Source organism: Mauremys mutica, chromosome 13 (assembly GCF_020497125.1).
Source record: "Mauremys mutica isolate MM-2020 ecotype Southern chromosome 13, ASM2049712v1, whole genome shotgun sequence".
Taxonomy (NCBI): Eukaryota; Metazoa; Chordata; order Testudines; family Geoemydidae; genus Mauremys; species Mauremys mutica.
In genome coordinates this window covers 29,822,691-29,965,560 of record NC_059084.1, presented here as the reverse complement: position 1 = coordinate 29,965,560, position 142,870 = coordinate 29,822,691, and the positions used below count along the sequence as shown (strand labels likewise).

The following is a 142,870-nucleotide window of genomic DNA, read 5'->3' as shown; positions in this document are numbered from 1 at the left end:
TTAATCTCTCTAACTGCTCCTCCGTAAACTTTGTACCCCCCGTGCCCCGAAGGTCCCTATGTATCCTCTCATTGACAGCCCCAGCTCCATAGAACTCAATTACGTTTTGTCCACAGTATATGAGAACACTCAGCCAAAGGTTTGTTGAGTATTCTCAAAGGAGGGAATTGTTGGTGGCACCAGGCATGGCCCAGTGTTAACAGAAGGGTGGAAAATGACAGTGCCAATAAGGCCTCCCTGTATCAGGCCTTTGGCCGGCTTGCTTGCCCAAACCGCTTCTATGTTTAGACTTTAATTAACCCCACAGGCCAGATGGAAAGAATGGAATGTGTGGCAACTAGTTATCAGTACCAGGAGGCAATTATACACCTGCTTGCACCTGGCTGAAGGGAGTGAAACAGAATGACCGGTCAAGAAAAGTTACTAACGAGATGATGTATTTTCTGCCAAGTATGATTTAACCTGTTTAGAGTAATTGCTACTTTATAATGTATTTGCTGTATGGGAACTAAAAGGGAGGGAGGAGGGGGGGGGGAAGGGGGAGCTGGGCAGTGGGGGGTAATAGAGATGCTTAGCTAAAATCATGTATAAAGAGAGAGAGCTGCTTGTATGGAGTGTGCTTGATTTGAGACGTGTGTCTCCGAGCATCCTGCTTTGAGATCTCAAATAAACTTTTTTTTTGCTTCTCCACCCTGGTGTGTCTATTGGAGCGAGGCACTCCGGGCAACGAACCACTGTTGCTGTCACCTCGGGCCTTTGTGCCGGCAACAAAACTAATCTTAATACACTAAAGAAACTGGCTACAAGTAGTAATTTCTCACCCTAAATGTTGTTTTAATCAGATTGCAGTTTCTTGTAGACAAACTGCTCTTGCTTGCAGCTTAGAACCACAGATATTCCTTTCACAGGCCAGACACTTCTAGTCTGGGTACAGTCCTTTCTTCCCCAGATCAGTTTTAGGTGTTTTTAGCAGTCATCTTGAGCGGGGATTCAGTGAAGAACTGACCCTGATTAACTTACTTCCCAGCCTTAAATAGGAATTACATATGGCAGGAATCCTTTGTTTTCCAGTTTGACCCCAACCCCCTACTAGTGGAAAAATACTAGCAGTCCAAGATAGAGTCCAGTACTAGGGGACATGATCACATGACCCTGCAGTATCAAAGCAGCATCCCAGGAAGCTCCTCAGGAAGGTGTGGGAAATTAGCAACTTCAAAGTCCTATTGTTTTCCCTAATGGCCCATTGACTAACCAGACAGACAGACTGCATTTTGTCTGGGGGTGTTCCCTAGGTGCAAACCCATTTGTAATTGTTACATAGTCAATATTCCTAACTTCAGATACAGAAATGATACATACATAGAAATAGGATAATCATAGTCAGTAAATCGTAACTTTTCCAGTGATACCTCACATGGCTCATCTTGCATAAAATACAACTCAATTTTGCCATATTCATATCACTACAATATCTCTATGAAGAATATGGGGCGTAGTGTCACAGGGCTCGAGCAAGATCCAGGCATCGGTGAGGTCCCTGCTTGACCCATCTCTCCCTTTTTGTTGGTATGTTCTTAGGCCGTAGGCCTTTTTAGGACCCAGTTGTATTAACTGGAGAGAAATTATGGATCCAAGAAATCAAAGGTGTTTAGGAAATCTGTTACAATGTTAAAATATTAAACGCGGTTTGGGATTTGTAAGCACAGAGATTACTTTTGTATCGTTACCATGGCTACAGGCTGCAAAGTTCCTGCATATGTTTGAAAGTTACTGCCCAAAATAAAGCATAGAGCTGTCCCTGCCTGCAGGTATATGGGATCTTGGGGAGCAATTACCACATGGGTGGGGTGTAAAACAAACTTTATTAAGCAAATGCAAAACCAGGGAAAATTCAATAGTGAGGGGTATGGGGTTGTTAAGGTAGACAATTGGGGAGGGGTTTCTTTTTGGTGAACAGTAAGGGGGGTACAATAGTGGGGTACAACACAGTAGGATACAATACAGTGGGTAATCAGTTAACACTGAGGTATAAATGTAACAGGTAGCTAGCGATTTCTATGTAAAAAGGTGTGTCACAGCAGCATATAACCAACTAACAGTTATGGATAAAATGTGTTAAATAACAAACAATTTTACGTAAAAATGTGTCACAGTGGTGTAAATGTAGAATGTGAGGGGTATCAGAGAGGAAGAAAGTAAACAATGGGGTTCTTCTTCGAGTGATTGCTCCTATGCATTCCATTGTAGGTGTGCGCGCCGCGCGTGCACGGTTCTTCGGAACATTTTTACCCTAGCAACTCCGGCGGGCCGGCTGGCGCCCCCTGGAGTGGCGCCGCCATGGCGGCTGATATATACCCCAGCCGGCCCGTCCGCTCCTCAGTTCCTTCTTTCCGCCCGTGACGGCTAGTAGGAACAGTGGAGTGCTCCCTTACCTCCACAGCCCTAGCGTTTCTCCATAGTTTAGTGTATATAGTTGTTAGTATTTTGTTAAAGTTTCTTGTTATAGTCGTTTAGTTAGTTGTATAGTGTAATAGTTAGGGAATTAGAGGGGTTAGCCCTCTTCTTCCGCCCCGGTGCGGGCTTATGCCCGGAGCACCGGGATTCAAGCCCTGCGTGGCTTGCCAGCGGCCGATGCCAGTGAGTGACTCGCACGACTCCTGCCTCCGCTGCCTCGGAGAGTCGCACAGGACAGATAAGTGCCCGATTTGTGTGGCTTTTAAGCCTCGGACGAGGAAGGAGCGGGACTCTCGGTTAAAACAGCTCCTTATGGAGTCGGCTCTCCAACCTCCGGCACCAGCTCCTTCGGCACCGAAACCGGCCTCCGTGAGCAGCGCACCGGCAGCACCGAGCCGCTCCGGTACCGACACGTCTCGGCACCCTGCTCCGAAGACCCGGCACCGCTCGCTCTCCCCGAGGAAGAAGCAAAAGGTGCCGAAGACGGCCACTGCGAAACAGCAGCAGAAGCCGTTAGTCCAGCCGCCACCGACCAAAACGGTACAGGCTGAGACAGTGCACAAGAAGTGCACCGGGCCGTCGACTCCGGCGCCGCAAGGGCCGTCGAGTCCGGCACCGCCCAGCTCCCCGGTGCCGACCGAGGAGGAGCTGAGGCTCCCGTCCACGCCGGAGGCGTTCGCGACGGCGAGGGAGCTGATCGACCTCACGGCCGATACGGGCCATCAACTTCCAGCACCGCCGGTGCGGACAGTGAAGTCCATCGGGAAGCCATTGATGATGCGCCCTCCGTCTCCTGGCGGCCGAGGTGATCGGAGCACCATGATCCGCTCTCGCTCCCGTTCTCCCTCTAGAAGGCGGTCGCCAACGCACCAGGGCCGAGCCGCACGACGGTCAACGTCGAGATGCCGCTCCCCATCTCGTCACCGGTCGCAGTCCCGGTACCGGTCGCACTCCCGGTGGCGCTCTAGGTCCCGGTCACCAAGTCGCCAGCACCGCACCAGGTCCGGCTCCAGGCATCGCGGGCGATATCGAGACTCTCGCAGCCGCTCACGGCGACGTCGCTCCCGATCCAGGTCTGACTCCCGGCGCCGCAGGTCAAGCTCCCGGCACCGCGCTTCGCGGAGATCCCGTGCGCCCATCAGACCGCATGACGACCGGCACCGTCCGTCGGCACCGGAGCGACAGTTTACTCCGGCACCGGACGTCCGCCCGGGAACCGCAACGGCTCCTCCCTGGCCTTCGAGGGAGCCCTCAGTTGCTTCTCCTGAGGGCAGCACGGTAGACTTTAGAGCGGGGTCTCTGCCGCAGGACCATGGACCCCAGCAGTGGGGATTTTGGGTGCCCTGGGCCCAACATGAGCAGGGACCTCCCCTCCCTCCGAGACAGCCTGGCTCGGCGCGCTCAGTGCCGGTGGCCACGGTCAGCAGGCCACCCCCGTCTCCAACACCACAGACCGCCACTCACGGCACGCCGTTGGGGCAGGAGACACTGGCACCTGATCACCCAGAGGGTGAGCAGGCACCTGAAGAGGTGCTTCCAGGTCAATCCTCGTCCTCCTCTCCCGACGAGGCTGTGGCAGGGGCGTCAACATCGGAACCCCCGCCTATTGACCTGAAGGCGCACCAGGACCTTCTGCGGAGGGTAGCGAAAGCCATCAACCTACCCGTCGAAGAAGTCCAGGAGGTGGATGACCCCATCACGGATGTCGTGGGAGCAGACGCCCCCGTGAGAGTGGCGTTACCGTTCATCCGCACAATCCAGCGGAACAATGCCGCCATTTGGCAATCGCCATCCTCCGTCCCTCCCACGGCACGCGGCGTGGAGAGGAAATATTCCGTACCGCCTAAAGGGTACGAATACCTTTATGTGCACCCCACACCGGACTCCTTAGTCGTACAGTCCGTGAACGACCGGGAGCGTAATGGACAGCCGGCAGCTGCGCCCAAGTCTAAGGAGTCCAAACGCATGGACTTGCTCGGACGCAAGATTTACTTGGCGGGCGGCCTCCAACTCCGCATCGTGAATCAAATGGCCCTGCTATCCCGGTATACGTTTAACATCCTGGGATGCCTGGGTAAATTCGCGGAGCTGACCCCACAAGACTCCCGCCGGGAATTCTCGGCCCTCCTAGAAGAGGGCAAGCTGGCCTCCAGGACCTTGATTAAAGCAGCGGTCGACTCAGCGGACTCGGGGGCCAGGACGGTGGCGTCCGGGGTAACCATGCGGCGCATTGCGTGGCTACAGTCGTCCACTTTGCCGCCGGAGGTGCAATATACCCTCCAGGACCTCCCCTTTGAGATGCAGGGCCTGTTTTCTGAGAAAACTGACACCAGAATTCAGACCCTGAAGGACGGACGAGTGGCAATCCGCACTTTGGGGATGCATACACCAGCCACTCAGAGGCGTCCCTTCTGGCAACAACCCTATCGGCCCGGGCTGCAGGCCAGATCTCGGCCATTTAATAACCGCAGGGCCCCGTTCCGCCGCAGACCATCGGGCGGGCGGCGTAACCAGTCCCAAGGCTCGTCCAAGGCCCCTCAAGGCCCCAAGCCGGCCTTTTGATGGGACGCCCGAGGACGGCGCACCACTCTCACCCCAGGATCCATCCCCTTTGTTTTCAAGTCGTCTTTCCCGCTTCCTTCAGGCGTGGTGTTCTCTAACATCAGACAGCTGGGTGCTCAACACCATTCAGCACGGCTACCGCCTACAGTTTATTTCGCCCCCTCCCTCCCACCCACCTTCCCCGTCCCTCTTCAGGGACCCCTCTCACGAGCAAGTCCTCTTACAGGAGGTCCAGTCTCTGTTGAGCGTGGGTGCCATCGAGGAGGTGCCCCCCTGCAGGCGGGGCAGGGGATTCTACTCCAGGTATTTTCTCATCCCCAAGGCGAAAGGAGGTCTTCGTCCCATCTTAGACCTCAGGGAGCTGAACAAGTACCTCTGCAAACTCAAGTTTCGGATGGTAACCTTGGGGACCATTATCCCTTCCTTGGATCCGGGAGACTGGTTTGCCGCCCTCGACATGAAGGATGCTTACTTTCATGTGGCGATTTACCCCCCTCACAGACGCTACCTGCGCTTTATGGTCAACGGGACCCACTACCAGTTTGCGGTGTTACCCTTCGGCCTCTCCACCGCACCGAGGGTATTCACCAAATGCATGGCGGTCGTGGCCGCAGCCCTCCGTCGTCGTCGAATTAATGTGTACCCATATCTCGACGACTGGCTGATTCGTGGTCGTACCCAAGACCTGGTAGCAGCTCAGGTGTCCGAGATACTGCATCTGTTTCGGTCCCTCGGCCTGCTTGTCAACGCCGACAAGTCCCACTTGGTTCCGACTCAAAGAGTGGAAGTCATAGGAGCCGTCCTCGACTCCACTCTGGCCAGAGCCTGCCTCCCTTGGGCTCGACACGAGACGTTGGCCTCCCTGATACGGTCACTGCCAGGGCCGGCTTTAGGAAGTGCGGGGCCCAATTTGAACAGTTTCGGTGGGGCCCCGGCAGAGGTGACTTTAAAAAAAAAATGTAAAAAAAAAAACATGTAAAAAAGCACGCGAGGCTTGTACTTACCGGGCAGTGCCGAGTCTTCGGTGGCAGGTCCTTCACTCGCTCCAGATCTTCAGCGGCACTGAAGGACTCGCTGCCGAAGTGCCACCGAAGACTCAGAGCAAGTGAAGGACTCGCAGCCAAAGTGCCACCGAAGACTCAGAGCAAGTGAAGGACTCGCAGCCAAAGTGCCACTGAAGACCCGGAGCGCTGCCAGGTGAGTAAAAATTAAAAAGGCGCCTCTAGACAGGGAAGGGATTCTCACTGGGCGCGGGGCCCCCTTAGGCGCGGGGCCCAATTCAGGGGAATTGGTGGAATAGGCCTAAAGCCGGCCCTGGTCACTGCAGGCCTTTCCAACGACAACAGTGCGGTGCTGCCTACGTCTCCTAGGTCACATGGCAGCGTGTACGTTTGTGACCGCACACGCAAGGCTGCGACTTCGCCAGTTCCAAATGTGGCTGGCATCGGTGTACCGCCCTCAGCGCGACCCTCTGGATATGGTGGTGGTGGTGCCGAGTCCCGCTCTCCAGTCGCTCACCTGGTGGCTGGATCCGGAGACAGTCTGCGCAGGGGTTCCGTTCCGCCCTCCTCGGCCGTCGATCACCCTGACCACGGACGCGTCGGCGCTTGGATGGGGGGCTCACATGGGAGACCTGCACACCCAGGGCCTCTGGTCGGCCCAGGAGCTCTCCCTCCATATCAACGTCCGGGAGTTGAGAGCGATCCGTCTGGCGTGTCTCGCCTTTCTGTCTCACCTTCAGGACCGCTGTGTAGCGGTGTACACGGACAACACCACAGCCATGTTCTATGTCAACAAGCAGGGCGGAGCTCGATCCTCCCCACTTTGCAAGGAGGCGATGCTCCTCTGGGACCTTTGTGTGACCCACTCGATTCGCCTCGAAGCGTTTTTTCTGCCGGGGGTGCAGAACACGTTGGCCGACCGTCTGAGCAGGTCCTTCGCCTCCCACGAGTGGTCGCTTCGCCCAGATGTGGCTTACACAATCTTCCAGAGGTGGGGGTTTCCCCAGATAGACCTCTTCGCCTCCCGGGCCAACAGGAAGTGCCACAGGTTCTGCTCCTTCCAAGGTCAAGCTCCAGGCTCCCTCTCGGATGCGTTTCTCCTGCCGTGGACAGAGTCCCTCCTTTACGCGTTCCCTCCGTTCCCGCTCGTCCACCGAGTGCTGCTCAAGCTTCGGAGGGACAGGGCTCGCGTAATACTCATCGCTCCGGCCTGGCCGAGACAACATTGGTACACCAGGCTGCTCGAGCTGTCGGTTCGGGATCCCATTCCCCTCCCGCTATGGCCGGATCTCATCACTCAGGACCTCGGCAGGCTTTGTCACCCGAACCTGCAGTCGCTGCATCTTACAGCTTGGTTCCTGAGTGGTTGACCGACGCAGAGAGAGGATGTTCGGCGGCGGTGCAGCAAGTTCTGCTGGAAAGCAGAAAGCCTTCCACGCGCTCTACTTACCTCGCGAAGTGGAAACGCTTTGCGCTATGGTGTGACCAGCGAAGTCTTAACCCCTTCTCGGCCCCCATCCAGACTGTCCTCGATTACCTCTGGTACCTGAAAGGTCAGGGTCTCGCGATCTCGTCCCTCAGGGTACACCTGGCAGCGTTGTCAGCCTTTCGACCCGCTATAGGAGGTCGCTCCGTCTTCTCCAACCCAATGGTTGCCCGCTTCCTTAAAAGGTTAGATCGGCTCTACCCTCAGGTGCGTCCTCCTGCTCCGACTTGGGATCTGAACCTGGTTCTCGCCCAGATGATGGGCCCGCCCTTCGATCCCTTAGCCACGTGCTCTCTGCTCCATCTCACCTGGAAGACGGCCTTCCTCGTGGCAATCACATCCGCCAGACGAGTCTCGGAACTCCGCGCCCTGACGGCGGGTCCCCCGTATACCGTCTTCCACGGGGACAAAGTGCAGCTTCGACCGCACCCGGCCTTCCTCCCCAAGGTGGTCTCGGCCTTTCACCTCAACCAGGAGATCTTCCTCCCGGTCTTTTTCCCGAAGCCGCACGCCTCACCTCGTGAGCAGCAGCTCCACACCTTGGACGTCCGCAGGGCCCTCGCTTTCTACATTGACCGGACGAAACCCTTCCGGCGTTCGACCCAGCTGTTTGTAGCGATCACAGACCGCATGAAAGGCGAGCCTGTATCTTCCCAGCGGATTTCCTCCTGGGTGACGGCCTCCATACGAACATGCTACGAGCTTGCTCGCGTCCCCCCGTGCCGACTCACGGCGCACTCGACCAGGGCGCACGCCTCGTTGGCCGCCTTCCTGGCCCATGTTCCCATCCAGGACATCTGTTGAGCGGCCACCTGGTCTTCTGTCCACACCTTCGCCTCCCACTACGCGTTGGTGCAGCAGTCTCGAGACGACGCAGCCTTCGGCTCTGCGGTATTACACTCCGCCACGTCTCATTCCGACCCCACTGCCTAGGTAAGGCTTGGGAATCACCTACAATGGAATGCATAGGAGCAATCACTCGAAGAAGAAAAGACGGTTACTCACCTGTAGTAACTGGTGTTCTTCGAGATGTGTTGCTCCTATCCATTCCAGACCCGCCCTCCTTCCCCACTGTCGGAATAGCCGGCAAAAAGGAACTGAGGAGCGGACGGGCCGGCTGGAGTATATATCAGCCGCCATGGCGGCGCCACTCCAGGGGGCGTCAGCCGGCCCGCCGGAGTTGCTAGGGTAAAAATGTTCCGAAGAACCGTGCACGCGCGCACACCTACAATGGAATGGATAGGAGCAACACATCTCGAAGAACACCAGTTACTACAGGTGAGTAACCGTCTTTTTTATGCTAGAGATTTAAACTTAGTAAGACAGAACAAACAGGCTGCAAGCTTAAGCAGCAGAGAGAGTGTAACAAGGTAGAAGGACACAGAGAAGCTGGGGGGCGGTGTTTGCAGTGGGAAGACAGACTTAATTGCAATTATACAGAACACAGCAAAATCTTATCTATGATCTAACTTAACCAAGACTACACAAATTAAAACACAATGCAACAATTCGCTAAGCCTAACTTACAAAATATAATGCTAAACTTAACTTAATGGGTGCACCTTATGCTAAGGGTAGTTTCAGAGGGCTGAGCGGTGTGTGTCCAGGACACAGCTCCAAAGAGGGGGGGGGGGTGACTGCAGCAGTGGGGTGGCTGCAAGCAGGCTTATTTCTAGCAGCAAAGGCACTGCAGAACTAGAAACAGATTACAGATACAGACCAAGGAGTTAGCTTGGGTCTGTCTGTTGGGGAAACAGAACCAGCAGCCAGGACAAGGCGGGGGGGGGGGGTAAGAGAGGTTTTAATACACAGACCAAGGTTTAGCTTGAGTCTGTGTGCTGGAGAGACAGAGCCAGCAGCTAAAATAATAAAATAAAAGTATAGAAAGTTTCACAGAGGGATTCTTACCATCCCCCAAGGCAGCAGCAGAGGCAGAAGCAGCAAGAACATCAGAAGGCTCGGTACAGTCTTGATAATCAGGAGATCTCTCAGGCAGCAATTCGTTCTTCGTGGGGGGGGTTTTCAAAAACGGGGGTACGCTCAAAAATAAAACGAGAGCAGAGAAAGGACCCCCAGAACCCCTGGTTGATCAGACCAGGCAGCAATGCAAGAACCTTTCTGAAGTCTGTTCAAAAAATGTCTGTTTTTAAAGGCAAACCCTGGCAGCTTCCCGCCAGTAACTCTGATTGGTTCCCCTTCTCACAGGGAGGAGAGCAGGCAGGGAAAAACTGCAGGTAGCCACAGAAGCATGTTTGGACTAGCCCTGAGCCCAGAGGTATGACTCATGCCCAGGATCTTAAAAACACAATAGGTCTTGCAGCTCTTGACAGAGCCTACCCTACACCAAGCCCAGGTTTTAACAAGGTGATAACAGGACTAACCCTTTGAACAGGGCAGTGGTCCCACTTAGCACAAGTGGCCATCCCTTTGAGAAGGGCAATGGCTTTTGTTGAACAACTTAAGGGGCCCTCCCTTAGAGAAGGGCAGAGGCCCTGGTAAACAACTTAACAGCCAGGGAGGGGCGGCCACAGAGGAGAACAAGAACAAAATGGAGTAAGGGGACAGCTGTAAGAAACAAAATGGAGCTGTAACAGACAAGAGCATGCAAGGTTGATGAGTGAATATCATTCATTTGGAATGAGCTTATTTGTGGTTCACTAAAGACCTTCATTGAATCCCTTGCTTTATCAAACAGTCCTTCTTTGTAAAAACGGAATGTCAAATTCTGCTGCTGGATCTTAACTCAGAATCAGTTATTCCTGCTCTTTTAATAAACAGACTGACACAAGAGGGAAGAAGACGACAAGACAGGAAAAAGTGGAGGAAATATGGCTCTGTCATTGACATGTATGGAAATTGATAAAGGCAAGTCAGTCACATGTGCATCTCTGAGCCCTAGTGTGGTCCTTGGCATCAGACATCATCTCTTTGAGCTAGGTCTGAACTGCTCCTCAATTTGACCCGAGTTCCTCTCACTCTGGGGAGGGCTGCGTAGGCTCTCTCATCCTGTAATGTTGGAGCCATAAAGTGCAATCAATCTCAGAGTTGTTTTGATAGAAACAAATACAGTAGAACCTCAGAGTTATGAACTGACCAGTCAATCACACACCTCTTTTGGAACCAGAAGTACACAATCAGGCAGCAGCAGACACACATACAAAAAAACAAATACAGTGCAGTACTATGTTAAATGTAAACTGAAAAAAATAAAGGGAAAGCAGCATTTTTTGTGCATAGTAAAGTCAATGCTGTAAACTTTTGAAAGAACTATCATGTTTTGTTCAGTTACAAACATTTCAGAGTTACGAACAACCTCCATATTCTCAAGGTGTTCATAATTCTGAGGTTCTACTGTAGGAAGGAAAGAAACAAACAAAGGAAGGAGAGGGCATTAGGAACCTTAAATCATACATCTTGGGCAGTCTGGGATCATACCTGGTCGGCTCATGGTGGTCTAATGTCCTGTCCTTAGCAGCTATATTGAGGCTGGGATGTGTTTTGAGTATCTCCCTTCAGCCTTTCTAGAGGGAACATCAGGAGTGTCTCCTTTTCCCAAAAACCCCTCCTTTTAACCAGTAGCAAAAGGTACGATGGACTGTAGAACCCATATCTTCATTATTTTTTCCACCAGTTAAATGTACTTTCTGGGACTCTTAATTTTGGACATCTCTAGCCCTTTCCTTCTTGCTTGCTATTTCTGACCTCAGAACAGCCCTTGAGTTATTTCATTAGTTTATTTTGCTTGTCTAAAACCAGTCTGTCTCTCCCTTCTGTGCTGCTACTAACAAAACATATTTTAATGGATAACCATGATACTGGGTACCTTCCTTCCGCACTGGGGAGAGGGGGCTCCAAAGGACAGGAAAGGGAAGCAACATCCTGAGGTCAGTGGGGACTAAGCTCGAGCCGGAGGCTGCATGGAAGGAAGAGGAGGAGAAGGCTGGAGAAGCAACCTGGGAGTTGGCTGTAGAGAAAATGTAGGCAGGTTGGGAGCTGGAATGGAAAGGTTGAGAGCTAGTGAAGGACCAGCCTATTGCTGGCAGGGGAGCCAGCTGTCGCTGTGACATGCTGATACCTGGATGTGGCTTGCAAACAGGGGGGACCATGTGGAGAGACCTGAATGAGACCACTGATGATGGACAAAAGAAATGAACTCTGGTTATGGGATCTGCAGGATCCTACGAGATTGCCTCTGGGAGAGAAGAGCCCTGGAGGGAGTATCCCTGGCGCTAGACCTGAGGAGCTCTGCCTTCATACCTCTGTACTGGACTGCCCCGTCTCCTTGGGGCTGGGTTGGGAAATGTCACATTAAACACATGGTTGTAACTATTAAAGTAATTGGATGAGGGTAACCAGATGTGTGGAAACTGACGGTGATTTAGGGATTGCCCTCCCAAGTATACGAAGACTGTTCTGGTAGCCAAGGCAGAAGAGACCATATATTAGTCCAATGGCTTGAAAAGCAGTTCAGCAGCATATTGTGGAAGGCGAAAGGTATGACAGGGCACTACAAAAGTCATGACTATACAATGCAGCTAAAGAAGCCTCCAGTTGCAACAGCCTTTGTGCCACTGGGCCAACCTTCAGCAGCCAAGAGAATGGGAATGTTCCTGTGCAACGACTCGCCCATTTTAATCAATCTCACGCCCACATCATTCCCGCCCATCTCTTTTCAAAAGTCCTGTGGCAATGGAGGAGTGGCAAAGCGACAGGTGAAGATGATTACTGGCAGTCATAGCCACAAGTCTGCATGCAGGCAGCCTGGGACATTGGTCGCTAATCCCTGACCCAAAGGCAGCGGGGAAGCTTGGCAACACCCCAGGTGACAGAGCAGCCCTTTTTAGGATTGCACTACTCTCCCTTTGTAAGGGAAGAGGCTGTAAGAGAAAAGCATTATACCACTGCTATAGCTACCAAGACACTCACCAATGACTTTGTCTGCTCGATCTGCTCATGAGCATGCATGTCAGGCTTGGACTTCAGAGTCACTCCAGAATCCACAAAAAGAGAGAGCATGAAAACGTCATCAAACCGATTGATTACACAACGATGAATTGGATGAAATCCTAGCCCCAGTGAAGTCAGTGGCAAAACTCCCACTGACATGAGCAGGCAAGATTTCACCCACTGTGCCTAGGGTGTTTGCATCTTCTACATTCTGGCAGAGCTAGTAAAGCAAGTGTGTATTGCTCCAAATGTGTGCAATATAGCTCTTCCATCAGGTACCATATACCACAAGTGGTAAGGATTACAGCCACACCCAGAAGTAGGGGGATTAGGTACGCTATTCTGTCATCTTTAAGTCATTTCATATTGCAAGCCTCAAAGAATCATTAGGCCAGAATTATTACAACAATCCTGTCTCCCTCACAGGTACCCTGCTGGGCTGGTACCTAGCATCTTTGATCCCATCTGAGATGTCAATACATACTTGGGGCATGTAGCTCCTCCAGCCACTTGTAGTGCCTTGGCTACACATCTATTTTTAGCATGCTGAATCAGAGCTAGTGCAGCTCTGTCTTTCAGTTGGAAATTACACCTCCAGCTCCAGTGTAGATATAGCTTTGCACTAAAGGAAGGAATCCTGCAGCATTTTAAATTTTCTGAAATAACAATATTTGTGTGCCCCTTGTTGTGACACTTTCTGAGGGTACCCAGGGCAGAGAAGCACCTAACTACCATCTATCCTTAGTGTGAGGAAGACTTGGCTTTGCCTGCCAGAGGTCAGCTCCCTGACTACACCAGCTACAGGCAACACAAGCACTCCCCTCTCAGCATACTCAGACTCTCCTGTCCCTCTGCAGGTAAGCAATAGGCACACGCCAATCTCCAAATACTCCAAACAGCCCTGTGGAGTGTCCAGCTCCTGTTCTACTGGACATTCACAGAATTGACAAATCTGTTATTCCCAAAGGAGCAGTATGCCACAGCTTACCAATTATACCTCAGATCACCACTCTGTTTAACACGGAGCAATTAGATACGTTTATAGTGATAACAAGTAAAAGTTTATTTAACAAAATAGAGATTTGAGTGACAGTAAGTAGAAGTATTGGAAAGAGGGTTATGTGTAAAATAGATCATAACATACATTCTAGAACCTAGATTTATTTAACTAGATATTTTTTTGTCTTATGAAGCAATGCTCAGCTGAATACCTTCTAGTGTCTTATAGCCAGACTTGGCTGTCATCCTCCCTTCATGAAATGCACGTTGTCAGCTTGCCTCCTAATTGAAAGATGCAGAGTGTCTCTTGGTATCCATATATCAGGATAGTCCTTTGTTCTTTTTCATAAGCAGGACACCCACTGTTGATTGTGGGTTTTGTTCGTTGGTTTGTTTTTTCCTGTAGCCTTCCTCTCTGTTGATTTTTTGCAGTTTTTCAGTCAGCAGCTGGCTCTGTATGCAAGTATGTCTCACAATGTAAAGGCTACAACACACAGTGACCAAACAGGGGGATAAGTGTCTGCTACCTCCTGCTTGAAAGAAACCTGTTTAAGATAAGTTACCTCTTGGTTATCTGCCTTAATGCCAAGGTTTTGAGAACATAATTTTCTGTAAAAACAACGAGTCCGGTGGCACCTTTAAAGACTAACAGATTTATTTGGGCATAAGCTTTCGTGGGTAAAAAACCTCACTTCTTCATGTAACTACATACCGCTCCCCCCGGGCGCCTCTAGGAGGCAATACTTCCCCCTCGCAAGCACAGAGTCTGAGTGTAGCAAAATCCTTTTAATAAAGGAGGGAAACAATGTGGCATCATATTGGGGAAACACCAGAAACAGGATTCATAACACAAACCATGAGCAAAAGACCCACCTTTTCCCCTTAGGGTCTTAAGTCTAATCATCCCAAAGTCCAACAACCCAAAAGTCTCTGTGCCTGGTCAGTGCCACCCCAGAGTTCAAAAGTTTATCTGCAGAGTTTTACACACACACACCCAGCCTGGGTGGAAATGGGGGGAGCACACAGGGTGTTAATGGGCACCTTACGTGGTCTGAGGCCGACTGCCCTGCCTCTCCGTGGAGTTCTGCTGATGCCTTCACCACGAACAGCTCCGCTCCACCAGCTGACCTGTGAGCTGCTCCAGCGGTCCCTGCAAACCGCTCCGCTCGCTTGCTTGCTCGCTGTTCCATGGGCCAGTCCAACCATCCTGCAAACTGCTCAGCTCTGCAGGCTACTCCAACCATCCTACAAACTGCTCTGCTCTGCCAGCTGCTTAGCAATATATTTTCAGGCTCCCCCACTAGTTAACACAGCACTCAGCTTACTAAGTTTAGTTCTTTTAGTGATTTCAACTTGTAGTAGGAGAGCCCCAGTGCTGATGCACCATTGGCCCAAAGTGAATTCAGCTCAGCAGCTTCTAGCTAGATTTCTAATAAAATCAAAATTCACTCTGCTATTCAACAGTCAAGAAAAGAAAAAGTGCAACTGGTATTCCAGGCCCTCAAAAGGAACCCATACCCTTCAGTACACATACTAGTCACCAACCTCTCTCAATTCACTGGGTTTTGGAACCCATGTCCCTTGTCTAGCGAGTGCTCCATAGTTGATGGTGAGACCCTCTGTCATAAAACCAGTTCATAGTCCCTCATTCACATAATCAGGGTAACAACACTTTATTCCTCCTGCCCCAATAACAGAGAAATTGGGGATCCCACAGCTGTCAAAGTGACTATTTTAGGCTGCCATGGGCTATGCTAGGCAGGGTGGGTGTGCCTATGCAAACAAGATCAGCCCCTGAAATTCTTTTCCACACTCGCCATAATTCACCACCAGATGTCACGGTAGAGCTCATCCTGACTCTGCTTACATTCAGATGCATGGAGTGAAAGTTACTCCTTAAATATTTTCCATACCTACATTTAGGCTATGTCATTTAGGCTTAAGCCACTACAGTGGGGTGGGGAACCTTTTTTGTGTTGGGGCCACTGACCCATGAAAAAAAAATCAATGGTGGGCCATACACGTTCAACTCACCTGCCCAGAAGGGTGCAAGACTCAGGGCTACCCCCCATGATGGGGCGAGCTGGCGCTTGCAGCTCCAGCCCCACAGGTGGGAAGCCCTGAGCTTCTGCAACCCCCCAGGCAGGTGAGTTGAATGTGTGTGGCCCGCAGGCAAGATGAAAATGACCCAGGGGGCCTGATCCAACCCACGGGCCATAGGTGCCCCATCCCGCACTATAGTGTAGCCACTCACTACAGCAATAGGAAGGGTTCTCCCATCATTGTAGTTAATCCACCTCCCTGACAGGCAGTAGGTAGATCAGTGGAAGAATTCCTTAGTCCACTTAGCACTGCTTACACCAGGGGTTAGGTCGGCTTAACTGTGTCACTCAGCTGGAACAACCTAACATTTAGTATAGACCCAGCCTCAGAAATGATTATGATGATCAGTGGGCTACTGGCTCTTGATAGAGACCTTACCTGACACCCTTTGGTGAACTATTATACATATATCTGACCCAGGTGATTCCTGTAAAACTCTGTGAATCCCCTGTGCCCTCTGCCAGTTGGCATCAATAAGTTCCTGGGCCACGCTCATTTAGGTTCTTTTGTCATATGTCTCTCACATTTGGGCCTTGGCAAATTGAGAGTTATGGATATTGTGGGGGTGTCTGTGAGGGTCATTGATGTCTCTGTGGGCTCCAAGTGACAGGGGCAGTGATTTCCCTACACCCCCCCCCCAGGGGGGGTGTACACCCCCCCTGAATTTTCCCAACACCCCCCCTAGTTTTGTGAGCTAGTTACATACCAATTTAGTGACTGTTTGGAAATCTGAATTTAAACTGAAACATTAATACACACTTTAAAAGCTTATATAGTGTATGATAAAATATGTGTATCTGAAAAAGTATAATAGATTTGAAAAGTATGAACATAGACTAGCTTCCTTGCTTCCTTATACAGCTGTTTTTTATGATGTCAGTGCATTCATTTCGGTGATGTTGGCCAACCTAATAATTTCAAATGCTGATTTGTAAGGAAAGTCTAAGGCTATGGCTACACTTGCACTTCAAAGCGCTGCCGCGGCAGCGCTGCCACGGCAGCGCTTTGAAGCGCTAAGTGTAGTCAAAGCACCAGCGCTGGGAGAGAGCTCTCCCAGCGCTGTCCGTACTCCACCTCCCTGTGGGGAATAACGTACGGCGCTGGGAGCCGCGCTCCCAGCGCTGGGGCTTTAACCACACTGGCGCTTTGCAGCGCCGCAATTTGCAGCGCTGGAGAGGGTGTGTTTTCACACCCTGCTGCAGCGCTGCAAATTTGCAAGTGTAGCCATGGCCTAAATGAGCTCTCCCTGACAGCTAGTGATGAGCTGGGGGCTAAGGCTTCAGGGCCAGATTATATTTACATTCACACCTAATCTACCTAGGTATCCAGCAAACAGAGCTGTGTTGTCCAAGTGATAGATTTTGGCTGGGGTTGGGTTACAAACCACTTGAATGTGGGGGGAAAAGGGATGAAATGTTGTTCTTATTGTATGAGTAAAGGGCAGTAGAACTGTGCTTAGCCTGTGATGATTTGAAGGCATCAAGAGAGAGGGTGGGGACCTGTCCCTCTCCACTGTTTAAAGACAGAGCTGATTAGGCTCCAATAGATAGTCTAAGTGCTTAGTCCTGTTGTGGGGACAGTGTTCCTGTGGGTACAGTGTTTTTGTGTAAGAGACAGCCCAGACTGCACTAGCAGCGAGGTTCCCGCACTGAGAGCTCAGCTGAAATCACTGAGAGCTGGTGGAACCTCAAGAGACCAACTCGCAGCGGTCACAGTGGTAGGTGACAGCAGAAGGTGACTGTGCAGGGCCATTGGCAACAGAGCAGTGGAGTGAACGGTGGCACAACGAACAGCCGTGGCCAGAGCAAACTATGCCTTTTTGTCCCCCACCCGGAAGGTGTACTCACGTGAAAGCACCTCTGAACTCTGAGTCTCCACTGACCAAGGACAACACCCGGGAGTGGAGTGGTGGAGGGAAAAGTGAGGGACATGTTAAATAAACATTTGTTTGTTGGACTATATTTTAGTCACTTTGCTCCAGAATGCTGGATTTGTGACTGGGAATGGAAACTTATATAAATATGTTTCCCAGTAGGCCAAGATTTTTAAAATGCAGTATTTTCCAAGGTTGTTATCTCACATTGTTGCTATCTTGGGAGGTCATTATGTTGAGGAGTTTCTGTACTAAACATTTTTATTATAATTAATTTTTACATAAGAATGGTCATACTGGGTCAGACCCATGGTCCATCTAGCCCAGTACCCTGTCTTACAACAGTGGTCAAGGCCAGGTGCTTCAGAGGGAATGAATAGAACAGGGAATCATCAAGTGATCCATCCCCTGTTGCCCATTCCCAGCCTCTGGCAAACAGGCTAGGGACACTCAGAGCATGGCGTTGCATCCCTCTCATCCTGGCTAATAGCCACAGATGGACCTGTTCTCCAGGAATTTATCTAGTTCTTTTTAAAATCCTGTTATAGTTTTGGTCTTCACAGCATCCCCTGGCAAAGAGTTCCCTGGGTTGATTTTATATTGTGTGAAGAAATACTTTCTTTTGTTTTTTTAAAATCTGCTGCCTATTAATTTCATTGGGTGACTGCTAGTTCTTGTGTTATGTGAAGAATTAAATAAAATTTCCTTATTTACTTTCTTCGCACCAGTCAAGATTTTGTAGACCTCTATCATATCCCCATTAGTCATCTCTTTTCTAAGCTGAAAATTCCCAGTCACTTTAATCTCTCCTCCTGTTTCATACCCCTCATCATTTTAGTTGCCCATCTCTGTACCTTTTCCAATTCCAATATATATATTTTTAGGATGAGTGACCAGATCTACACACACTATTCAAGGTGTGCACATACCATGGATTTATATAGAGGCAATATGATATTTTCTGTCTTATTATCTATCCCTTTCTTAATGATTCCCAACATTGTTTGCTTTTGTGACTGTTGCTGCACATGGAGTGGATGTTTTCAGAGAACTATCCACAATGACTCCAAGATCTCTTCCTTGAGTGTTAACAGCTAATTCAGATGCCATCATTTTGTATGTATAGTTGAGATTGCTTTCCAATGTGCATTACTTTGCATTTATCAACACTGAATTTAATTTGCCATTTTGTTGCCCAGTCACCCAGTTGTGTGAGATCCCTTTGTAGCTCTTCGCAGTCTGCCTGGGACTTAATTATCTTGAATAGTTTTGTATCATCTGCAAATTTTGCCACCTCACTGTTTACCCATTTTTCCAGATGAATATGTTGAATAGGACTGGTCCCAGTACTGACCCCTCAAGGATACCACTATTTTTCTCTCTCCATTCTACCCTTTGTTTCCCATCTTTTAACCAGTTACTGATCCATGAGAGGATCTTCCCTCTTACCCCATGATGGCTTACTTTTCAAAAGTTAATTTAAATTAAATACATTTTTTTAAATTATATATTCTTTTAGAAATCTAGATCTGTTATGTGTTTTGGTGTAACTTGCATTTTCCTTATGTTAAATTTGCATTATCCTAACAAAACATTTACTTTGTTCACTTTCTTCACATCAGTCAAGATTTTATAGACCTTTAGCATATCCCCCCTTAGTCATCTCTTTTCTAAGCTGAATATTCCCAGTCATTTTAATTTCTTCTCCTATTTCATACCCCTAATCATTTTAGTTGCCCATCTCTGTACTTTGTGCATTTCCAGTATGTCTTTTTTGGGATGGGGTAACCAGATCTGCACACAGTATTCAAGGTGTACATGTGCCATGGATTTATATAGAGGCCATATGATATTTTCTGTCTTATTATCTATCACTTTCTTTAAAAAGCAAAGGTTTCAGAGTAGCAGCCATGTTAGTCTGTACTGCAAAAAGAACATAAGCTTTCGTGGGCTACATCCGATGAAGTGGACTGTAGCCCACGAAAGCTTATGCTCAAATAAATTTGTTAGTCTCTAAGGTGCCACAAGTGCTCCTGTTCTTTTTAAAAAAGCAAACAGAATGTTGGGAATTACTGACTGCCGCTGCACGCTGAGTGGATGTTTTCAGAGAACTATCCACAATGACTGCAAGATCTTTCTTGAGTGTTAACAGCTAATTCAGACTCCTTCATTTTGTATGTATAGTTGAGATTGCTTTCCAATGTACATTACTTTGCATTTATCAACATTAAATTTCATCTGCCATTTTTGTTGCCCAGTCACCCAGTTTCATGAGATCCCTTTGTAATTCTTCGCAGTCTGCCTGGGACTTACCTATCTTGAATAGTTTTGTATCATCTGCAAATTTTGCCACCTCACTGTTTACCCATTTTTCCAGATCATTTATGAATATGTTGAACAGCACTGGTCCCAGTACCGACCCCTCAGGGATACCACTATTTATCTCTCTCCATTCTGAAAACTGATAATTTATTCCTACCCTTTGTTTCCCATCTTTTAACCAGTTACTGATCCATGAGAGGACTTTCCTCTTACCCTATGATGGCTTACTTTTCAAAAGTCAATTTAAATTAAATACTTTTTTTTAAAATATATGGTTTTTTAGAAATCTAGACCTGTTATGTGTTTTGGTGTAACTTGCATTATTCTTATGTTAAATTTGCATAATCCTAACAAAACATTTACTTTATTCATATCTTTTTTATATATCTCATTGGTCCTGACACCCACCCTGTAAATTCGAACACCCCCCCTAATTTCAATTCCTGGGGAAACCACTGGACAGGGGCATTGATATCTCTGTGTGTTTCAGTGTCTTTGGGGGGTGTCAGTGTCCCTGGGGGCATCAATGTCTGCAGGGGGCTTGGAGCCCCTGAAGGCATGCATCAGGGGTGTTGGTTTTGCAGTGACAGTGTCTGTGAGGATGTCAGGAGTCTCAATATCTATGGGTGTGTCAGTGTCTAAAGGTATCACTGTGGACATGTTAGTGTTGGTAGGGGGCTAGGGTTGCCAACAGTCCATATTATAAAGGGCATTCTTTACATAAATAAAAAATTGCCTGTCCTGTACTAAATCCGTATAGGATGTTTTTTATCCTATATTTCAACCAGGGATGAGGGTGCTGCTGCTCGAGCGATCTGGAACATCTCTCTAGCCTCTGAAATCCAAAAGGGAGCAGTGTTCTGGCACTTTGACAACTTGACCTGGCACTTGGGGTCACAATGCTACTCAAATATGGCCCTGATGCCCTGCTGAAAGTTGCCCCGCCCACTGAAATCTGAAATAGTGCCCCTTGCTAGTTGCAGTGATGCCTCTTCCAGCTGCTGCCTTCCTCCAGGGCACACCCCTTCTAACAACCCCAACCCCTGGTGGCTCACAGCGCTGCAGCAGGCAGAAACCAGCAACTGCAGCCTCTGACTCTGATCCCAGCACCTGCATAGCACCTGAACAGTAGTTGCAGCGGCTGCCTGGCTCAGAGCCTGGGGCCCTGGTTTCCCTGCAGCACTCAGAGCCGGACAGAGAAAACCCCTAGGAAGGACAGGGGAGGAAAAAGGACTTTCCCCCAGAGCCTTAATACAAGACTAGGAACATGTGATATTTGTGCCATATTTTTGAAATACAATAATGGCAACCCTTGTGGGAGCATCAGGGTGTCAGTGCCTGTGGGGACTGGGGTGTCAGTGTTGGTATGGTGCCTTGCATTTTGTGGGGCTGGGGCTGTGTGTGTCGGTGGGAATATCAGTGACTATGTGATGTTGTTGGGGGCGATTGCTGACTGGGGGATGCTGGTTATTGAGGGGTGTCCTGGGGTGTCAGTGACTGGGTAGATGTCAGTGACGGGGGTACCAGGGGTATCAGTGACCATGGGCGTCAGTGACAGGGGTGTGTGACAATGACCAAGGGGAGTCAGTGACCGGGAGCCTTGGGGGATATTGATGAACGGAGGGAGTTAGTGACTGAGAGGTGTGGGGAGTGTCAGTGATCAGGGTGTTGGTGACGGAGGGGTGTGGAGTGGGTGACAAGGGGGCTGACAGTGACCAAGGAGTGTTGGTGACTGAGGGGTGTGGGGGATGTCACGACTGGGGCATGGCAGTGACTGAGAGGTGTGGGGGGTGTCAGTGACTGCGGGTGTCAAGGGGTGTCAGTGACTAAGAGCTATCGGTGACTGTTGGGTGATGGTGACTGAGGAGGGGTGTGTGTGTGTGTCAGTGACTGAAAGGTGTGGGTAACCAGTGGGGGTCTCAGTGTTGGTCACTGAGGAACCTGGAGGGATCGGGGTGGTTGACTAGGAGGTGTTGGTGACTGAGAGGTGTTGGGGGGGGACGTTGGTGACCATGGACTATCGGTGACTGAGGAGTGTGTGGCAGGGTGGCCAGGGAGTGTCAGGAGGGGGTGTCGGTGTGTCACGAAGTGTGGGGGAGTCCGGCCCTGCACCCCTCTTCTTGGGACTCACAGTGGCTCTCAGCCAGCCAATAAAACAGAAGGTTTTTTGGACACAGGAACGCAGGGTACAGCAGAGCTTGGAGATACAGCCAGGACCCCTCAATCTGGTCCTTCTGGGGGTGCAGGGAGCTTAGTTCCCAGCTTGGGATTCCCTGCACTGCACCCCGCAGCCCCAAACCGAAACTGACCCAACCCTCTCCAGCCGGCTCCCTGCCTTTGTCTAGCTTCCTGGGCAAAGGTGTTGACCTCCCCTCCCCCCTGCCTAGCTCAGGTCCTGTCCATCACCTAAACTCCTCCCCAGATCTCCCATCCCCCACACAGACAGTCCCTACTCCATCACATCTCTCCCCCCTTCGAGACTGAACTGAGTGGGGTCACTCTGCCCAGTGACCTGGGGAAGTTCAGGGTCCCCTCTCTGGGACAGTGTGTCCGCTATCAGGTTGGCGCTTCCCTTCACATGGACCAAGTCCATGCCATAGTCCTGCAGGAGCAGGCTCCACCTCAGGAGCTTGGCGTTGGCTCCTTTCATCTGGTGCAGCCAGGTCAGGGGGGAGTGGTCGGTGTACACGGTGAAGTGTTGCCAAAGAGATATGGCTCTAGTCAGTGATGAGCTGCCAAATTTTTAACAACCGGTTCCCTCCTCCCTCCAAAATTTTAACAACGGTTTCCCTCCTTCCCCCCCCTCCGGGGGGGGGGGTCGTGCCCCATCCAACCCCTCATGTTCCTTGACACACACACTCCGAGACCCCTGACCCATCCCCCCCTTCCCTGTCCCCTGACTGCCCCTTGCCGCCCCACCCAACCCCTCCTGTCATTCTCAATGACCCCCCAGAACCCCTACCCCATACAACTACCCCTTCTCTCTGTCCCTGAGTGCCCCCACCACCTCATCCAACCCTGCTTTTTCCTGACTGCTCCCCGGGACCCTTGCCCCCATTCAATCCCCCTGTTCCCTGCCCTCTGACTGCCCTGACCCCTATCCACCCCCCCACAACCCACCCCCTCCCTGCCCCCTTACCACACTGCCTGGGGACCGGGTCCACTCTGCCAGGACCACGACCGGCGCCGCGGGGCCCAACTCCCCGGGCCGGGCCGGCACCGGGGCCGCGCCGCGCCGCTCGGCCCGACTCCCCGGGCCAGGCCGGGCCGGCACCGGGGCCGCGCCGCGCCGCTCGGCCCGACTCCCCGGGCCGGCACCGGGGCCGAGCCGCTCGGCCCGACTCCCCGGGCCGGCACCGGGGCCCAGCCGCTCGGCCCGACTCCCCGGGCCGGCACCGGGGCCGAGCCGCTCGGCCCGACTCCCCGGGCCGGCACCGGGGCCGAGCCGCTCGGCGGCAGCCGGGGGGCCCGACTCCCCGGGCCGGCGCTGGGCTGGAGGCAGCCGCGGTCTGGGACCGGGAGCTGCTGAGCCAGCCGCACCTCCCCTCCCCCTCCGCGCCCCAGCTTACCTGCCTCCATGCTGCTTGTTCAGGCTTCCCGCGAACATCTGATTCGCGGGAAGCAGGGGAGGGGGAGGAGAAGGGGGCGGAGCAGGAGAGGAGCGGCGGGAACTTTTGTTAAATTTAGCAGCCCTTAACAACCGGTTCTAAAATGGCTGCTAAATTTAACAACGGGTTCGCGCGAACCCCTGGGAACCGGCTGCAGCTCACCCCTGGCTCTAGTTTCTTAAGGGCCCACACCATGGCCAGGCATTCCTTCTCGATGGCCGCGTAGTTCTGCTCCCGGGGTAGCAACTTCTTGCTCAGGTACACGATGGGGTGTCTCTCCCCCTTTTCATCCTCCTGCATTAACACCGCCCCCAGTCCCGTGTCTGAGGCGTCGGTGAACACCATAAAGGGCTTGTCAAAATCTGGGTTTGCCAGAACTGGGCCACTAACCAGAGTCTCCTTCAGTGCCCGGAGAGCCTGCTGGCACTGCTCGGTCCAGACCACCTTGTCTGGCTTCCCCTTCTTGCACAGCTCAGTGATGGGGGCGGCTATGGCGCTAAAGTGGGGCACGAACCTTCGATAGTACCCCGCCATCCCAATAAAGGCCTGGACCTGCTTTTTGGTTTGGGGAGTGGGCCAGTCTCTGATCACCTCCACCTTGGCTGGTTCCGGCTTTAGGCAGCCGCTCCCCACCCCATGGCCCAGGTAAGATACTTCAGCCATCCCCACCTTGCACTTCTCAGCCTTTACGGTTAACCCAACCTCCCGGAGTCGGTTCAGCACTTGTCTAACCTGGGACACGTGGTCCTCCCAGGTCTGGCTGAAGACGCAGATGTCGTCAATATACGCCACGGCAAAACTCTCCATCCCCCTCAGTAGCTGATCCGCCAGGCACTGGAAGGTGGCCGGCGCTCCCTTGAGGCCGAAGGGCAGGGTCAGAAACTCGTAGAGCCCCAGAGGGGTGATAAAGGCCGATTTCAGCCTGACATCTGCGTCCAGCGGCACTTGCCAGTAGCCCTTGGTAAGGTCCATGGTGGTGAGGTACCTAGCGCCTCCCAGCTTGTCTAGGAGCTCGTCAGGCCTGGGCATGGGGTAGGCATCAGATACGGTGATGGCATTGAGCTTTCGATAGTCCACACAGAACCGGATCGACCCATCCCTTTTGGGGACCAGCACCACTGGCGAGGCCCAAGGGCTGGAAGATGGCTGGATCACCCCCAAAGCCAGCATGTCCCTGACCTCTCTTTCTAGGTCCTGGGCAGTTTTCCCGGTGACCCGAAAAGGGGAGCATCTTATAGGAGAATGTGACCCGGTCTCCATCCGGTGGACAGTCAAATTAGTGCGTCCAGGCTGGCTGGAAAACAGCTGTCGGTATAGATGCAGCACCCCTCTGATCTCAGCGTGCTGGGCCAATCAGAGAGAGGAATTGCCTCCAGGGGGGAACCAGCTTTTGTCCCAGGGAATAGATCCACTAAAGGGTCATCTCCTTGCTCCTCCCAATGTCCACACACGGCCAACACCACATTCCCCCTGTCATAGTATGGCTTCATCATATTCACATGGTACACCCGGTGGTGGTGCGCCCGGTTCGACAGCTCCACCACATAGTTTACCTCATTTAGTTGCTTGATAACCTTGAAGGGCCCTTCCCAGGCGGCCTGGAGTTTGTTCTTTCTCACGGGGATGAGAACCATCACCTGATCCCCGGTGGTGAAGGCGCGGGCCCGCGATGTGCGATCATACCAGACCTTCTGCTTCCTCTGGCCTCGGGCCAGATTCTCCCTGGCCAGGCCCATGAGCTCAGCAAGTCTTTCCCGGAAGGTCAGGACATACTCCACCACCGACTCTCCATCGGGAGCGGCCTTCCCCTCCCATTCGTCTCTCATCAGGTCCAGGGGCCCCCTTACCCGCCTTCCATATAACAGTTCGAAAGGCGAAAACCCGGTAGATTCCTGGGGTACCTCCCTGTACGCGAACAGCAGGTGAGGTAAGTACTTGTCCCAGTCCTGCGGGTGCTGGTTCATAAATGTTTTTAGCATCATCTTTAGCGTCCCGTTGAACCTTTCCACCAGCCTGTTGGACTGGGGGTGATAGGCTGAGGCCCAGTTGTGCCGGACCCCACATTTCTGCCACAAGGACTGGAGCAGGGCCGACATGAAGTTGGACCCCTGGTCCGTTAAGACTTCCTTGGGGAACCCCACCCGGCTGAAAATGGTCAGCAGCGCATCTGTCACGGTGTCTGCTTCGATAGAGGACAAGGCCACCGCCTCGGGGTAGCGAGTGGTGAAATCTACCACCACCAAAATGTATTTCTTCCCCGACTGAGTCGTCTTGCTGAGAGGTCCCACTATGTCCATGGCCACCTTCTGGAAAGGTTCTTCTGTGATGGGTAAAGGCCTCAAAGCTGCTTTCCCTTTGTCCCGGGCCTTCCCCACCCTCTGGCAGGGGTCACAGGATCGGCAGTACTGTCGGATATGGGTAAAGACCCCAGGCCAGTAAAAGTTCTGTAGCAGCCTCTGCCTGGTGCACTGGATTCCCTGGTGCCCTGCGAGGGGGATGTCATGGGCCAGGTACAGTAGCTTGTGGCGAAACTTCTGGGGAACCACCAGCTGCCTCCTGATCCCCCATGACTCCACTTCCCCAGGGGGAGCCCATTCTCGGTACAGGAACCCCTTCTCCCACAGGAACCTCTCCTTGCAACCTCTCCTCATGGTCTGTACCGCACTGGGATTAGCCCGGTCCCTGGGCTTCTACAAGGAGGGATCTTTCTGCAACTCGGCCTGGAACTCAGCAGCTGGGATAGGGATGGGGACCTGCTCTCTCTCACCGGCTGGGTCTGAGGCCGCAGCCTCTCTGAGCCGTGTCCCTGGGCGTTCCCTCCCGACCAGGTTAGGGTCCTGTGCCTCGGGCAGAGTACCTTCCCCGTTGCCGGGGCGCAGTGCCCTTCGCTGACTCTGACTATGGGTCACGACCAGGGCACCCCGGGCGTTGCTTGGCCAGTCCTCGAGGTCCCCCCCCATTAACACCTCCGTGGGCAAATGTGGGTGTACCCCCACGTCCTTGGGGCCCTCCTTGGCCCCCCACTTCAGGTGCACCCTCGCCACAGGCACCTTGAATGGGGTCCCGCCCTCGCCCAGCAGGGTCAGGTAGGTGTCGGGCACCAACTGATCTGAGGCCACCACCCCGGGCCGGGCCAGCGTCACCTCTGCGCCCGTGTCCCAGTATCCAGTGACCTTCCTCCCATCTACCTCCAGGGGAACAAGGCACTCTCTCCGGAGGGGCAGCCCCGCTGTAAACCAAAAACCCAGAGTCTGGAGCATCCAGCCCCCCAGAGGAGCTGACCTGGGGCCCTCTTCCCTCCTTCATAGGTGGTACACTGCCAGCCCCGCTTTCCTGGGAATGGTGCCCCTCATCCGACTGGGTCTTTACCCAGTCAACCCTCTGCGGGTTGGGTCTGCTCAGTCTGTCCCTAAGCTTGGGGCATTGGGCCCGTATGTGGCCTCGTTGGCCACAGTGATAGCAGCCTATGTCTTGTGGGTCCCGTCAAGTGGGTCGGATGGACCTGATGCTGGATGTTCCCCTTTGGTGGGGGTTCTCCATAGGCCCCCGCTGGGAGGTCCCATGGTGACTTTCTCTCTGCGTTGAGGCAGGCCTGCTCCTTCAAGACTCCTCCCTGTTATCCCCTGCCCGACTGTCCACAAATTGGTCGGCCAGCTGGCCTGCGTGCTGCAGGTTCTCCGGCTTCTGGTCCATCAACCACAGCCTCAGGTCAGGTGGGCACTGTGCATACAGGTGCTCCAGTATGAATAGGTCAAGCAGGTCCTCTTTAGTTTGGGCCCCAGCTGTCCACTTGCGGGCATACCCCTTCGCCCGGTTGACCAGTTGTAGGTATGTGACCTCACAGGTTTTATGTTGACTCCGGAACCTCTTCCGGTACATCTCAGGAGTCAGCCCAAACTCGCGGAGCAGGGCCTGTTTGAACAGTTCGTAGTCCCCTGCCTCTGCCCCTTTCATTCGGCTGTACACCTCCACGGCGGTGGAGTCCAGTAAGGGGGTGAGAAACGGGATCCTGTCTGCAGGGTCAACCTTGTGCAGCTCGCAGGCATTCTCAAAGGCCGTCAGGAAGGTATCTATGTCCTCCCCCTCCTTATGCTGGGCCAGGATTACTTATCAAAGCTCTTTGTAGGCTTGGGTCCCCCCTCACTCACCGCAGCCGGGGCCCCGCTGCTCCTCAGCCGGGCCAGTTCCAGCTCATGCTGGCGCTGGTTCTCCTCGTGTTTACGCTGGTTCTCCCGCTCCTTCAGTTCTTGCCTCCTTAACTCGAGCTCCTCCCGTCTCAGCTCCCTGTCATGTTCCATCCGCATCCGTTCCAGGGACAGGGAGCTCCACCGGGACGATCCCCTGCTGGCCGCCGGGGTCAGGGTGCCCTTGGTATTCACTAGGCTTCCCCCAACCCCTCCCCTAGGTATAGGTGGGCAGGGTCTCAGGGTGTCCTCGGCAGCAGTCTGGCCCCTCCCAGCCATGTCAGGTCCCGGGGCCCACACTGCGTCCGCTGGGCGGGTTCCCTCAGGGACCGAGCTCGGTTCACCCAAGCGATCCTTCTCCTCCAGCTGGGCAATTAGCTGGTCTTTGGTGGACCTCCCAATGCGCAGCCCCCTCTGCCTGCACAGCTCCACCAGCTCTTTCTTAAGGTGCTTAGCATACATCTTCCTGCTGGCCACTCACCGGCCTGTGCTCTCAGCTTCCCACCGGTTCCAGGGAGACCCCTTGTGCACCAGCCCTTCTTCAGGTCACCCCCTCTCTGCCAGGGTCAAGCTGCAGACTCCTCCGCCCCTGTGACTGCTCCTGCGATCCCCCGGGGGACCTTGTTACTGCAAAGTCCTTCTCACTGGGCACACACTCCCAGGGGTTAATCGCCTCCTGAAATCGCCCCTTCATTTACTGCTCCCCAGTCACTTACTGCAGGAAGCGCCGTCCACGGGGTGCAGTAGATCCCATCGCTGACACCTGTTGTCACGGAGTGTGGGGGAGTCCGGCCCTGCACCCCTCTTCCTGGGACTCACAGTGACTCTCAGCCAGCCAGTAAAACAGAAGGCTTATTGGACACAGGAACGCAGGGTACAGCAGAGCCAGGACCCCTCAATCTGGTCCTTCTGGGGGTGCAGGGAGCTTAGTTCCCAGCTTGGGATTCCCTGCACTGCACCCCGTAGCCCCAAACCAAAACTGACCAAACCCTCTCCAGCCGGCTCCCTGCCTTTGTCTAGCTTCCCGGGCAAAGGTGTTGACTTCCCCTCCCCCCTGCCTAGCTCAGGTTACAGGCTCAGGTCCTGTCCATCACCTAAAGTCCTCCCCAGCTCTCCCATCCCCCACACAGACAGTCCCTACTCCATCACACGGTGACTGAGGAGTGTGAAGCAGGGTGGCCAGGGAGTGTCAGGAGGGGGGTGTTGGTGACTGAGGAGTGTGAGGCAGGGTGGCCAGGGAGTGTCAGGAGGGGGGTGTCGGTGACAGAGGAGTGTGAGGCAGAGTGGCCAGGGGATGTCAGGAGGGGGGTGTCGGTGACTGAGAGGTGAATGGGGTGTGAGTGAGCAGGGGGTGTCGGTGACTGAGAGGTGAAGGGGGTGTGAGTGACCAAGGGGTGTCAGTGACCAGGGGCTGTCAGTGACTGAGGAGTGTGTGGCAGGGTGGCCAGGAAGTGTCAGGAGGGGGGTGTCGGTGACTGAGGAGTGTGAGGCAGGGTGGCCAGGGGGTGTCAGTGACCAGGGGCTGTCAGTGACTGAGGAGTGTGTGGCAGGGTGGCCAGGGAGTGTCAGGAGGAGGGTGTCGGTGACTGAGAGGTGAAGGGGGTGTGAATGACTGGGGGTGTCGGTGACTGAGGAGTGTGTGGCAGGGTGGCCAGGGAGTGTCAGGAGGGGGGTGTCGGTGACTGAGAGGTGAAGGGGCTGTGAGTAAGCAGGCGGTGTCGGTGACTGAGAGGTGAAGGGGGTGTGAGTGACCAGGGGGTGTCAGTGACCAGGGGCTGTCAGTGACTGAGGAGTGTGTGGCAGGGTGGCCAGGGAGTGTCAGGAGGGGGGTGTCGGTGACTGAGGAGTGTGTGGCAGGGTGGCCAGGGAGTGTCAGGAGGGGGGTGTCGGTGACTGAGGAGTGTGAGGCAGGATGGCCAGGGGGTGTCAGTGACCAGGGGCTGTCAGTGACTGAGGAGTGTGAGGCAGGGTGGCCAGGGAGTGTCAGGAGGGGGGTGTCGGTGACTGAGGAATGTGAGGCAGGGTGGCCAGGGAGTGTCAGTGACCAGGGGCTGTCAGTGACTGAGGAGTGTGTGGCAGGGTGGCCAGGGAGTGTCAGGAGGGGGGTGTCGGTGACTGAGAGGTGAAGGGGGTGTGAATGACCGGGGGTGTCGGTGACTGAGGGGGTGGGCTGTCGTTGACGTGGGGACTGTCGGTGACGTGGAGGTGTCGATCGCTGCGACGAGGAACGAGGCGGAGTCGAGCACAGCGCGCCATGACGCCCCCCAGTTCCGAACGGTGCCGGCCTACTGGCCGCCTCGTCCCTCCCCCGGGCGGAGACAGACGGAGGTCGCGACAATAGGCTGGGCCCGCCTGTCGGCCCTGGTGAGCGCGAGCGAGCGCGCCTGCGCAGGGGGTAGTCGGGCTGGAGTCGGCGGCTGCGGTGATGAGCCGGATCGGGGCTGCAGTGGCCGGAGGCGTTGCCAGGCGTGGTCGGTCCGCCAGCCCTCCTGATGGGTTCTGCACCCCCGAGAAGCGGGTCTGCGCCTGGTGGGCCATGGGCCCGGAAGGGCCCCACCCGCGGCACTGGGGCATTGAGCAGGTCTGCGACTTCCTCTGCCGCAATGGCTTTAGCGAGCCCGGCCTGCTGCGCTGTTTCCGAGGTACTGCCCGGGGCGGCGGGACCCTGCGGGAGGTCGAGGGGGCCCTCTGCGAGCTCTGCCCGGCCCAAGCTCGGCTGGTGTTGCGGGCGGAGGGGGGCAGTGGGCGCGGGGAGCCGGGCGGGCTTGGGGAGCCGCCCGCCCAGCTGGGCAGAGTGAGGCGCTGGGCGGAGCTCGCCGTGGGGTGGTGTCTCCGCCTGAGCCCTTAGATTAGAAACTAGACAGCGCCGGCCGCGCTCCGTTCCCACCCGGCAACGTTTGGCTCAGTGCTCGGCTCCAAGCCTGTGTCCGGGCCTGTCTGACTTGTTACTTCTTACTGTGCTGGAGCCAGAGGGAAACCCCCCAGAGAAAACAACCCATACAAGATTTTAGCAAGCGCCAGGCTTTCTTTGCATATTGCTATTATATAGGGCTTGATGTTAGCCAGGATTGGGCACGCTGATGGAGCTATACTGGGCTCCATTAGTTTCTGTGTGATTTGAACTGACGTTTACAAGTTGTCTAGGGCAAGTCTATAGTACAAAATTAGTCCACCTAAGTTATGTCGATGTCCAGCCACCACAGTAATGAAATGACTTTTGCATGCCCACACTGTGCTGCTTGTGTCGCCAGTGCATGCCCTCACCAGGAGTGCTTGCACCAATTTAATGGACAGTGTAGGGCATTGTGGGAAGGGTTCTGAAAGGCAGCAACTGTGGATCTCAGCAATGTAGTGTTACAGTGACACTGAGCGACTCAAAAAAACCCCAAGGAGTCCTTGTGGCACCTTAGAGACTAACACATTTATTTGGGCATAACATTCATCGGTTAGATCCCACTTCATGTATGAAGTAAAAGATACAGGAGCAGGTATAAATACATGAAAGGATGTGGGTTGCTTTACCAAGTATTAAATCAGTCTAACAAGATAAATCAATTAACAGCAGGATATCAAAGGAGGAGAAATAACTTTTGAAGTGGTACGAGAGTGGCCCTGTAGTGAGGCGGCCTGGCTCCCAGCCGCACTGAGCCAGAACAGCCGCCTCAGTGGGCGGAGCCACCGCTACCTGTCCCCGCCCCTGAAGTCAAGGGGTGGGACAGGAAGTATAAAGGCTCAGGCCCAGCGCTCAGTTGCTGCCTGGCTGCCGGAGAGGACAGATGCTACTGACTGAGCTCCTGTTAGACCGAGCCTTCCCCGAGCCTGGTACCCTGAGGAGGGCTGGCTGAGCCTTCCCTGAGCCTGGTACCCCGAGGAGCTGCCTGAGCATCCCCTCGCTCCATGTCCTGAGGAGCAGCCTGACCAATCCAGCGCTCAGCACCCCGAGGAGCCCATGGTGTGGGACCTGGCGGAGGACGCTAGAGATGAGCAGGTACCAATGGAGGGGGAGATTGGAAGTAGCCCGGGGGTAGCCGACCCCAGTCTGGCTACAGCAGACTTCGAGCCAATGTTGGTGTGTTGCGGTCAGGACCCCACCGACACAGCAGCAGACTAACTGCCGCTGTTAGGGCCCCGGGCTGGGACACAGTGGAGTGGGTGGACCTGTGTCCCCCCTGCCACCCCACTCACGGGTGGCAGTCTCCCCCTTTCACCCACCATCAGGCATAGAAGCCTTGCCTGAGGACCTGAGCCCCTAGACTGCTGTGTGTCTGCTCAGCTCCTGCTTGAGGACCTGAGCCCTAAAGTACTGACTTTGTTTGCTCAGCCCCTGCCTGAGGGTCTGAGCCTCTGAACTATTGCTTGTTGCCCCGCCCTGCCCTAGGGCTTGGGCTTTACTGACTTTGTTTGCTCGGCCCCTGCCTGAGGGGTCTGAGCCTAAGAACTACTGTTTGTTGCCTCGCCCTGACCTAGGGCTGGGCCTTAACTACTGTTGGTTTTGCTCAGCCCTGCCTCAGGGCCTGAGCCCGGGTACTACTATTTACTGTCCCGCCCTGACCTAGGGCTCGGACTCTGGAGACTGAACTGCTTACTAGCCTTGTGTAGTGAGGCGGCCTGGCTCCCAGCCGCACCTGAGAGGGCCGAGCCTCCACACCGGACTCTTACAGGCCCATTACAGACAGTTGACAAGAAGGTGTGAGTAACAGTAGGGAGAAATTAGTATTGAGGAAATTAGGTTTTGCAATGACCCAACCACTCTCATTCTTTATTCAGGCTTCATGTGATGGTATCTAGTTTGCAAATTTATTCAGTTCTGCAACTTCATGTTAGTCTGTTTTTGAAGGTTTTTTTTTGTTGAATAATTTTCACTTTAAGGTCGGTTATTGAGTGACCAGAGAGACTGAAGTGTTCTCCTACTGGTTTTTGAATGTTATGATTCCTGATATCAGATTTGTGTCCATTTATTCTTTTGCGTAAAGACTGTCTGGTTTGGCCAATGTATGCCATCATGTGCCAGCAATGCCCCTTTGCCTCTTGCAGAGATGAAGTTTATTAAGGCAGCATAGTGGGTGAGTTACATTGGTGGGAGATACATTTTAGTGTAGATGCTTACAGCGTTAGGTCAGTATAAACTTCCTTATATTGGCTTAACTCTGTAGTGTAGATCAGGCCTTAGTAAAATCTTCCAAATGCAGCTAAAGAATTGTTTTCCTTCTGAGTCTGTAGGCAGCCTGAGACAATAGCCTTGAGAAATGTGAACTCCTCCAGTTTTTTTGTGGGGGTGTTAAGTCTAATATAAATTTAAATAACGAACTTTGATTTTTTTACACTTAACGCTACACAGGCGCAGCTGTGCCACTTTAGTGCTTCAGTGTGCAGGGGTCTCAAACACGCAGTCTGTGGGGCTCTTCTGTGCGGCCCGCCAAGCTCCCTGTGCCCCTCTGCCTACCTCCAGGCCAGGGGTGGGCAAACTACAGTCCATGGGCCGAATCTGGCCCACAGGATTGCCTCCCGTGGCGCCGTGAACCCCGTGCTGCTCCCTGAAGTGGCTGGCGGCATGTCCCTTCGGGCCGGAGGGGAGAGGGGAGGAGGCAGAAGGCTCCTGCGTTGCCTTGCTTCAAGGTAACGCCCCCTGCAGCTCCCATTGGCCGAGAACAGGGAACTGCGGCCAAAGGGACCTTCATGGGAGGTACCTGGAGGAACAGCAGCGGAGCCCTGTGTCCACCCCCGCTCCTCCAGGGGCTGTGGTTTGGCTGCTCCCTGGAGCGGAGTGGTGCCTGGCCCAGATGCATGCTGCTGCCACCCCGGAGCTACTCTATGTAAGTGGCCCTGGGTCGGAGCTCGCACCCCTCCTGCACTCCTACTCCCTGCCCTGAGCTTCCGGCTGCATCCCGCACCCCTCCTGCACCCCAACTTCCTGTCCTGAGCTCCCTGTCGCACCCCACACTCCTCCTGCACTCCCTGCCCTGAGCCCCCTGCTGCACCCTGACCCCCTGCTGCACCCCTCACCCCCCTTGCACCCCACACACCAACTCCCTGCCCTGAGCCCCCTGCACCCCCTGGTGACAGGGAAGGGGCAGCATTGGGGTGGGGACTTTGGGGAAGGGGGTGGGAAATGCGGGGCAGGGTTGGGGCCTCATGGAAGGGGTGGAGTGGGGGTGGGGCCGGGAGCAATGAGAGTGGGGGGGTCACGCTCAGCGGCTTGCTATGTGAAAGGGGTCACCACTACAATAGTTTGAGAACTACTGATTTAAATCACTTTAACTACATCACTTGGATGTGGATTTTTCTCTCTCCTGAGCGATGTAGCTGAGTTGATCTAAATTCCTGGCATGAGGCAATGTCTACACTAGGAAGTTGTACCACTTTAACGTCACGATTATAGTTAAAGTTGTACCACCACCCCCACATCTTGGTACAGATATATGGATGGTAAAGTATTTTATCCCAATACAGTGGTGACAAAACAGCAAGAGCGTACACACTACAATGGGACTTTTGTTGCAAAAACCACCCAGTTTTGGCAACAGAAAACTTCCACCCCCACGAGAGACTTTTCCCCTCCCTTCATTGTTGACAAAGAGCCAGTGTAGACACTGCTGATTGTTTCGTGCCAATATCCCACAGTGCCTGCCCTGATTGCTCTGCTCAGTGTTTTGATCTCTGCTGCCCTGCAGGCATGCAGCCCTCCCCTTTCAAAGCTCCGGGAAGTATCTGTGTGCTGCTCCCTTTGGGGAACAAAGAAAGAGCAAATCATTGGAATGCTCCTGTCCTGTCCTGCCCTGGGAACACAGCAGCAGGCAGACTGCTTCTGCAGGGGTAGGGGGGCAGACTGCTGTGCTGCTTTGCCATTCCTCAGCACGGAGAGCTCACAGAGCTACTCATGATGTTGCTCTTGGCAGCTGAGGGGGCTGTGGGAGAACTCAGAGAGAATCCCAAGATGCGCAGGGATCAGCTCTTCCTTCCCACAACGCTGCACTGTGGGATACATACCCATGGTGCATTGCTTACCCTGTCGATGATGGTGTCCCCAGAGAGGGAGCAAATGTGAACACCCTTTGGCGATTTTTGTTTTGACATAAGTTTAGTCAACAAAACTTGGTAGTGTAGACAAGCCCTAAGGGTTGTACCAGTATTAATCAGTAAAAAATCATACCCCCTAACTGATCTCATACTGGCACAAACTCAGTGTGCAGACTAGGCCTAACCCATGATGTTTATGCTGATTTCACTTTCACTGCTTGTTGCTCTGATCACATCAACCTCTTTGAATACCTTACCAAAAGCTTGTCTCTTACACTAACAGAATTTGGTCCAATAAAAAACAGATTTACAATTTTGTATTGTGTGGTTTTTTTTTTTTTAAAAAGTGAATGGTACAGAGTTTAAGCATAGAAGTTTCTGGGTATCATGGACTAACATATAGATTATCAAGGGGTGCGAAGTTTGGTTTAAGATCGGATGGCGTAAGGAATACGTAATCTGCAATATATCCGCTTGGGGGTAAAAGTTGACAGGTCAAAGTACAGACCTTGAGATATGAGGGTATGAAATTCATATAATGGCTATGTTTGGGTGTGGAGTATAATGAGTGGATACGATGATGTATTATCTCGCCCACCTTGTCTCTTTGACAGCCTGGAACCAACACAGCTACATCAACATGCAAACACAGTACTCTTCCATTATGTTAAAGTCAAGTTTCTTGTCCTAAGTTTCAAGGCCCTTCATAGCTTTATTCTTACTGTTCTGGTTTAGGGTTTTATATGGGTCATCATTAAACATAGTGTTGAAGAGTTTATCTAATCTTGTAATAATTAATCCTCTCATTGTATTGAACTCCACTCTACCAGTTTTTCCAGCCTGGACCATCTACTTGTTTGTTCTTCCATAAGCATTGCTGTGCTTACTTTGACAACACCTCTTTTACTTGGAATGCTAATCTAGGCTAGGCTAGTCTGTAGAGCTACTATTCATTCTCTTCTTTTCCCCTCCCTTCTCAGGATCTACTTTTGCTACAAGAAATATATTGCAATAAACAGCCAATATACGATGGCTAGTCTGAGGGGCAATTGAGGAAAGTTGATAGTTAATTACATATTTATGCAAAGCAAAACCAAATGTATGTAAAAAAATTTTGTCTGTCTTTGTATGTTGCTTGTCCACATAGGGTATGTCTACACTACAAGAATAGTTCGAATCAACTTAAGTCGAATTTGTAGAATCGACCTTACAAAGTCAAATTTGTGTGTCCACAGTAAGGACACTAATTCGACTTTGTGAGTCCACACTAACGGGGCAAGCGTCGACATTGGAAGCAGTGCACTGTGGGAAGCTATCCCACAGTTCCCGCACTCCCCGCTGCCCATTGGAATTCTGGGATTTCCCCCCCAGCATGCTGGGGGGGAAACTGTGTCGAGGGTGGTCTTGGGTAACTGTCAGCATTCCAGCGTCACTCCCGCCGGCGGGAAATCAGTTCGCGCACTTTTCCTGTTAGTGACAGCGCGGACGCCACAGCACTCCACTGCGATCATGGAGCCCGCTGCGATCATCGCTGCACTTATGGCCGTTGTCAACTCCTCGCACCTTATCGTACACCTCTTCAACAGTCAGATGCTGAGAAATCGGGCAAGGAGGCTCCGGCTGCGCGGTGAGGACGTGAAGTCTCAGAGTGGCACAGACCTCTCAGAAAGCACAGTACGCCGCGCTGTGGAGATCATGGTGGCAATGGGTCATGTTCATGCTATGGGACGGTGATTCTGGGCCCGGGAAACAAGCACGGACTGGTGGGACCGCATAGTGCTGCAGGTCTGGGATGAATCACAGTGGCTGTGAAACTTCAGGATGCGTAAGGGCACTTTCCTTGAACTGTGTGACTTGCTGTCCCCTGCCCTGAAGCGCAAGGACACCCGCATGCGAGCAGCCCTGAGTGTGCAGAAGCGAGTGGCCATAGCCCTCTGGAAACTTGCCACGCCAGACAGCTACCGGTCAGTAGCGAACCACTTTGGCGTGGGCAAATCTACCGTGGGGGTTGCTGTGATGCAAGTAGCCAACGCAATCGTTGAGCTACTGCTCTCGAAGGTAGTGACCCTGGGAAACGTCCAGGTCATCATAGATGGCTTCGCCGCGATGGGATTCCCAAACTGCGGTGGGGCTATAGATGGGACTCACATCCCTATCCTGGGACCAGCCCACCAGGCCAGCCAGTATATTAACCGAAAGGGCTACTTTTCAATGGTGCTGCAAGCACTGGTGGACCATAGGGGATGCTTTACCAACATCAACGTCGGGTGGCCGGGCAAGGTTCATGACGCGCATGTTTTCAGGAACTCTGGTCTGTTTAGACGCCTGCAGGAAGGTACTTTCTTCCCGGACCACAAAATAACTGTTGGGGATGTGGAGATGCCTATAGTGATCCTCGGGGACCCAGCCTACCCGCTAATGCCCTGGCTCATGAAGCCCTATACAGGCGCCTTGAACAGCAACAAGGAACTCTTCAACTTCTGAGCAAGTGCAGAATGGTTGTGGAGTGTGCTTTCGGACGTCTCAAGGGGAGATGGCGAAGCTTACTGACTCGCTCGGATCTCAGCGAAACCAATATCCCCATTGTTGTTGCTGCTTGCTGTGTGCTCCACAATCTCTGTGAGAGCAAGGGGGAGACCTTTATGGCGGGATGGGAGGTTGAGGCAAATCGCCTGGCTGCTGATTACGCCCAGCCAGACAGCCGTGCGATTAGAAGAGCCCAGGGGGAAGCGCTGTGCATCCGGGAGGCTTTGAAAGAGAGATTCCTCAGGTTGCAGGGTAACCTGTGACTGTTCAGGTTCTTTACAGAGAAGCTGAACCTGCCCCTCTTTCAGTTACTGTTGACTTTCTTTTGCGGTTACATAGCCCGTTCACCACGTTTCCCCCTTTCCAACACACGTTTAAAAACAAAGTTAATGGAATATTGTTAATTAACGTTTTCTTTACTAATGAATTCGCGTTAAAGGGTTGAAACAGGGACACAGACTGTGGTGGGTAGGGTGTGCAGTGATGTACAGACCGCTTCTACAGTCGAGGAATGACAGGCTCCTGCCCCTAGAGCGGTCTGCACTGCCGGACTGGTTGTTTCAACGAAGCCTGCCATCCCTCCTTTTCGGGACTCTGTATGCAGGGGCTATGTGGCCTTGTGGCGGGGGAGGACTGGGGGGAGGACGTTTACAGGTGAGTGTGAAGGAAGGGATGAGGGGTGCAGGCTCGGGTGTGGGGGCGTAGGAAGGGGTGAGGGGTGTGTGGGAAGGGGGAGGAGGTGTAGGGGGATGAGGGCTCTGGCTGGGGCTGAGGGCTTGGGGCATTGGAGAGGCTCAGGGCTATGGTGGAAGGGCAGGGTAAGGGCAGCCTGCCTTGCCATTTGTGTATGGCAGGCGCTAGGACCCTGGGGCACCAGACAGCATTTCTGCGGTGAGCCGCTCTACTGTCAGGCAGGTACGCAGTGCGGCGGGGCAGGGGGAGACCTGTGGGGGCCAGGGCCCGATCCAGGCAGGGCCGGGGGAGAGACCCAGCTCCAAATATAGCTGGAGCAGGGCACCTGCCGCCTATGCACAGAACATGAAAAACACCTCCCAGACTGACCAGGGTGCCTAGTGACTGCACTGTGTGTGTGACCTGCTGTAGATCCTGCCCCCGTGTCTGTACCCACGTAATGGTGACCGTCCTATGCAATTACCAAACCCCTCCCCCCCATCACACAAAGTCTTCTGTAAAGAAACATGACGGAAACAGCAATGAACAGCAAACTATTTTTAATAATCAACTACACAGTGAGGGGACGAAACTGGGATTTGGGCTTGAGTGATCCAGGAAGGGAAGGACTTCTCAAAATTTAGCGAATGAGAGCTTTTTGGTACTTGAGCACTCTGCTGGGGTGCAGTGACAGTTTTCACGGCCCCTGGCGCACCTCCTTGTTGTTTTGGGTGAGGGGGGTATTGGACTTCATGGCGGGGGAGGGCGGTTGCAGATACAGTGCAGGGGGGCTCTGTCCTCCTGCCTGCGGTCCTGCAGAACATCCACAAGGCGCCTGAGCGTGTCCGTTTGCTCCCTCATTAGTCCAAGCAGCGTTTGAGTCGCCTGCTGGTCCTCCAGACGCCATCTGTCCTCCCGTTCGCTGTGTGAGCGCTGCTGCTGAGAGAGGTTCTCCCTCCACTGGCTCTGCTGGGCCGCCTCGGCTCGGGAGCAGCCCATAAGTTCTGCGAACATCTCGTCCCATGTCATTTTCTTGCGCCGCCTAATCTGCGCCAGCCTCTGTGAGGGGCATGCTGGAGCACGTCGGGGTACAGTTGCAGCTGTGTGATGGGGAAAAAGGGATTGACTTCCTTATAAAGATACAGTTTTGCAAAGAAGAAACCTAGTCTAGTCAGTCTCTGTGAACAAGACCATGCACAGCACTCACTCAGGGAAAGTTCGAATTTTCGGAATTCGCTTTCATTGCCTGGGGGATTGCACTGCAGATCAGACAAGCGGGGCAGGACAGCAGAATCCATGGAGCAGCCAGGCATGGTAAGCCAAAGACTTTTGGCTGCTTTAAACTGAATGTATAGCAATGTCCTCTTGCTGCAGGCAATCCTGAAAGCATAAACTCTGCCCATGTTCCACCCCCTCGCGTCTGTTCCCTGGGAAAGATCCCTGTATGCTGCCACTCTGCAGCATCCACCACGTGGCTGTAAAGTGACACTCATTGTTATGCAAAGGAACAGTGAAGCACTCCCAATACTAATAGTACACAAATTACTGTAATTAAATGCAGGAGTCTCCGAGCGAGATCACCCTGAGGAGGGTCACTGAGGCAGATAGAGAGCGCATGATGCGTGAAAGCCAGCACAAACCAGGGGCCTATGCTGCCATGCTCGTGGAGGCAATGCTCCCGGAGTACCTGATGATAGCCTGGCGCGGAAAAGTGTGCTACCACGGAGCACCCAATAAGGCAGCTCTCCCCAGGAACCTCATGCGGAGGCTTTTCGATTACCTGCAGGAGAGCTTCTCGGAAATCTCCCAAGAGGATTTCTGTTCCATCTCCATATATATTGACCTTCTTTTCAACTAGTAACTATTCCTGCTCCATTAAAAATAAATATTAACGTGTTTAAAGCACTAACAGACTGATCCTTCCCCTGATTCAGGGTCCGGGGTAACGGCTGGGGAGGGTTGGTAGGGGATCTCAGTGAGGGTGATGAATAGATCCTGGCTGTCGGGGAAATCAGCGTTGTAAGCGCTGTCGACTGCCTCGTCCTCCTCATCTACCCCGTCCGCGAACATCTCCGAGGAACAGTCCGTCGACAGTATCCCATCCTCAGAGTCCACGCACACTGGTGGGGCAGTGGTGGCAGACCCACCGAGAATGGCATGCAGTGCCTTGTAGAAGCGGCATGTCTGGGGCTGGGCTCCAGAGCATCCATTTGCCGCTCTGATTTTTTGGTAGCCTTGTCTCAGCTCCTTGACTTTCACGCGGCACTGCGTTGTATCCCGGCTGTATCCTCTGAGTGCCATGGCTTTGGAGACCTTCTCATAGGTCTTTGCATTCCTTTTGTTGGAGCGCAGCTCCGAAAGCACAGACTCATCGCCCCACACAGCAATGAGATCCAAGACTTCCTGGTCAGTCCATGCTGGGGCCCTCTTTCTAGTCTGAGATTCCCTGGACTCCTCTGCTGGAGAGCTCTGCATCGTTGCCAGTGCTGCTGAGCTCGCCACGACATCCACACAGGAAATGAGATTCAAACTGGCCAGACAGGAAAAGGAATTCAAATTTCCCCGGGGCTTTTCCTGTGTGGCTGGTCAGAGCATCCAAGCTCGGACTGCTGTCCAGAGCGTCAGAGTGGTGCTCTGTGGGATAGCTCCTGGAGCTACTAAGGTCGATTTGCATCCACACCTAGCCTAATTCGACATAGCCATGTCGAATTTAGCACTACTCCCCTCGTCGGGGAGGAGTACAGAAGTCGAACTAAAGAGCCCTCTATGTCGAATTAAATAGCTTCGTGGTGTGGACGGGTGCACGGTTAATTCGAATTAACGCTGCTAAATTCGAATTAAAGTCCTAGTGTGGACCAGGCCTTAGACTGTAAGATTTTGGGGACTGGAATCTACCTCTGTGTGTTCAGGGCCAACAAGGCCCTGATCCAAATAGCCTCTGGACACTGCCATAATGTAAATATTATGGAAATGTGTAATACTTAATAATTCAACAATACAGATTGTAGCTCTTTTGATTTTTCTGTTAAACTAAAGCTCCTATGACTTCCATTGTTGGTGTTGGTCAAAATACTCCTTGTTGCTGATTCTTTGTATATGAATTTAGGCTTTGTCTAACATTGAGGGCCAAATGTTTTGCTAAGTGAATTTTTAAAATAAAGTAACAAATGTGTGAAAAGAATATTGTGTGTCATTATAAATGGGGAACTTCTAGAAAATGTAATAACTATATTAGAAAATACTTTCCAAATCTTACAATTTTGACCTTATCTGGAGTTTTGATTTGACCAAGGCTGGACACTATCATTGTCGCTTAACAGCATATGAATATGATTTTTTTCCTCAAGAACGTAGAGCTTTAGTAAAATTGAAGTAGAGGCACTTGAGTTTCAGATGTCAAGATCTGAAATCTCATCCTACATGTGGTTCATAAATGAGATCTGGATATTTTAGGAGGATCCTATTATAAAGTGGATTATTTAGCTAACTTCAAGTAAATGTTGGACAGCAATGTGTAAATACTTCCATTGTAAAATATTCCAGAAGCTTAAATACTTATGTGAAAGCCTAGAAGTAACAGCTGTTCCTTTAACTCTTCAGAAAATCAAATCACCGGGGCAGTGCTGCCTTACCTCACTAAATCTGAACTTAAAGACCTAGGAGTTGGGTAAGAACAACTTTTACTGATATAGTAACATGAGCTAAGTTAATTTTTGAGAATGTTTCCTGTCTGAGAAATTTTGGTTATTTAATAACTCTGGGATCTTTATTTCTCCATCATTGGCTTTGTTTAACTGTCCTAAGTTTTGTCTATGCCTTAAACAAAAATTACGATGGTGGTGGTATAAAGGATCTGTTGGTGCTGATCTTCACTGAAACCAATGAAGGTTTAATACTATCTTGGGGAAGAAAAGTCATCAGGTGATTGATTGAAAATGTTGTCCTTCGATTCCTGTGGTGTGATATTTCAGTATCTTGTCTTGGTTAGCTCACCTCTTATTTGCTGTTGTGTAATTTCAGGTATTCATGTCAAGGCTGACAGAAACAAAACACCTTGATATGCTTGGAGTGAGGTGTAAAAATGTGTACATTTTATAAAGTACTTCTTGATCAAAAATAGGGGTTGCAATTATTTTGAAAAGAGATACATAAGCCAATTGTTAAACAGAGCTAAAAACTGATTGAGGGTGTCATTTTATGTACAGCTGGCTTTGTTCTGTTACTATTGGGTTATTTGGGGGTAATATTGTGCCCTGTGGCAGAATGTATAACTATCACAACTATTATAAAAGAGAGATGAAAAACATTTGCAAGAAGAACAGGTTAAAGATGCACAAGGAGATAACTGGAACATAATGTGGGTTATTAGTTTGTAGTTTTATGTATATTATCAAGTGTTGTGGATGTTGGTATATTCCATGTGCATGGCTCAGTGGAGAAGGTGCAAACTTTAGGAGGCATGTTTAAATGGGGTGCAGGGCCGGCTCTAGACCCCAGCGCGCCAAGCGCGCGCTTGGGGCGGCTTGCCGCCGGGAGGGCGGCAGGCGGCTGTGGTGGACCTCCCGCAGGCATGCCTGCGGAGGGTCCGGCGGCTCCGGTGGACCTGCTGCAGGCATGCCTGTGGAGGGTCCGCTGGTCCCGCAGCTCAGGTGGACCTCCTGCAGGCATGCCTGCGGATGCTCCACCGGAGCCGCGGGACCAGCGGACCTTCCACAGGCACGTCTGCAGGAGGTCCACCGGAGCCGCGGGACTGGCGACCGCCAGAGCGCCTCCCACGGCGTGCCGCCCTGCTTGGGGCAGCGCAATTGCTAGAGCCGCCCCTGATGGGGTGGCTAGTGGACAGCATTAATTAAACAAATTAGAATTTAACACTAGATTAAATACAAAACTGACTTTAAAGTTATTTGTGCACCCACACACCTTGATATACACTGATGGTACTTTGCATTAATATAACACCTTTATAATTTCAGGATCTCAAAGCACTTTACAAACTGAGAATCTTTAGTTACATGATCACATTATTTTTTTTCCATAAGATCCCTGCTTATTCAGTGAACAGGCAGGATCTGTTCTGGGGATGAATCAGGTTTGTACAGTAAAGGAGGCTGTTGTCTGTAAGACTCCTACTTCATTTCTTACTGAAGTTGGAAAGTGTGTAATGAGTGAGGCTGAGGATTACAGCAATGAGATGGTCTCATAGTCAGTTTAATGCTTCCCTAAAGAATGGGATTCTATCTCTGCCTCTGCCACAGAGTTCCTGTGTGGTGCTGGGCAAGTGACTTATACCAAACTGTTCACAGGTGCTCACTGTGTGATCCTCATCTGGTGTCTGATTTGCAGAAGTGCTGAGCACTCAGACCTGAAACTGCAGTCACTGGAAGTTAGGTGCTGAACACGCTAATTCCTACTTCTCTGAAATTTAGGTCTTGGGTATCTCAAATTGGGCACCCAAAATTAGTGGACAGTTTTGACCTTAATCTCTCTGCCCCATCTATAAAATGAGGGATAATACCAACTCTTCACCTCAGAAGAGTGTTGTGAAAATCAATTACAGGCAAGTCTTACGCTGGGGTTACGTTCTGCTGTCAGTGTGTAAAGCAAAAACTGCGTATAGTCAAAATTACATTGAGTACAATGGCGGGTGGAATCGCCCGCACTACAGGTACAGTATTTAAATTATTTCTTTTTTTTGTTTTTGCTGACCGCGCAAAGCTGAGACTCGCCTGTAATATTTGTGCAGGACTCAGATACTATAGTGATAAGCACCAGAGAAAAGTCCATGAGGAAATTAATAATTCTGTCTTCAGAGTAAGATTTGAAGAGTGTGCAGTAAATAAAGCCTGGAGCCATGCACTGAACAACAAGGAGAAAACCCAGGAAATGAGGAATGCCTTCAGAAAATGAATGCACAGAGTGACCACCAATAAAAGTGGTCTTGATTAGCATCACATAGGAACTCTGTGGCAGAGGCAGGGTTAGAATCCAGTTCTCCAGGGAGCATGTAACTGCCTTACCAGCGAACACTCTCCATTCTTTGCATGGAATGAGGTAGGAGTCCTGTGGAAAAAGTAGTATGTGATCATGTAATTATAATGGTACTGGAATTCAAGAAAGGTGAATTTGGTTGCATTAGCACCCTAATTCTGGCATTTCCTAACTTGAGTGCCTGACTTGCAAATTTAACACTGTTTTTCTCACAGGTTGTGTGTGTAAAAAATATGACAAAAACCTGGTTAAACTTTACTGTGTAGACAAGACCTTAATCCCATCTAGGAAGGGGAATAGGCTGTACAAATATAAGCCAATTTATACCAGTATAACTTCCTCCACAGTATGGCTTGTTTTGGTATAAGTAGTTCTGTTTTAAAAAAAAAAAAAATCACATTCTTAAACAAAATAGTTATACCTGTACAAAAGCTATGTGTAGACCAGGCCTCAGTCTCCAGTTCAATGTCTAGGAGAAATGAATGCTATATTAGTAGTTTTATAAGAAGTCCTTTCCTGCTAGGGCACATTGTCCTTATGTTTCTTCTTTGTGACTCATGTGTTCTTTTGTTATCAGAAACGAGTCTTAGAATTTTTTGATCTGCTTTTAAGTCTTTTTTTACTATCTCCACCTTGGCGATTAGCTGCATCATCACCTTATTTATAATAATTGTTAAAAATAAACCTACATTACTGTAGTTAAGGTTGGCTGGTGATAGCTTGTGCCCTCCCAAAATGTCATAGAATCATAGAATCTTAGCGTTGGAAGGGACTTCAGGAGGTCATCTAGTCCAACCCCCTGCTCAAAGCAGGACCAAACCCAACTAAATCATCCCAGCCAAGGCTTTGTCAAGCCTGACCTTAAAAACCTCTAAGGAAGGAGATTCCACTACCTCCCTAGGTAACCCATTCCAGTTCTTCACCACCCTACTAGTGAAAAAGTTTTTCCTAATATCCAGCCTAAACCTCCCCCTCTGCAACTTGAGACCATTACTCCTTGTTCTGTCATCTTCTACCACTGAGAACAGTCTAGATCCATCCTCTTTGGAACCCCCTTTCAGGTAGTTGAACGCAGCAATCAAATCCCCCCTCATTCTTCTCTTCTGCAGACTAAACAATCCCAGTTCCCTCAGCCTCTCCTCATAAGTCATGTGCTCCAGCCCCCTAATCACTTTTGTTGCCCTCCGCTGGACTCTCTCCAATTTATCCACATCCTTCTTGTAGTGTGGGGCCCAAAACTGGACACAGTACTCCAAATGAGGCCTCACCAGTGCCGAATAGAGGGGAATGATCACATCCCTCGATCTGCTGGAAATGCCCCTACTTATACAACCCAAAATGCCATTAGCCTTCTTGGCAACAAGGACACACTGACTCATATTCAGCTTTTCATCCACCGTAACCCCTAGGTCCCCTTCTGCAGAACTGCTGCCCAGCCACTCGGTACCTAGTCTGTAACAGTGCATGGGATTCTTCCGTCCTAAATGCAGGACTCTGCACTTGTCCTTGTTGAACCTCCTCATATTTCTTTTGGCCCAATCCTCTAATTTGTCTAAGTCCCTCTGTATCCTATCCCTACCCTCCAGCGTATCAACCACTCCTCCCAGTTTAGTGTCATCTGCAAACCAAGAAATACATGCAACTGTAACTCTGCACCCCCTTGGTTGGCAACACACACTGGTAATTAGGTGTATGCTGTCCAGCTGCATTTACTGTTTTGGGGGTAGCTGTATTGAATGGTGGAGGAAAGCTTTTTTCTTTTTAGCCCCAAATACTATGAGACTGATCTATGCTCTCAGATTTAGTGTGTTTCCGCAGAGAGGCAGTAGTAACGTTGCTATGACTAGTACAGACCAGGTTCAGATATTTCAAAAGCAGCAAAGAATCCTGTGGCACCTTATAGACTAACAGACGTTTTGCAGCATGAGCTTTCGTGGGTGAATACCCACTTCTTCGGATGCAAGTAGTGGAAATTTCCAGGGGCAGGTATATATATGCAAGCAAGAAGCAAGTTAGAGATAACGAGGTTAGTTCAATCAGGGAGGATGAGGCCCTCTGATACAGATATTTCAAGATGCTTTTTAAAAGGACAAAATAAGCAAGTGGGGGGGGAGAGAAACAAACCACACTCTCCTTCTTCAATTCGCTTTCACATCCCTGATGCGATCAGGTTTCTTCCCTCCTGTTCCCTCTCTCTCCTCTTCAAGGGTTTTCTGCTGCTGGATTAACACATCCTTCAGACTCCCTCATTGTCACAGAACCTTTTGATGCCAATATTCCGTTCCCTTTCGAGAGAATCTCCTTCACTGGCGGTTTTCCAAAAGAGGCAGGGTAACCATCGGTTTTGGATGGTTTAGACACAACAAATCCTGCATCTTGGCTCTTGCAAGTCCTTTTTAACCCTGTGATTCTAAAGGGGCATGCAGCTTGTTAAATGGTGGTGGGGGTGGGAAAGCATCTTTCCATGTGTACTTCATTGCACAAGGACCAATTAATATATTCAGTGTGAGGCTAAAAATTGAAAACTGCCCCCATCTTCAGTTTCCACAGGCATGCAGAAGAAATGAGTAACTAAAGACAGCCAGCCAATCACTTCACTGAACTCTTCTTCCAGCTCTGCTCACCCAGTTGTGCCCATGCTGCACTTTGGGAAGGGTGCAAGTTACTAGTTCTGGATGCTCTTTCTGTAGTGCAGTAGAGGCACAGCTGCCTTTCATTGGCATTTATAAGAAAATCAAGTTCAGAAACCAGCTTTCATTTTCAGTTTTGGGCTGCCCTTCAGTTTTGGGCTGACCAGTCTGTATTCCTAGGATATTTGAATGTGGGTCAGGTCAGATCAGTAGCTTCTCCTGGAAGGAGGGTGCCTATAATTTTTTTTTAAAATGTAATTGTCTTTAAATTCACTTGAGATCCAAGTTGTCCTTACTTAGACTGCTTGTGGGAGAGGCTAGCCTGTACTGCATGTATGCTGTGAGAAGGGGAAATTCCTATTCACACTGTTGCATAAAATCCACTTACCACCGTGCAAGCACAGCTATGTCTGAACATAGTCCTCATGCTCAGCTCTTCCAGAACTTTATTAGTGAGTTGTTTTGAACATGTTTTTATCTAGCAAATTTATTTTGTGCTACTATGGACAGGGCTTGTGAATAGTTCTATTGTATGGTATAGAATGAACCCACAGAATTACCATGTGGTTCTCCGCCATCTGGCTGATGCGTTCAGTATTTTTAAATAAATGGAGGAAAAATGTTTCAGGCATTTTTTCCTTCATTGTGATGTAAAGGAACACCAAAGGGTATCCTGCCCCACCTTTTGTCTCCTCTTCAGCATGGGATCCTCTGAGGCAGAATATTGGACCTGAAGGTTCTATAACAATTGGCAAATCTCAGTTGATAAAATAATAGGTTTGAAACCTTCAGCATCTTTGATCACCCCTATCAAGGAGCCATTAATTCGTTGACATCATAACTTTGTATCTGTGCCTGATTTTATTTTCTGAAGCAGCCAATGCAGTCTGGCACCTATGACTTTGCTCACTGAACTGGAATATTACTTTCTGTATCAGTTGACTGAGCCTGATGGAAATTATTGGAGCTGGACTGGGATTGGTAGATAGATCTAGTCCTCCCTGTGCATTGTGATGGGATCCTGAACTAGCCCTGGGAAGTATAAAGTCTCAGCTTTGGGTATTTCTTGTGGTAACTCCACTAGTTTCCTTGGTATTCTTGGTGACATGAGACAAGCTTTCTTAAATTGTACTTAACTTTTCTTTGTTTAAGCCCATAACTGTTTCAGGTCTCATTTACAAATCAGATTCTTTAGTTCCTGTCCTCTTTATAGCTGCCCTTTTCTGCTGATAGTTACCATGTGTCTTGTCATTGCTATTTTCTCCAGATTAACCATGCACAACTCTTAACTTTTTCTCATATAGACTTATTTTTCCAGTCAATTTTAGTGTTCCCTGAATTTTCATGTCATTTTTGACAAGCCTCAAACTGAACATGCTACATCTCTAACCATTACTAGATACAGCATGTTAATTGTTGCCTGTTTCACTCAGGATAATCTGAGTTTATACACTGCATTTTAAAAAATATTGTTGGATAACTCCTTTTCATTCTGTTGTCTTGTATAACCCCCGAGGTCCTTCTCAATGACACTAGTGTCTAAGCAGAATTACTCTCTCTAAGATGGTGTCAGTGTACTTTTTTGCATTGTTCAAAACTCTTCTTAAATCCATAAAGACCAAATTTCTCTTTAAAGCTTGATCCTTCTAAGGGCTTGTCTACACTTAAAACACTGCAGTTGCACCACTGTAATGTTTCAGTGTAGACACTGCCTATGCTGATGGGAAGGTTCACTGAAGATCTACAGCGGTGCAGCTGCAATGCTGAAGGGTTTTAAGTGTAGACAGCCCCACAGATTTCCTTGAAACTTGGTGCCCCTCCTAGGGGCATGGAATTCTGTTTTAGTGATTCAGATTTGGGGCCATTCACCATGGTGCTCCTGAGATATAGCACCTGAAAATAAACAACCCAGCTTTTCTTAAAGTTGAGAGATTCTGGAAACCTTTCTTTGGTCACAGGTAGAGATCAAACTAGGGCTGAGATCATTATACCAGGTAGCAGTACTGCAACTCCCCTCCCCCCCCAACAATAACCTTGAGACACCCCCCCCCCACTGTTTTTTTTTTTGGGGGGGGGTTAGGGCCCCTACAATTACAACACTGTGGAATTTCAGATTTAATTAGCTGAAATAATGAAATTTACTATTTTTTAAATCCTGTAATCATGAAATTGACCAATATCGATGTGCCTTTGGTAGGGCCCTAAATATGTTATATGGACCATGGATTAGATTTCTCTCTCAAGCCCAGTTAGTAACTACACTTTGCAAACATTTCAAAGTGAAGTGAACACATTTCAAAGTGAACATATCACCATTCCTCTGTATCAGAAGCATAGAGGAGTGGAGAGGAGCACTGAGGAATCACATCAGAACTGTGTGGCCTAGTGCAAAGACCACTAGACTAGCATTATTTGTAGCTCTGTCACTGGCCAGCTGGGTGACCCTGGGCAAGCCACTTCAGCTCTGTGCCTCAGCTTTCCAGCCGTAAAATGAGGATAATGATGTAAAGTTTTTTGAAATTGACTGATGGAAAGCACTGTATAAAAGCTAGGTCTTTTGATTATTGTCTGGCCACAGTAGCATATCAGCTGCAAACCTACATGAAGCCTAAAACTGTCTAAATGACTATTAACTCCTGCCAACAAACATTTTTCTTTCTGGTTTTAAAAAAAACCAAACCAAAAACACCCCCCCCCCCCAAAAAAAAAACCCTAAGAAATTAAATGGCAAAAAAATTAGTTAATGCAGAGGTAAGGTCGCCTGGTGATGGCTTGTGCAATTCCAGAATATAAAGTTCAGCAAAACTTAGGGTTTGGCTACACTTGCAGCTGTACAGCGCTGGGAGTTAAAGCTGTCTTCGTACAGCTGTGTAAGGAAAGCGCTGCAGTGTGGCCACATTTGCAGCAGTGTTGGGAGTGGGGCATTATGGGCAGCTATCCCAGCGTTCAAGTGGCTGCAATGTGCTTTTCAAAAGAGGGGGATGGGGTGGAGTGTGACAGGGAGCGTGGGGGAGACAGAGTGGATTTTTGGAGCTGACACTGTGTCAGCTCCCTGCCTTGCAAGTTCTAAGGACTTGAAGATACACAGCACCAACCTTCAATCATTTTTAAAAGTTTCAACCCCTTCCCCCACCCCTCTCTCATTCACTAAATGCAAATAGCCTTCAGACCAGATAAGCAGCTGCTCCAAAACGGACCCCCTCTTTTCCCCCCTCCGGGCTGCTTCTCTCTTCAAGCAAACACTAGCTGTGGACATTCATCCCCCTCTGCTCGAGCAAACAGTAGCTGTGTTTGTTTTTTTAGATACGCAGCTCCGGGAGCCCCGAGTTCACAACAAAACAAAGAGGCATCACAACAAAACAGTGTTATCTTTACTTAAAAAGCATTATGGGAAGGTTCCGGAGGTCAGTTACAGCGTAGTAAGATTAATCACTGTTTACACTGGCACCCCAGTGCTGCAAGAGCAGCGCTGTTCTCTTTATTCCTCTCGTCAGTGTGGAGTACATGCAGCGCTGTAGCCAGGGAGATACAGCGCTGTATGTGCCTTGCCATTGTGGATGGGGAGTAAGTTACAGTGCTGTAAAGCCACCACCAGCGCTGTAACTCTCAAGTGTAGCCAAGCTCTTAGACTTCTGAAAACCAGGAATTATAAACACCTAGGCAACTTTTACTCTGCCTTCTTTGAATGATGCCCCCAAACAGCCATAACACATGTACTTACACTGTCTTTTCACTGTAATGGACAGGCACCTCCTACTCTTGCCTTATGCTCAAACACTGAGCCTCTTCCCCCAGCAGAATACTACACCTGTAAAATTTAATAGCTCCTTCATACCCTTTTAGAACCCTTCACTCTTGCAGTATCCTGTCTGCAAAACCTATACTTTCCCTTACCCATCACTAAATCCACAGACTGCTCTACAATCCTACCTCATGACTGACAATATCCATGGCAAGAAGACCCAAGTGCCCTGCTACTGATACAACCTACACAATTCTGTATTGAAAAGAAGCAGACTTGAACCCAAAGATACATATGGAACTCTTTCCTTTGGTAACACAAATGAGAGGGACTCAGACCCAGATCTCATATCACAATCACAGTCCTTCCATGTTGCTGCAACTGATTCCTCCACTATTCAGTAAAGCTACACGAAACATGGTGAATGCAGTTGGAACGCATGCACATAATTCTCAGTGGCAATTGCCAGTTCCAAGGGGTCAGAATTAAGGTTACTTGGGCATTTACCTTAATGCTATTTCCTGGTTTTCAGAAATCTGAGGTTTTGCTGACCTCCATATTCTGGAGCTATTACCAGGCAACCTTAACTGCATTAACAAAGTTTTTTTCCAATTCAAATTGTAGTGTATGTGTGGTGTCAATTGGATTGTCCTCCACTGGGCACATCTGTTTGTACCTGCCATAGTATAGCTGTTCATCACGTACACAGGTAAAGTTGGAATGGCAGCTATTTTTTTCCTGGGTTCTGGATCTTTCTCTAGGTTAGAGGTTTTTTCTCTTCATCTTCACCTATCCCGACCTTAGCTTTGTTAAAAATGTATATCTTGAGGTTGAATACTGACTAATTAGAAATAAAATGAATGTAGATTGCTGCAAGAAATTCTCTCCTGTACTATGTCCTGTGGCTACTCCCACTCTGGGATGTGTTCCCTGTGGGCAGGGGCAGAAGAACTTGTTTAGGCTATGTCAGCAGTGCAAACTTTGGTTTATGCAACTTTCAAGTGGCACAAAGCCCTCACAGTTAACATGTGGCTCAGACATGTGCATGCTTGGCCAATTATATCAGCACACAAGCACTCCTGGTAAGTATGCAAAGTGCAGTGTATCTAGGATAAATACCCCAATGTACAACGTACCACCTGTCGGTGCAGTGCCTTTTGAGAGATTTTCACAATATTTTGTGGAGTAGAAATGAGTCACTCTGGAAGTTAGGGGTCAAGTTCTGATCATGCAACTGTCTCCATTACATAATGCCATCCTTATCTCATAACTTTGATTTTTTTAAAAAATCCCACGAACCCGTGTGACGCTTGTTGCTGTATATCTGTGGCAGAAACATGGAGCTCACACAGCTCTGCACTGTTGTCATGAACATTGCAAACACAGGATGCATGATCTTCTGGTGTTTTCAGAACCACAGGAAGTACCCCAACAGCAGACGTGACAATTTCTTAAGCACAGGTTAAGGGCCACAGCGAAAAACAATTCCATTGTTGGCATTTGCAGAGCAGCTATAGATGGTGGAGCACCACTTTTGGGCCGGAGAAATGAGCAGTCTGGTGGATTGCATTGTAGTGCATGTTTGGGATGATGAGCAGTCTGCAGAACTTTCAAATATGAAAGGTCATGTTCCTGAATCTGTGTGCAGAACTTGCGCCAGCCTTCCAGTGCAATGGCACCAGAATGAGAGCTGCATTGCCTGCTGAGAAGCAAGTGATGCAATGCTGGATTGCCACAGGTCAGTGGGAAATAATTTTGGAATTGGAAAATCCACAATGGGGGCTCTTTTCATGTAAATTTATAGGGTACTAATCATCTGCTATGCAGGACTCTGACTCTCAGCAATGCGTGGGACATCGTAGATAGATCTGCAGCTATGGGGCTTCTGTACTGTGATGGGGTGGTAAATGGCGCACACATCTGTATTTAGGCCCCAGCCCATCTTGCCACAAAGTACATCAATAGAAAAAAAAGGGCTGCTCTTCAATGATTATGCAAGTGCTAATGGATCAGTGGGCATGCTTCACTGTTACCAGTGGGGACTGGTCAAGGAAGATGAATGATGCTCAGGTTTTTAAGAACAGAAAGCTGTTCAGAAAGCTGCAAGCAGAGACCGTTTTTCCTGACTGCCAATGGTAATCTGCCAGTGTTGAAATGCCAATAGTGATCTGGCTCATGAAGCCGGCCACCTCAACAGTACTAAGAAAGGATTCAGCTACCAGCTCAGCTGCAGAATGACAGTGTTTACTCACATAATTAGATTTCAGTGAGAAAAATATCCCAATGGCTATAGCTGCCTGTGTCTTGCATAATATTTGAGAAGCAGAGGGGGGGGAAAATTGCTCTCAAGGTGCAGGTGGAGTGGCTGTCTGCTGAGTTTGAACAGCAATACACGAGGGCTATTAGAAGAGCTGAACACAAAGCGGTTCAGCTGATGGAGTCCTTGAAAGAGCACTTTAGTGATCAGATACATTAATGTGCTGTACCTCCTCAGAAGTTTTGGGGAGTGTTAGAATTGGAATGTACATTACTGAATATCACACTGTCTTTTAATGACCCTATATATTATGTGGTGCTTACAGTATGTGTATAATTACTATGTGTTTTCCACTGAACTTATGCGTTCTGTGGTCCTGTTCAATTACAGTGAATGTGCGCTTTTGGTAGCGCTATGATTTTAGCTGATTTCTCACTCCTGAGGGTAACACAGGCATAGAGCACAACTTCTACTGATGTCCTGAAGCTGTAGGGGCCTGTATGCCACTAGCCCAGTGGTGCCAGCCAAAGTTACTGTGGAGCGGCATGGGAAAGTGTCCTACCATGAAGGAAGAAATAAGGCAGCCATCCCTAGAAATCTTCAGGAGAGGGTTGCAGAGTACCTTCATGAAAGTTTCAAGGAGATCTCAGGAGGACCCAAGGGACATCCCTCTGTACATGAACTACTCGCATGTCCCACCTCCCACCCAACCCTACAGGGAAATGAAAAGCAGATAACACTACCTCTGTTTGCTGGCATTTCCAATCTTGGCTGCAATGTATACATGAAAAGTTAGGCATGCACCACCGTTATCTTCAACATGCAGTTCAGACTCTGCACCAGTACCAGCATGGCCCCAAAGGGATCAGACATTTACTCTCACCAGAGAAGCACCACTGGTTCATCCTGCATTCTAGAGCAGTCTGAGACCTACATTTCCCCAGAAGACGTTTTTGCTTTCCTTTGTCCTCAATCTCATTTCAAGGCTGACTTTAGAGAGACATTGTTACATCAGAAGAAGATATCACCTTGAGGACATGGGTCTGCTCTCCTCTTCCATCTGCAAACCTGAGTACCCATCCATTGGTAACAGTGGTTCAGCTGGTCGACCGAGAACCAATCTTCTCATACGATAAGTTGGAGGACCCAGATGAGACTTCAACCCTACATAGGGAAGTGAGTCTGGACAGAAGCCTGAGGTTCCATTCTCCATCCAGATATGATTTTTCTAAGGGGAGAGTGTTCCCAGTGCCCTGGGTTCCGCCCCAACTGGTTGATGCCTTAGACTGGCATTACTGGGGTCCTGGGACCCTTACTCTTGGCATCCCAGTTCCATGTGTGCACCTTATCTACCCTCTCCAAGCCAACACCAACCAGGTTTTTTGGACTATGAGGAAGTGGAGCCTGATCCAACGGTTAAGACAGATCTAGCAGCTATTTCATTGTTTTCTTTGAATGAGGTAGTCACTCCATCTTTGTCTCCACCAGCTGATCACAGGTAATATGAGGAGCTCTTACAAAGAGTGGTGTCCAAGCTCCAGATCTAGCTCAAAGAGGTTCAAGAATCTCAATGTGAACTGTTGTAGTTCATTGCAATCCTCTGGTCCCAGCCAAGCAGCCTTCCTGGTCAACAAGGCTATTATAGACCCAGCCAAGTTAACATTCCCGCCTCCTGCATTCCCACCCCAAAAAAGACTGAAGTGCTATTTCGATCCACCTGTAGGAGTAGAGTTTTTGTTCAAACCCAGTACCTAACTCGGTGGTGGTGCAAGCAGCTACTGAGAGATGCAGGCTGCAACACCCCAAGATGACACTTTTGGACAGGATGCTAAATGCCTTGACCTTATAGGGAGAAAAGTTTTCTACATGACAAGCTCCCATTCAGAACTGCTAACCACTAGATCCTATTCGGATAATTAGTGAAATAGTATTTTGCTACGTTGTTGGACTTCAAAGACCCACTCTCTCAGGAGAATAGAGCCCAATTCCAGAACTTAAATGATGAGCGTGGAATAACTGAACAAGAAGACAAAGATCTGGGTAACCATGAAAAGACTTTTGGGAAACTGGCAGATCACTACATTTGTTATCATTTTAGATTTACGAACTTTGACTCGCATATTAATGTATTTTACCTGCTTTAATCCATCAGTAACTCGTATTTCTTTTCTTAGCTAATAAATCTTGTTAGTTTTATTAGAGAATTGGTTGCCAGCATTGTCTTTCATGTGAGATCTAGAGTACTAAATTGTTCTGGGGTAAGTGACTGTTTGGGATTGGGAGCAACTTAATGTAATGTGATTTTTGGTTTTAATAACCTTTTATCACAAAGTTCAGTTTGTCTGGGTGACAAGATAGGCTGGAGGGTCTAAGGGGACTATCTGTGACTCCATGATAAGACTGGAATAGTGATCCAGGAGTTCACATTTGTTACTGGAATGGTGAAATCTAATGATAGAATATACAAGCAGTTTGGGATGTCTCCCCTTGTTTTTTGACAGTCTGGCGTGAGAGAGGCACTCTCAGTTGTGAGCCACTCCAGATAGCGGGTATGAACTGTCGAGGTTCTCCTGTGCTCCCATTCCATCCCTAAGGGCTCATTCAGCTGCCCTGGACTGGATTTATAAGAATCTGACAGGCTAAGAACTGATGCCAGGATCGTAGATTCTCATGGGATGGGAGGGTACTATACCCATCTCAGTTCTGTTGATTTTGAAATTCATGGGTCTGAAGACTTCTTTGCTACACAGCCTCTGTAGGAGATATGGTGTCACAGGATCCATCTGATGCTCCAATAAGGACCGCCTATAGAACCTTGAATGCAAAGACAACGGGATCCTTCAGAGAATTAAAAGGTGCATTGCAGAGAAGATACAAAGTGCTGTATGTCCTATTTCAGATTTAGAGCTTGATATGACAAGCTATGAGAACCACTTTGATATTCCTTGAATCACACCATAAACATGCTGATGGATCTGTGCCTCTGATCTCTCATAGGAGGAAATTTTGTTAGCATATTATTGGTCTCTGGGTTACCTACCTTCAGTTATAACTAGTTTGTAGTTCAAAGCCAGGAAGGAGACTTTCCAGGTGTGCTTCTGGCTCCACTATGGAAGACAGTGTCTGGGTTTGGGTAGTGTCTTTAGTAATCCCTTTTATGTGTAGTAGAAACACAGAGGGGCACTCCATCCTTAGCTTTACTAAGCCTTTCTTGGAACCAAGGACCACATGGGTTCAATGGAGGATTTGGCCCAGCATCTCATAAGATCTCAGTATACATAGCTTTGATTTCTCCAGTCTTGGCAGGAACAGTTGCTCCTAATGATTGAGACAGCCATCATCTACACTTAATGGTGTATGAAGTTTGTTTCCTGGCCACAATGTGAATGAGATTTGCTACCTATCATATAATGTGGACAGTGAGATTCATTGTATTTGATTCTGAGTTCCAGAGACAGAACTCTTACTAATTTTCACAAGTGTAAGAGTCCCCTTCTGTACCTTAGTCACGTTTGTCTCTTTACACATCTGTGGAGTCAGAGCTGGCCTCTGTCAATAAAACTAAACTGTACGTTACCCCTTGGTCTTTCTATGGCAGCAGGGTGTTCCATTAAATTCCTGGCTGTCGTAATTATTCTTCCTGAATGGTTGGGTGTCTCTTTGTGTAGATATGAACCTCAATAGTGTGCCCACATAGTTCTCCTCTAATAATTTTTGCATAAACAAGGCTACTTTCATACTATTTAGAAGATATGTGGTCACTGAAGCCTTGATATATTCCAGACCTGCAAACTTTCCTAAAATGGACAGGTTCCTTACTAGTGCAGTTACAATATAGCTCTAATACCAGGCTATATCTGAGGCCTCAGCATGGCTCTTCATTACTTTACCAGTTTTTATTGACATTAGGAACACCTGAGCCACAGTGTCTCAGTACATTTCAGATGCTTTATTTCATAAGATGGGGGAGAACATGTCCTCCAGGGCGTTCCCCTAATTTTCCTGCCACATACAGTAATAGTCCTAGAAGGTATAAGGGATTATTCACCTTGATTTTCATCCACTCCAAGGTTTTTGATCTTGGTGGGAGATGTGGCTCTACATAAAGGTACCAGAGCTGAGAGCTATTTCTCTGACTTGCATCGCTTTTCTCCCCTCATAAAATCTCCATCTGTTTTAATTCTGATGGACAACAGTATGGGAATGTATTACACAGACCACCAAAGAAGGGTTTCCTTTAGTCCAGCTGTTCTCAAACTTTGGGTCCGGGACCCCAAAGTGGGTTGCAACCCCGTTTTAATGGGGTCTCCAGGGCTGGCATTAGACTTGCTGGGGTCTGGGGCCGAAGCCCACTGCCCAAGGGCTTCAGCCCTGAGTGGCGGGGCTCAGGTTACAGGCCCCCCCACCTGAGGCTGAAGCCCTTTGGCTTTGGCCCTCTGCCTGGGGTGGTGGGCACAGGCAGGCTCAGGTCTAGGTCCCTCCTCCTGGGGTTGTGTAGTAATTTTTGTTCTCAGAAGGTGGTCGCAGTGCAGTGAAGTTTGAGAACCTCTGCTCTAATCAATTGTATCCAGGAAATTTCCCGTTCATACAGTTCAGTGTCGTCATTGGATGTCTCCAATATCTCATCAACCAAGGAAAAATGATGTATTGATAGCATATTTGAAAAGAGTTTTTCACTCAGAAGTACAAGTGCAAGGGGTCTGTTGTAGAACAAGATAATATACAAGTGGGGTAAATATCCCTGGGAAAAGGTTTGAGGTACTCTGCCTGTGTATGGTTCTGATCCAAAGACAAGCAAGTCGTAACATCAGTATTGCACTCTCTTATTCATAGAATATCAAGGTTGGAAGGGACCTCAGGAGGTCATCTAGTCCAACCCCCTGCTCAATGCAGGACCAATCCCCAGACAAATTTTTACCCCAGTTCCCTAAATGGCCCCCTCAAGGATTGAACTCACAACCCTGGGTTTAGCAGGCCAATGCTCAAACCACTGAGCTATCCCCCGCATTGTTCTTAGCCAACAAATGACCTACCAAGTTTGCTGGGCTGAAGGCTAACAAATAGTTTGTGAAATCTGCTGGAAATTGAAGCAGGCCCCAAATGTTACCAAAACTCCAAGTAACCACCAACCTATCCTTTCCCAAGCTAATCCTACACACGAGATCTATTCACAGCCTACACCAAGAGCAGGAACTTGAGTTTTTTTGAATATTGGTCCAATTGGTACCAAGTTGATGTCATTAGCTATGATTCGAGATGAGCAATTTTGTCATCAGTATCATGGTGTATGCTATTAATATCCATAAAGTCCAGCTTTCCAAACAGCTGGGTCTACTGCCTGTGAGATAAGGCAGAAATCTTCACCAAGGTTCATAGTTTCTTTGGTCAACACCTTGACTCTAGATTGCTTGGTTTCTTGATTGTTATGCTGAGGTCTAACAGAAAAACAAGAGTTTGTGATCAGTCAAACCTGCTGCGTCTTGAAAGAGATCTCTCATCTGGGCAGTGGACCTGATAAAGTCCTTGGTGGTTGTTTGACTGTTTAAATGAAGATGCCATTCCTAACAGCTTAACCATTAGGCATGTATCTCAGTAACTATCTCCTTCAAGTTGCATTTTTACTGAACAAGTGGTCCTGCTCACATCTCTGTCCCAACAGTCTAAAATGTCTGATTTCCATCTCTCTCAGACCTCTGGAGTGTCTGTGTGTTCCTGGGCCTCCTTACCTGTCTCCCTGAACATAATCATACATTTGCATGTTCAGAGCTTATCTACAAGTTTCTCCCATCACTTGGAGAAATGGAGCTTAACTGAGGAGCCAATCCATCAAGGTCCAAAGATTGTCCATTTATCGCACAATGTCAATCACAGTTAACTTGATCTGACAGGGCTTTATCTTCCTGGAATTGTCAGTCCTCATCCAGGACAAAGGCAGCATCTATGGCATGCTGTCATGTTGTCTTAGTCACATCATATTGTATGACTGATACTGCAGATGTGTGTTGGGAAATTTTTTCCTTCATTAAGACTTCTTTTGGGAGAGCAAGATCAGTTGCTTCTAGTCACTCTTGACCTGGCATCCAGAGCTGATTTTTCTTTGACAGTGCTGCTGTGCTTTTTTACCTAAAACTCCACAGCCCACCTTCCTGAGGGTTGTACTAGTTAAATTCCCACAAGTGGGAATATACACAGGCCACTTGAGGAAATGAAGATTACATTGTTACCCAGGGTTCTTTCAACCCAAAGCTCTTGGTAACTTTTACTCTGTGCGAGGTGGTGTCCGGAAATAAATCAGGGGAGACGTGGCCGTCTGAGCAATTAGATGGCTGGCACAAACAGGACAACACGAGTGCTTTCACTTAAAGCTAAACTTTACTTACACAGGTCTGCAACAGATTAGTAAAACACCCCCAACCCTTGATAATTACCAAAGCTGAGTGTGGCTCTCGAGTGAAACAGCGGCAGGCTTCCAGTGGCCAAATCTTCTGTCTGCTGGTGGGGACCGCAAGATGTATCCAGAGAGAGAGTCCAAAAAGAGTCCCCAAACGAGTCCAACTATCTCAAGCTTTTCCCCCTTATTTATACATTAGAAATAGAATGACATGTCCCTTAAAGAGAACTTGTTAAGCAAGCAGTTCCAATGGGCAAGCAAGGGGCTCCTTCTGATTATTGATTAACCAGGTGAGGGTTTTTCCAGAGTTTTCAGCCTTGAGACCCCAATAGACATACATGCATTTTAAAAGAGCAGGAATCAGCAACTTCAACACAGTTCTTATCAGGAAGGACACGGGGTCAAGCTGCCCTTTCTGTGGCACCCCCCACGCCTTTAACAATAAGCCATAGTGGTTTCAGGCACTTTACTGGTTTGCCAAAGGCTCCCCATACAACATACCCTGTAATCAGAGTTTTTTCAGATGAGCCTCTGCCTGTTAACAGTCCCTGCCCACCTTCCGTACTACTTCAGAATTCCTGAATTAGTGGAAGGAACTGACTGGTGGTTGGGGCCGCTCAGCCTTTTGTACACTCAGAACCTTCCAGTATGCAAGGGAGCAGGAGGAGGTGAGTGGGCCCCAATGGTGACTGCTTTTGAGAAGGTTCTGGAAGCTCATGGCATTGGTGCCATGATCCCAGAAATGAATGTAAAGAGGCTCATCTCGAAGAACTCTGTTTACAGGTAAGTAACCTTCATTTTCCTTGTGTTCATGGTTTTGAATTGTAGAACAAGTGGATTTAGCAACCATCACTGTTTGCAAACCATTTTGTATGGGTATACACATGGTTTATTTTCCTTGCCTATCTTAACCTCAGTGAGGTGCTAGCTTTTATAAATGAATGTTTTTAAAACTATTTGAGATGCTTTCCTGAAAGCCATAGTAGAAGTGCATATTGCTGTTTCGTATTACTATAGCAAATGAGGTAAAAAATAATGAATTTATACAAGCAGCTTTGTAAATAGTTAAATTAGTGTTAGTTATTTTGCTTTTCAATTTATAGTATTTTTCAAATCTTCTTGATATTTCCAGACCCTTGGAATTGAGACTGAAATTGCTTGTTTGCCTGCAAAAACTAGAACAAAATCATGCTGATATAATGAAGGTAAGTGTAAGGTCATGTTGATCTGGAACCAGGATCTAAAGTCTCAGGAATTTATTCCTACTTTGAAGATGGGACTTGGATTCTCTCTCCCCACCCTCCCCTCCCCCCAGTGTCATTTGAGGAACAGTTTTAATTGTATTTACATAAAAGAATCTCAAGGTAATGTGGTGTTGGAATAATTATATTTAAGTGATATAAAAGTAGGCAAAGGAAGATAAAAATAGAAGCTCTGCTTAACATATCTGGGCATGTTTCTGTACTTGCAATGGTGTTGTGCAGCTGAGTCCTTTCTAATAGGTGAAACAGCTTCTTGCAGGTCCCCATTTAGTATTATGTGACAAAATGGCCGATGTTGGTATGGTGCGTCCACGCTTTTCTTGGCGGGGGGGCTAAGATGCCACCTCTTGCCCCTGCTAGTGGCCTGGGAAGGTGATGGAGGAGGGGTCTGGGTTTGCTCCTCACTCTGAGCCCCAGCCTCTCTCAACCCCTGCGGGTTTCTTACTCTGTTCCCCCTTGGGTAGGGCTACCCTCGGTCCTTGATGCTGGGGGAGGGAGTCTGCCTGCCCTGCCGGGGCAGGGTCTCTCAATTGTCAGCAACACACCTCCAAACTTCAGTCCTCTCTTCTTCCTCGCACACCCTGACTGCCTGAAGCGGGGGGGGGGGGTGTTGTTAGGTTCCTGACAGGACCTTAATTGACTACAGGTGCTCCAATTAACCTGTGGCAACCCTCCATGTCTATGGGAAACCCCGCCTTAATTAGCCTAGGGTTTATATATTCCCACTCTCCCACTGCTCCCCGGCCCTACTGTATCATAATTATCATAGAAGGCACATAGAGAGCATTAATATTAAAAGGGTAGTTGTACAGAGATACTGAAATTAAATAGTAATTGTTGTTGCCTCTGTCTGCTTTACTTAAATATTCATAATTAAGTCTTTACCTTGTGCTTTGGCAGAATGAATGCGCAGATTTATAAAGTATTTAAATTTGTATCTTTTGTAGTTCATTACCAAAATGTTTCTAAAATGTATAATTTTACTTAAGTTTTTTGTAGGTCACCTTTAACAAGTTGGAGTTGCCTTTTTTTGCTGCTTTGTGTTGTAGAAAGGAAGCCTGGATAATTTATTCTCTGCTTGCTGTCCTTCCTAACCCTGTGAACTCTGTTTGTATTTCTAAAAGCAAGCAATGCCAAGTCTGCTCTTTCCTAGCATTGGTGATGGACTCTTGTCTCAGAAATGTAGTGTGGGCTCTTACTTTAATTGACAGAGTAGGTAAATTGACTCTACAATAATACATCCTTTTTTCCCATGTGTTAGGAATTTGAGTTAAATAGGAGTCGACGAGGTTTTAAACTGGCTGGATGGAAATCCCTTACCCTCTGTTTAGCTGTAACTCTTTTTTAATGTCATAACTTCACTATTTTCCAGTACTATGGCATTTTCCAGGATAGACAAGAACTGAATTTTAATGTTTAAAAAAAAAAAAGTTGACAACTTTTCAGACCTCCTTTATCACAGAGAGGCAAGCCCATTCCCTTTTTTGTAGGTCATATTTTTAAACCTTAGTTTCAATGGTGTTTGAAATTTTCTAGGTTTTTAATGATCCTATTCACGGCCATATTGAAATACATCCTCTCCTCGTTCGAATCATTGACACACCTCAGTTTCAACGCCTGCGATATATAAAACAGCTAGGAGGCACTTACTATGTTTTCCCAGGAGCATCGCACAACCGTTTTGAACACTCCTTGGGGTAAGGCAATATTCTCGTGCATATAAATCTCCTCCATTTTGATTTCTCTGCCAAGGTTATCTTCCTTTCCACCAATCTGGAGCGACTGTAAGGCTGGTCTGGTGTATTGTGTCTAGTTGGAACTTAAAACTAGCATTTTAGACAATGAGGATACACTATCTGAATTGTTACTTGAGGTTTGTTTCTAGAGGTGACCAAAAAAAATTACTAGGCTTTGAGAAACTTCTGTCTGAGAGTGAAAAGATGGTGGTACTTCTCAGTTTAGAGATGAGAGGATATGATAGAGGTAATAATATGTAGAGAAGGTAGATCATGCATTAATCCTTCCCTTTTTTCATAACAAGAATAAGGGGTCATTCAATGAGATTGAATGAGAAATGTAAAGTTGATAAAAAGAAATATTCTTTTACAATGAATAATAAACCTATGAAATTCATTGCCACAATATATAATTAGGGCCAAGAGGTCAGAAGAATTAAAAAATGGTTAGGTATTCCTGTGGATAATGAGAATGTCTATAGTTGCATAAAATAGGATTCAAAATAAGGGATATAAACTCATGCTCCAGGGTGTAAGCCAATCAATAACTGATTGCGTTAGAAAGGAACTTCCATAATCAGGTTATTCCCTAGTTGTTCGGTGATTTATTTATTTATTTGCATCCTCTGAGGCATCTGGTTACTGGCCATCGTCAGGGTACTGGATTGGATGGACTAGTGTCAACAATTCCAGTGTGTCTCTGGAGGTTGGAGGAGTTGAAGGAAATAAGGGCAGCCATCCAAGCAGGAGCAAGCTTGTGCAGGGTCTTGAAAATGAGGATAAAGACTTTGACTTTGTGGTAGGTGAAGGAAGCCATTGAAAAGGTTTGAGTTGGAGTTACAAGAGGAAGATGACTTTGGTAGCAGAAATTTTGACTGACTAACGTGGGAAGAGGGGAGAAAGCTGTAATCAAAGGGTATTCTTATGAGGTTGAGATGGAATTCTTGAGGTCAGGACTCCTTGGATGTGAAATCTGTTGCTTGTTTCCTTCAAATATTTTTTTTCCATGGTGTAGGTTTTAAAAAAGAAAATAGCTAGCTTCCATAACTGGACTGAAGTTTACGTTTTGAGCATCTGTTGCTGCTCTCTACTGCACTAGAGCTATGGTTTACAACAGCCAAGTCAGAGTTGAATTGGCAATTTCTCTTGTTTTCTAAACCTCAAATTATTAACTTTATCTCATATTTTCTGCCTGGAACAGGGTAGGCTATCTGGCAGGATGTCTGGTCCGGGCATTACACGAAAGACAGCCAGAGTTGGAAATAAACCAGCGAGATATTCTCTGTGTTCAGATTGCTGGACTTTGTCATGATTTAGGTAAGCATCTCTTTAGAACAATTGTTTGGTAGCTTAAGTGGTTGCTAGATGTGATGGAATGCACCCATGTATTCACTCCCTACATGCTATTGTAATAATCTTCCTACAAGGTATGTGGGTATGATTTAAAAACTCATAATTTGCTTCTCAATATTGTCCTGATAAAATGTGTGGCAATGCTGTATATGAAGTTATAAGATTCACCTGTATGATAAGACCTGTTCCAAACCCCACAGCCCTTCCCAAGCAGAAGTTGGCAAATAGGTCTGTCCTAAACAAAGGAATGTGTGCTTGCCTTAATTTGCATTTAAGCAGTAAACAGAGACCCCAAGCAGGAAGGGAAAACAAAGAAAGCTCAAACAGGTGGGAAAAAAAAGAGCAGGGAACATCATTGCATATAGACATTTTGTCTCTTGGTTCTCAGCTGGAAATGTTTTTCAAGAGGGTAATTGGAACTATAAAAAGCCAGGACAAACACCCCAAGACACCCTCCCTCTGTCTGTCTCTTGCATCACACTTAAGAAGACAAAGGAAAACAGCCATTGGACTCAGGGCAGGGAAGGGGAGAGGTCCTGACCTGAAGAGTTTGGTCAGAAACCTTGCTGGAACATGTGGTGAGAAGTTTTGCTTGAATCTAATATAGTTTGTTAGGCACTAGTAAGCGTTTTGTCTTTATTTTTCTTGTAACCATTTCTGACTTCTATGTCTTATTACTTGTACTCTTAAAATCTCTCTTTGTAGTTAATAAACTTTTTTTATTGTTTTATCTAATCACAGTGTTTAAGTTGAAGTGTCTGGGTAACTCTATTTAAATAAATAAACTGGCATATTACTCCCTTAAAAGAGTAACAAACTTAATATATTTGTACTGTCTGGGAGAGGGCTGGGCAGTACAACCATACATGTCTGGGTAAAAATCTGGGGCTGAGAGAGTGTTGGGGTCACCGTGCAGTATAAACAAAGCTGGTGAGAGCCAGGGTGTAACTGGCAAGCTGAAGTTACACACAGACACTGAGGGTGTTTCTGGAAGGCTGTTTGTGAGTTGTCTAGGTGGGAGTTACTACCAGTAAGGTATTGTAAGGCACCCAGGGTTGCAGGGCAGAGGTGACATAGCTCCCCACTGGTTTGAATTGTACCCTAGTATGTCACATTGGGCCACTGTCCACCCCTTCAAATTATTATTGAAATTTGGTATGTGAGATTCTTCCCTGGATGGTGTGAATGTCTCTGTCCCTTCCAAGAGACATGGTGGGTGAGGTAATATTTTTATTTGATCAACTTCTGTTTATAAGTGAGACAAACTTTTGAGCTTACACAGAGCTCTGAAGTGACCTGAAGAAGAGCTATGTGTAAGCTCAAAAGCTTGTGTCTCTCACCAACAGAAGTTGGTCCAATAAAAGATATTACCTCATCCACCTTGTCTGTCTTAATATTCTGGGATCAACATAGCTACAACATTCTATATCTCTTCTGCCTTATCTAGTAACATTTCAAAGTGAAAGTGTTAAAGTAATAGACTATTAATTGCTTTCCAGATGTTTAATACATCATTAAATTTTATGCTGCTCATCCCCTGCACTGCTGACACAGAGCACCTCCTGTGTGCTCAGCAGTACTGGAGCTCATATGCAACACTGGATGTTAGATCTGGGTTTATTGAGTTGAAGCAGTGATTAGCCAGAACACTGCAGTTTTCCTGACGCTTCTTGGAAAGTGTGCTAAGATCTTTGATTTCCACTTGGACAGAAGGGAGAGAGGATGAAGATGGACAGAAGGACCTTTAGTTTAATCTCCTATCTGAAGAACAGTCCCTGTAAAGTTGCTGTATCCATTCTTACTCCAATGTCTGCATTTGTCTAGTGTACTTACTGCATTTGAATCTTATTCTCCCATTCTGTGAGAAAGCAGTAAAATGAAATGAGAGAATACAAATTCACACAGTTCCTACTTATGTTTTTGCTGACAAACGTTTCAGATTAAGCCTGTACACTCTTATTTTTCAGGTCATGGACCATTTTCACACATGTTTGATGGAAGATTTATTCCACTTGCTCGCCCAGGTCTGAAATGGAAGGCAAGTATTTTACACCAAGAACAATATGCAAGTGAAATATGGCACTTACCTTTTCCTTTCAAAAAAATATTTAATTCACCTTTTAAATATATGAGCAGTCAATAGTGCCTGCTTTTGTGAGCAGACAGTGGTGGTCTAATCTGAGAGACAAGCATATTTACCATGATTAAATTTTAAAAAAGCTTTCTTTCTTCCAATCATAGTGATACCCTTTGTTCTTTTTATTCTGCTCCTCCCCAGCTTGGCTATAATGAGACAGAAGGAATTTTCCTTTTCTTTGCACATATTCCTGGCCGTTCGTTCTTCATGTGAGCCTGGGGCAAGAAGAACATTGGGGGTAGTTCCAAGTTGGCATAGTCCCTTAATGTATACGGGGTAGCTTTGCCCACAACTCAGATTTTATAAGCATAAAATATTAACTGTAGACAGTAATTAAAACAGAAATCTAATATAAAAAGGTAAAAGTATGTTCAAAATTTAGATTTCAATTTTTTAAAATTGAAAGGCTTTCTAGTACTGTTTGGAATCTTTTTTTTTTAAATGTAACATAATGTTTCCCTATATTCTCTGCAACCCTCATTGTGCTAATCCATGAGAAATGGAAAATTAACCTAACAGAAAATGAAGATGGTCAATATCAAAGTTACCTTTCTTAGTATAAGCAGCAAAGAATCCTGTGGCACCTTATAGACTAACAGACGTTTTGCAGCATGAGCTTTCTTGGGTGAATACCCACTTCGGATGCAAGAACTTCGGATGTTCTTCGAACAGCCCCCTTCACTGAGACGAGGACGAAAGAGACACACTAAAACACAGCACTTGGAACAGAATGGTTCGGTTAAAAGACTGAGGCAGACAGCTGGCGAGATGGGCTTGGCCACAGCTGATCCTTTAGTGAGGGAGATGGAACAGAAGCTGCAGCAGGAGGAGGAAGGCAGGAGGCTGGCCTTACAACTGCAGCGAATTTTTGATAGTGAAAACAGGACAATGGATAGGCGGAAAGGAAGAGTAGATCAATATCTCTTGCGGTCAAAGAGCACTACAGGTGCAAAGTAGCACTTAGGAACAATGTTGCCTTTTGTAGAGGACATGAGGTTTATCAAAATATCCTATAGGAGGAACTATTTTCTTGTCATACTACCACCCACACATTTTTTTTTTCTTTTTGATGGTAAGACATTTTCGATCCAGTTCACGCTGAAGCCAGGGTCCTTGCAGGTTAAAAACAAAAATTCACCTGTCCCGTTTTGTCCATCACTCTGAAAGACAACTGATCCTCACCATGTATACGCTGAAATGTACTTAAACATAGTAGGTGACATTTCTGAGTTAAATGCTGGTGGTGACCATCTTACTAAGGCAATGGGATAGCAAGAGTATATGAGCCCAATGATAAGGACCTTGTCAATCCAATGTCCAGCCTGCTGCATCATATCAGACAGAAATTAGGGATTGAAAACATATTTACATAAATCATCCAGACTGTTTCTCTCCAACACCCCAATCCTGTGCCTGTTTTACACTCTCCCTTATATTGCAGCCAGATACTGTGAATGAATTGTAAGTTATACCATAGTGAGGTAAATTCCCTGGTTTGTGATAACCTTGTAACAATGGGACCCCTTAAAGAGGTTATGAGCCATGCTTTCTCCTTTGTGTCCGAAGAAGTGGGTATTCACCCACGAAAGCTCATGCTGCAAAACGTCTGTTAGTCTATAAGGTGCCACAGGATTCTTTGCTGCTTCTACAGAACCAGACTAACACGGCTACCCCTCTGATACTTTCTTAGTATAGTAACTTTCCCAGGATTGAACCTCCTGGATATGAAAATACACGCTTAACAGCCCAATAGTCAAAATTCGACATACATTAGTGTGAGAACCTTTAACTTTTTGCATTTCCCAAAGACAGCTTGGTCCAGTGGCTAGAACAGGTACTTGGTCTATTCCCAGCTCAGACATTTGACTTTGGCTAAATCTGATAGCAGCTTGTGTGTTTTTGATAAAGTAACATTTATACGTACTTTCTGCAGCATGAAACTGCTTCTGTTCAGATGTTTGAACACCTGATTACTTCCAATGGGCTAGAAAAAGTCATGGAAGATTATGGTTTTGTCCTGAAAGAAGATATGGACTTCATCAAAGAACAAATAGGAGGACCCCTAGATACAACCCCATGTCGGGGTTTGGTAAGTCAGTTCTCTGCTTCTGTGGAAGTTATTTTTAAATGCTCTTCAATTTAAGTGAAATAAAAATATAATTTTTGCTGCTATTCTCATTTTAAGCTCTATCTGTGTAGCTTCTGGGACACTTTCAGGCACTGAAGTTAGGAGGTCAGTGTGAAAAGTTGTCATAATGTTACTTTCAACATGTTCCATCCAAGCATCTCAAAGTGCAGAGTGCATTGCTGTTTGTGGATTGTTAGCAGTTGGTGGATTCACTGATATGCTAGTCACTCAAACCTTCAAGAAGTACAGTCCCTCCTCCAAGAAGCTCTAAACCTAAGGCCAGATTGATAAGTAGACAGCTACAGGGAAAGGAAATGAGGCAGTTTTTGTAAACAAGTCAACTTGTTTATGGTAAACAACTTTGTTGAATTGGGTCTTTAATGGGAACCTACATGTGGAGAAGGTAAGGACCTTGATGAGTTCTATCATGCATAGGGAGCCACAAGGAGGTGATTCAGCAAGAGGCTGACAAACAGGTGAACAAGGCTGGAAGTACTGAAGCAGATGATACTTGACCAGAGCAAGCGGCAGAATTATGTACAGTCTTGAAGGTGATGACCAAAAGGAAACTTGATGAAATGGTTATTGGGGAGCCAGTGGAGGGATTCAAAGAAGGGAGTGATGTGATCAAATTAGGCAGGGAAGGAGAGTTTACAATTATTAATCTTCATAACCCAGCGAAACAGCCACGTCTTATCCTGTTATACAGATGAAGAAACAGAAGTACAGATGTTGAGTGACTTGCCCAGAGTTATACATTCAGTATTGGCAGAGCTGAAACTAGAATCTAGACATCCTGCCAGCATGCTTCTCTGATGACCAGACTGTTCCTCTAAAAGGAAACTGTTCTAGTAGGGGAGATACCAGTCACTGCAGCAAATTATAAAGGCTTACACAAAAAAAACATACGATAAATGGAAAGCCTCTATCTTGACAGCTTGATACAAAATAGAATTCAAAGATTCAGCTTTGTTGTGACAAACATTGACGTTTACAGATAATTATTTGTATTACAGTAATTCTTAGCGGCCACCATCAAGATCAGGAGCCCCTTGGTACTAGGCAGTATACAGACACTGGTGCTTGCCCCACAGAGCTTATGTTCTAAATAGAAAAAACAGACTGATAAAATAGACAACATAAAAGCAAAACATTTGTTAGTTGCATTTCCTTTTTCCAGTATCTTTTTTTTTAATGGAATTTTAAAGTTGCCATGAAGGATAGTATGTGGTTAAACTCACAAGAAATACTAATACACATGGACCATGCATCTTACAATAACTGACATTCTTCTTCGAGTGGTTGTTCATGTCCATTTCAAGCAGGTGTGTGCGCGCCACATGCATGCTGGCTGGAAGATTTTCCCCTAGCAGCGCCAGTAGGGTTGGCCTTGGCGCCCCCTGGAGTGGTGCTGCTGCGGCGCCCTAAATAGGGGCCCGCCGACCCTCCACCCCCTCAGTTCCTTCTTACCGCTGGTGACGGCTAGCTGGAACCTTGCTCGCTGATAGCAAGTTTAGCAGTGTCTCGTTGTTAGTGTATATAGTTTAGTCTTAGTTTGGATCAGTTGTACATAGTTGTTAGTTGTTGGGGGGGCTCCCCCAACATAGTCGTCGCCCCACTGGGGCATGCCCGGGTCCCCGGGGTTTAAACTCCGCAAGGACTGCGGGAAGTTTATGCCAAAGAGTGACCCGCACTCTGCTTGCTTGAGATGTCTCGGAGAGAGCCACCAAAGAGACTGGTACAGTATCTGCAGGGGCTTCCATCCCAGGACTCTTAAGGACAGAGAGCAGAGACTTAGAGTTCTCCTGATGGAGGTGGCCTTGTAGCCCCCCTCCAACCCAGAGCCAGCTGATCCGGCGCCCAGCACATCAGCTTTGGTGCGTAGTGCCCTGGCACCGGCATCAGGACTTGGTGCCCAGCCCAAAGCCTCTAAACTCCAGCACCGGAGGGAGTTGGGTCATAGGAAGTCGGCCTCCGTGCGTCACCGCTCACCCTCTCCAGTGCCCGCAAAAAAGAGGCCTGTGAGGGAATGATCACCCCGCCAGGACCTCAAGAGGCCGACGTCGTACACCAGTACAAGTGGACAGGCTGGGCCACAGCCTCCTGCTGCTCCGTCGACTCCCGCACCGGAGAGAGGGCGGTCGAGTCCGGACCGGCCAAGATCCCCGGACCTCAGCGGAGACGTGCGTCTTCCTTCGACGCCGGAGGCCTTCGAGGCGGCCTCTGACCTGCTGAGACTCCCGGTACCGGCATCCCTGCACCGTGGCAGAGAGCCGCCGACCGTGGCCCGTCCCCCAGTACAATCACGGGGCAAGCCGGCTATGATGTCGCCTCACTCCCTGCCCCGTGCCACCCAGGCAGCACCGGGGCAGAGGGACAGTTCCCCGCCCCTGCGGCACTGCTCCCCGGTGACAGTGAGTACCGCTCCCCCCCAGGTCTTCCTACTCGGAGACCTCAGACTCAGAGGCGGACTCCTACCGCTCCAGCAGATCACGGAGCAGGAGGTCAGCTTCGCGGGCGAGCCACCAACCGTACCCACTGCAGTGGCAACAGCAGTGGCAACCGCCCTCTCAGTGGCCATTCTGGACCCCCGGGCCTACCACCAGTCGGTGGGTCAGGCGATTGGCCCTCACTCCAAGTCTGCTTCGGTCTCCTTGGCGTCGGTGCCCCAGCGCAGTTGCCGCCTCTACCGGCACCGTCGCCTGGCAGGGGTGTGCCGCATCGAAGTTCAGCACCCCCTAGCCAGGCATCGGCACTGGCGGTGACCATGGTCCGGGCTCCGCAGGTACCGCCCGACATGCCAAGCCGCTCTGTCGACCCCGGTACCGGCCATGGTGCCGCATCTGGAACCGGCACCGGCCCCGCAACCACAGTACCGTGTGCTGCAGGTCCCTGAAGGGGTGGGCAGGCTGGAGGAGGGTCCCTTACAAGTGATCTCCTCCTCCTTCTCCTCCCCAGACGAGGCGGTCTCGGGCATGGCTACGAGGACAATCAGATACTCCAGCAACTGCTCCGGCAAGCAGCTCAGAGCTTGGCGATCCAGGCAGAGGAAATTGAGGTGGATGTGGATCCGGTAGTGGATATCCTGGCCCCCGCGGGCCCATCCAGGGTAGCCCTACTGTTGATCAAGACAATAGCGGACACGTCCTGCAGATGCCAGCTTCATTGGCCCCCACCGCCAAAAAGACGGAGAGTTGTTACTTTGTACCCTCCAAGGGGCATGAACACCTGTATGCCCACCCTTCCCTGGACTCCCTGGTGGTGGATGCGGCCAACCAGAGGGAGCGTCAAGGGTTTCAAGGGTTGACGCCAAAGAACAGGGAGGCCAAAAAGTTGGACCTGTTTGGCAGAAAAGTGTATTCCACAGGGGGCCTACAATTACGTGTAGCCAATCAACAGGCCATTGTAAGCCGGTACGGACAGAATACGTGCTCGGCCCTGTCCAAGTTCGCCGAACTCCTTCCCCAGGATTTGCGGACGGAATTTTTGGCCCTGGTGGAAGAAGGAAAATTGATATCCCGAGCTTCTCTCCAAGCAGCCCTGGACGCGGCAGACTCGGCCTCACGCACACTGGCAACAGACTTGGTCATGAGACAGGGACCCTGGCTTCAGGTCTCGGGCCTTCCCCATGAGGTCCAACAGACCATCCAGGACCTCCCCATTGAAGGGCAGATGTTGTTTTCGGACAAAACTGACAAGCGTCTGCATAGCCTAAAGGACTCGACGGCTACTCTTCGCTTGCTGGGCCTGCATACTCTAGTAACCCAGCGCAGGCAGTTTAGGCCGCAGATGGCCCCACGCCCCTACCAGCCTCAGAATCACCCGGATGTTGGGCGCAGGAACGGCAGGAGGCGGCACCAATGTCAGCCCTCTGGCCAGTCATCTGGCCAGGCGAGACGGCTATCAGGGCCCAGGCCTCCTATTTGATGGTACGGTCAAGGACAACCTACCAATCAGGACTCTGGATCCTTCTATCCCTATCTTTGGGTCACGTCTGTCCCCCTTCTATCATGCCTGGTCCCGAATCACGTCAGACAGTTGGGTGCTTCGCACGGTAGAGAGGGGATATTCTATCCAGTTCTCCCTCCCACTCCACCAGCCCCCTCCTCGTCCCTCTTCAGGGACCCCTCCTCGCAGCAGGGCCAGTGGAGGAAGTTCCTCAGGAGCTCAGGGGCAGGGGCTTCTACTCCCGATATTTCCTAATAGCGAAAGGGGGCCTCAGACCCATCCTGGACTTGCGGCGTCTGAACAAGTTTGTAAAGAAGCTTAAGTTCCGCATGGTCTCCCTGTCCTCGATCATTCCCTCTTTGGATCCAGGAGATTGGAGACTTAAAGGATGCGTATTTTCATATTGCCATAATCTCCTGGCACTGGCGTTACCTCAGGTTCGTCGTGGCCGACACCCATCTGCAGTTCATAGTGCTGCCGTTAGGCCTGTCAGCAGCCCCAAGGGTTTTCACGAAGTGCATGGCAGATGTAGCAGCCTTCCTGCGCAAGCAGGGCATTCAGGTATTTCCCTACCTGGACGATTGGCTCATAAAAGGCCATACCAGGGCACAGGTGGAGGCTCAGGTGCTATTCATCAGGCGGACCTTCCTCGAGCTCGGCCTCCTCTTGAACGAGGCCAAGTCCACCCTGTCCCCCGCTCAAAGGATAGAATTTATCGGGGTGGTCCTGGACTTGACCCACGCCAGAGCGTACCTTCTGGAGTCCAAGTTCCGGTCCATGTCCAAAATCATTCTCTGTCTTCAACGTGCCCCGACCACCACAGCAAGAAACTGCCTCAAGCTGTTGGGCCACATGGTGACGTGTACCTATGTGGTAAGCCATGCCAGGCTCAGGCTGCGTCCCCTCCAGTCTTGGTTGGCGACCGTATACCTGGACGCCCTGGATTCAGTGGTGACACTTCCCCGTTTCGTGCTGAGCTCTCTTCGGTGGTGGCTCGACGCGCAAGACGTGTGCGTGGGAGTTCCCTTCGTCAGCCCTCAGCCCTCCCTCTCCCTGGTAACGGGCGCCTCGGATCGGAGGTGTGGGGCGCACCTGGGGGACCTCAGGACCCAAGGCTTGTGGTCGCCGGAAGACCTTGAGTTGCACATCAGCGTCAGGGAGCTGAGAGCAGTGCGCCTGGCTTGCCTCACCTTCCAACCCCACCTGGCAGGCAGATGTGTCTCAGTCCTCACGGACAACACATCAGCGATGTTCTATATCAACAAACGGGGGTGCACGCTCCTCTCCCCTGTGCAGGGAAGCCCTCGCGTTGTGGGACTTTTGCATGCAGAACGCTATTCACCTGACAGCATCCTACCTCCCGGGGGAACAAAACGGCCTGGTGGATGCCCTCAGCCGCTCTTTCCGGGGTCACGAGTGGTCCCTTCGCCGGGATGTAGTGCGCTCAATCTTCCGCCTCTGGGGTTATCCCCAGATAGATCTGTTCGCTTCAAGGGAGAACAGGAAGTGTCAACATTTCTGCTCCCTCCTAGGCTGCAGTCCGGGGTCTCTGTCGGATGCCTTCCTCCTATCCTGGGGGGACAGCCTGCTGTACGCTTTCTCCCGATCCCCATGATTCACAGAGTGATCCTCAAGATCCGCAGGGAACGCGCCTGCGTAATCCTGATAGCGCTGGCATGGCTGCGCCAACACTGGTACACGTCGCTCCTGCACGTTCACTCGAGCGCCACCCAAACCTGGAATCACTCCACCTCACAGCCATGGCTGAACCCGGTGGAGATGCAGTGCTGCTCGGTAGCAGGTCAGGCAAGTGCTGCTCGGTAGCAGGAAACCATCGACCAGGGCCACCTACCTGGCCAAATGGAAACGCTTCTCCATCTGGGCTGCTCAGCGGGGACAGGAGCCATTGCGGGCCTCGATTTCCCGTTATCCTGGACTATTTGCTCCACCTGAGACAGCTGGGGCTTTCCCTCTCGTCAGTTCGAGTTCACTTAGCGGCCATCTCGGCGTTCCATCTGCGGGAGCAGGGTACCTTGGTCTTCGCGAACCCGCTGGTTGGTCGCTTCCTCAAGGGCATGGACAAGCTGTTTCTGCACATTTGTCAACCAGCCCCGACCTGGGACCTCAATTTGGTCCTCTCCGCCCTCACAGGACCTCCCTTTGAGCCCCTGGCGTCATGCTCTCTGCTATACCTGTCATACAAGGTCGCTTTCCTGGTCGCTATCACCTCGGCCAGGAGGGTCTCGGAACTCAGGGTGCTAACATCCGAGCCCCCATACACTATCTTCCATAAGGACAAGGTCCAACTTAGGCCTCACCCGGCTTTCCTCCCCAAGGTTGTCTCCCAGTTCCACATGGGGCAGGAGATCTTCCTCCTGGTGTTCTATCCAAAACCACGCTCTTCAGGTACGGAGCGGAGACTGCATTCCCTGGATGTCCGCCGGGCCCTAGCCTTTTATATTGAACGGACCAAGCCATTTAGAAAATCGACCCAGCTGTTCATTGCAGTGGCGGATAGGATGAAAGGGCTCCCGGTTTCATCTCAGCGGATCTCTTCGTGGATCGCGGCCTGCATCAGGGAATGTTATCATCAAGTTAAGATCCCTACTCCTCCAATCACGGCCCACTCACAAGGGCGCAGGCCTCTTCCGCGGCGTTCTTGGCCCAGATCCTGACTCAGTAAATTTGTAGAGCCGCCACGTGGTCCTCCATCCACACGTTTACGTTGCACTATGCCATTACGCACCAGGCTAGAGATGATGCAGCCTTTGGAGTACTGCACGACCAATCAGCAGTGAACTCCGACCCCACCGCCTAGGTTCAGGCTTGTGAGTCACCTGCTTGGAATAGACATGAACAACCACTCAAAGAAAAAACGGTTACCCACCTTTTAGTAACTGTTGTTCGAGATGTTGTTCATGTCCATTCCAATACCCACCCTCCTGCCCCTCTGTCGGAATGCTGGCAAGAAGGAACTGAGGGGGTGGAGGGTCGGCGGGCCCCTATATAGGGCGCCAAGTTCAACCCTACGGACGCTGCTAGGGGAAAATCTTCCGGCTGGTATGCACGCGGCGCGCGCACACCTGCTTGGAATGGACATGAACAACACATCTCGAAGAAAAACAGTTACCCAACTTTTAGTAACTGTTTTTCTTCGAGATGTGTTGTTCAACTGTTTTTTTTCTTTTTTCCAGTGCTTGGTAATGGCTGACTTCTTAAGTGCATCTGGCCCTAGACTGAAGGGTGCAAATTTTCCAAAATAGTCATCCCTGGCATTCGAACAGTACAGAGAGAATCTCTCTCCTCTTCTTATGATTGGCAGCTTGTGTCAGAGCTTGGAGGAGCCAGCAGGGACACAAACTGTCATCACTGTAAACTTCTATCAAGTGGCTTAAAGCTGCAGATTTTCCTTAATTCCGGTATAACTTGCAAATTAAGCACTCTTGTACCCATTTAATCATGTTAGGGGAGTTTGCTGCTTAAACACCAGCTCTAGATACTGATGTCACAAGCTTGGTTTCTGAAAGTTAGTTTTATTTCTTTTTTTGTCAGATTTTGTTAATTAAACCAGTAGTTTTGATGTATTTATCCATACTGTCATGTGCAAAATCAAAATGTATTTCTGACATCTATAAACGCATTCTGAAATTGCTGGTGACCATGAGTTAACCTATTCTGAATAAGCTGTTCTGCTTTTCCAGTGGCCATACCGTGGTCGACCAGAAGAGAAAAGCTTCCTTTATGAGATAGTGGCTAACAAAAGAAATGGCATCGATGTGGACAAATGGGATTACTTTGCCAGGTACAAATTTTCTGGACTTCAGTTTTATTATAATCCTAACCAAAAAAAAAAATTGCCCAATGCTGCTGCTTTTACTGTAAGTAAAATTTCATTATTGAATGCTTTTAACTCATTCTCTCTGGAATACTTCTAGGGATTGCCATCATTTAGGAATCCAGAATAATTTTGATTATAAGCGCTTCCTTAAATTCGCTCGGGTCTGTGAAGTGAAAAACAAGAAGCATATCTGTACCCGTGACAAGGTAAACTGCATGGGGGAGAATGGAGGATGTTAACTTGTGAAGTATTATACTCTTGTAGCAGCAGATTGAAAAGCATAACCTGTAATCAAATGAATGAGGTCAGTGCTGCTCAGCTAATGGAATGCAACCCTGAAGTGGGTTGCATGTGGGAGCCTGGTGGGTTTGCTAGCATACTTGTGGAGAAAAGAGAGCAGCAAAAATCCCTGGGTTGATTGGAGCCTGAGGAAGCTGTACAAGGAATTGAAGAAGCAGCTCATTCCCTCCCCTTTCTCTTGTTGTTTCCAACATTTCCTTCAGAACTTTTTGTAGTAAAGTGAGTGCACAGACCTGGAGCTGAGCCCAATGCAGGGACAGGGGGAGGTGCCTCCACCCCCACACCCCAGCCCCGGGGACACACACAAAGTGATGCCACAGTGTGAATTTTTTGGCTGCATTGAGTCATGGACCAAAAATAGATAAACTGCTGTCTTAGGTAGGGTGCTTAGGAGGAATGGGAACTGGGAGGAAGTAATCACTGCCCCAGGAGATGCTGTCAAAAGTAACACAAGGTGGGAGGGGTAGGAACTGCTCCCGCTGCAACTCTTCTCATGGGGGAGAAGGGCTGGATAAGTAGCAGTACTTTAAAGAGGTCTGACTGAGAAGCTGAAGCCCTTGGGGTGTGGTCTTCCCATCTCACACTGCCAGCCAGCCAGTCACCCTTATATCTAGTACCAGGGAAAGCAGTTGGTGAGTTGGCTTTTGGATGGGATTAAAATCATAGCCAGCCAGTCTTGAAGATAGAGGGTAGGTTGGAAGCCACCCACCAGTTGCTACTTTTCTTGTCTCTTTCCCAGCATTGCTAGAAGTAGCACAGCTTTGTGAACAAGAGTAGCTGGGAAACAGACATCCCCTTTCCTGCCAAATTATGCCTTGTCCGAGGGGGTGGTATTTCTCCTTGACTTTCTATGTTCAAGTATCCAGCAAGGATTCCAACCACTCTCAGCAATTCCTTTCAACTAGTTATTCTCAGGTCCATATGTATTCTACCATGCTCGAGCTGTGTAACTTGTGAAATCTACTTGTGCTAAAAGTGAAATCTTAGATTCAACAAGTTTTGATTGTTCATGGCTGAGAAGAGAACTAGTAGTTCAAGCCCTTCCCTCTCCAAATTTAGTCATCTCCACCTTTGCCCACATGATGAATTCCTTACCAATATCAAAAGCCTCAGCCAGTTCCCTAGTGCCAAAACCCAGCGCCCACACATTCCTGGGTGCCCAAAGCACTCCCAGTACCGACAGCACCAGCACTGGTACCGACGATGCCAAAAAGCATAGCGCTCCTAAACACTCAAGCTCTGCTGCAGGTGCTAAGGGGAAAGTTAAACCCCATGTCTCAGCACCTACAACAGCCAGTAAACCCTTGGTACTGAGCATTTCAGAGCTCATGCTGCCACCTACTGTCAGCATTATGCATTTTCAGCCAGACACCGTGAGTACAATGCAGCATACAGTACCGTGTTCCCCGTCACACCGATACCGACCCGGCCTCCTCACAGCAACTCCTGCACCACAGAGACTTATCTGTCTCATCGGTACCTCAGTCCTCCCTCCTCAGTACTGATGGCATCTTGATACACAGGGCTCTTTCCCAGTCCAGCTCTCCACAGTTGTCAGCACACTGCTATAGTGGGGAGGACGAGGGAGAAGAGGATATGATAGTCTCGCTTCAACATTCATGTCCTGTAATTTAGTCCTGCCACACAGGCACCACCAGCCACTGGCTTCTCTGCAGACTTTGCAAACCAACCTTGGTTCAGCCAGTCCTGGATGCCTCCTTATGCCATTCCAACCACAATGGCCATTCTGGCAACCGTGGGCACCATACCACCAACAGCAGCAGTGAATACCCAACACTCTGCCCGCAACTGGTGCACACCAACCACCTGTGCTGCCTTCACATGCACCTCCTAGTGTCCCCAAACGGGGGGTGCCAAAGAATAGGAGGAATTTTCGGACCCAGATGTCATAGCTGACACTCATTTTTCCTCTTTCCCCGGGTGACACAATTTTATGCCTCCTACCACAACGGAGGATTTCAGGCAGTTTCAGGATCTCTACAAGAGAGTGGCAGGTTCCCTTGACATTTCTCTGGAAGAGGTCCAGGAATCGCACCACAAGTTAGTGGACATACTACATACGTCCACTTCATCCAAAATCACCCTCCCTGTGAATGAGATGATTATGGATCCTGTCAAATTACTCTGGCAACCCCCAGCAGTGATTCCACCTACCTGTAAAAGATCTGATAAGAAATATTATGTACTAGCCAAAGGCACTGAATTTCTCTTCTCACATCCAATACCAAATTCGCTGGTTATAGATGCAGTAAATGAAAGGGGCAAGCAACAACACTGTAGGAATACCCCATACGATAAAGACTGGAAACGACTTGATCTGTTTGGTTGCAAAGCATACTTGGCTGCAACATTACAATTGAGTATTGCCAATTATGAGGCCCTATTGGCAAAATAAGATCACAATAATTACGCCAGCCTTTCTGAATTTACAAACTTTATTCCTGAAGACAAAAGAGAACAGTACAAAGCCATTATGGAGGGTCACCTCATCTCTAGAACAGTGCTTCATGCTGCCCTTGACTCTGCTGATTCCACAGCAAGATCCATAGCCATAGCGGTCATTATGAGGAGAGCTTCCTGGCTTCACCTGTCTGGCTTTCCAAAGCTAGTACAGTCCATTGTAGAGGACTTACTGTTTGAAGGTGCCAAGCTCTTCGCAGACAAGACCATCGAATCATTATGCACACTGTAAGACTCCAGGGCCACTTTACGATCCCTAGGTATCCACACTCCTAGGAAGAAGAGATGACCAACCAATTACCAAACTCAGCAGTGATTCCGAACCCTTACATACACTCAGCGCAACAGGTTCTATGACCAGCAGAGCCACAGACAGAAAACTCCCAGGAGAAGGCAATCTGCCTTCTCGACTGCTGCTTCCCAGCCATTAACCTCCAGACAGCATATTTGAAGTTGAGGGTTTGAGAACCCTATAGCTCTCAATGCTGGCACCATCTCCCAATGGTGAGATCGCCTAATCCCATTTTTGCCCCATCTGGAATTCCATCACCAAGGACAGACGGGTATTGGAAATCATCAAAACTGGTTACTCCATCCCCCTTACCTCCAAGCACCCTACCCACCCACTTCCCCATCCCTCTTCAGGGACCCCTCTCATGAACACCTACTGCGCGAAGGGGTGAACCATCTTATATTGCTGGGAGCTGTAGAACCCATACCAGCCGAGTACAGAGGGAAAGGATTCTATTCCCACTACTGCCTCATGCAGAAAAAGACAGGAGGTTGGAGACCTATTCTAGACTTACGGCGACTCAACAAATTTGTAAAAATACAAACATTCAAAATGGTCATGCTAAGCACCATAATCCCAGCATTAGAAGGGGGGGCTGCTTCTCAGCCCTTGACCTCCAGGACATGTATTTTCACATATCCATCCATCCACCCATCGCATCAGAATTTTCTGCGATTTACAATAGCACAGGACTATTTTCAGTACAAAGTCCTACCCTTTGGCCTTTCCACTGCGCCGAGGGTATTTTCCAAAGTACTCGTCGTAGCAGCAGTCCACCTATGCAGAGAGGGCATAATGATATTCCTGTGCTTGGACAACTGCCTGCTGAAAGCACTAACACTGCAGACAGCCATACACACCACACCCAACTTACGATCCATCTCTTTACCTCCTTAGGTCTTCAAATAAACTTTCAAAAGTCCACCCTAACACCATTTCAGCACCTCAAATTCATTGGGGCGGACCTCCACTCCCTCAAAGAAACTTCTTCCCTTCCAATAAAATGCTATCGGACTCTAGTCATCTTAGTCTCAACAGCACAGAACAGACCGCAGGGTTCTGCCAGGACGTGCCTACAGCTTCTAGGCCACATGGCCACTACGACCTGTGTCGTCCGTCACACAAGGTTATACGCGCGCTATCTTCAAGCCTGGCTACGGACACAGTATGTCCCTCACAGGCACAGCATGCACAAACTCCTCACCATGCCCAGTACTGTCAAGGATTCCCTGTTATGGTGGACCAACTCAGACAACATCTGCACTGGAGTGCCCTTCATACAGAATCCGCCTGCCATTACCATTACTACAGACATGTCCCTCCTAGGCTTGGGGGGGACACACCTACAGACGCATTCTGTACAGGCCTGTTGGTCTACAGCGGAGTCTCAACTTCATATCAATCTGCTGGAACTTTGCGCGGGTCGCAATGCTTGCTCATACTTCCTGCCATTTATCTGACACAATGATACAGATCCTCACGGACAATGTCACCAGTATATTCTACATAAACAGACAAGGGGGAGCATGATCACATTCTCTATGCATGGAAGCCATGCGCCTCTGGCAATGGTGCATCAAACACAACATCCACATGATAGCATCGTACTTACCCGGCTGCCAAAACAGCATGGCAGATGCTTTCCCCTTCAAAGCCGGCCAGAGAGAAGCAGCGCTTTGAAGGGGAAAGCACTGCTTCTCTCTGGCCCCTGGCTGTGCGGCTGCCCCTGCTCCTCCTGAGTCCTCCGGCCCGTGCTTGCAGGGCCGCATTCCAAAAGGGGCTTTAGAGCTGCAGGCCAGGGCCCCAGAGCCCCCTTAGCCCAGGGCCCTGCAGCCCCTAAAGCCCCTGCATTCCAGGTGGCCCTACTTGGGGGAGGGGGGAGCTCCCAGAATCGCGGGTCCCAGAATCGCAGCCATGGGGGCGGTGCCACACTGCGCAGATCCACCTGCACACCCCCTGCACCAAACAAGTAAGTGCTCTGCACCTCCTGCCTGCCCCAGCCCTGAGCCTCCTCCCGCATTCCCACCCTGAGCGGCCTCCCGCACCCTAACTCTCTCCCAACCTTGCACCCCCAGCCCTGAGCCCCAGGGGTAAGCCAGGGGCACCTCCCCACCACAGTAAAGTACAGTATATACCTTTTGTCTGCCCCCAAAAATTTTTCCTTGGAACCTAATCCCCCACATTTACATTAAATCTTATGGGAAAATTGGATTTGTTTAACATTGTTTCACTTAAAGCTGCATTTTTCAGGAACAGAACTACAACGTTAAGCGAGGAGTTACTGTAGGGCTTAGACATCATTGCTCACAATGAACTACTTCCAGCAGGGAGATTTCACACTTATTGCATGTTCATACTGTCCATTGATTATGGTGCTGATCACTTTGTAAAGCATCAGGCATAAATCTGTCAAATACAACTTTCAACGGTCTTTTCTGTTGCATTGTTTGATACCTTCAAAATTATTTTCATTATGCAACCTCTTTGTTGATCAGTCACTTTACAATCTCTTTCATCACAACTATAGAAGCTAAAGTGGAAAAAGCACAGTAAAAATGGGACTGTACCCACATTATTACAAATCCAGGTGTAGAAGCTGCTCCTGACTTCAGAATGGTGAAATCACCCATTCCGTTGTGCCGTGGAAACTGAACTGTGACAGTTACTTTCTTTGAATCCTCAGTGCAGTATCCAGTTGACTTGAGTCAATATACAAATAAAAGGTAACTTCATCGTTTGTTGCAGGAGGTTGGAAATCTGTATGACATGTTCCATACACGGAATTGTTTGCACCGCAGAGCTTACCAGCACAAGGTTGGCAACATCATTGAAACAATGTGAGTGTCCATTGTGTATTTTGATTGTTCATGGTTAAGGCTACAATTTTCAGCCTGTGGCAGCTGGGAGCTGCAGGGTCCTTGCAGTGGCCGGGAGCTGTTGGGTACCCCCAGGGGGCCCCTTGGAGTTCTGAGCCACTGCAGGTGCTGGGGGTACCATGGGCGGTGCTCATGAACTCTGAGCCGCCAGTGGTGGCAGGGGGACTGTGGAGCTCTGAGCTGGGGGCCCCCGCAGCTGCACAGCCGCCGGTATGGGGACTCCACAGCTCCCCTTTTTGTCATGGATATCTTTAGTAAAAGTCAGGGACAGGTCAAGGGCTTCCGTGAATTTTTTTTATTGCCCGTGACCAGTCCATAACTTTTACTAAAAATGTCTGGGACAAAATCCTAGCTCTGTTCATGGTGAGTTGCTGAGATGAATGAAAACCTGCAGAGTTAGGATTGCTGTGAAACCAAGCACGTGTTTGTGCCTCTGTAAAAGGCACAAATTAAGTTTTCTATATGCAGTTTTACAGGACCCTATCTGTACCCTAATCTGTGAGCATCCCTTGGTCATTCATCACACTAAGGCAATTTGGCTATATAGCCTTCTGCCTATTTGGTTCTAGATTGATTCTAGTGTGTTCTGCTGTGCAGTACTTCTACATTATAACAGTCTGAGCGTCGGCCACTGACTTCCATACTCCAACAGTCAACCAAACTAATGTCAATCATGCAGTTGGAAGCACTGCATAGCGGCAGTTTTCTAGTTCATCAGAATTATGGGAGTTTAAGTGAAAGCCCTCTATTAACTAGTCGAAAGGTCAGTTATGTACTGTTTGGTTGCTTCAGCTTCTGCATTGACACACCCAGTTAGGAGCCCGGTTTAGTCAATGGGAGACATGAAATGTTACAGCATAACTGATTTCTTCTGGCTTCATGCTTGGAATGCTTATTAGCTAATGGTCCTTTTATCTGTAAACGTTGTGGCTTTTCATTTTCTCTTTTAAAAACACTAAATCCATATCCTGTGTCTCAAAATAGGATTACAGATGCCTTCCTAAAAGCAGATCCCTATATTAAAATAGAGGGCACTGGTGGAAAACACTACAAGATTTCTACAGCAATGGAGGATATGGAAGCTTACACTAAGCTAACAGGTAAGCTTTCACTGATAGTGACATGTTCATGCAAGCTTACATGGGGTATCTGTTTAAATAGGGTAGGCAGAATTTTTTTTTTAAATTTGGACAGATTTAAAAAAAATCTATTTAAATTTTCATAGTTCACAATTATGGGGGGGGTGGAGTGTGTCAGACATTTAATGACAGACTTGTAGACTTTAGGTCCAGTAGGGACCATCGTGATGATCAGCTGTCTGATCTCCTGCACATTGTAGGCTGCAGAACCTCACCCGCCCACTCATGAAATAGGCCTATAACCTGTGGGTGAGTTACTGAAGTCCTCAGATCTTGATTTAAATACTTCAAGTTACAGAGAATCCACCATTTACTCTAATTCAGGCCAGCAAGTGACCTGTGCCCCGTGTTGCAAAGGAAGGTGAAAAACCTGCAGGGTTTCTTCCAGCCTGGCCTGAAGAAAAATTCCTTCCTGACCCCAAATATGGTGATCATTTAGGCCTGGAGCATGTGGGCAAGACCCACCCACTGGACACCTGAAGGAGAATTCGTTGTAGTAACTCAGAGGCCTCTCCATCTAGTGTCCCATCTCTGGTCTTTGGAGATACTTGATAGTAGTCACAGATGGGGCATATGCCATTGTAGGCAGCCTCATCATACCTATCCCCTCCATAAATTTATCAAGCTCAGCCTTGAAGCCAATTAGGTTTTTGCCCCCAATTCTCCCCTTGGAAAGCTGTTCTAGAACTTCACTCCTCTGGTTGTTAGAAACCTTCATCTAAATCCAAGCTTACGTTTGTTGGTCAGTTTATATCCATTTGTTCTTGTGCCAGCATTGGCCATAGCTCCTCTCCTCTCCTTCCCTGTTTATAGTAGGGCTGTCGATTAATTGCAGTTAACATAAGCGATTAACACAAAACAAAGTAACTAGATTAAAAAAGAAGTCACAACTAATCGCAGATTTAATTGCACTGTTAATAGAATACCAATTTTAATTTATTGTAAATATTTTTGGATGTTCTATTTTTTGAAATATATTTATTTCAGTTACAACACAGAATACAAATTGTACAGTGCTCACTTTATATTTTTTTATTATAAATTATTTGCACTGTAAAAAGATAAACAAGAGTATTTTTCACTTCACCTCATTTAAGTACTGTAGTGCAGTCTCTATCATGAAAGTGTAACTTACAAATGTAGAATTTGTGTTTCTGAGAGCTATGTTTAAAAAAAAAAAAAAGGTAAAACTTTAGAGCCTGCAAGGCCATTAAGTCCTACTTCTTCAGCCAATCACTAAGACAGACAAGTTTGTTTACATTTATGGGAGATAATGCTATCCGCCTTTTAATTACAAAGTCACCTGAAAGTGAGAACAGGCATTCTTATGGCACTGTTGAAGCCAGTGTTGCAAGGTATTTACACTTGACATAAGCGCCGACTCCATGGGCGCTCTGGGGCTGGAGTGCCCATGGGGAAAAATTAGCGGGTGCTCCGCACCCACCGGCAGCCAAGTTTCCCCCCTCCTCGTCTCCTCCCCCACCCCGCGCGCCGTGTCCCCACTCCTTCCAACCCCCGCCGCCTAACAGCTGTTTGGCGGCACTTAGGACTTTCCAGGAGGGAGGGGGAGGAATGGGGAGACAGTGCACTCAGGGGAGGCAGCGGAGAAGTGGCAGGGCAGGGGGCGGGGACTTGAGGGAAGGGGGCGGGGCTGGGAAAAGGCAGAGTGGGGCGGGAACTTTGGAAAAGGGGTGGAATAGGGGTGGGGCGAGGGCGGTGCAGGGGTGGGAAGAGGCGGGGCCAGGGGCAGGGGAGGGGTCGAGCACCCACTAGGCAGAGGGGAAGTCGACTTGGCTATGGTGCCAGATGTATTAAACATTCATATGCCCCTTCATGCTTTGACTACAATTCCTGAGGACATGCTTCCATGCTGAATTTAAATTGGTATTCTATTATTGTTTAACAGTGCGATTAAAATTGTGATTGACTGATTATTTTTGTAATCTTGCAATTAATTGCGATTATTTTTAATCGTCTGACAGCCCTAATTTATAGAGTGCAATTGTATCTCCTCTGAGCCTTCATTTTTGTTAGGCTAAGCAAGCCAAACTCCTTAAAGTCTGTTCTCATAAGGTAGGTACTCCAGTCCTCTCATCCTAGTAGCCCTTCTCTGCACCTGTCCCAGTTTGAATTAATCTTTCTTAAACATGGTTGCACACAGTATTCCAGATGAGATCTCACCAGTGCCTTGTATAAAGGTAATAACACTTCCCTCTTGTGACATAGTGCACTCGCTTCTTGTGAGTGCCTCCTCCTGTCAGCTGGGTGCTATGCTGCACTCTTTCCTTTCTCTTCTCCCAGCTGCCCCTGTTGGCTGTTAAGCTCGTCAGGCAGGTCTTTGGTGGCTCAGCTCTCCGGCCAAGTCACACAGTCAAAACGCATGAAGGAACCCCTTCTATGGTAACAAAGTCCAACAAATGGTTGGCCTTCCCTGGGGTCTTCAGCCCCGTCTCAGGGACTGTTTAAATTCTAGGCCCTTTTTTGGATTTTTAGTACAGAGTCTTATCCCCTTCTTGGGGCTTAGGCCACTTCCTCAGCAGCCCTTGGGGGTGGTCCCTGGCCTGACACTACTCCGGGTCCCAACTTTGTACTGCAGCTAAGTACTGCTTCCCTTTAATAGTTGCTGCTGCTGTATTCCCTTTGTTGCATCCCACTTGATCCCATCACCTTCTGGGATCTCTGCCTGTTCCCTGTTTGAGCAGGGTCTCTCCCAATTTTCCTTGCCTGGACAGTTTCTCAGGCCTGGTCTACACTGGTGGGGGGGCGGGGGGGGGTGTCGATGTAAGATACGCAACTTCAGCTACGGGAATACCATAGCTGAAATCGACTTATTTACCTCCCCTCCTCACGGTGCGGGATCAACAGCCACGGTTTCCCCCATTAACTCCGCTACCGCCGCTCACTCTGGTGGAGTTCTGGAGTTGATGGGAGCACATTTGAGGATCAATATATCGCGTCTAGATGAGACGCGATATATCGATCCCTGATAAATCGATCGTTACCTGCCGATACGGCGAGTAGTCTGGACATACCCTTAGTCTCTGTCCTGATTTCTAAGGGTTTTCTCTCAAGCCTCTTTGCTTGGAGAGCATCACAGTCCTGTCTTTGCTTGAGCAGGGCCTCTCCCTGGCCTCCTTGCTGATCTATCTTCTTCCATTCCTTGTAGGGTTTTTGCTTTCTCTTATTAACCTGTTTCATAGAATCACAGAATCTCAGGGTTGGAAGGGACCTCAGGAGGTCATCTAGTCCAACCCCCTGCTCAAAGCAGGACCAAACCCAACTAAATCATCCCAGCCAGGGCTTTGTCAAGCCTGACCTTAAAAACCTCTAAGGAAGGAGATTCCACCACCTCCCTAGGTAACCCATTCCAGTGCTTCACCACCCTACTAGTGAAAAAGTTTTTCCTAATGTCCAACCTAAACCTCCCCCTCTGCAACTTGAGACCATTACTCCTTGTTCTGTCATCTTCTACCACTGAGAACAGTCTAGATCCATCCTCTTTGGAACCCCCTTTCAGGTAGTTGAAAGCAGCTATCAAATCCCCCCTCATTCTTCTCTTCTGCAGACTAAACAATCTCAGTTCCCTCAGCCTCTCCTCATAAGTCATGTGCTCCAGCCCCCTAATCATTTTTGTTGCCCTCCGCTGGACTCTCTCCAATTTATCCACATCCTTCTTGTAGTGTGGGGCCCAAAACTGGACACAGTACTCCAAATGAGGCCTCACCAGTGCCGAATAGAGGGGAATGATCACATCCCTCGATCTGCTGGAAATGCCCCTACTTATACAACCCAAAATGCCATTAGCCTTCTTGGCAACAAGGACACACTGACTCATATTCAGCTTTTCATCCACCGTAACCTCTGGGTCCCCTTCTGCAGAACTGCTGCCCAGCCACTCGGTCCCTAGTCTGTAACAGTGCATGGGATTCTTCCGTCCTAAATGCAGGACTCTGCACTTGTCCTTGTTGAACCTCCTCATATTTCTTTTGGCCCAATCCTCTAATTTGTCTAAGTCCCTCTGTATCCTATCCCTACCCTCCAGCGTATCAACCACTCCTCCCAGTTTAGTGTCATCTGCAAACTTGCTAAGGGTGCAGTCCACACCATCCTCCAGATCGTTAATGAAGATATTGAACAAAACCGGCCCCAGCACTGACCCTTGGGGCACTCCACTTGATACCGGCTGCCAACTAGACATGGAACCATTGATCACTACCCGTTGAGCCCGACCATCTAGCCAGTTTTCTATCCACCTTACCGTCCATTTATCCAGCCCAGACTTCTTTAACTTGCTGGCAAGAATACTGTGGGAGAATGTATCAAAAGCTTTCCTAAAGTCCAGAAATAGCACATCCACTGCTTTCCCCTCATCCACAGAGCCGGTTATCTCATCATAGAAGGCAATTAGGTTAGTCAGGCATGACTTGCCCTTGGTGAATCCATGCTGACTGTTCCTGATCACTTTCCCCTCCTTTAAGTGGTTCAGAATTGATTCTTAGTGGTTCAGAATTGTTTGAGATGCTTGTTCATCCAGTTTGGTCTACAGCCCTTCCCTATGATTTTTTTCCCCTTTTGGATGTAGGCTCCAGATAGCTTCTGCAACTTTGACTTGAAGTGATTCCTCACTACTTACTAATGCTAAATCTAAAATGGCTCACCTCTTATTGGTTCAGTGACTATTTGGTGAAGAAATCTGTTGGCTATCACATCCAGGAATATTTGGACTCTAAACCGTTATTAGTACCTCTTGTCCTCCAATCGATAACTGGGAAATTAGTCTTCCATAATCACATAGTTTCCAATAGTATTTATTTAATTAAAAATGTTTGAGGTCTCTATCTTTATCCAAACCAGATTCTGAAGGCCTGTAACAAAGCCCAAGTACTATCCCATAGGAGCCTCTGTTGGCTTTTTTTCCTCCAAGTGACTTTTACCCCAAACAGATTCAGTTTTATCCATTCCATCACTTCTAATTTCTTTATGGTCTACCTCATCTTTAATATACAATGCCACTCCACCACATTTACCTTTATTTCTGCCTTTCCTGAACAGCACATACCCTTCAATACCTGTACTCCTGTCATGACTACTGTTCCACTGTGTTTCTGTTATCCCTATAATATCTAGTTTTACTTCTCACGTGAGTAGTTCTAGTTCCTCCATTTTGTTATGCAGGCTTCTTGCATTGGCATACATGCATCCTGACTTCGTTGTTTCTGCTTGGCTTCACCCAGATTCCTCACCCAATTAGATACAGTCATTCTACTGCCAGTATCACCTATCTGACTGTTAGTGTCAATATCAATTACATTATCTTTCATCATCTTGTCTACCTTCCTACCCTCTATTGTTTCTTTCTCCATTGCAGTATCATTTTTTTACTGGATTTCCTCCTCCTTAGAATCAGGCATGGAGATTACGTGGGTCTCTCCCAACCTTCTCCCCTGAATTCCTGGTTTAAAGCTTTTTTTTAAATCAGTTGTTTCAATCTCCATCCAGAAGGCTATTTCCTTCCCTTCTCATGTGGAGTCCATCCCATGAGAACAGTCCTCTGTCCGTAAATACCTCCCAGTGGTCAAACATCCCAAAGCCCTTCTTATAGCACCGTTGCCTGAGCCATCTGTTTATCATAGTCTTGTCTCACTTTCACTCTTATCCTCTAGGGACAGATATAATCCCACTCAAGATCACTGGAGCCTCCATTTCTTTAAGTGTCTTCTCCAGCCTGGCAGTGTTCCTTGATACACCCCAGTGAGAATCCAGCAGTATAATTTATTCCCATGTGAAGGACAATCAGTGCATTCTTTCCTGTTCCTATTAGGATTGTATTACACCCTCAGGTCCACATCCTGTGACTTTGCTCTCGGCAGACAGCATGCCCTTCTGTTCTCCAGTTCAGCACTGGTGACAGACATGTCTGTTTTTCTTAGCAGGGAATCCCCAGTCATGTAGACCTGCCTGTTCCTGGTTTTGGTGCAATTCTGCAGAAAGGGACCTAGGGGTTACAGTGGACGAAAAGCGAATATGAGTCAACAGTGTGCCCTTGTTGCCAAGAAGGCTAATGGCATTTTGGGTTGTATAAGTAGGGGCATTTCCAGCAGATCAAGGGATGTGATCATTCCCCTCTATTCAGCACTGGTGAGGCCTCATTTGGAGTACTGTGTCCAGTTTTGGGCCCCACACTACAAGAAGGATGTGGATAAATTGGAGAGAGTCCAGCGGAGGGCAACAAAAATGATTAGGGGGCTGGAGCACATGACTTATGAGGAGAGGCTGAGGGAACTGGGATTGTTTAATCTGCAGAAGAGAAGAATGAGGGGGGATTTGATAGCTGCATTCAACTACCTGAAAGGGGGTTCCAAAGAGGATGGATCTAGACTGTTCTCAGTGGTAGAAGATGACAGAACAAGGAGTAATGGTCTCAAGTTGCAGAGGGGGAGGTTTAGGTTGGACATTAGGAAAAACTTTTTCACTAGTAGGGTGGTGAAGCACTGGAATGGGTTACCTAGGGAGGTGGTGGAATCTCCTTCCTTAGAGGTTTTTAAGGTCAGGCTTGACAAAGCCCTGGCTGGGATGATTTAATTGGGTTTGGTCCTGCTTTGAGCAGGGGGTTGGACTAGATGACCTCCTGAGGTCCCTTCCAACCCTGAGATTCTATGATTCTCTGGCCTTCCCCCTTCTGTTCTTTCTAGCAGCAGGTGATCTTGTCTGTTCTCACTTGCAGTCTTCTGTGAGTCATTCTCTGTTCTCCCGGGGCTCCAAACTCTGGCTATGTCCATTGTCTCATCCCCTTTTCTTGTAGGACTAGCCACTCTTCTTCCTTGCTGTCCCATTTTCTGTTACTGCCTGCCTCTTCCATTCACTTTCCAACTTAACAAACCTGTTCCTCAGTTCTATTTCTCTTTTGCCAGCCGATCTTTGCCTGTGACTTATTCTTGTTGTCACATGCTTCCACTGGCCACTTTCCTCATCTAGCAGTCTATCCTCACAGTTCTCTGGTCCAGCTTGCATCTGCAAGTCTTGAGGTTTCCCTTCAGCCTCCTCTCTCCTTCCCTCCATCATCCGTTCAAATCCCTTTCAAAATTCAGTCATCGTTTCTAGCTGCAGCTCCAAACCTTGGATCTTCTCTTCCTTCAGATCTGTCAGGCAGCACTTCATACAAATGGAGCACCTTTCAGATACCCGCTCCAGAATAATGTACATGCCACAGCTTCCTCATTCAGTTATCTTCGTTGCCTCTCCCATTATTCAGGTCACTATCTCTGCTGCTTCTGTAGATGTCCTAGCCTCCCCTCCTAAGCTCCCATCAAGAAATATCGGTGAGGAGAGAAACACATGGGCATCCTCTCCCAAACTGCCCTGTTTTCAGTTCTGATTTGCTGACTCCTGTGCCTCTGGCTAGTTGGTTGGCAGCTTTTATAGGCCTGCTGATTAGGGAAGCCCCTCATCAAGATTCATCTGTGATCAATGGCTCTGATTCTCTTACAAGACACTGCCCCCACCAGACTATGCAAACTGAAAACCAACTGAAACTAACATTGAGATTCAAAAAGTTACGGCTTTATAAACTGTTAAAACACAAATTATCAACATCATATGTCAAAATATACCAATTAACTATCCTTAAATCAATAATTCACACCTGTTTTACAATTTGTTTGCTAGTCCATTTGTAACAAGCTTATTGGCTGATCTGTACTGAAAAGTTACATGGGCATAGCTACATCTCTTGGGTATGAAAAATCCACACCCCAGAGAGACTTGGATAAGATCACCTAGCCCCTGGTGTAGGCAGCGTTAGGTTGACAGAAGAATCTTTCATTGATGTAGGTAGTTCAAGGCCCAGGAAGGGGTTCCTCAGGCACTGGTTACCATGCCCCAGTACTGGCTCGCTTAGAACACCATATATCGCCTCGTATTGATAGCATGGAGGCCCCAGTACCAATATTTTCAGAAGGACCACTGTGGTACAGACTCCTGCAAGTGCTGACAGTCTTGGTATTGAATTCTTTACAGTGATAATACTTTCTGTAGAACCAGAATTACTGCTTTTGTCAATGGTTAAACTTTCATCTGTGTTACCAATTGGTGCTACTTGGCTACTGAGCACACCTGTGGTACTAAGTAGACAGCATGCTGAGGATTTGCTTAAAACCCCTACTAGAATTGCTGCTCTTTAGTTCAGACAACAGCAGGGAGATGTTTCCATCTCCTTCCTGGGAGATGGTGTCATCTCATTCCCTGGGGTCTAGGTTCTTTGACCCTGAAACATCAAAAAGGGGTTCTTGAGCACTCTGCCATTATCCAAGGCTTAAGAATTCTAGATGGTACTACTACTTGGTATTAACGGCCATGGTCCCCTGGACTGTATCCTTACCCAACAACTTTGGCCATACTGGACGCCAGGAAGCTAGCTTCTACAGCCCAGTGTACGGCTAGGTTTCCCTCTCCACCATTCACTGGGGAACATTTCAAGCACCAGTTCCACCTGCTTAATAGTAGGAGCAGGGCTCTGGGGAGGACTTCCAAACTGATGATTGGACCAATCATTTCCATCTCCTGATGAGGCTGTGCTGCCTTCAACATCCAGTATTCATCAATAAGACCTTTCAGGATGGTGGACATAGTAGAGATTCTAGTGGAAGTTGTCCAGGACAAGTCTTGCAAGCTCCTGGATATTTTACATACATCCATGTCAGGGCGTCTTGTAGTACCCATCAGTGAGGGCTTTTTGGAGCCAGCCAAGCTGCTTTGGCAAATGCCTGCTTCCTTGGTGCAGACACCAAACAGACAAATCGGTGTTACCGGGTGCTCCTAACAGCCTTTGAGCAATTCTGTACTCGGTGTCTGGCTCACTGATTGGAGCAGCAAGTCCATAAGAGGACAAAGCATCAAGGTCTGCCGAAATCAACGACCTGAGACAAGGATCCCAAAACATTAGATTTATTCAGCTGCAAAAATTAGTCCTCAACCAGCCTGCAGATGAAGATTGCCAATTATCAGTCTTTACTGATGAAATGGCTAATTAAATTGGGACTCTTATCTCCCAATTTTCTGACATGATCCCTCTTGACCTCAGAGGAATTAAAATCTTGGTGGCGCAGCTTCTGATGTGCACTGATCTTCAAGCATCTCACACAGTACCAGATCTATGGCCACCTCAGTTGCCATGAGAAGGGTCCTCTTGGTTCCAATCTGGCATCCCAAAAGAGGTGTAAACAGTAGAAAATCTGCTGTGTGGTGGATGCACCACCTTAACCCAAGGACTGATCATCCTCTAAAAGACTCTAGAGTAACCCTCAGGTCTCTGGAATACTTGCTTCAAAAAGGAAGCAAATCAGGCTTCAGCCAAACTCCGGGCAGCCCTACTTTGCACAGCTCAAACCATCTGCATCCGCTGTTTCAAAGGAGGAAATCATCTGTTTCGATTGTATCATCTTCCCATCCTGCAGCAACTTTATCGAGGCAGCAAATTTGTCTCCTTGGTCAAGAGTGGCATAGAACCCCTTCTGGATCTTTCTTTTATGTCCTTACAGTTAAGGAACTATTCGCTTTGTTTTCATGGCAGGGCAGGGCCCTGTTTCATGGGATCTGGAACACCATCATTATGGACTGCTGTGTCCTAGAAATCAGAGATGAGATCTGCCATCTAATTCCAGACTCTCCCCATCACTCACCCACCTTCCTTATCCCTTTTCAGGGATACCTCTCAGAGAATATGCTGCATCAAGAAGTGCAATTGCTTCTAAATCTCCGAGCAGTAGAAGTAGTAGCTGAAGAGTACAAGAGGAAGAATTTTTATTCCCATTACTTTATCTAAGGGAAAAAGGGGGATGGTGCCCTATTCTGGACTTGAGAATGCTGAACACCTTCATTCAGATTCAAACTCAGGATGGTTACTCTGGCCTCTGTAATTCCCTCTCTTGATCCACAGGGCTTGTACACAGCTCTGGAGCTCCTGAATACTGACTTTCATATAGCAATCCACCTGACCACAGGAAATACCTGAGGTTCCAGGTGGGCAATTCGTGCTACTAGTACAGAACCCTGCTATTTATCAAATGCCTTGTGACAGTGCTAGCTTACCTGATGAATTGAGAAGTCCAGGTTTGCCCCTGTCTAGACAACTGGCTTACTTGGGGAAGGTCTCTGCAAGAGGTGACCAACTCCATACAGCCGACTCTTGGTCTTTTTGCCTCGTGAGGACACAGTGTCAGCAAGAAGTCAGTGTTCATTTCTGCTCAAAAGATAGAATTTATAGGTGTAGTTCTGAACTCTATTACAGCAATGGTCTGTGTGCCCTAGGGAAGACTCTAAGCCATAATAAATCTGGTCAACCACCTACAAGTACCTCAGATGTCTGTAAGAATGTCTCAGACTTCTGGGGCACATGATTTCCTTCATCTACATAACTTTAGCATGCCAAACTTCACCTTCGATGCATATAAGGGTGGTTGACAGACACCTAAAGATGAAGGGTACAGGTCCTTCCAGAAGTTCTGTCATTGAACTGGTGGAAGGATCCTCTAAAAGTATGCAAGGGAGTGTCCTTCTCTGCACCATTGCCATAGAAGACTCCAGTAACAGATGCCTCCAGGCTGGATGGGGATCCACCTATGCAATCTTCTGACACCAGATTTATGATCTCAGGAATCCTAGTTACATATAAACATCCTAGTGCTAAGGGCTGTCCATTGAGCTTTTACAGCATTCCTACCAGCTCTGAGAGGTTTAACCTTTCTGATCATGACTGACAACACTACAGCAGTGTTTTATATCAGTAGGCAAGGAGGAGCAGGATTCACTCCCCTTTGTCAAGAAGCAAATCACCTTTGCAATTGATGCCTGTGACATGAGATCACTCCCATAGTGCTTTTAGCAGGCTGGCAGCATGTTCTGGCAGATCACCTCAGCAGACAGTTTTCAAGCAACCATGAATGGTCATTGTAGCATGTAATCATTCAGGACACATTCACCAGGTGAAGTCAACTTGCTATAGATCTATATGCAACAGAACAAAAACATGTCACAAGTTCTGCTCCAGCGGAGGCCAGGATCAGGGATCTCTGTAGGATGCTCTGGATCTAATGTACGTATACCCTTCAATTCCACTAATCCCAAGAGTCATTGGGAAGCTGAGACAGGGTTCCACCAAGATGACCATGCTGGCATCTGGCTGAAGCAGTTCTGTTTCTCAGACTTGGTGAATCTCTCCATTCGACCTCCAGTCCAGTTACCTCTTCAGCCATAAGTGATATTGCAAAGGGAGGGGCAGATCCTCCATCTGGATCAAACTTCCCTGTACCTCACAGAATGGGTGCTGGTTGGCTAATAGCAGTAGAGAGTAGCTGCTCATCAGAAGTACAACATATTCTTAACCCCAGTAGAGAGAGACTCAACGAGGCATGCTTACTTGGCCAAATGGAAGCTGTAGTAGAAAGAGAGCCTGGAACAGGGGGCCTGGTGCAAGACCTGAGGCCTGAACCAAAATCAGCAAGAGTCAGGCCCTATTACAAAGCAAATGCCTGCTTAAAAGTTTGCTGTCCAGTACGTGAACTTTGCAAGAATATGGCTGGCGTTGCTAAAACACAGGCATTCCTACGAAGTACTAGGCACTAGATATTCACGTAAATACATCCCAGAAGGATAATACAAGCACATCCCGACATAAAGTTATGGTATAAACACACTCCCCGAAGATGGTACACACTGACCCCTCCTAAAGATAAGGTCAGGATGACAGGGTAATGAATAGGAGTACTTGTGGCACTGTAGAGACTAACAAATTTATTTGAGCATAAGCTTTCGTGGGCTACAGCCCACTTCATCGGATGCATAGAATGGAACATATAGTAAGGGGATATATATATATATCCTACCAACTCTAAGAGACTAAGAGAAAAAACTTTCGTAGTGATGATCAAGGTAGCCTATTACAGACAATTTGACAAGAGGTGTGAGAATACTTAACATGAATAATGAATGGAGATGTTTTGTTTGAACCAACAGGTACAAAGTGTAGGGTGGTAATACGTAACTTATTTGTATCAGTGTATAAAAGAGAAATCATAGGAGGGGTGTCTTTGTCTGGCCTGGGGGCAGCGGAAACTCCCGTTGCTAGTGACAAGTGGAGCTGAGTCCTTGCCACTCATGTGTTAGTGTCCCCGTAGAGTCTGCCGGGTGCAAGTATTGTGTCTTCAGGGCAATAAACCTGCCTGAGCTTCTTGATCACCGAACTGAGTCTGTGGTCTTAGAAGTGCTGCCGAGGTCTGCTGGGCTAGCTATCTGCAGGGTTGGTAAAGCATATGGAGAGCGCACACACGCAGGCCAACTGACAACAGAAGCCAGCCTTCACCGTTGGACTCATCAACATCAGTTACCTTCATCTCAAGCTCAGATACCTGATATACTGGAATACCTCCTGTCCTTGAGGAATTCAAGATTGTCTAGAACGGGGGTAGGCAACCTATGGCACGGCACGTGAGCTGATTTTCAGTGGCACTCTCACTGCGTGGGTCCTGGGGGCTCTGCATTTTAATTTAATTTTAAATTAAGCTTCTTAAACATTTTAAAAACCTTATTTACTTTCCATACAACAATAGTTTAGTTATATATTATAGACTTAGAGAAAGAGACCTTCTAAAAATATTAAAATGTATTACTGGCATGTGAAACCTTAAATTAGAGTGAATAAATGAAGACTTGGCACACTGCTTCTGAAAGGTTGGCCACCCCTACTCTAGAAGTTCCCTTAAGATCCACATAGCAGCCATTTTAGCTTTCCGTCCTCCCATACAAGGTCACTCAACATTCTCACACCCTGCAGTAGCTAGGCACTTATGTGCATATATTCCACTATTCAGGGAGTCTCCCCCTCCTTGGGATCTCAACCGACTGATGGGTTTAATGCATCCTTTGATCCCGTGGCTGTGTTTCCTCTTCCATTTGTCACTAGTCTTCCTAGTGGTAGTAACATCAGCTAGAATGGTGGGAGATTACAAGCAGTCATGGTGGGGGCCCCCCCCCTACACAATATTTCTTAAGGACAGGGGGACCTTCAGGGCTCACCCAACATTTTTAGCAAAGGTTGTCTCTGCCATCTGAATCAACTAATACACCTGCCTGTGTTTTTTTTTCTCAAGCCACATTCCAACAAGGGAAAAGCTAAACTTCATACCTTAAGTAGGATAGCACCCACAATACATCTCGATAGGACTAAGCCATTCGTGGCTTCACCTCGGTTAATTGTAGCTTTTGCACATCAAGCTATATAACCCAGAGATGACTGAATTGGATTTTTACTTGCATTAAATTATGCTATGAAATAGCTTATTTAGACCCACCATTGAGGACTACAATCCACTCCACCAGGGCTCAAGCAGCTTCTGCAGCTTCTTTGAGAAGTGTTCCGGTAGTGGAATTCTGTGCATACACTTATGCAATGTTACTCCATAGTAGAATCATCAAGATCTGATGCTCACTTTGCTACAGCTGTATTACAAATAGACTCCTAGCATCCACATCCTGTGATCTGGGTCACTGCTTGTGAATCAAACAGTGAATCTGTATGGACAAGCACTTGAAGAAGAAATGGTTACTTACCTTACAGCAGTTGTGGTTTTCTGAGATGTATTGTCCATATATTCCACAACCTACCCTCCTCAGTTTATAAGCCAACCTCCCCAAAATGGATAAGTAAAAATGGAATTTTTTTATGACCCATTCATAAGCCGACCCTATAATTCAGGGGTCAGCAAATTTTGGTTCCTGGGCCATGAGGATAAGCCGCTGGTGGGCCGAGATGGTTTGTTTACCTCGAGCATCCGTAGGTACAGAAGTAAATCTAAGTAAACAAAGTGTCCCATCCCGTCCTGCCAGCTGCTTACCCTGATGAGCCAGGACAGCAACTGGTGGGGAAATTTTGGGGGGGAGAGAAGCTGGGGATCAGGGGAGTAACCCCTATGACCACCTCTCACATGACCCCACCCCTAGCCCAGGACCCCCACACTCTCCCCATCCCATCCCTTCCCACCTTATCTGCGGAGGGCCAGGGGAGGATGTCTGGCCTGGCAGGAGCTGGTCCGCAGGCCAGACCAGACGGCACGGCTGCAGCATGTTCCAGCATGCTGGGCCGGGTGGCACGGCCGCAGCATGCTCTGGTGCCCGGGTGGCGCAGCCACAGCCTGTTCTGGGGAGCGGGGCTGAGCGGCACGGCTGCAGCCTGCCAGCCCTGGAGCTATAGCTGCTTCAGAGGCAACGGAGAGACTCTGGCCCTGCCTCTTCCCTTCTGGCTGTGCTGTCTCTCCTTGCTCCCTCTGTTGTGGGGAGGGGCTGTGTCCCACCTCTCCCTCTCTATACCCGTTCATAAGTCGATCCCCTTCTCTGGTGCTTCCCTTTTTTACTAAAAAAATTTGGCTTATGAACGAGTATGTACGGTACTTAATCTAAGATAGTTGGCATACTTCAGTTCCCCCTCACATGCAGCACATTTCGTACCTTACTTTAGGAAATAGGCTTGTGTTAGTTCCATAATGCTGGGGATTAGCATTTTCTGGTGCATGCTGAATGGGTGAATTGGGATGTGCTATGACCTGGAATGAAAGAGGGTTGTTAATGCTGGAGCTGTTAAACTTTCCGTCCTGCGGTTGGGAGGTCAGGAAACCTCTTCTTTCAATCTGATGCTAATAGTATTGTGAAAAGCCTGTGGCAGCCCACGCTATTCTGGAAGTAACTGAAATTGTTAGGTTAGTGTGTTGGGTAACTCTTTGAAAATGGTGTTTTCATTTCTTGGCACGTGTTAGGCTTTCTATATAGATATATGTGCATAGATGCACAGCTTCTCTTTGTTGTAACAATTGGATATATGGCTATGTAAATGAAATGTATTTAACTTTGACAGATAACATCTTTCTGGAGATTCTGTACTCTAGTAATAAAGAGCTGGCTGAGGCACGAGAAATTTTGCGTAAAATAGAGCTTCGTGATCTATATAAGTATTTAGGAGAGACTCGGACTGAACCAGGAAAAGAAATTACAGAGGTAAACAGCGTTCCCAATCCAATCTCTATTGATAGAGGGCTCCAAATTCTGCTGCCTCTTTTAAATATGCACTTCTGACTATTCTGCTGATTTGTCTCTATTCTACTATTATTCCTAAAACTGCCTGGGCCAATGGTAAATTGCCTGTCTTCTTCAAAACTCAGCTAGTAAGTGTGTGAAGGGCTATTACATGGAGGAAGCCGGGGGAAGGATAAGAGATTTGGATAAAAAAGATAACTGCTGAGCTGAGGACTATTTCAGGATATTTTTATTTGAAATAACGTGTTCTGCAAAAATATAGGGAATTGCATGTCAAAATGCATCACTTCAGCCTAAAAAAAACATGAGAACATTTGAACACAAGGAAACAGTAAAACTGTTCAGCAGAGTAATGAGACTGTGGTGCAATTTTGGCTCCAAGTTGTTGTCAGAGTGGCTTTAGTGGTATGTATGAGTTTATATTTATGTGAGAGAGAACTTCTGAATTTCTTGACTTTTGGGGGTGTAAATTCTCAACCTTAGTCACTATCTACTTCTCAAGCTCAGCATAGCTGTTATTTCAGAAACAGTCAGTATCAATTTAATATAGTACACTGAAATATTCTAGACTGAGCTGCTAGTGCTGCCGATATTTAAAGTTGCCCTGTATGTCCCATTATAAAACAATATTTTCATTTGTTTATAACTTTGCCAGACTTAAAGTGTTTGGGCTGAAATTTTGCATGCTGGGCATCTGCCACTGTCTGAACTAGTTTAGAAAATTTAGGCAAAAATGATTTGGTTATTTCAGAGAATAAGAGTAGATGAAAATGTTTTGCCCATTTAAAAAAAAAAAACCAACCCTCTAGCTACTTTATTGATAAGCTCTATTGCATGCATTTTTTGGTGCAGGGATTTGAAAATTAGTAAGGGAGATTCCCTGGAGAAAAACTGCCCACATTTGGCCAATTTAAAAACCTTTGAAAAAATCTCGACTCTCACGTGCTCAGTAGAGACTTGCTTACTTTGAGCACAAATTTGTCCAAAGGTTCTGCCTCTTCTGAGCATACTCCAGCCCATGACTGCAGGGGCTGAGCAGGACTTTGCCTGCAATGGCTGCTGCCAGGGGCCTCTGAGCACCGGAACTGAAAGCAGGGAGACTGTCCTGTGCTCCAAGTACTCCTCTTTCTGTCTCCCAAGCAGCATGGAGAAGGAAACAGTCTGACCCAAATTCAGATGGGGGACAAAAGCCAGTCCTGGGGAACAGAGAAGAAAGTAGTTTGGAATAAGGAGCCTGTGAGGATGAGGGGAGAGACTGACTGAAATATTGGCGGGGGGGGGGGAGAGGAATACAGGGAGACAGTGTGTTGGGCAGAAGAATGAAAAGAAGCCTGAGGTTAGGAGACAGGGTGGGGACAAGGATAGGTTGGAGGGGACAGAGTAGAAGAGGTCATGCTTAGAGCCGGAGAGATTGGACAATAGTTTGTGACCATTAAAGCACACGTCTATAGAACCTGGACTTGGACCCAAAATTCCAGAGATTCTTCATTTGTCTGCTGTCAGCAAAATCTGTGAAACCCACTGGCAAAATATCTCATCCCCCTAGTGCTTGTCAACATAGAGAATGACAACCTACTACTGCTGTCAGTTACTCCATTAGCTCAAGTGGCAGAGGTCTGTGTGGTGGATTTAAAAGTTCAAAGCTGATGAAATGTGTGACTATAAGTCATGTTAGAAATTACTCTTTGTGTGTATGTGTTATGATACAGTCTTTTATTACATGGTCAAATACTTTTTTTTTTTTTATGGGATCCCTCCCTCATTCAGTGCATAGAATGGATGATGCTCACTAAATGAGACATTTAACATTTTTGTTTTCTCAACCATCAGTGTGTGGTTTCCAGGCCTTATTTATTGCACACAATTCAAACCTTGCCATGAAGACAGAATTACTAATTTCCACCCCTTAGCTGCTTGTCCCAATTTTCTTGCTTAGCCAGTTCCAGTCTCCTCGTCTGCCCCTACAACTTTGCCAGCTCCCAGTACCAGTATACCCCTTCCATTGCCATGGCCAGGGTCAGTGCTTTGTCTTTTCTGCGTTCCAGTCAGGCAGTTTCTACCTCCTCACTGCCTGGGTGCCAGCAGTGGAAGTATTGAGAGCACAGGAGAGCGTCTCATCTCTTAGTTCTGATGCCCGGCCCCACAACAGTCCCCAGCAACTGGCAGTAGCAACTGCAAACAAGTCTTGCTTCGCATCTGCAACCCTGATCTGGAGCATGCTCAGTACAGACAGAATCTTCATATAATTTAGGTGCCAAACTCTAACCAGTCTCTTCTAAGCACAGGCAAAGAGATTTTTCAGAGGTTTATAACTTGGTCACATTGTGGTGAATTTTTCACTGGAACAGCAAAAGGCCTATCCTTGACACCAGAGTCCCCCCCGTCCCGTCCCCTCTCCACACACCTTCCCCAATTTCATGCTCTTCCTTCAAATGCTGGAGGTGCAAGATCTTCTCAACAAAATGGCTATACAGTTTTTAACTGGGCAAGGGGAGGGTGTAGAGGGAATGACATTTTTCCCTAGTCTCGTTCTTAGTAACAGCTGAACCCTTTTTGCTGAAACCTTCCAAACAAATTCAGTCTGAGGGAGACACTTGCAGGGAGAATTTCAGCCCAAATGGTTAGTTTGGCAAAGTTTTTTATAAACTCCTGAAAACAGTGTTTTATAATGGGATGAGTTGGGCAATCTTAATCATATACATTCCAATCAACTCCACCTATAATAGTTCGTAAGTCAGAATTTATCTGGTTGGGAAGAAATTCAAATTGCAAACCATTGTCTTTTACTTTTAAAGCATGGCTTTCATCCTAGAGACGCTTGTTTAAAAAGTGTTATAGGTAACTACATCTAACAGTTCTTGTATTAAATTAAGTTTGTTTGGGGAGTAAGAGCTCTCTCTTCAACAGCTCTTTCCTTCATTGTGTGATGACGCCCTGATAGCTGCAGGAACAGGCAGATTCCCAGCAATTATGGAATACATACTTGTATCCGTTGTCAGTATTGCAAACAAACTTGTTAAGAAATATTGAATGTGTCTGTTTTCCTGTATAGAATGAGGAGTTGAGGAAGTTGACCTGTTTAATAGGAACATGGATAATGTGCTTAAAGGCACATGTTCAGGGCACTGTAGCCCCTTCGTGGTCAACTTCTTTCTATTTGAGGGCTAGTAGATGCCCTAGGCACTAAAGATTTTTGTGACTCTCTAAGGGCCCATCTAAAACCACCAACATAGTAGATTGTATCTCTGGCTAAAAGTCACACAATTATCATGGAAAACATACATACCTCAAAGTTATAGTCTTTCGTGCAGGCACTTTCTGTATAGTTTCACCTGGTCATGTAACCAATCTTCAGCTGTAGCCATGGCCGATTAATGCAGATGAAAATCTTCACTTGAACTTTTCTTTTGAAAGGTGAATTGTTTACTTTAAAAATGCTGGTATTTTAAGTAATTCTAGCCTTATCTCAACCAGCCTGGTTGTATGGCAGCATTCTCTCCAGATATATGGGTTCAGTTGCACAGGTCTGGAACTGGCAGTGCTTGAATAGAATTAAAAGTGTTCACTCTTTCTCAGGATCAGTATGACAGGCTGCCAGCTGACATTGTTGCTTCCAGACCAAAGAATGCACCTCAGGATGTTGAATTGAATGCTGAAGACTTTATAGTTGACGTAAGTGTGTCCTTTCATAGCAAACTTAGTGTAAAACATACTGTCTTCATTTCTGTATCACAAAGGGCCAAATGTACCATGTAAAAGTTTACACATAAAGCTGAGTACACTTTATATTCAAAATAAGAAAGCAATTTGTCCCATTCACGCTCTGATTGCACAATTCAGGGACATTATAAGGCATAAGGTAACCCTCAGTGCATTCCTTTTCCTGTGTGGAGTATGCAGTTGGTATCTGGTGCCTAGCAGTCTCCCTGTATGTGTTACTGCTGAAGCCTATAGATCAAGGGTTCTCAAACTTTTTCATAATGTGGATCATGTGTTAAAATATTATTTTGTGGACACCTCTCTTCCCAGGGATTGCATGGACTATTTCACTCTCCAATTTGTCGTCATGTAACATCCCTGTGGCAATGGAAAAGTAATGTTAGGAAAACATTTAGTTACCTTTTTAGCTGTTCCATTGCTGGCTCTGCTCCCATGGTGGTAGACTTGCACTTTTGGGGGGGAGGGCGGTAGTTTCCTCCTGGAATATTTAGACCTTGAAAATGGATAGCTACCGAAGACTAGAACAAAGACAATGTAACTGAAGTATTACATCTGCAAGTAGAAAGAGACTGAAGCATTCCTTATCCCTTGAGTTGTGCAATGTCCAGCCACATCTTTGTGACTTGAATATGTCTTCCTATAAGTCATTATTCCTGCAGACAGGCAATGTGACCTTGGCCAAGACCCTTTCAGAACAGCTCTACTTGGAAAAGTTAACTTTGCTTAAAAAGAAAATCATTAGGGTTTAACATTTGTTTTTCCATATCCTATTTAATGCGTCTGCATGTAAAATGTGTCATGTAACGGCCAGTCCTGCAACCAGAGGTTTTCCTGCTCTATGCATTCCCACCAGTGCTAAAGGTTCTGCAAGCCAGTTGCTGCCCTCAGGCACACTGATGTAATCCCATTGTCCTCAAATTGTCTTAATTTACATCTGAATCATTGGAAAAAGGGAAATGCTTCTCTGCAAATATTTCGCTGCTGAAATTGATTTGGTCTCTCCTCTCACCTTCTGTGCCTATTCCTCTCCACCCTAAAAATTCTGTTTTCTTAATTCAGATATTCTGGAAAGCAAATAGGAAAATTATATGTACTGGATGGAGGAAGCACTGGTGTGTTAAAATTGTCTTGGTTCAACTGCCAAAAATTTTCTAGTGGCAGCACTGTCAGGTTATCAAGGCAAAATTAAAATTTAAGGGCTACCACTACATATAGACATCTGAAGCATGTCTGAAAGGTAATTTGTAAATCACTTTAGATTTCTCTCAACTCTGTTTGCTGGATGCCTCTCTGATTGCAGGTTACTTTTAAGGTGATACTTTACAAATTTCTTGAAGCTCATCACATCAGTGAAACTAATTTCATGAAACAATTGAGACAAATTTTAGTTTTTTCATAAAGATCAACTATTGTAGTTAACTCCAAATATTTTAGAACAATCTTTTCTATTTTCTAACTACTAATAATTATAGTGTCTCTTTTGTTAGAATCTTGGTAATCTCAAGTCTAGAAAACTACCCAAAAATGTGTGGTGTTCTTTGAGTGCTTGGTCGTGTCGATTCCATTCTAGGTGTGCACGTGCCCATCTGCATAGTCGTTGGAGATTTTTGCCTTAGCAGTATCTGTATGGTCGGCTGTGGCACCCCCTGGAGTGCCATGTTCATGCGTCCGTATGTCAGCGGCCAGCCCTACGCCCTCTCAGTTCCTTCTGACCGCCCATGATGGTTAGTTGGAGTGCCTTTCCTTGCATAGCAAGGGCTAGCAGTGTCCTCTCTTCTGACTTCGAGCTGTAGGGCCTTGTAAATAGTTTGTTTATAGTAGTTAGTGTTAAGTAGTTGTTAAATGTAGTTAGAATTTAGAGTCCCAGCGGGGACTTCACCCCAGGCGGGGCGTGCCCCAGTCTCTGGAGCTTAAGCCCTGCGTGGAATGTAACAGGCCGATGCCTATAAGTGACCCCCACAGCAGCTGCCTCAAGTGCTTGGGCAAATCACATGTGAAGTGTCGTATTTGTAAAAATTTTCTACCCAGGACTCAGCGTGGGATATTCATTTGCGGGCTCTTCTCATAGAGGCTGCTCTCCACCTGGCTTCTGAGCCTTCCTGCCAAGACTCACCTAATACCTCAGCCTCAGTGTGCAGCGCACCCCTGGCACTGGGCAAGAAGGGCCATGCAACATCGGGCAAATGACCCACTTCTGGCCACCTGGCTACTCTGGAGCCACATGTATGTGCCTCCCTGGTTGGGGCCCTTAGCCCCTTTAAAAGATCCACCTCCAACTCTCGGGAGCGATAGGGGATCCAAACTCCTGACAGCATCGATGCCTTCCTAAGCTCCCCTGGTGCCAAGAGAACAGAGACCTCTGCCCATGCCGCCAACACCGCATTTGCCGCAGGAAACAGTGAAGGCTCCCTATGAAGGCAAGCCAGCTGCAAAGACCCCTCAGGGGGCAGTGGAGCACCACCAATCCCCTGAGACAAGGCAGTGCTCACCTCCTCTCGCCCCAGATCTCTGGAGTTGCAGATAAGCTCCTCTGAGGCTCACCCTCGGTCACCGCAATTGCGGTCTCCGCCGTCTCAATGCAGATTGCCTAAGGGGAGGAGACTCAAGTCCCCGTACTACCAGCACCGTTCGCCCTCCCCCAGTTGTCATCTTGCTGCTGATCTCAGTCGCCTGTCCCATGGGAGCGCTCCCTGTCACAACTGCAGTCCCCTCGATATTGGCACCAATCCCCTCACTCCAGGCACCGGTCTTCGGCAGCAACGGTCAGCAGGCAGACGCAGGCGTCAATGGCTCCACCATGGTCACCGGAAGAGGATTCCTCTGGCACAGAAGGGCAGTTCAGCCCCTCGCCCAGACTCCACCAGTGCGATTGGGCACGAGAGGCCATGTCGACATGGGCACCACATTGGGAGCATAGCCAGTGGCCAGCACAGTGGCCTTATTGGAGTGAATGGGGCTGTAGTAAGAGGAGGCCCTGAGATATAAACCTTGGTATCAGAGGCCCGGTATGAGGCCTAAGGCCTGAACTAAAGTAATGGTCAAGACTTGCTGACATAAAGCAAAGTTAAGCTGTGAGCCAGAGGCAGGCCCTGATCACAGAAGCTGGCAAGGAAAGGGCTGATGCTGCAAAAAGAGACATACCTAAAAGGTACTGGACACCAGATATCAGAACATTCGCAGACTTGTACACTCCACACAGATAACAAGGAACAAGCTGACCCATCCCAATGACAGGGCCAAAAGGGTAATATGATGGATAGAGTTGTTTTGTTCGAACCAACATGTACAAGGTGAGAGGTGGCACCTAGCTACGTAGAGGGGTTGCACCTCAATACGTCAGGAGTGATGTATAACCTTGTTTGTACCTGTGTATAAAAATGCATCCTGGGGCGGTGTCTTTGTCCAGCCTAGGGGGCAGTGGAAAGTCCCACCACTGACTGAGCTGAGTCCATTGCCAGGGAGCACATATGTACTGGCTAGCTGCACCTTAGCAGCACCTTGGACTTCGTTTTTGCTAGGGAGCTGGAGACTGTGTTTCTCTTTGACAATAAACCTGGCTGACGTGCCTTCGTACCTTACTAGAGTCTGTGGTCATTGGGGGTTCTCTCGGGGTCTGCTGTGTCAGCGATCTGCGCAGAGCTGGGGCAGCACACAGAGGGAATACACACACACACACAGCCGATTGATATCAACATTGAACAGAGCAGAGCACCACACCTGTAGAATCTGACAACAGGGGTGTGCCAGTCACGATGATGCCCCTTTCGCACTGCTCATCTGCCGCTGCCTCGGAGCAACAGTTTGCAGCACCGACCAGTATGTGACAGGGTCCTCAAAATTGCCAAGGCCTCTGGCAAACCCTGTCCTCCATCTCTCCCACCTCCAAAAGGGTTAAAAAGAAGTACTTTGTCCCAGCCAAAGGGTTTGAGTAGAGTGAAATCCCGCCATAATGATAATTGGGGTCCAAAAAATTTGATCGCGATAAATGCGGGGTCGCTTTATAGTGGGGTTATGAAAATTTACCATTTCAAGCTGGTCAGTTTAAGTCTTGTTTAAAAAAAACAAACAAAAAAAAAACAAAAACCTGTTATCCCAGCATGTGTTAAACACAAAAGTAGTAATTTAATTACATGTACATGAAAGAAACATGTGAAATCAACTATACTAATCATTGACTTTGTACTCTGCGCAATCTGGTTGCATGACTCCATAATTTTACATTTAATCACTTCTTAAAAAAGCTATTTAGTGTGGTCTGCTTATTTGCCACAGACTGTTGGTTTCTAGCAAAGTCAAGAATGCTTCTGAGTTGGAGGATTTTGACACTGTCCACGTCTTGAGTTTCCAGCCACCTCAAACTGGCTTCTAGGTCCTTTACTGCCTCGGACACTTTTGGTGGGGGAGTTGAGATGTCATCATCGTTGTCATCGTCATTAGTTTCAGGCTCTGGTTTCAGGCTCTGGTGGTGCAGCTTCATTCTTCCCACTGACATTTGCAACAATTTTGTCATCTGAGATGTGTTCGTATATGGGGCATGTCATCTGCTGAAAACCAGCTGAGGATATCCTGATGACTGTGCTCATATTCTCTGAGTGCTTCTTTGGCAAAACGTACATTGTCTTCAGTGAAACTTGTAAATTCAGGCTCGTCGTTGTTACCGTTGTCGTGTGTAGATGATGGAAAAGCTGGACCAAGACCCTTTGTCCAGCATTGTTGAATGCAACGTGCAGAGATAGCATCCCAGGCTTTTCTGCCGAGATGACAGACTTCTTTCAAGTTGAGTGACGACAGTGATGTGTCAACAGAGGAGTTGTTATCCGCTACCATCCGCTTGATCATTTCATGACAATCGTTTTGCTTAAATACTGATATGATGCCTTGGTCCAGTGGCTGGATTTCTGACATAGTGTTCTTTGGGAGATGATAGACTTCAATCTTGCCATCATGACTGACAAGATTTTCCGCTGGGGGGTGAGCAGGGCAATTATCCAGCAGGAGGAGAGCTTTTTCCTGCTGCTTGAGTTTTCGCAAATGAGCCCGAACGGCTGGCATGAAAGTTTTATAGAACCAGTCTTTAAATATGGAGCTATTCATCCATGCATTCTTGCTGTTGGTGTATTCAAAGGGAAGGGCCTTCATATTAACATGATGAAAACACCTGGGAGACCTCGCATTTCCAATCATCATAAGTCTGACTTTGTGGCTGCCAGACTTCTTGGCGCAAAACAAGAGAGTGACTCGGTCCTTCCTCTGCTTAAAGCCTTCTCGTTTGTGACTATCAGTCCTGGTTGCGAGGGTGCCATCGGGTAACATTTTAAAGCATAAACCAGTCTCGTTGCAGCTGTAAACTTGGTCAGCTGTGTAGCAACCATCCTCCTGCAACTTTTTAAGGTCAATTGGGTAGGAATCGGCAGCCTCTTTATCAGCTGACACAAGAACTTGGCTTACAGTGTGCCTTTTCTTGAATCTGTCCAGCTAGCCATTACTCGCCTTAAATTTGGATTCATTTCCATTGATAAGGTGATCAAATTTCTCTGCTTGAGCTTTCAGAATAGGGCCAGAAATGGGAACTCCTTCTGAGTGAGCCTGGACAAACCATTGGTACAAGGTGGAATCTTAGGCTTTCATCATTAGCAAACTTGACCTTTTTATGCTGTAAACCAGTTTCCGCTTCAAGAATGCAGAGTAGGCTACAGAGCTTTTCTTCTTCTTTTTTCCACCCTCGCAGAGTGGACTCACTAATTCCTAGATCTCTAGCAAGCTGAGTTTGTTGTTTGCCCTTCTTTAGTTGATCCAGGACGTACAATTTCTCTTGGGCAGAAAACTACTTGCGTTTGCGAACTGGCGTGTCCATAACGGTAAAATATTTTTTAAAATATAGGAAATTAATAACAAGTTTATAGGCAAACACCATACACATGTACAACCCGAGAAGTAAGTGCAATGGGCCTGCAATGGCCAGGAGTCACTTTTATCCTATAAGACCGGAAGAATGCGATTTATTTATAAATGTCGTAAAAAAAGTATTCTGGCAAAACGTGAACAGTATTACGGACTTAAAGGGGAGCCAACTTATGATCGCATTATATCCGAATTCGCGTTATCGCGGGGCGCGTTATTGCAAGGTTTGACTGTACCTTTATACCCACCCACCTCCGGGCTCGCTGGTTGTCTCTGCGACCAACGAAAAAGATAAGCAGGGGCATACCAGTTCAACTACCAAAAATAGAGGCCAAAAGACTGGACCTTTTGGGGAGAAAAATTTATTCCACTGCCAGACTGCAATTCCGGGTGGCGAACCATCAGGCCGTCTTGGGCAGATACAATTTTAACTTATGGGACTCCCTCTGTAACTTCAAGGAATCCCTCCTGCAGGGTTTTGCTCAAGAATCAGCACCCTGGTACAGGAGGGCATGGCAGCAGCTACGTGCTCCTTCCAAATGGTGTGGGATGCAGCAGACTCAGCAGCTAGGGTGGTCGCAGCGGCGGTGGTTATGAGGTGCAGCTCCTGGCTTCAAACTGCCAGTCTTTCTCTAAATATGCAGACCACGATGTAGGTCCTCCTGTTTGCTGGGAACGGTCTCTTCTTCAAACAGACAGATGTGAGGCTGCATGGGTTAAACGACACTCGGGCCATCCTTCGCTCGCTGGTCATGCATATGCTGCAGTCTTCACAGAAGCAGTTCCGGCTGTCCCTGCCACCAAGGCTTTGGCAGCCTCGATGGGTCTGCAAGGAGAAGGGATAGAGACAGAAGTTTTAGTCCTCGCTGCCCTTCCTCCTTCTACTGCACAGCCCGGCCCGGCAAAGCAGCCAAGGGGCCAAAAGCACTCGTTTTGAAGGTGCTCTTGAGAGTGATGCCCTAGTCAGTTTTCCAGATCCACCTTGTTCTTTCCTCAACCGTCTTTGTCCCTACTGTTTGGCCTGGTCGTGAGTCACCTCGGACCGCTGGATGCTGGATATAGTATCTCAGGGCTATACCCTGCAATTTTCGGCTGCCCCTCCCTCCCACCCCCACTCCTCCCCCATCCCTCTTCAGGGGCCCTTCTCATGAACAATTCCTCGTTCAAGAGGTTGAGAACCTCCTGTGCCTGGTTGCAGTGGAGGAAGTCCCTCAGGACATGAAAGAAAAAGGGGTCTACTCCCACTACTTATTAATCCCGAAGGCAAAAGGGGGCCTCAGACCCATCTTGGACCTGCGTCGCCTCAACAAGTCTCTCAAAAAGCTGAAGTTTCATATGGTCTCCCTGGCCTCCATCATCCCCTTCCCGGATCTGGGAGACTGGTATGCTACCCTCGATTTAAAGGACGCTTATTTCCATATTCCCAGGTCACAGACGCTTCCTCAGTTTCATAGTGAGCAGACGCCATTTTCAATTCACAGCACTCTCCTTAGGCCTCTGATCAACCGCAAGGGTGTTCACAAAATGTATGGCGCCAGTGGCTGCTTACCTGAGACGTCGAGGGGTCCAGGTCTTCCTGTCTCTCAACCACTGGTTCATCAAGGGCCCATCTTGTGAGCAAGTGCAGAGGAGACTTAATCTGGTGCGTTCCACCTGCCGCGACCCGGGCCTGTTAATAAACGAGAAAAAAATCCATCTTAATGCGCCTCCAGTGAGTAGAGTTCATTGGGTGGTTCTCAACTCCATGCGAGCCAGAGCCTTCCTTCCAGGAGCGTGTTTTCACGCCATGTCGGACGGACTTGATCTCCCATGTAAAGAACCATTTGCAGGACAATCTGGCCCTCCATATCAACATTAGGGAGCTCAGAGCGGTTTGCCTGGCCTGCCAGGCTTTCTTGCCTCACCTGAGGAGCAAGGTGGTGCATGCAGGTCCTGATGGACAATACTGCCACGATGTATTACATCAACAGGCAGGGCAGTGCCAGGTCTTCAGCCCTTTTGTCAAGAAGCTCTCTGCTCTTGGGACTTTTGTGTGCGGCATGCCCTTCATCTGGTAGCTGCACACCTGCCTGGAACCAAGAACGTCCTGGTGGATCACCTCAGCAGGACTTTCTCATCTCGCCACAAGTGGTTGCTCTATCCGGAGGTGGTCAGCATAATCTTCCAGAGGTGGAAGACTCCCCAGGCACACCTTTTCACGTCCAGGCAGAACAGAAAATGCCACATGTTCTGTTTGATCTGGGGACTCCCTGTCGGATGCCTTTCTCATCCCATGGTTGGGGGCGCTGATGTATGCCTTCCTGCCAGTGCCATTGAGTCACAGGGTCCTTATGAAGATCAAGCAAGAGCAAGAATTATCCTAATAACCCCCACGTGGCCTCTCCAGCACTGGTTCAGCACACTGTTGAACCTTTCAGTAGCCGCTCCTCTGGCTGGATCTGCTGTCACGAACCTGGCAGCACTGCACTTGACTGCTTGGCTGCTGCATGGCTAAGCATGAACGAACGGTCATGCTTGAGCTGTGTCCAGGAAGTCTTGCTGGGTAGCAGGAAACCCTCCACCAGAGCGACTTATCTGGCCAAATGGAAAAGATTCATGTGCTGGGCCTTGGAATGGCGCATATGAGCCAAGCAGGCCCTGCTGCAGGAGATACTGGATTATCTGCTGCACCTCAAACTCCAAGGCGTGTCGCTGTCATTGATCAAGGTCCACCTGGCTGCTATCTTGGCTTTCCATCCTCTGTTCCAAGGCTCAAAACATGACAGCATGGTCCCCCACCCAGGACCCAAATCTCATGCTGTAGAGGCTCACGGGGTCTCTGTTTCAGGCTCTGGCTTCCTGCTCTCTCCTGCTTCTCCATGAGGTGATCCACCAGGACGTTCCTGGTTCCAGGCAGGTGTGCAGCTATCAGATGAATGGCATGCCGCACACAAAAGTTCCTTGTTCCTGGTTGTGATAATGTCAGCCCGCAGGATGTGCGAGATCAGGGCACTTACTTTGGAGCCGTCCTATACGGCCTTCTACAAGGATAAGGTCCAGCTGTGACTGCACCCAGTGTTTCTGCCCAAGGTCGTTTCCCAGTTTCATACTGGCCAGGACATATATTTACCTGTATTCTTTCCAAAGCCTTATATGTCTGATGAGGAGTGCAGGCTACACACCCTGGATATCAGGAGGGCGCTGGCCTTCTACATAGATAGAACAAAGCTGTTCCGTAAGTCAACACAGTTGTTCGTTGTGGTGGTGGACAGAATGAAGGGTCGCTCAGTGTCTGCTTAGAGGATTTTGTCCTGGATCATGGCCTTTATCCGCTACTGTTATGAGCTGGCGCAAGTGCCTGCGATTGTGGCACCACACTCGACTAGGGCACAAGTGTCATCAGTGGCCTTCCTGAAGCAGGTACCAATCCAAGAGATGTGTAGAGCCGCTACCTGGTCGTCTGTCCACACGCTCGCGTCTCATACACTTACCAGCAAGCTTGAGACAACGCTAGCTTTGGCAGAGAAGTGCTGTAACCTGCAAGACCGTGAACTCTGAGCCCACTTCCATTGATACTGCTTGTGAGTCGCCTACAATGGAATCGACATGAGCAAGCACTCGAAACAAAAGAGATGGGCAACCATTTTTTCTTCAGCTGTTGTTTTTCGAGATGTGTTGCTCATGTCCATTCCATTCCCCACCCTCCTGCCCCTCTGTCAAAGTTGCCGGCAAGAAGGAACTGAGAGGACGTAAGGCTGGCAGCTCCTGATATACCGACGCCTGAGCGCAGCACTCAAGGGGGCACCACAGCTGGCGCTACGGATACTGCTAAGGCAAAAATCTCTGAGCGCACATGTGAGTGCACGCACACCTAGAATGGAATGGAGCAACATCTCGAAGAACAAAAGTTACAAAAAAGGTGGGTAACCATTTTTTTTGTTCGTTCATCTGTATCCATTTCTGAATTGTTTCCATCAAGGTTATCAATATGGACTATGGAATGAAAGAACAGAACCCTATCGATAAAGTTCGCTTCTATTGCAAGTCTGACCCGAGCCAGGCAGTCAAGATTTCGAAAGAACAGGTAGCTAAGGCTGTGCCAAAGGCCTTACCAAACATGCTTCTCAAGGAAATTTTCATGTAACAGGTTGTGGAAGCACTTCTGTGCAATAATGTGGTGGTGGGAGGAGGGAATACAGTTTGACCACAATTTGGAATCTTGGTATTTAACGCAGTCCATCCAAAATCCATTACTCACTATCTTCAGTTTGACTAATTTTTCCAGTCAAACTCCCTAACTTTGTGGTACACATTATGCTTTATAATGAGAACTTACATTTTTCTACCTATATATGGAAATATTTTGAAGTTCATTGATCGGTTGGCTCTAGATTCCAAGAAACACTGTACAATTTATTTTCCTCTATTCAAAAGGTTTCCAGGCTTCTGCCAGAGACATTTGCAGAGCAGCTGATCCGGGTTTATTGCAAGAAAAAGGATGAGAAGAGTTTAGATGCTGCAACAAAGTGTTTTATTCAGTGGTGTATGAACATGGATTTTACAAAACCTCAGGTAATGTACTACCTCATAAATACCCCTACACGCAGATTCATCCATTCCCAGGCCAAAAGGGACCATTGTGATAATCTAGTCTGACCTCCTGTACAACGCAGGCCAGAGAACTTTCCCAAAATAATCCCTACTCCTGGAACTTCTCACCTTGGCACATGGATTTGGGACCTTCAAAATCTGTGCATTGTTAGGGATTTTTATCTGTAAGGCCTTGTCTACACAGGAATGCTGCATGTTCTAACCAAAGCAGTGAACTTAAACCAATGCAAACCCATGTGGCCACTCTTATTTCTGTTTAAGAGTAGCTTTTCTCATAAGCTGATTGGGAACAGGTTTAAATTGAACTGAAGTGAGACACTTTTATCCTGAAATAAGAGCATCCACCCAAGGGTTTGCCTCGGTTTCGGTAACTGGGGCAAGTTTTGTTTGTAGACCTGCCCTAAACCACCACGGTGGGGCTCAATGGCATCTCTTTAAGGAATCACTCAGACCAGTTGCCCCTGCTTGTCCCAGGCCTGTAAAGCTTCCTGTTTCCCCAGGAGAATTTAATTTGTTTTTTTTTAATGATCTTTTATAGACTCCTGTTCAGGAGCCCCAATCTCCTGGGGAAACAATGCGACTTGAACAGGAAGAGGGTAGAGACCCCCTAAACATTCCCGATTTCGAAGGTCCCTGCTGTTGTGTCCGGGTAGAGCCTGTTGCCCCTGCTGCCTGTCAAACACCAGAGCATAGATACCGCAGGGCATGATGGGGATGGAGCTCACTGTAGCCCCTTTATGCAGTTTTGGCTTTTGCAATGGGGGCAGAGTCAGAGCCACCTCTGTGGTCCCAGCTCTTGGCGGTGTTGAGCCAGTTGATCAAAAACAGTGCCTGAGAGAGATGGAACCTGATCCTAAAGGAAATAGGAACCTCAGGCTCCTGCCAGGGGCGGCCCCTGTAATATCAATAAAGCTAACTTGGCATTTCTGTGGTATGGCTGAGACAGCATCCCCTCCCCTATGCTGCCCCTGGCCTACCCCTCCTCTATCATTTCTCCCACTAAACTTGTTTCTTTCAGTTGATAAAATTATTTATGTCCATCACTGTAGCAGAGCAGTTAATATGATGGAAACAAATGACATTTTTGCCATTTTATAAATAAAATTAGAATGTAAATTAGGTATTTCACATTTATTAAATATGCAAATCGTTGCATTGAACCTCTAGTTTTCAGGACAGTAAGCCTTAGTAGGTGTGACTTGTCCATCAAGTTGGGTACGGACAGTGTGATAAGGTGTCTTTTCCCAGCAATTAAAGGTTTTCTCTTAGCAGTTGGTTTTGAATGCTGATAATTCATCTGTATTTAGTATTAAGCTGCCCCTCTTTCTGTATCTGCTCTTTCAGGTCTAGATGTTTTCTCACATACCTTTCCCTGCATGAAATGTAGTCTGGAGGAGCTCTGAGAGAAACGTGCTCACATCACAAATCAGTTTCATGTCCTTTAATAAAAAATGTAGAGCTTTAAATCCCTTCAGTGTGACAAAGCATAATACCTTGTATTGAGCATTTTTAAAACTAGTGTGCTAGGCCCCAGGGCTTATTTTCCAGGGGGTGCTGAGCACCCACAGCCAATCTCGGCGGTCGCTCAGTACTTCCGGAAGTTCCACCACTGGACTATGGTTTCCACAGGCATGATCTGCAGCCATGAGCATGTGAATCACCTTAGGGCTCATCCTTTTGTAACAGTTCTGGTTTCTGAGAGCAAAACAGAGTTAATTTCTCCAGTGTGCTTTGCACGTGAGATTGGTGAAAAGCTTTCTCTGTTTCTAATATCAATTTGTAATATCAATTTCATCATGCAACCAGCTTTACAACCACCACTCAGTTCATTGGACCATAGTAATGTGTCTTAACAGGTGAAACATGGCCAAGTCTGCAAAACTGAATGTGGGTAATCCATGGCACAGGTTTGCCACGGGTGCTCAGCACTTTGTTGTGGCAGTGTTGGACAGGTAAATTTCAGATGGACAGTGGGATGGTTACTGGGCTCACTCTTCAGAGTGGTAGCCATGTTAGTCTGTATCAGCAAAAAGAACAAGGAGAACTTGTGGCACTTTAGAGACTAACAAATTTATTTGGGTGTTAGCCCACGAAAGCTTATGCATGCATAAATTTGTTAGTCTCTAAGGTGCCACAAGTGTTGGCCTCTTTGGGCTCACTTTGTGTGATAATACACTAAGTATTTTCTGGCTCACCTACTTCCTGGATTTATTGGTGACTAAGCTTTGGGAACCAGCTGAACGACTTGGGTACGTTTGTACAGAGTTCTCACCTACAAAGTTTTCAGTCATTGATCATGACCCTTTTGTGGCTCAGTTCTCATCCTTTCTATTCCATAAGCGTAAAATTGAGCTGCTTGTTTTGTTCTGTTTGTACAGCACCTAGCACAATGAGGTCCTGGTTCCTACAGTAAGACAAATAAAGTAAGAATGTGCTTGTAAAACTCGGCAACTTTTTCTTAACTTCCTTTCAATGACTTTCTAGGACGGTGATGTGGTCGCCCCTGAACTAACTCCAATGAAAGCAAGCTGGAATGACCCTGACGAGGATGAACTGCAAAGTCCAAATGACCGCAGGGAAGCTTCAAAATCCAGAACTAGACTCTTTCAATAACTGATTTGTAAATGGAGTTTATTTGCTATATTTAAAGCCTTTCCAGTAACAGTTTTGTGCTGTCCCTTCTATCCTGTTAAAAGATACTTGAAAGAGAACAGCACATTGTATAAAACCTACTTGAAAAGCTTTACAGAACAAGTTTACAAAAGTGCATTTTTTTAGGTTCCTGTATGTTTCCTGTATGTAACATAGTGATTTAAAAGCCCTGTGAGCATTGACATTCAAAGGGGAATTTTATATGTGATCAGTGATTATTTGCAGCAGAGCAAACACTGTTCTAGTTTTTGACTTGAGTGTATGGGTGCTGTGTAGCAAGAGTTCCTTTAAAAATGAAGGCTTTTGAAATACCCCAAACTCCCATAAAATTCCAAAAGGAAATTAGTATTTTACCGTTGTTGTAGTGTAGCTAGCATTGCACTTCAGCACAATTTTGACTTCCCTAAAATCAGAGAAATGTGAGCAGCAAGTGCCCAGCTCCCTTTACTGGGGCAAATGACATAGATAAAAGAGAGAAAAAAATTGGAAAGATCTGTACTGTCCCCTATTTCAGATCCCTTTCTTTTAAGATAATCTTGATGTCACATGTTCTGACAGAGCAAAGCCTATAGCTCAGGTTTCTTAAGCCTTACTGAAGTGAAAAGGGCATCAGTGAGGTGTGGCCTTTTTTTTTTTTAATGCTGTTTTTTAGATTGTGTTTTTGTGGCTTAACAATCACTTTTTCCTGCCATTTAAATGTTCTTTCCCCTGGTTCTTTTCATACAGCACAAATGGGGCGGGGACCAGATTTGACTACTGACAAATGGCTGTCCAATACAAAGAGCAAACAAACTAGGCAGATTTTTCTTCCAATCTTTCACTTGGAGATCCCTTCCAAACAAATTAAGTTTAAAAAAAAAACAAAAAAAACCCCACATCTTCGTACAGAAATGGGATTTTTAAGTTTCTTGTGTCCTTTTTTTAAAGTAGTACCTAACACCTGAAGAAAACAAACTTGACCTCTTTTTCTGAATCTTTGCCTTTAGAAGTCAGATGTTAGTCACTATAAACTGTCCCTTCTAGAGATGGCATCTGATAATCACCAGATGAAGGCAAGGGAATTGATCATGCCATAATTCTTCTGGTCTGCTGCTCTCTTAATATGCACAAGCCCATGTGTTCACCAGAGGGGGTGTTGTACAAACCCCATTTTCAGTGCACTACCAGTGATTCAGATCTACAGGTGTATGAAATGGCTGTTGTCAGAAATCTTCACTGACTTGGGAAGCATATCTCTAACCGTTCTGGAATGAGCCTTTTGTACTTGACTTCATCAAACAGAAAGAGTGAAGCAATTGTGTTAAAACCCTGTGATTCAAGGCAAGTTGAAACATTACATACAGAATAATGTATTCATTTCACAGCTGTCACTTGAATGTATTCGCTTATTTGAATCTATTCTAAAAGGTGTTCTGTAGAAAAACTTTTGCTTGAGAGTACTGTGCTCTTTGCTTTTGAAAGGTGAAACTTTATCTGTGAACTGGATCCTTTTTTTTTCTCTTTTTTTTTTTTTTTGAGAGTTCGAACTGACTGAGCCTGAGTTGTCTGAAAAAGAATGTATACAAATATTTTAATACAACTTTTTTAATGGAATTGCTGCGTGGATTGTTTGTATTAAAATCAATACTACAATTAATGCACAGTTAAAATGAAAATTGCCAAATGCATTCTTAAAAGGACAGACGTTCATAGCTAAAGCAAGTCTGTTAGATAAGGGAGCCCAATTCTGAATGACTTTTTCCATCAATTTTCTATGAGGCCCCCTTGAGCTTTGGAAGATCTTCATGCTGGACGAGAGGCATTGGTTCTATTCCCAGTCCCTGTAATGGAGCAGGAATTTTGGATTGGAGTCAAATTCAGGTTTAAGGCACCATGAAGGGTAATAAGGATTGAAGCTAAGCAGAAAGGCCAAGGAAGCAGTGTCATGTGCTGAGACATGTGGCAGGATCCCAGAGATGCCAGATGGCAGACCCGTGCCTAGCATCATGTAACTGAAATGCTGCCACAATGGTCATGATGGCTCAAAATGGCATCAAATTCTCAGCTATTGTAAGGCAGTAATAAGTAAAGATATAAATGCAGGGGAGATAACCAGCTACACTTTCCCATCATATGCTACTGGCAGAGAATGTGACGTTTGGCCTATAGACATGAAGATTGTATTTGAAGACTGGAGGGGAAGGGATGCTAATAGGCAGATAAGAAAGGGACTGGGAATGTGCCAAGGGGTTTTACATAAGTACCAAAGCTCCTTTTGAGAGTGCTGAATGTATCTAGTAATGGGGCCTCATCACATTCCCTAGGTCAGGGGTCGGCAGCCTTTCAGAAGTGCTGTGCCAAGTCTTCATTTAGTCACTCTAATTTAAGGTTTTGCGTGCCGGTAATACATTTTAACGTTTTTAGAAGGTCTTTCTCTGTCTATAATATATAACTAAACTATTGTATGTAAAGTAAATAAGGTTTTTAAAATGTTTAAGAAGCTTCATTTAAAATTAAATTAAAATGCAGAGCCCCCCGGACCAGTGGCCAGGACCCAGGCAATGTGAGTGCCACTGAAAATCAGCTCGCGTGCTGCCTTTGGCACACGTGCCATAGGTTGCCTACCCCTGCCCCAGGTGTTGCATTTCATTGCCCAGTAAACCTCTCTGTGCTTCCCTTGCTCTGATCCCAGAGCGTCTGATTTGGATTCTTCTGCCTATTCAAGTTTTACAAGCAACTCTGGTGTTTGAATAGGTGGAGCCATACAGTCCTTGACAGACTAAATCCATGACAGCCACCAACTCCTCACCTCTTGGGGTTCAGCTTGCTGTGAGGGGATCCAAATGCTGAATCCCATGTGCTTTAAGCCTCCGGAGTCTGAACAGAGTTCACAGTTGCCTGGAAGCAGTGCTGCCGTTTCCAGCTAGCTCCTAGTCATCTGGCTGTGGGTGAGAAGTCTGATGCCATATCAAGCCAACAGCTCATCAGTGCTGCAGGCTCTCTGGGTCCACAGTGGTAGTCTCTAGGCATTGGTGCCAGCTGCCATGCTCTGCTCAGGCCCTGCTCAGGCCCTGACCATGGGAGGAGGAGTCAGGAGGGATTTTGCTGTGGGATTTGTTTTGGCCTGTTAGGGACAGGAGACAGTGGCAGTGTTTTGTTTGGGGGGAATGTGCCCAAATACCTGGCTAAGTCAGATGTTGCTGGGGCAGGGGGAAACAGTGACTGGGAAGCTGTCCTGCAACTTGGGGTGCTGGGATCAGGGCTTTGATTCAGGCCCATCTCGTTACAAGCAACAGAAAAACGTGTGGTCCTTGTGCCCCTTTCATGTAGCTTTTCAGGCACCACCGATACTGGTCTTGGCCTAACTTCACTAAGCTTCTCTGAGAGCAGGGATGGGGGAGGAGCCCTAGCCCTCACATCTCATGGAGCTCTAAACGCTGGCAGGGCCGAGCAAGCCCATGTCAATACCCTCATGCTGCCCCTGCTGTCTCTGCCACGGGGGAGGGGAGGTTGCCCTCACTCACTGTGAACAACAGCTGAGCTCACTTCCCAAGTTCACGGCAGGGCATGTCCCAGCAGGCAGCTCCCCTGCTGCTAACACTCAGTCGCTTCACATGGGAATTTAATTTTTAAATTGCCCAGTTGCCTGTGAGATTCCGTTTGCATTGAAATCCAGTGCTTGTGGAGCCACCCACTAGGGCTGCTCTGATGCCCCGCAGGGTGAGCACCCTGACAGGAAAATGGGTGGGAACGCCCTGCTGCCCTCTCTGGAGCGTGAGTGCTGGCCGGGGAGGAGAAAGGAGCACAGCCTGGCAAAGCCTTGTGCATAAGGGGAAGAGGGGCTGAGCACCACCTTCTGGAAGGGTTCCAGACACTGCTGGGAACAGCTGCCAGGCCCAGCCAGGGTCCATGTGAGAGCAGTCAGTTCCCACGGCCCCCGGTGTGGTGGGCTCAGGTCAAGGCCCAAACCTCCAGGTCCCGAATAAAGAACTGCTCCTGGGGCGACAGGATTTCGTTGTCAAATGTCTCACATCGGTGGCTTCCCCCATGGTACAGGTCCCCATCCAGCCACAGGCCGAATTTGCCACTAAAAATAAAGGGAAGACCAAGCTGAGTATCAGACGGGCTCCAGTCCGGGGCCAAGACAGGCAGGGCAGGGGCCTCTCTGACCATCAGCTAACGAGGGTTCCCTGCGTCTGTCCCCATGTGGAAGGACAGCTAGTGGGCCTGATCCTGCCAAGCACAAGGCACCCCCTGCTCTGAGTGACTTCAGGGTGCTCAGCACCTCCCAGGATTGGGCTCCCTTCTATCATGCTTTGCACTAGGCTCTGAGCACCCAGCCCAGCTGCTCCCGATTGTGCAGCCCCGTGCAGCGTAAGGAGACGCACTGAGGGAGCTGCGGGAGGCTAGTGGGCTGCACAGGGGCCCTGCGCTCCTCACTCATGAGGCTGCAGAAGGGGGAAGAGCCCTGCCTGGCTCTCAGACGCTGGGGCAGGATGCAGGGCTGGTGGAAGAAACAGCTTCTTCCTTCACATACAGAATCATTCAGCGCCTCACAACACCCCTTGTTACAGCCACTTCTCAGGGCACAGTGGCATTTTAATGAGCTTGTTTCACAGCTGGGTGAATAGCACAGCGAGGCTGCATAACCCGCGGGGAGCTGGAGCCAGAGCCACACTCTAGCCAAGGCTTCGTGCAGCCATCGCTATGCTCCTTGGGCATGACCAGGAAAGATGAACACCAGGGCTAACAGCACAGAGCAGGAGGGGCAGTGCCATGCACACAGGGAACACTGGAGTCAGCAGGGCATGGGGCTGCTGAGCAGTTTTGCTTTGAGTTCACTTCTTTGGGTTTTTCTAGGCTAGGGAAGGTGGGTGGGGTGGGGTGTCAGCATGAGCTAACATGCTGGCTAGCCCCAGTCCTCTTCCTGGTGCACATGCAGGTTTTACCTTGATTTAGCTGCTCAAGGTCAATTCCAGGGGAGCCCTGGTACAAACTGGTTCTGTCAGGTACATCGCTGTGTTGTTACTGGCTGGATGACGGCGGCAGGTACGGGACGCGTCACTCACAACGCGCTGGGTTGTGGCAGAAGGGAAGGGCCCAGCGCTTCCCAAAGTGCTGTGGCCATGACCAGGCTGGGCACGTGTGCCCCACACAGGGGTTCAGTGCTGGCAGAGGGGTTTGCAGTCAGTCAGGGGACGCACAGCTTCATGGTCTGTGCTACCTGTCTCCTCATCTTGGACTGGGAGTAGGGTGACCAGACAGCAAATGTGAAAAATCGGGCCGGGGGGGCGGGGCGCGTAATAGGAGCCTATATAAGAAAAAGACCCAAAAATCAGGACTGTCCCTATAAAATCTGGTCACCCTAACTGGGGGGGAGGGGCTGTCCAGACTCCTCAAGACCCTCTTCCTGTTAGTACTGAGTGTCTCTGCTCCTGCTGGAATGGCCCTGTCTCCCCTACACTTCTAGTGTTAGTGCATCAGCTCCACCACAGCTAGCCCAGGGATGTCTCCTCAAGCTGGAAATTACACCTCCTGCTCCAAGCATCGATGTACCCTGAGAACAGAGCAACCAGTGCAAACACTTGTGCAACCCTTCACTCACATCTGAGCATGGACGGTGCAGAAGGGAAATCAGCCAGATCCATTCACTGATAGGAATCATGCACTCGACTCCCCGGGAGCCTCCTTCCTTATACTGGGCTGGGCTGAAGGAGCGCTAGATGAGCAAAGTCATTTACACTTCCCAAGGCTCCCCAGCACAGCAGATCTCAGAACAGCAGCCAGGTCTGGCTCCAGCCTCCAGGAGGGCAGCGTGTGTGAGCAGATACATCCACGTAGACCCCTGTGACTGGATGCAGGACTCCGCTCTCCTGCTCTGGCTGCTGCCTCAGGATGGGCTGTGCTGGTGCTTGGCTTGAAGTACTGCAGCCCCTGCCTTCCTCGATGCTGTGAGGGCAGAAGGGTCTCTAGGAGCAGCGAGGCAGAACAGGCCCCAGAACTCAAGGCAGCTCCGACCAGTCAGCTACATACCTGCCTCCGCCAATCACTAGCAAATCTGCATCGCCTTTCATGAAGAAAGTGTTGGTGCCTGTCCACTTAAACACCTGCAAGGAGACGCAACCATTAGCAATCAGAGCAGGGGTGTAGGGACAGCTAATTCCACCCCTTGGGCAGTACCTGGCACAGGAACAGGGAGCCCTGTTGCAGTGTGGAGGGAGCTGGTCAGCAGTGGCTTGCCATGACTGCTAGGGTCACTGGTGCAACTAGCTCACCAGGGGCTACTTGGTGCAAAGTACTGACCCAGAGACAGCCTAGATCATCACTAACTCCCCAACTCTGACCAGCTCACTGTAAAACCTGGTGTGATGCTCTGTACCACAAAGCAACATCCTGGCACCCCCGCCCCCCACATTTACCATGGTGATTTAATTATGATGTATTTTGTACAAACTATAGCATATGGGGGGGGGGGTGTCTATGGAAAAGTTATGGTTTGCTGAGTATGATTATCCCATTTGCATGCATGTTTCATTTTTGTATCTGAAATTATGAATATTAACCATGTAGCTGTATTTCAAATGTGTTTGCTCCTGGGTAACTAACTCCCACAAGGTAGTTTACATCCAGTCTAGCCAGCAGAGTGTGACTGAACTATTCAAGTTGATGGCTCATCAATGAACACAATGGGCCATGGAAGAAGCTTATCCCCACCTGATGGACTGTCCTGTGAAGGTCTAGCCAGAATAAGGGAAATGGCTGCTGCTGACTCATCAAAGCATGCAAGGACATGTGCCACTGGACTCCATCTTGTGCCTGTACTTTGCCACTAACTACTGGGGGCTTTGTTTGGGAAAATGAATTTCCCGCCACATGGGAGAAGCTATGAAAAGGGGAAGTGGCATCATCACTTAGCCTCACACCCCCTTCCCCCCACCCCCAAACTCAACACCAGGAAACACCTCAGGGACAGAGACTGGACTGGGGAGGTGGCCCCAGGTGGGAAAGGAGGAATCCCAGCCTGCGTATGAAAGATTGGTGACCTATTTGTACCATCAGGATGAACCACTGCTTGATTCAAATCCCGTCTAGTTTATAGAATTTAGATTGCAATTTTGTTTTATTTCTTAGCTAATCTACATTGATCTGTAGACTTATTACTTATAATCTTTCTGTAGTTATATCTTTTTTTTATATTTCAACCTAAAAACTGTGAGCTGTTTGAAGTGCACAGAGAAATCGGCTCAGGAACAGAGGCTGGTGCATTGTCCTCTCCACATTGAGTGAGGGGCGGACTGGCTAATAACATACACTGGTCAGGCTTCTGACGAGGGCAAGATGGTACAGCTCTGGGGTCCTTGGCTGGGCAGCTGGGAAGAACTGGCTGAAGCCTCTCTATTGTTGGTTCATGGGTGGTTGGTGAAAGCATTCATGTAACTCAGCTTGGTGTGTCCCTGATTGTGAATGTTTGTGTAAGGGCAGGCCCGGGACCGGTCTGCAGCTTCTCACAGCATCACAGTGAGAGAGGGCTCCCAGGCTGGTGAGACAGAAGGCTCAGCGGTACCCCAGTTCCAGGTTGCACCCCAGGGCAGTACATCACATTTGGGGCAGAATCTTTTCTAGCTCTTCCAGCGTCCTGGTTAGCAAAATGTAGGCACGGGCTATAGTAAGTGCAGCGTGGCTCCCCCTCTGCTCTGTGTGGCTGGGGCAAGCAGCACCCCACAGCACCCCTCCTCCCTGGCTGGAGTTGTGAGAGTTTCTCCCCCTTGTTCAAGCTACTTTGCAATGCCCGGAGAGCACCCCTGCAGGCAGAATAGTCACCGCTAGGGCTGTGCAAAGCCACTACCCACAGCAGCAAATACAGGCAGCGCTTTGGGGGAGCTGTGCCAGCTGATATCCTTGTTCCCTATGAGTCCCACCGTCCGTGAGTCAGCATTAGCCGTGCTGCCAGTGTGCACAATTTTATAGTGACACTTGTGATGTTTGATTTCTTCAAGCCCCAGCTCCTGGAGTCACTTCAGCAGCGCATCAGCCTCTCGGCTCTCCTTAAAAACATGTCAGCTTATGGCCCTTGGGGAAAGCTGGTGACTGTGATCCGAATGCACCCCCAGGCTCAGAAACCAGGGGGAACAGAATAAGAACTGACATTGTTATTTTTCAGCCTCTCATGATTCCCGGGGGTCTGACTCAGGCCTTTGGGTCCCTGGGACTGGCGATGTGTCAGGCTGATGAATGCTACCGCTGGTGAGGAAGGGGGCGAACCCCATTGGACTGTGCCTTGGGCCAGTCACAGGTGTCAGCAGTGCTGGCCAGAGAGCAGGTTCTCACACAACCACCTCGTGTTCCAGAGGGTGCGTCAGGCCTATAAGGGGTTAAATGAGTAACTGCCCAGGGCTCTTCCTAGTGTGGACAATTCCCCTAAATGTTGGGGTGGATCTGAACTCCATAGGGAGGGAATGGGGGCAGGACATGAGGCTGATAAGGTGCAGGGTTTGAATTAGCTGTGTTGGGGCTGATAATTCAGTTCAGTGCTGCTGGTCAAACTGGCTTCTGGGAGGTGATGTGCATGGAGTTCCCCAGCCCCAGAAAAGGAGAAAGCCAGAGCGAACTGGGAGGAGGGAAGAGGCCCTAGTGCAAGGAGAGTCTTCTCCTGAAACTTGGCCTGCATTGGCCATACCACCCAGCACTCAGCCCACAATACAGCAGCCCCACCCCTGACCCAACACAGCTGTAGCTGCCGTACAGGATCACAAACAAAAACTCTCTTTGCTTCTGTGTTTGGGTTTCCCAGTGTGTGGCCTTAGCAAAAGGAGCTGATTTTGAAGTCAGAGGAAGATCCGGCCCCCACATGCAGGCAAGACTGGACTCCAAGGGGAATTCACCCCTGTGCCAGAGCTGCGTGCTGGAGTGTTCCCACGGGGGCCTTGCTGTGGCTTATGGCACCTTCACACTGGCTCTGCTGGCATAATGCTGCCGTAACGCAACAGGAAGCTCACCAACAGAACAGTCTGTGCCGCAGTTGAGACGAGACTCGATTTGACAGCCCTGTTCCCAGCTGCTTCTGGGTGAGGCAGCAACTGGGCTTGGTTGTTCCCATGTGTTATTACCCCCACAGGCCCAGCAAGTCTCTGAGTGAGACAGGCTGAGGGCCAAGGGCCTGAGCAGGTTGGGGAGCAGGAGATACCTGAATTCTGGACCAACTCCCCACCATCCTACTGCGTTTTGCCTACGCTGCCTTGTCAGATCATTATGAAAACCAAGGACTTCCCAGTCGCTGTTTCCCCCTGCCCCAGCAACATCTGACTTAGCCAGGTATTTGGGCACATTCCCCCAAACAAAACACTTGGTTTGCTGAGAATGAGGGTTGCTCCAGTACAGATCCCTGCAACACACTCACTAGAACACTAGGAAATACCCAGGTACGTTCTTTCTGCTCCTGCCTGGGACACACTGCTCCTCCTTCACCCATTTCTCCAGCCCCCGTAGCATACAGCCCCCATGCCCCACACTAACAAATGTGCAACCTGGAGGCCAAGCCCAGCAATCCAACATGGCAGCCCCCTGGAACACGATTGCCTAACACAACACAAAACCTGTGTGTCAGATATTTTTACTAGGGCTGCTCAAAAATGTCCCATCAAAACTGTTTTTGATAGACAATTGGATTTGCAAGCAAATGAAGTGTCTGCCTCTGGAAAATCTCAATATTTTGTTAGCAAAAAGAGGCGAAAATCCAAAATATTCTGGTTCAAAATACCACCACTGTGTCTCATGGGAGTAATAGTTTGGGTGCCTTATGCTCCCACCCTCTTCCATGGATAGCGCTCTCTGGCTAGACTGCATCACCCATGATGCATCACTGCCAGGGACTTCTATGCACCTCCTCCCATCACCAAGCGGGGAGAAAGTAGTGCATCATGGGAGAGGGAGGCCAGCCAGAAAACCCTGCCCATAGACTAGAATGGAGCATTAGGCAACTGAACAGCAACGCCCATGAGGCACTGCAGCTCCAGACAGAGTAGAAATTTTCAGTTTTCAGCCAACATTTTTCACCAGAAAGTTGAAATTTTCAGTGGGGGAAAAAAGGCTATTTTCTAAGCAGCTCTAACTATCACCTTCATGCACCAAACAGTTCCTAAAATCTTTCTAGTGGTTTCACAGTGCCATGTCGGTACTTAACCTGCTCCTAATCTTCCGCCACAAAGCCAGGGTCCAACACAGTATGACAACAACAATCCAGCCCAAACTACTGTCTGCCTGCCCCAGCACTACCACCCATGCCAGGCAATGCCAGCAGCATGCTCAGCATGGCGCAGGCTAAGTGTGTGTATGCTGGATGGTGAGGTGCTAGGGACAGGGAAGGGCGCATGTACAGTGGGAAAGGGTGAGGAGGAACGTACTTGAGGGGTTCCTAGTATTTTAGCCGGTACTGCAGTAGGATATGCACCTGGACAACCTTCGCTCTAAAGCACCAAAGGTGTTTTATTTGTGGGAGTGGCTTTCCCAGTTCTTAGTATGTACATAACAACAAGTATTCCCATCGCCCCTGCCCCTCAGCACGTGCTGGCTATTGCTGTGTCCAGCCATCCCAAGACTGGAAAGGCGAAATATTCACCAAACCCCAGGTTACGGGCAAGCAAGGAGCAAACCTCAGCTCTGATGTTGGTGGGTGCAGCTTACACCAGGGCTGGAGCTGGCTGCACAGAGGAGTTTTAATGCTTCTGATTTGATCAGTCACCAAACTGGCATCCCAGGCTGGGGCTCTGCTGCAGTATCTCCGAGGACCCGGGCAGCGAGTGTTGTGGGGGGAGTGGCGCATGCCTGTCTGGGTGACAGCTACCTGGGTGGATTTGTCAGGCCCTGAGAAAAGCATTATGGACTATTGGGATTTCCTAGGTCCTGGCCCTGCCCTCCGAGAAGTCAGGCGGAAACACCTCTGAAGCCAGCCAGGCCACAAGCCCTAGGGCTTTGTAGGGGCCCAAGGAGGAGGTTTCCACCCAGTTCTTCGGAGACTCAGCTTCCAGAGGAGTTGTACCTCGCAAGCAACACCCTCAGGAGCGTGGGTTAGTCACTGGCAGGAAAGTCAAGTGATTTTCCATAATCAGACGCTGAATTATTCAGTTACTTAATTCTGTCGTTACAATTAATTCACTATTTAATGACTAAGGAGAGCAATTATTTCCTGGTAATTCTTCCTACTAATTACATGCTCCTACTAGGTGAAGGAGCCCTGAGGCTGGGACTGGCTTGGGAACAGGGTTACTCAGCCGTGTCTAGAGGCAGTGAGGAAAGAATGGCTGTGCCCTGCTGAGCTCAGGTGGTGCCTGCAGGTTGGGAAGGAAGCTGCCTCCGAGATGCTGTGCAAGGTGTGACTCATGCTGCTTCGATCAGCCACATACCATGGACTTTGGGCCTGCCAGGCCTCCTCTCACCTAGGCTCCCAGGAGCAGCCTGGTTGAGCAGCCTGCTTGGTTGCAACGGTGGGCACTGACGGGCATAGCAGGGCGGTCTAGGGCCTGCAGGTTTGTGTGGTGTGCAGCAGGTTGCACAAAGCGGCTGTGTGCCTTGCAGGGGGCTCGGCCAAAGCCCCTGCATGAGGCGAGAGTGCAGGGTGTGAAGGGGGTGGGTGGAGTATGGATGTCAGAGGAGACATGCAGCTAACGGTGGGCAATACCCATCATGCTATAGGGGGGCTTAGTGACGTGCTCCCTTCCTCACAGCAGCAGCCTCTCGATGCCCCCATGCTCCCGTCCTGCTCAGCACTGAGCAAGAGACGTACTAAGGACTCATTTGGATGCCAGGTGGGCGCTCCAGGAGGCACGGGGCCCAGCACAGGCCCAGGGCTCCCAGGAGTGCAGAATGCTCTCCCCAGCGCTGTCTCAGCTCCCAGCATGACTGACCAGCACTATGGGGCCTTTAGGGTGGAAGTGGAGGGGAAGTCCAAATCCCTCCCCGCCCATGCACACAGAGCGGCTGAGTGACCCAGAGCACCTGCGGGGGGTGTGTGTGTGTGTGGCAGAGCCACAAGGACACTGCTGGCAGGGAAGGGGAAGCAAAAATGCTGTGGACTTGTCCTCCCCCCCCCCTCCACATGATTGCACCCCCACATGTCCCTGGGCCTGTGCTGCAGGCCTTGGCCAGCAGAAGCCCCTGTCTCCGCTCCTGGGAGAGAGAGTCACAGGCTGATTCCAAAGCCCCTGCACCGAGAATGTGAGCGTTACTGTTACCTTTAACTCCGGGGAGAAGGAGAAGAGAAAAGTCTCCCCTGTGCCATAAAAGCAGCTGCTGAGTCGGATGGCAGTGGAGGAGAAGGCCCCAAACGTCTGGAAAGGAAGCAGAGGAGAGAAGGTGACAGCACTGCCAGATCTTGTGGTTTTAGCACAAGTTTTGCTGTAATTGGGATTTCCTCAAAGTCCCAGCTCCCGGAGTCCTGGGATTCCAGGAGAATCTCAGCTTGCATTAGATACAAAACAAAGCTGGAAGGCAAAGAACCCAAAATTTATTATTTAAAAAAAAATCTCCTGATTTGTAAACAAATCGCGTGAGTGATTTCTGGAGGCCTCACTCATGATCTGTGACTGCTGGGGCTGTCAATTCTGCAGCTACCACCAGCAGCAAGTGACCGGGGCAGGCCTGTTCACTGTCTTTACTCCTCCCAGCCACTGAAGCTCTCATGGCAGGCTGTGTGTGCCCCAGCTCCCCTCCCAAATGCAGGATATCTAGGACCCTGAGGCTGCTGGAATCTGCACCCTGGCTTTTAGGCACCATTATGAACAGTTACCCCACAGTCACTACCCAGGCCAATCCATGGCACCGCTGCCCCCTCCACAGGTGCCACATCTCATGCTGGAGGCCCAATGGGGCAAACCAGTGGCTCCAGGTTGTATCACTCAATGAGGAGGTTCTGCGGCCTGTAACCGGGGCTCCAGCCAAGCTGGAAAGGGGCTGATCAGACAGGACAAAGCCATCACTATCAAGTCTGAAAGGTGCCTCACCCCTTGGATTTTCCCTCCAGCCAGTGCTGGGCTAATCCCTGACACTGGCAGGTGCTCCCTGAGGACAGGTGTCTGCGTGCTACTCAGCTAGGGTCAGGTGGGGCTGTGGCTACATGTACATGCATGCTCCGCCCACAGACCATTGCTGTTGGCAGAGCTGACACGTGGGACCTTGATCACCGCAGCACAGGCCCTGACTGTGTGCGACGGAGTCACTCCGTCGGCTGTGCGCAGCAGGTGTAGGGTTACCAGAGACAGCACTGCAGGGAGACACAATCACACCCCAATACCCGCCGTGGGCAGGTGACCTGGGGATGGGTCCAGAACAGACCCAGCCCCTTCCAAGGAGTGTTTTGGGGGCCAGACACAGGATGCAAAAGCTGCGGGAATTGCGAGTGGATTATCTGATCCCCTCCAACAGCGCAGCCTGGCCCAGTTGCACTGCAGGAGTTACTAGCTGTAGGTGAACTACTGAGAGCAGACGTTACCTTAGCACTTCCCCACTCCTGTACCCCACAGGCCTGCAGCCTCAAGCACTGCCCCTAGGCCTGCTGGCCTCCTACCCCCCATCCCCCAGCTCAGCAGTGTGCTACCCCACCACTACTGGCATGGGGGGAAGTCTGGAGAAGGGGTATGCTGCGGAGGGAGGGGGGGACAGCTGCAGCCTGGTGCGTGTGTGCTGTAGCTGTGGGTGTGATACGGTGAGTGGGGGTGCATAGGGGATGAGCTCTCGGGGGTTAACTCTGTTTTCTTGCTAGATTGGCGCTGAGCCAGGTGTTCAGAGTACAGAGCTGCCCATGGCACAGCACGGTGGAGGGTTGGTATGTTAACCAGCATGTGCTCCAGCTCTGCATGGCCGGACTGCATGGCCCCCTCACTCCCTGCTTGCAGGTGCCGAGACGTAGGGAAGATTTCTGCCAGGTTTGGCTATCCAGGGCTAGATGTGTGCCGGGTGTGGTCACCCCAGAACTGCCACCTGTGTGCGCCGGAGATGCTGGGTTAATTCCTCCACTTGTTTAACTCTTCGGTCACCTCTGCCCTCCCTGGTTCAGCTGGGACAGGAAGTGGAGGTGCGGAAAAGGCTGACATCTGGGGGTTCTCTTTAGTCTGGCCCAGTCAAGGAAGTGCTGGAAGGCCTGGCTGAGCCCTGAGCCAGCCGGGGGCATGTTTCCCCTTCACTGATTGGCTAAGTTCACTGTGCACTGGGCAGACCGGGGGAAATGAGCATCCAGGGGCAGGGGACATGCCTGGGGGCAGGACAGGGCAGGGCTCCTGCAGCAAGGTGTGGGACTAGCCTAGGAGAAGATCAGGAGGAGAGGTGGGCCTCTTAGCTACCAGCGATAGCATCCTGGTGCCTAGGGGGCCTGGGAGGGGCGTAGGAGGGGTCAGGTGGTGAGGGGAGACCAAGGAGGGTGGAGCTGGGCCAAACCAGCAAGGAAGCACTCTAAGGTCACAGTGGATGTGGGAAGGGATGCTGGGGGAACTAGCAGGTGGAACATGGGGTGCTGGATGGCTCTGGGGATGGGGGCGGGGGCGGCAGGAGGTGCACAGGCACCAGGATGCTATCGTTGGTAGCTAAGAGGCCCACTCTGCGATCCCTGTGACTATGGGAACTGCTTGCCTCCTGCCTCTTCCCAGTCTGGCACTAGCTCCCCGGTGCCCGGAGCTGGCTGCAGGATCCTGCTGCAGCGTCTCTCCGAGTGGGACTGGTGCCCATTGCTGTGCAGCCTGGCAGCTAGCCTAGGCCCAGAGCAGGACATTGCTGCTCATTCACTGGTCGGTTTCTTTGTCCTTTTTCTTCTAATAAAAATCCAGATGAGGTGGTGCCATCCGAGATGAACCAGAGGAGGGGGGCTGCTGGGTGCTCACTAGTGCCTGGCAGGAGAGCCCTGCTGGGAATGCCCGATTGCAAACATGTGCTCCCCACAGTCGGCCAGCACTCCCCAGGACTCCGAATGCATCCCACAAGCCCCTCGGTCTGGCAGGCTGGAGCCCTGGGGCTGCCACGGACCATACAGAGTGGGGAGAGCCTGGGGCTTGAGCATGAAGTTAGTGGCCCAGAAATTCAGGAGGTTTCACTCGCACCCCGGGCCAAGGCTGGAGCTTACAGAGAGCAAAGGCCACAACAAACCCTGGCAGAGCTCAGCTACACCACCCCTCTCCTCAGCAGTGTCCTGCCTGCCCCTGGCCTTCCTCCAGCATCCCAGTACCCCCCACCCCACTACTGCAAGGCCCCTCTGTTCCTACCAATGTATTGGTGTGGCTGGGTTTCTCCCCCCAGACCAAGGAGAGTGCCACCCAGGGTGCCCTGCCAATCAGCCCCTCCTGCTTTCATCCCTGCTCCTGAGGGAGTGCTCTCAGCTTTTACCTGTTTATGGAGAGTTTCGTACCAACTCTCTCCCTCACTGACTCAGCACCATGCCTTTCATTGCAGCCTTTGCCATGGCCCATGGATCCTTCCTGTGCAGTACTGGGTTGTACAGATGGGTTGGCAGTGCTTCGTTGTGGCAGACACACCAAAAAGCTCTCCAGATGGCCCAGTGTGTTTGAACAGGACAGTTCTACCTGCCACAGTCAGCAGCATCTGTACTCCCACTGGTGTTTACTCAGCAGCAGGCTGACATATTCAAATCCCATGTGATTCTGCAGATGCCGGGTTACTCTTCAAGGCCAGCACACAGCACACAGCCAGTTCAAAACAATGACAAGCGCCACTGTAAGGTTGGGGGTTGTGTGCCAGGCTGCACGGAGCATACTCTGCATTTTAGATCTCTAGTCTGGGTACTGGAATTCCTTAACAAATCCTTCTCATTCCAGACCTGCTGCTGCTCTGCTTAGAAGGGACAGCCTGGAACTGTAACTAACGGTCGTTCCTTTCCGTTTCAGATCCAGAGGGGCTCCGTGGGCTACAGCAACGTCTCTCAGGCTTTTCAGATTGGCGACCCCTTATTCAAAGTAAAAAATCTTCACAACCCACTGTCACAGAGTCCCCCAGGTGATGCTTTGGAACTGCTCCCCACAAAGCCAGTCAGGACTTTGGGGAGCCTCCTCTCCCTTGGAGCAGACTGTCTTCAGGGCAAGAAGCTCACATGGCTTAACCTTCCTGGGTCTGACCTTGGAGCATTCAACATATGCCCCTACGTACGCTTCCCAAAGTGAATCTGCCCAGGCGGGGTCCTGGGGAAGCCAGAGGGTCCTGCACGCACCCCCCACTTTGCAGTCAGCCAATAAAACAGAGGTTTATTAGATGACAGGAACACGGTCTAAAACAGAGCTTGTAGGTACAGAGAACCAGACCCCTCAGCCAGGTCCATTCTGGGGCCTAGTGAGCCAGACACCCCCTCTGCTCCTGACCACCCCACCCTCTCTGACTCCTGTCCCCTGGCTTCTGCTCTCTCTGCACCATCCCCTTTAGTGCAGCTTGTTCAGGATAAACCACACAGACCCCAACTCCAGGCCACAAACCCTCTATCCAGCCAACTTGTCAGGTCACAGAGCAGAACCAGGCTGCAGGTTTTCCACCAAACCTAGGGACCAAGCTGTAGCTTCCCTGCCGTGTGTTTCTGACATGCCCTGGATGGAATGGGAGCCAGCACAGAGTGTGTGGGGCCAGGGGGTATGCCTGGGCCCAGAAGGGGCGTTAAAGCCAGGAAGAGGAGCCAGGCTCCTGGACCACACCCTGCGGGATGGCCCTAGTGTGCAGGGTCCAGATTTGTGCTGGCCTTTAGCAGCTGGATGTTTCTCTTGCAGGGGAACCCCAGCCCAGCGCAATGTACGATTCCATTTCCCTGGCCTCACCTGCCCATCGGTATCTCGGATGACCAGCAGCACAGGAGAACTCAGCTTGTTCATACTCCTGTACATGCTCTTCAGGCTAAACCCATCCCTGGCGGTGCAGTAGAGCAGGTTCCAAGGGTACCCGGTCACTCTTGGCGGAAGGTGGGGCACCAGCTGGGAACAGAGCCACAGGAGTCAGTTCCCACCAGGGTCCCTCTCTGCTCCCAGACCTCTGGCAGGAGCATTTCCCATCGGTTACTTCCACACCCTCCCTCACCCAACCGCTCCCCGCTGTCCTCTCCTGGGTGTCTGGCTTTGGGCTGGATGGCTGCAGGCACAGAGCCCTCCTCACAGACCTCACCATGCTCATGGTGTCAGCTCCAGGGCTCTGTCTCCCCCGCTTGTGTTCCTTGGGGGTTCTGCATGGAAGGGCCTCTGCTAGAGCTGGAGGGAGGGGAGAAGCAGGGCACAGGCTGGCTCATGGCATCATCTCCTACAGACCTCCTCCACCCTCCCACCCCAGGACTTGTTAGTACCCCTGAGAGCTTTCCAGCCCAGCTGGGTCCCCTCCCAGCCTGGAGGGCCCCACCAGTGGTAGCACGGCCCTGCAGGCAGAGCAGCATGGGGGCAGAGGAGCGGGCTCCCCCCGTTGTGGCTCATTAGGGGCAGGGCTGGCTTTAGGAAGTGCGGGGCCCAATTCGAACAGTTTCGACAGGGCCCCAGCAGGGATGACTTAAAAAACAAAACAAACAAAAAACCCCACACACATGTAAAAAAACATGTGGGGCTTGTACTCACCGGGCGGTGCTCCGGTCCTTCACTAGCTCCAGGTCTTCGGCGGCACTGAAGTACCCGCTGCCAAAGTGCCGCCTAAGACCCAGAGCAAGCGAAGGACCCGCTGCCGAAGTGCCATCGAAGACTCGAAGTGCCGCCAAGGGAGTAAAAATTAAAAAGGCGCCTCTAGCCAGGGAAGGGATTCTCACTGGGCACGGGGCCCTCTTAGGCGCAGGGCCAATTCGGGGGAATTGGTGGAATGGGCCTGAAGCCGGCCCTGTTTAGGGGTGGCCCAGCCAGGCCTTTCCCACACACACGCTCCAGGAAACCAGACCCTCCCCCCGAGGGGACAACTTCCAGGGGCCTCAGTGAAAGGGATCTGCAGGGGTTGTCTCCGCCTCACCTGCCCCAGCTAGGGCTTCTCCAGAGGAGGATGATCTGCACAGACAGCCCAGCCCAAAAGGCCCCATGCCCATTAACTTCGGAGTGAAGAACCCACACAGCTCCAGAGCGGCAGAGATGTTTGGAGTAACGTTTACCAGACCGTTCGCAGTGTGTGTGGGTGGAACAATCCCACTGACCCAATCCCAGAAGGGGGAACCCCCAGAACGAGGTTTGCCCGGGACGTCACCCCTCTCGGTGAACATGCCCTGTGGTCCAGGCCTGCCCTGGAGCTGGTGGAAGGCTATTCATTGAAGGGAGGAATGAGAGGTAATGGTCAGGTCGAGCAAATGATTTATTAGATGTGTTTATTGCTCATTATTATTATTTTTTGGCAATGGGGCTCAGCTCTGCGGGGTGACTGGATACATGGCTCTGTGGACTCCACATTTGCTGTCTCTCAGTGTGTCTGTATCAGATCTTTGCCTCCTTTCACAAGTACCAGGATGTTCTCTCCAGCTGCCAGGCCAGCAAACCCCTGGGCCCTGAGCCAGACGGGACTGGTCCCTGCTCACCCACCCTCACCAGTGACACACTGTCTCTGGGGTGAATGGTCCCCTGAGTCCCACAGGGCAGAGTTCTGGAGCCAGTGGCGTTAGAAGCGTCGCACTGGGATCCCCAAGGTCTGAGCTGGCCCAGTGCTGGTGCACAAAGTGCCCCCGCGGGCCCTGTACAGTGAGCTGATCCAAGGCTACAAACCAGGGAAACGACAGCCAGAGCCCACGGCAGTACTGCCCAGCCTGTTTCCAAACTGGGAGGGCCGGGCTGGCCAGGGGAATGAGTTCCATGCCCTGGGGTGCCCACTGGAATGGCTCAATCCCACTGAGGAGCTGTCCAGAGGACAGGGTGGAGGGGCCAGCTCCAGGCCAGAGGAGGCTCTAGAACTGCCAAGCACCTGGCCACAGCCTGCCCCAGTGAGGTTACCTAGCCCTGCAGTGGGGTGAGCCCGCAACCTGCGCTGAGCTCACCTGCTGGACCTGCTCTGCACGCAGGACGTTGCTCTCTCCATTCAGCACCAGCTGGTAGGGCTCCTCCGGGGGTGATGCTGTCACTCCCGTGCCTGCCCGGCCTGGGTCCTCCTGCTCAGCAGTCTCGACACACTGCAGGGGCTGGGCTTCCTCCGGGCAGCCAGTCTGGGGGGAGATGCCCACGCCGTTTGGGGAAGAGATAAGGGACCCCAGCACAAAGAGCAGCACTTCCCCCTTGGGCCCAGCCATGGCACTCCTGGCCATCCCATCCAGAGAGCATTGGTGCACAGAGAATGGGCTGGCACCACCCATGCCCTGCCTGGTGAGCCCTTCAGGAGAAGAGGGCATTTAAGCCCACTGGGCAGCGTCCAGCCTGTGCCTCTCAAGGGTCCAGTGTGTGGGTCAGACCCCAGGCAGAGGAGGGCAAAGGTGGCTTTTAGCTTCCCCAAGTCTGGGAAGCTCCGGGACACAGCACGGTCTTTGGAGTGATAGAGAGCAACCCCAGGGCTGCTCCACAGCCCAGAATAGCTGAAACACAAGTGCCCACCTCCCAGCCCAGCCCCACCTTCTATCACTGCCCTACACTGGGAGCTGTGGGAGTAAGGGGCATATAGGGCTGTGTGTTGGGCTAGTGCTCCCCCTTTGTATGGTCCCTTTTTGTTCCTGGCACAGAATAAAGAGGCTGCCAGAACTGCCCCTCAGTCTGGGCCTATCTGCCATGTCCCAACTCCTGTGCTTGCCCCACTAACCATGCTCAGGGTCACTGTGTGCATAGATCCTGAGGGCTCCACACCAACTCTGTCCAGTGCAACAGCTTCATCAGAAGAAATTGAGGAAGCCCCACATGAGAATATCCCATAGCTCTTCTTGCCTTCAGCCAGGAGTCTCCCACATTCCAGTTGAGTGCTCTAACCACTAGGCTAAAAGATGTGCTGGAAGCCTGCACCCTGACTTCTTGCTAACAGCACAGGCACCTGCTGCCAAGCGAGGGTTTGCAGCTGAGAATTGCAAGCAGAGAGGGGGCGGGGCTTAGCACACACCCTTCTCATTGGCTAGCTTAGGTGGCTTCTCACCTCCTCTGCTGGCTTTTGTGAATTGTATTATGAGACACCTTTGTCTCCCCATTCATCACCTAGGAAGCCAGGTGCATAATTCCCGCTCTGGGAATCTCAGCATTGTTCCTGTGATTTTGTTATGCTTGCTGGCACCCTGCACACAATGCCTAGCTGACTGCCACCCTCTGAGAATGTGACACCTGCCCTCATCCTCATGCCCCCAGGCTTTGATAAGGGGCTTGCTGCCAGCATTCACCAGGCTTTGTATTGTCACTAGGCAAACTGCCCGCTGCTGCTCAGGTGCTACTGAGTACAACTCAAATGCAGGGTGCAGCCACCTGGGGGATCCCGATAAGGGTTGCATGGGCAATCTTGATCCTGGCATTTCCTGGCTTTTGAATGCCTGACTTGGCAACTTTAACAGTCTTTTAACATGGTTTTGGAGGCATAATTTGCTAATTTTTTGAAGAAAAAACTGCTCTGAAAAACAGAAATTCCCTCATATTGACCCCCCAGTTTGGGTCAGCCCCAGGGCTTAGGTCTTTTGCAGTACAGCACAGACCTCTGCTACTTGAGCTACCAGAGGAACTGGTAGCAGCAGCAGCAGTAGGCTGTTAACCTCTGTGTGGACCGGAGGAGGAGAAGTGAGTTTCACAGCTATTTGCTGACAGAAAAGGAAGGCTGAGACTTCTGGATTCTATTCCAGGATCTGTAGGGGATTGTGATCTAGTGGTTTTAGATCCCTCTACTGCTGTTTCCCTAGCTTGTCTCTGCTCCTCCCTCCTCCCCTTGTGCTCCTGCCCCTCTTGTCTCCTATCCACCCACCCTCTCTGACACCTGTCCCCTGGCTTCTGCTCTCTCTGCACCTATAGAGCCCTTAGCCCCATGACTTTTCCCTACACTCTACTCTGCTCCTATCCCACCTGCCCACCCTCTTCACCCTCAGCATCTATATACTCCCCTTTTCCCTCCCACTCTGTTCCTCCCACACCCCTGGGTCCTGCTCCTGGCCTCCCCTCACCCCATTCAAATGTGGCTGGTTCCTCCTGCCCACCATGCTGCCTGGGCACTGGCAGAGGGAGCATTGAGAGCGCAGGAGACACTGGCTCCCAGCTCTATGTTCCAGCATTCAGCACCATGGTGGCCTTATCAGCTGTAGGGGAACAATTGCAGGGAAAGCCCACCTCAACCTCTGCAGTCCTGGGATGGGATCTGCTCAGTCATGCTGGGGATGGTGCCTATGAAGTTAGCACTTAGGCACTTTGAGGGAGTGGAACAAGCTCAGTGTAGACAGAATCCTTAGAGAATTTAGCTGCTAAACTCTAACAAGTCCCTACTGAGCATGTGCAAACTGAGTTTTTTTCATAGTTTTATAATTTGACCTAATTTGGGCAAATACTCAGGAGAACAATAAAAGGCACATACCTGTCACCAAGGTAACACTCCCATCAAACACACACCAGATTTCAAGGCCATTCTCTAATTTATGGAGGCCCTAGAGAGTCTCAGTTAAACAATTGCAAGAATATTTTTAGCACAGAATTTTTTTTCCCCTAATCTCATTCTTGGACATGGCTGAACCATTTTAGCTGAAAGGTTTTTTGTTTTTAAATCAGCCTGAAGCAGAGACCTGAGAACAGTGAAAGTGTTGAACAACCTTTTCTACAGGTGGCACTAGCAGCTCTGCCTATTAAACAATTATACGATGCTATGTGACCGGCTGTGACAAGTACTAGGACACTGCATAATGTCGGACATCTGCGGAGTCTGGGCGGGCCAGTTATGAAGGGAGCGTTTCCTCTTTGGTATAGTTTTCCTGCTCAATATTGCACAAGCGATTTCAGCCCTGACAGATCTAAGGCCTCTTCACAGCACTTGTGCCACATGAGTCAGGCAGAAATCACTGCCCAGCCCTGCTTTCCCCCCACTGGGATAGTTGGTCAGAAACTCACCTTCACTCCCTGACTCAGGGGAGCTCCCATCCCCATAAAAAAGGCAAACAAATAAACAAGGGAAAAACTGCAGGAAGCATATGTCAGATCTCCTAAAGTCCACTAATATCTGCTCAAGTGAAGACTCAGGGCCCAGCTGGACTATGCTAAAGCCTGAAAGCAGAGTCAGTTGCTTTCCTGACTCATCTTTTCTCCTTGCCTCAGCATTTCCTTCTTGGGCTACTTGCAAAGCAACTCTCTTTCTGCACTATATTAATGAGAACCTGCCTCCCCAGGGCACAGCTCTCTCCCCTTGCCTTTGCACGCATACTAGGAGAAAACACAGTGAAGGATGGACAGAAAATCCCATGGGCACCAGGAACAGAAAACAATTAGCAAGCAGCAGCATTTTGCACCCCGGCTGGGCTGCTGAAATCACATTCCTTTCTGGCAGAGGCCCTGTGTCTATCACAGAGAGAAGCCAGCACCCCTGGCTCTGGGACCCTGTTGATTCACATGCAGGTCAGAACCAGTGCTGATGTTTGGTAAACAGAGCTGGAGCTTGTCAGAACCACATTGTCCCTGTTTGTTTTGATTGGCCTTGCCTGGCACGAAGAATCACAATTTAAAAAGAAAATGGATCAGATTACACTGGGCAGCCGGCTGTGACTAAAAGAGCAGGTGGCTGCCGCAGGCTGGGCCCATGGCCAGGGGAGCTGGGCCATGTCTGCATTAGAGACACTGCACAGCTGAAGTGATACTGATAGTGCAAACCCCTAATACAGACACATGACATGGATGTGAAGTGGGGTTCAGCCCAGTGTGGGTGAAGCTGGTAAATTACCAGGGTCTCTCGCACTATCATCCCCCTTTCCATTGAGGTTGCATCTACACAGAGGCTTGCACCAGATGCAGTGAGAGCAGGACAGATCTCTGTAACTAACAAGCACCCTTCACTTTCCATATTAAAGGAGAGGAAGAACAACCCAAACATTTACACCATGTGTTGGCTGTCAGCCAGGGCACTCTGCCTGTATGTTGTATTGCTTTCTTTCCTTTGTGTGTTCTTTTCCATCTGCACTCTCTGTGAGACAGTGAGAGTGTCTCTCATGTGTTTGTGCAGCACCAAGCCTGCTGCCAGTGCTGCTGTCATATCAGTAACGGAGGTTTGCAGGTGCACAGTTCAAAGCCAGCACCTGGATTTAGAGATGGGCCCAACCCTCTAATTCAAGCTCTGGATCTCAGCTCCTGTAGCCCAGGGGTGCTTGGAGCTAGATTGAGATGACTGGATCTGGTTCCCCCAAATCTAGGGACACTTGGATCCAGGGTTTTGGGTCAGGACTTTCTCCAGTAGGAGTAACACCAATCTGAAGGGTAGCAGTCTATACACACTGGACAAGGTCCCCTTGTTAAAATCAATGTGATCTAGCTGGTAACTGATGCCCCAGCAGCAGTAAATCTGAGCTAGCGTCATTGCACCATCTTACAGCTGGACCTGATCAGCCTGTTTCGGAAAGGAAAGAAGCAAGTTATGGAGCACAGCTGCCTGCGGTTTGTTCTGAGTTTCATCCCCCTCTGTCTCCCCTGGGCACACGCGGTGCGGTACATACCAGGAGAGTGTAGCGGCCCCGGAGAGCTTTCATGGTGTGTGGGTGAGTCCGGCAGCAGGTGTATGGAGCTGTGCTCACTGCCGAGAGCTGCCCAGGGGAGGGGAAAGCAGGTGCCTGCCAATGGCCTCTTGAGAACACTCCCATCTAAACAACACAGATTTTACTGCTTCCCTCTACCTGGGCTCTCCCACCTCCTGGTACAGCAGTCAGGTCATCAACAATGGGCAGCCTCCACCGCTCAGGGCCCCATTGGATAGCATGTGCCTGCAGAGGGTTTACCAGACAGATCAAACCCCTCCTCTCCAATTGGAAAAAGGAGTTTAAAGGACTTTGAACTCTTTGTAACTGTACATGAATGTCTTCCTGATGCCAGTCTCAAAGAGCTCTTCACAAGACTGCAGAGAAATTGAGTTCCTAATCACAATGCTTGTTCCCTCTATTGCATACAGCTGGCTTTGTTATTGTAGGGTCTTATGTGGGTACTGAGCTGAGCACCCTGCTTTGGTATTGGAGGACTGGTTACATGTACTTTCTTACTCAGGTTGCTTATGAATGCTGAAGGTGGGTTTATTTTTTTAAGGAGAAAGAAGTGGCTGAAACACTGGGGTTTGGTTTAGTTCTGTTTTTTAAAGGCATAAGAAATACAGCAAGTCTGCAAACGGAAATTAGAAAGTGAACCTGGGCAAACAGACTAAGGTGATTAGGAGCAAAGTCCCCACACCTGGAGGGTTGTTCTGACAGCAGTATAAATATTGTAAGCATCAGCAAGAGCTGCTAACAACTTCCGAGAAAGCTTCAACCCGGAGACTATGTGAGACAACAGAAACACACACCAGTGCTCATGGAATACAGTCAGTCCCACAAAGAGACCCAGGAAACTGCAGCGCTTCCCAGATTTGTCTGTATAGTGCCCCGCTGCTTTGTAGAGAGATGATCTCACATACGGCTTCTCTTCCACTCCACACTCAGTGGCCTGGTCCTCCCTGCCATTCCCCAGCAGCTGGCCCCCACTTTCATTCCTATTCCCTCTCAACCAGACCCCCGCCCTTTCTGCATGGCCCAGCCCACCCCTCATTTCACATTCCCCACCAACTGGCACACTTCCCCATGGCCCCATTCCCCCTGCCTGGCCCCCACTTCTCATCCTGTTCCCCATTGCCCATCCCATCCCCCCTCCTATTCTTAATCACACAACATCCCTATAGCAACAGCCTCACTGGAGCCTCTAGGACAGTAATACTAGAGCTGTGTGAGTGCAAACTAGAAGAAGCCCTCTATCTCCTGTTCCTCTTCCTTTCTCCTCCCCATCCCTGTGATAAATGAAGGGAGTGGGAGGTAACTACCTTTTATGGACACCCACCCAGCCAGTAGCTATAAAATCCCTCTTAGTCAGGGGCGGCTCCAGGCACCAGCGCTCCACGCGCCTGCTCTTCGGTGGCATGCCTGTGGAGGGTCCTCTGGTCCCGCGGCTTCGGGCCAGCGGACCCTCCGAGCTTGGGGCGGCAAAATGTCTAGAGCCGCCCCTGCTCTTAGTAGCTGTTCTCTAATTGCTCTACTTGTAAAGGGTTAAAAAGTCTCACTGCTATGCATAGGTAAAAGGAAGTGAGTGGGCACCTGGCCAAAAGAGCCAATGGGAAGACTAGAACTTTTTAAAATTGAAACAAGACTCCCCTTTTGTTGGTCTGTTGCTATGCTGTAAGAAGCTTGGGCCAGGTATGAAAAAATCATCAGTATCATACCTAGAAACTACTCATTTAAAACCCCAGATATGTAAGTAGATCAGGATAATGTCTAGGAAGACGCAATTAGTTTTATCCCTTTTATTTAGTTATGGCTTCTGGATTCCTCCGTGCTAACCCCAGGTGCTTTTGTTTTGCTTGTAACCTTCAAGCTGGACCTCAAGAAAGCTATTCTTGGTGCTTAATCCTTGTAGTTGCTCCTTTAAAATCTAGCATTAGCCTGAGTTTCCAGATGTATTTTTTTTATTAATAAAATTTACCTTTTTTAAGAACAGAATTGGATTTGTGTGTCTTAAGAGGTTTGTGCATTTTGTTTAATTAGCTGGTGGCAACAGCAGATTTCCTTTCTCAGCTCTTCCCTGGAGCACGGGTGAAAGGGCTTGAGGGTATCCCACAGGAAGGAATTCCCAAGTGCACCTTCCTGGGCTCTCAAAGGGGTTCTGCACTTGGGTGGTGGCAGCGTCTACCAATCCAAGGTCAGAGAGAAGCTGTGACTTTGGGAGTTTAATACAAGTCCAGGGTGGCCAGTATTAATTTTTAGAATCCTTGCGGGCTCCCACCTTCTGCACTCGGAGTGCCTGAGTGTAGAATTAGCTTTGACAGTCCCTGTCTCTTTTGTGGCTTGAGCTGGAAAGAAAGTGAGGCAGCACCATAGACCTTCCAGCTCTTCCGACCAGGGCTGGCTCTAGGCACCAGCGCTCCAAGCATGTGCTTGGGGGGCACTTTCCAAGGGGTGGCACTCCGGCTCCCCCCTTTTTTTTTTTGTGCTTGAGGTGCAAAAAGCTGGGAGCTGGCCCTGAGCGGAGGTGAGCTGTGGCGATGGAGGGAGCAGGGAGGGCCGCAGGAAGTAACTCGGGGGGGGAACAGAGGAACTGCTCCCCCCCAGCTTAGCTCCGCTCCACTGCCGCCACGCTGCCGTTTCGCTTTTCCCCCATCCCTCCCAGGCTTGCCACGCGAATCAGCTGTTTTGTGGCAAACCTGGGAGGGAGGGAGGGAGGGAGAAGAAGTGGCGTGGCGGCGGCGGTGTGCTCAGGGGAGCAGGCAGAGCGGAGGAGAGCTGCGGCGGTGGGGGGCACAGGGAGGACCACAGGAAGTAACCCTGGTGGGGGGCAGAGGAACCGCTCCCCCCCAGCTCACCTCTGCCTCCTCCCCCAAGTGCGCCGCCACTCCACTTCTCTCTCCTCCCTCCCAGGCAAGCCTAGGAGGGAGGGGTAGGGACGGGAAATGTGGTGCGCCTGGGGGAGGAGGCGGGGCCGGGGATTTGGGGAAGGGATTGGTAAGGGGCAGAGTTGGGGCGGGTAAGGCGGGGGCACGGGAAAATGTTTTTGCTTCGGGCGGCAAAAAACTTAGAGCCGGCCCTGCTTCCGACCACCAGCAGGACCTCCGCAGGCTATGATGTGAGGAGCTCAGCTTAGAGCACTGCTCCTGCCCATGTGTACAAGGGAGATCCTGAAGGGACAGCTCCTCTCTCCTGTCCCAGAAAGCAGTTCTTGGAACCTGCAGTTCTTCAGCTTCCAGGATTTGCTGCTTCATCTGAGTGAATTCCGTGCTGGTCTGTCTGAGCTCCCCGGAGCCCTCAGCTCAGGTACAACGCAGGCAGCAGCACTGCCAGCTCCCCAGACACCACCCTGCCAATGTGCTTCACACATCACCTGGAGGGGCCCCCAGCTCCACTGCCCAGCAGCTGCCCAGCTGCCCTCATGAGGCAGCCAGCAAAGGGACAAATTATTGAACTGCTAGTTCTGTGATACAGACAGTTGTTTGGTCACTGGATGGAGACACCCCAACTCATTTCACATAGGAACTGATGAACCTCTATCAGATGCCATTGGCTTTGGTCACTATGGGTCTGATTTTTAGAGATGCTGAGCATCCCCAGCTCTCCCTGAGTCAGTGGGAGCTTAGCACCTCCAAACCTCTGACTACATTGCGTTAGACCGGAGTGCTATGGGCTCTGCAGCAACAGAGAGCTCTATAGTCCGTCACTAATGCCCTGAGCTATCCAGGCCTCTGAGCTGCTGTCTTTGGTAGCCAACTAAATCTGTTCATGGAGCCAGCTCATGTCTCGTCAGAGTGGGGCTCATGCTAGTTCACCAAGACCCTTTAGGGTCTAGGGGACTTGGCTGCCAGAGCTAAAGGTATGTTCACGTGATGCTCGGTTCTAGCAGGAGTAAGCTCATCGCTGATCACAATTCCAGTATTTTCTGCCAATATTCAATATCCAACATTCCAATTCCACAAATCCAGTATTTGCTGCCATCTCTGATCTGTGTGGGAGGGAGAGTTGTTGTTATTACAACGTGATAGCGTCCACAGGAGTGTACTTACCAGAGAGCATACAGCTGGCAGGACCTGCCCTCCAGAGAGTAAAGTCGAAGTCCTCCATCCTGCAAAGGCTTATATCTGGCTTTACACATGCATAATGTTAAACACATGCACGAATGATGGCCCTGAGAGACCAGTGAGGCAGGAATGTGTGCAAATTGTTCTCTCTTGCCACAGAGGGCAGGACAAGAGGCAATGGGTTCAATCTACAGCACAGCAGATTTGTATTAAATATCAGGGAAAACTTCTTCCTGTAAGAACACTAGGACAATGGAACAGACGCCTCGGGAGGTTGTGGAAGCTTCTTCACTGGAGGTTTGCCAAAGGAGGCTGAATAGCCATCTGTCTTGGATGGTTTAGACACAACAAATCCTGCATCTTGTCAGGGGATTAGACTAGATGACCCTTGCGGTCCCTTCTACCTGTCTGGTTCTATGATTCTACGCAGGGGAGGGGCAGGAAAGACACAGGGACAGCAGGACACTTCAGGAGTCTGATGTCTCAGGACACCACTCCTCTGCATGGGCTGTATTATCTTTACTTCATAGTAATATTTGTAAACGATCACTGGATAGTTCAGAGTTAATTCATCGCTAAGGATACAAATCAGTCATGGAGGTCACAGCAATCATGGATTCTGTAACTTTACTGGACCTCTGTGGCTTCTTCGACTTCAGCTGTCAGCTCCAGGGCTAGAGCTGGGTCTGTCCCGCCCTGCCCCTTCCACTGGGGCTGGACCCAGGCTGTGTGCCCCTGCCCCAGGGCCTGGGCTGGAGCCGGGACTGCGTGCCCCTGCCCCACAACTGTTGCTGGAGTACTGAGTCCTGCAAGGAGAGGCCAGGTCTGGCGGAGCAGCTGGAAGTGCACAGCTCCATGGGGATAGGTAGGACTCCCTGCAGGATCTGACAGGAGGGATCAGCTCTTCAGCAGCAAACAGCAACCCCAACAGCACATTAACCCTCCCCGCCATGGGGTCTCAAATGTCAGGATCCAGCTGCCATTTCCCCTCTTGTCTGTCCTCCCTGTGTCCCTGATACCAAGGGCTGTCCTAGGTGACTGCAGCGGGTTGTCTATGGTGGGGGT

At 49.0% G+C, this 142,870-nt stretch overlaps 2 protein-coding genes across 6 annotated transcripts; one reads left to right on the top strand and one right to left on the bottom strand.

Moving 5' to 3' along the window:
- The first annotated feature begins 29,753 nt into the window (after positions 1 to 29,753).
- On the top strand, positions 29,754 to 115,193 carry SAMHD1 (SAM and HD domain containing deoxynucleoside triphosphate triphosphohydrolase 1). 4 transcript variants are annotated; one of them, XM_044985601.1, is made up of 16 exons: positions 29,754 to 29,903; positions 41,355 to 41,421; positions 59,895 to 59,967; positions 61,561 to 61,721; positions 62,962 to 63,077; positions 65,081 to 65,151; positions 67,184 to 67,339; positions 75,028 to 75,128; positions 75,262 to 75,370; positions 80,983 to 81,074; positions 82,098 to 82,213; positions 97,152 to 97,291; positions 100,907 to 101,002; positions 110,910 to 111,014; positions 111,365 to 111,502; positions 114,026 to 115,193. In XM_044985601.1, exons 3-16 carry the CDS (start codon positions 59,962 to 59,964, stop codon positions 114,152 to 114,154), a joined length of 1,536 nt encoding a protein of 511 aa, XP_044841536.1. In that variant the 5' UTR covers positions 29,754 to 29,903; positions 41,355 to 41,421; positions 59,895 to 59,961; the 3' UTR covers positions 114,155 to 115,193. The 4 variants fall into 4 exon arrangements, with proteins under 4 accessions (XP_044841536.1, XP_044841534.1, XP_044841537.1 ...); XM_044985599.1 differs by lacking the exon at positions 29,754 to 29,903 and adding an exon at positions 29,955 to 30,181; XM_044985602.1 differs by lacking the exon at positions 29,754 to 29,903 and adding an exon at positions 30,032 to 30,120.
- A 1,636-nt stretch (positions 115,194 to 116,829) lies between these two features.
- TLDC2 (TBC/LysM-associated domain containing 2) lies at positions 116,830 to 138,079 on the bottom strand. 2 transcript variants are annotated; one of them, XM_044985603.1, is made up of 6 exons: positions 137,724 to 138,079; positions 133,128 to 133,292; positions 130,966 to 131,118; positions 126,400 to 126,495; positions 120,206 to 120,279; positions 116,830 to 118,259 (listed from the first exon to the last, which is right to left on the bottom strand). In XM_044985603.1, the coding sequence occupies exons 1-6, from the start codon at positions 137,865 to 137,867 to the stop codon at positions 118,124 to 118,126; spliced, it is 768 nt and encodes a 255-aa protein (XP_044841538.1). In that variant the 5' UTR covers positions 137,868 to 138,079; the 3' UTR covers positions 116,830 to 118,123. The 2 variants fall into 2 exon arrangements, with proteins under 2 accessions (XP_044841538.1, XP_044841539.1); XM_044985604.1 differs by lacking the exon at positions 137,724 to 138,079 and adding an exon at positions 133,877 to 134,090.
- Positions 138,080 to 142,870: the final 4,791 nt, after the last annotated feature.

Excerpts from the sequence above, each read along its gene's own strand:
- SAMHD1 (XM_044985599.1), top strand. The coding sequence starts at position 29,965 with ATGAGCCGGATCGGGGCTGCAGTGGCCGGAGGCGTTGCCAGGCGTGGT. Across the intron at positions 41,422-59,894 it reads CTTAAAGACCTAGGAGTTGG|ACCCTTGGAATTGAGACTGA; the intron begins GTAAGAACAACT and ends TGATATTTCCAG. Across the intron at positions 111,503-114,025 it reads TGGATTTTACAAAACCTCAG|GACGGTGATGTGGTCGCCCC; the intron begins GTAATGTACTAC and ends ATGACTTTCTAG.
- TLDC2 (XM_044985603.1), bottom strand. The coding sequence starts at position 137,867 with ATGGGAGTGTTCTCAAGAGGCCATTGGCAGGCACCTGCTTTCCCCTCC. Across the intron at positions 131,119-133,127 it reads GTGCAGAGCAGGTCCAGCAG|CTGGTGCCCCACCTTCCGCC; the intron begins GTGAGCTCAGCG and ends CTCTGTTCCCAG. Across the intron at positions 120,280-126,399 it reads CCTTCTCCCCGGAGTTAAAG|GTGTTTAAGTGGACAGGCAC; the intron begins GTAACAGTAACG and ends GTCTCCTTGCAG.